This window comes from Coregonus clupeaformis, chromosome 1 (assembly GCF_020615455.1).
Source record: "Coregonus clupeaformis isolate EN_2021a chromosome 1, ASM2061545v1, whole genome shotgun sequence".
Lineage (NCBI taxonomy): Eukaryota > Metazoa > Chordata > Actinopteri > Salmoniformes > Salmonidae > Coregonus > Coregonus clupeaformis.
The window spans coordinates 42,560,663-42,704,841 of record NC_059192.1 but is presented as its reverse complement, the minus strand read 5'-3'; the positions used below and the strand labels follow the sequence as shown (position 1 = coordinate 42,704,841).

General features: G+C 42.2%; 7 protein-coding genes and 3 long non-coding RNA genes across 12 annotated transcripts in view; 6 read left to right on the top strand and 4 right to left on the bottom strand.

Moving 5' to 3' along the window:
• Positions 1-5,904, bottom strand: part of LOC121569024 (poly(rC)-binding protein 3-like) — a 15,935-nt gene extending 10,031 nt beyond the window's left edge. The window contains exons 1-8 of the mRNA XM_041879610.2: positions 5,686-5,904; positions 3,320-3,385; positions 2,377-2,499; positions 2,174-2,230; positions 1,910-2,026; positions 1,570-1,701; positions 788-916; positions 436-531 (exon numbers count right to left, since the gene is read on the bottom strand). Of these exons, the coding sequence (XP_041735544.1) occupies positions 436-531; positions 788-916; positions 1,570-1,701; positions 1,910-2,026; positions 2,174-2,230; positions 2,377-2,454 (609 nt within the window). The 5' untranslated portion in view covers positions 2,455-2,499; positions 3,320-3,385; positions 5,686-5,904. The remainder of the gene's footprint in view (positions 1-435; positions 532-787; positions 917-1,569; positions 1,702-1,909; positions 2,027-2,173; positions 2,231-2,376; positions 2,500-3,319; positions 3,386-5,685) is intronic.
• Positions 5,905-23,468: 17,564 nt separating this feature from the next.
• Positions 23,469-42,958, top strand: LOC121568181 (molybdenum cofactor sulfurase-like). Its single transcript, XM_045224451.1, has 13 exons — positions 23,469-23,472; positions 23,559-24,200; positions 24,443-24,853; positions 25,111-25,260; positions 27,943-28,009; positions 28,509-29,153; positions 29,315-29,391; positions 29,672-29,871; positions 30,066-30,182; positions 30,292-30,687; positions 30,933-31,095; positions 41,994-42,081; positions 42,758-42,958. The coding sequence occupies exons 1-13, from the start codon at positions 23,469-23,471 to the stop codon at positions 42,954-42,956; spliced, it is 3,159 nt and encodes a 1,052-aa protein (XP_045080386.1). The 3' UTR covers positions 42,957-42,958.
• Positions 42,959-43,010: 52 nt separating this feature from the next.
• LOC121569016 lies at positions 43,011-60,333 on the top strand. 2 transcript variants are annotated; one of them, XR_006001323.2, is made up of 6 exons: positions 43,011-43,343; positions 58,039-58,201; positions 58,305-58,406; positions 58,535-58,600; positions 60,069-60,145; positions 60,244-60,333. It is a non-coding gene; the product is annotated as an uncharacterized LOC121569016 (long non-coding RNA). The 2 variants fall into 2 exon arrangements; XR_006001322.2 differs by lacking the exon at positions 43,011-43,343 and adding an exon at positions 48,540-48,711.
• On the bottom strand, positions 49,425-52,760 carry LOC121569001 (serum amyloid P-component-like). Of its 2 annotated transcripts, none has more exons than XM_041879579.1 (4): positions 52,706-52,760; positions 50,763-50,820; positions 50,241-50,343; positions 49,425-49,992 (listed from the first exon to the last, which is right to left on the bottom strand). In XM_041879579.1, the coding sequence occupies exons 1-4, from the start codon at positions 52,715-52,717 to the stop codon at positions 49,473-49,475; spliced, it is 693 nt and encodes a 230-aa protein (XP_041735513.1). In that variant the 5' UTR covers positions 52,718-52,760; the 3' UTR covers positions 49,425-49,472. The 2 variants fall into 2 exon arrangements, with proteins under 2 accessions (XP_041735513.1, XP_041735522.1); XM_041879588.1 differs by lacking the exon at positions 52,706-52,760 and adding an exon at positions 51,947-52,093.
• A 10,190-nt stretch (positions 60,334-70,523) lies between the features above and the next one.
• Positions 70,524-72,429, bottom strand: LOC121568995 (serum amyloid P-component). Its single transcript, XM_041879568.2, has 4 exons — positions 72,305-72,429; positions 72,014-72,071; positions 71,492-71,594; positions 70,524-71,243 (listed from the first exon to the last, which is right to left on the bottom strand). Exons 2-4 carry the CDS (start codon positions 72,069-72,071, stop codon positions 70,724-70,726), a joined length of 681 nt encoding a protein of 226 aa, XP_041735502.1. The 5' UTR covers positions 72,305-72,429; the 3' UTR covers positions 70,524-70,723.
• Positions 72,430-78,042: 5,613 nt separating this feature from the next.
• On the top strand, positions 78,043-79,949 carry LOC121582656. Its single transcript, XR_006003388.2, has 3 exons — positions 78,043-78,120; positions 78,219-78,310; positions 79,798-79,949. It is a non-coding gene; the product is annotated as an uncharacterized LOC121582656 (long non-coding RNA).
• A 3,343-nt stretch (positions 79,950-83,292) lies between these two features.
• Positions 83,293-85,872, top strand: LOC121582651. The gene is made up of 3 exons (XR_006003387.2): positions 83,293-83,348; positions 84,038-84,120; positions 85,794-85,872. It is a non-coding gene; the product is annotated as an uncharacterized LOC121582651 (long non-coding RNA).
• A 5,155-nt stretch (positions 85,873-91,027) lies between these two features.
• On the top strand, positions 91,028-116,400 carry LOC121568984 (transmembrane 9 superfamily member 3). The gene is made up of 15 exons (XM_041879540.2): positions 91,028-91,387; positions 94,719-94,914; positions 95,124-95,246; positions 102,289-102,449; positions 102,660-102,737; positions 103,273-103,404; positions 103,579-103,745; positions 103,878-103,972; positions 104,792-104,922; positions 105,674-105,813; positions 106,176-106,244; positions 110,659-110,805; positions 113,024-113,107; positions 114,926-115,002; positions 115,154-116,400. Exons 1-15 carry the CDS (start codon positions 91,292-91,294, stop codon positions 115,219-115,221), a joined length of 1,764 nt encoding a protein of 587 aa, XP_041735474.2. The 5' UTR covers positions 91,028-91,291; the 3' UTR covers positions 115,222-116,400.
• A 772-nt stretch (positions 116,401-117,172) lies between these two features.
• LOC121568991 (thioredoxin-dependent peroxide reductase, mitochondrial) lies at positions 117,173-119,535 on the bottom strand. Its single transcript, XM_041879553.1, has 7 exons — positions 119,425-119,535; positions 118,968-119,082; positions 118,602-118,743; positions 118,284-118,419; positions 117,790-117,893; positions 117,533-117,698; positions 117,173-117,374 (listed from the first exon to the last, which is right to left on the bottom strand). The coding sequence occupies exons 1-7, from the start codon at positions 119,518-119,520 to the stop codon at positions 117,321-117,323; spliced, it is 813 nt and encodes a 270-aa protein (XP_041735487.1). The 5' UTR covers positions 119,521-119,535; the 3' UTR covers positions 117,173-117,320.
• Positions 119,536-130,319: 10,784 nt separating this feature from the next.
• Positions 130,320-140,734, top strand: sfxn4 (sideroflexin 4). The gene is made up of 14 exons (XM_041898612.1): positions 130,320-130,507; positions 130,640-130,705; positions 133,398-133,460; positions 133,561-133,590; positions 133,762-133,816; positions 134,221-134,246; positions 134,448-134,501; positions 138,961-139,023; positions 139,140-139,208; positions 139,344-139,434; positions 139,715-139,830; positions 139,924-140,009; positions 140,264-140,381; positions 140,479-140,734. The coding sequence occupies exons 1-14, from the start codon at positions 130,469-130,471 to the stop codon at positions 140,554-140,556; spliced, it is 954 nt and encodes a 317-aa protein (XP_041754546.1). The 5' UTR covers positions 130,320-130,468; the 3' UTR covers positions 140,557-140,734.
• The last annotated feature ends 3,445 nt before the right edge of the window (positions 140,735-144,179 follow it).

Here is a 144,179-nt window from a genome sequence, read left to right as displayed (position 1 = left end):
TACATGATTTCATATGTGTATTCATAGTTTTGATGTCTTCACTATTATTCTACAATGTAGAAAATAGTAAATATTAAGAAAATCCTTGAATGAGTAGGTGTGTCCAAACTTTTGACTGGTACTGTATATATATTTGTTGTTATTATTTTAATTTTATTTTGTATTTAGTTATTTGGGGTGAGGGGTTGAGGAGGGGTGCAATGTGGGGTGCTGTGGGATTATTTAAGATACTCTTTGAAGAGGTAGGGTTTCAGATGTTTTGGGAAGATGGGCAGGTCCTAGCATCAGGGGGAAGCTGGTTCCACCAGGACAGAGAAGGACACTTGCCATCACATGCCAATCATCAGTGCCAAACGGCTGATGTGTGTTTAAAAAAAAGTATCTTACTGTGTTGTATTAAAGTGTCACTTCTGTATATGCAAAACTGGTACTCACTTGTGAGACATGTTGTTGTTGTTGTTGAAATACTGGATGGCTGGCTCCAGTCATGGTCTTGGGGCGATATGGTATAGTTGCTCCTTTGGGCGGTGACTGAAGACACAACCAAACAACAAACAGCAATGACTGATTGGACAAACACATCACTATCAACAACAGGTAGTGAGATTGTATTGTTTCTTAGATTACTTTGATAACAATTGGCCTGATATGTCTGTAGCCTCCATTATTATGATGTAAGCCTGAGTTAAATACCATAATTATGGAGCCTATAGCCATTTCAGGTCTGACCAAACAGCTAATTGGATTCTATAATAATACTGTATGTTAATTGTATTGGCATTATTACTTCCAGCATGACAGAGCAGATGTGTCTGACACACTGTGTGATGGCCTGAGGAGTGCCTGAGATAGTGACAGCTCTCTCAGTGGATTCCGGCAGCATGTCCCCTGCCACCTGCACCTGAGCACCTGTGGTCTGAACACAACATACAATGGGAGTCAATTACAAAGATAGGGAATTACTTGTCCAAAGATTCCATAGGCCATTACTTGTCAAAAGATCCATTTGATCATGTATTATTCATATATTTTTAATATACTGTATAATTGTACAATGTCTGATATTTATTTTTGACATGCACAACGTTCATGTTGTACAAATTAGTCTCTTGTGACAGACTGCTGGACAGTGCACACAAGTTTTATTTCTGTGTTCCGAGATTATGTCAACATAAATATTTGACATCCAATTATTTGGAGAGTGCAATCCTCCTCATTGCTCATTTACTATGTTTGCAATGAAGATTCAGCACCCCATTCCTTTGATGAATAAATTTTTCTGAGTGAGCACAATGTTTGGGTCTCCACACTTATCAGTCTCCTTGAATAGCGTTGTGTGGTGCTGTTGCATCATTGTAATTAATTTCCCTGAGGCTGTTTCATTGGGTGATTGAAAGGTTAGGATGGGATCACCAGATATGTGCTGTATAAACAACTCCTAAGGACATGAGTTGGCTATACAGCACTAACAGATCTGGGAGCAGTCTAAATCAAATGAGCTCCCACTGGACAAATGTTGTCAAAAGACACAAAGTAAATGAGAGATGCTTGAGGCTTAGCTTCTTCTACCTCTCTGATCTCCTTGATCTTGGAGCCTCCTTTGCCTATCAAGGAGCCACATTGACTGCCTGGGAACACAAGGCGGAGTGTCACTGGAGGATGGCTTGTTACCGTGCTGTTCGTCATTGCAGCTGTAATGTCCTGAAATAGAGGTTTAGACAACAGTTTTAAGGTTATCAAAAACTAGGGGGTCTAATCTCAGAAATTATATCATGAGCTTTTGTATTGTCTCATTCATTGAAGTCAATGGAAGTTTTGAGTGAAATGTTGCCCAAAGTGAGGAAATTAGTTACTTTTGTACTTAACATAAGGACACACCAGAGTACATGGTACCAGAGTATTTTGTTACCTCCTCAAACCTTTCAGCGATCATAGAGAAAGCTCTGAAGATGCCCTCTGTTGGTCCTGTGATGGTAACAATCCTCTCTGGAGAAGATCCCTCTGAAATGTTGATGCGAGCGCCACTCTGGAAACACTCACAGAGTTTTAGGTGAGTCATGTAAAAATACACTTTATTCCAGAAAGCATATACTGTATTCCAATTCTATTGAAATTATTATTTATTTATTATTTACTTTCTATTATAAAAAATATGTTTTTTTATAACAGTTACCTCCTCTCTCATCTTTTTGACGGTTTCCCCTTTCTTTCCAATTATGCTGCCCACTTCCTGTTAACAATGAGACACCCAAAAAATTAAGCATAAACTTTTCTAAGCCTTAAATCAATAACAATATATCTTTTTTTTATGTGATCTGACAATCAGAATAATGTAAAAGAAGAGGGATATGTTGTAATGATGAGACGTGCGTTTACCTTCCCATGCATCAGAAGCCGAAACGTGAGGGTAACATTCAGCCCCGCCTCTGAGGCCCCATCTTCCTTGTCAGACATATTCACACTTATCAACGGTCTAGACACTCAGCTTCATACAACACTCTGTAGACACAAACAGAGACCCAATTCACATGAAACTGGCATAGTCAATAGATTTTGTTCAGTCGGTCATAAAATGAGATAAGAATGCAAAAGCCCTGCACAACCCTTGAAATGTATCCAATATAACAGGCAGTCAATAAAACTCTACTGGAAGGCTTTCCCAGAATTAAATCAGACAATTAATTAGTCATTTTACAGTGATAGAGTTTTTCCTATAATGCTGTTTTCTTTGATTTTGACCTCAAGTTTTTACCACATATCAACTCAAAAGTGAAATCTAAGCCTCCAGAGTGAAATGTGCCCACATACCGGTAAGCATGCATGGTAACATATTTCTTTATTAGCCCGATAGTTAGCTTTGCCCCTGGTGTGATGCTCACATGGGACTCCCTCATTAGTTCCAGCTAAACAGAACTTGTGTGACTCTTCTTTGATTAGATAAAATACAAAAGGAACTGCTTGTGTCCTACAGGGCTGGAGATCAAGTGATGTCTGTGTGACCGTCTCTAATAACACCCTGCCAATATCACACTGTGGGAGCACAATGTCCCACTGTTCCCATGTAACATTCATCCTATACCCAAAACCACAGAGGAATGTCTCTGAATATAACACAGACAGGAGTAGGACACTCAACATGGACATACATACTACTTGGTAAGGGTGAATGGACAGAATCATTTTCTCCACAATCGAAAATTATATCAAATATTTCCCAAGGCTACAACAATACTCTAAACATAACTTTATTTGTCACTTATGTATCTTACAAAGTGTGGCATGACTCATGCATGACCTTTGACCCCACTCAGATACTTACATAGTTTAATCGGATCTCTATGCATACACCAATGGATGAAGACAATGCTTTGCCGCCATGGCACACCTAAAAAAGACATGGAAGCAACAAGGATTACACACAAGGGTTGGAAAGCTAGGTCAAGCCTGGGTCAATTCCCAGCAAGCAATGCAAAAATCTACACACATTCCCTTGTTGACAATACCAGACAAAGGGCCATAACACAAATTATATACTATTGCTGCAGACAATAATATTAGGAGTCCAAAGAGTTGTTGAGCAGCCAGCAGGGTACAGTGCCTATGGAATGTATTCAGACCACTTTACTTTTTCCACATTTTGTTAGGTTACAGCCTTATTCTAAAATTGATTAAATCATTTTTTTTCCCTCATCAAGCTACACACAATACCCCATAATTACAAAGCAAACACCGTTTTTTTTAGAAATATTGGCTAATTTATTACAAATAAAAAACGGAAATATTACATTTACATAAGTATTCAGACCCTTCACTCAGTACTTTGTTGAAGCACCTGTGGCAGCGATTAAAGCCTTGAGTCTTCTTGGGTATGACGCTACAAGCTTGGCACACTTGTATTTGGGGAGTTTCTCCCATTCTTCTCTGCAGATCCTCTCAAGCTCTGTCAGGTTGAATGGGGAGCGTTGCTGCACAGCTATTTTCTGGTCTCTCCAGAGATGTTAGATCGGGTTCAAGTCTGGGCTCTGGCTGGGCCACTCAAGGACATTCAGAGACTTATCCCGAAGCCACTCCTGCGTTGTCTTGGCTGTGTGCTTAGGGTTGTTGTCCTATTGGAAGGTGAACCTTCGCACCAGTCTCCCTGACAAAGTCCCTTCTCCCCCAATTGCTCAGTTTGGCCAGGCAGCCAGCTCCATGAAGAGTCTTGGTGGTTCCAAACTTCTTCCATTTAAGAATGATGGAGGCCACTGTGTTCTTAGGGACCTTCAATGCTGCATAGCAAAGGGTCTGAATACTTATGTAAATAAGGTATTTCTGTTTTTAATTTTTAATAAATTTGCCAAAATTTCTAAAAACCTGTTTTTGCTTTGTCATTATTGTGTGTATATTGCTGAGGAAATTGTTTTATTTAATCCATTTTAGAATAAGGCTGTAACGTAACAAGATGTGGAAAAAGTCAAGGGGTCTGAATACTTTCCGAAGGCACTGTATATATAGCCTAACAAGAGTGATTTCCTTCTCTGTGTCATTATAAGGTACTGTAAATGCATCCAACAAACAGCTACATCCCAGCCTAATCCTATAGACCAGGATTTGTTTGGTTAATGCTTAAGACCCTTTTGACCCATTTCTATCACCTCTAGCATGACAGCACCCACTCAAGACTTTAGAACAAAACACTAATACACAGCATACCATAAACATGATTTACAGATGATCTCATATTTCAATCATTCATGCTTTTCCCACACAACAACAAACAAACATGTGCAGTGACAAAGGGTGTTAATAACAATCTAATCTTTGTGAGCTAAATGGAATTACACTTCAGGGTTCACATGTACTCTTGACTAACTCTTATCTTGAGAACAAAATGGATATTGAATTTGATCTTGTTGAAGAAATTGATATTCATGAAATATTAATTTCTGGAAGATATTTAACATGAGAAAAGTGACTTTGTTCAGAGACTGTTGTGTGCCCGTGCCCTATATGTGCGTTATAGGGCCTAAATACTGTTGTGTTACAGCGGAGTATATTAAAACCTTCCTCTCACATCATACAACGAGATTAGGCCTATCTAAGCTTGGGGATAAAATGAAGGTTTTCCTGGTATACAAGGGCATAGAACATTGGCAAACATATGTATACTTAAAATATTTGACCTAAAGCCTTACATTTATATTAGTTTCATCAATAAAATGCAGTTCTGTACATAAAATTGAATATTGCATTTAACAATAAGGGTATAGAAACTCAATGACATGGGTAGCTAAGTATGTGTCAACTCAGGGCAGCCAGCTGTTGTAAGTCCCCTGTAGCTCAGTTGGTAGAGCATGGCGCTTGCAACGCCAGGGTTTTGGGTTTGTTTCCCACGGGGGGCCAGTATGAAAATGTATGCACTCACTAACTGTAAGTCGCTCTGGATAAGAGCGTCTGCTAAATGACTAAACATTTTAGAAAGTAAAAAGTCTACTTTACAGAACTCAAGATAAGAGGGCAATTTCTTTGTAAATTGTTAAAAGAACAGGGGATTAAAGTCTACGGTTGAATAAGACTACTGTAGTTTTCTTCTTTGCAATATTATTACCAAGGGAAACATAATGTAGCTGAAAGCCTAATCCTCTGTTAGCACCATTGGTTGAGGGGCCTGTAATGTGACAAGAACTATTAGTATGAAACACTAACCTGCTGTTTTAGTATAAAAATTAGTTCCTCTTCCTCCTCTCTCCGGAATGAGTAGTCCTCTAGTTTTACAGTCGTCGTTAAATGTTTGACCCCCTTTGTTGTCAGTTATTGCACTGAGAATGGACAGATGGCTATCTGTGCCGCTAGACTGGCTGGAGTGAGGTTGGCTTTGCTATTTGTCCGTCCCCTAGCTTAGCCCTAGATAAGCCCCTACGCAGGGCAAAATAACCTGCATCTCTCCCTGTCAGTGGCACATGAGAGGTGTTGCTCTGTGGAGCGATCCACCAGCTGCTGAGGCCTGAGGGCAGGGCAAAGTGGCTCCTCCGCAGGACACTGTCCAGAGAGAGCTATGGTTACAGTGTCTGCATGGGAGACATTGTGGAAGTCTAAACTTTACAGTCAACAAAAACATAAATGAGAAGCTACAGTAGATAAATCTTTGTAAACTACATTGTTAAATTGTTGATCGTTTAGATCCTCTGCCAGATTAAACACATTACACTGGCTAAATGGGGACAGAACTGACAAGGGAGAATATAGTTATGTTTAGAGAGACATCCATAATGTCTTCATGGCGTGCATTACCCTTACTCTGCCCCTCCCCCACACCAAGCCCTTATAACCCATAATGAGGCCATTATGGATACAATACAGCCCTTCTGCCCATAGAGCTGCATTCAGCTGAGCCACCAAATTATGAAGGGAAATGAATCAGCAAAGCATAAGTGGCATATTTAATTACTGCTCACTGCATGGAAGGGAGACAATAATGGCCTCTGGGAATCTCTCATGTCACTTGCTTCCAGACCATGTGCTTTGGCCTCCATACATCAAAAAATATTATTATTGTATTTCTGCATGTGTGTGTACATGACTACATTAATATGTGTGTTCATGCACATTCTTGAATTACATTTAAATTCACTCCTTGGATTGACTGAATAGGAATTGTAATTGTTATGGTTATCACTAAATAAATCCTTAATAATAGCAACAGCATTTCATTTTCATTAGCCAGTATTATGTTTTGCTCACTTATTGTCCCGATTGACAGACTCAGCCCACTTTCAAACGTAAATGATGTTGTATTCCATTTCCTGCATTCTCAGTCACAGACCTATAATCTTCTCAGTCGTGTTGTATGGGGAATGCGAGGTAAATCGTTTAGATACAAATGACTACTACTAAAACAGACTGTCACTGTCTGTCAGAGATGCAGTGTGGACTTAGAACTTTGTCAACTAGTAAGTGTTGTTACATTGTAGGTAGACGCGAATATGCCACTACAAGAGGTCATGGAGAAGGAATCGTTAAATGTTTATGAACTGTGCACGTTTGAGAGTGTAGTGTCGAGTCAATGCTGGCAATTATTGCTGTGAAACAAAGGAGTCCGCTCATACTGAACCTTTGATCATAAGTTTTATTTATATCACAAGATTCCAGCATAAGTTTTACAGGTGTCCAGACCACCCGGAGAGCGGCGTCCCAGATTGCAATGGCCGCTCTAACCTCTTCTTCGTTTTTACCCAGTATATATAATCTTCCCAAGATATGGGTGGCTCCCTCTACTGTCCAATCCCCTGTCTACAACACACACTTCCTGTCTGTTGTATGTGGCGTCACACTAAAACAATTCCCTCTGACACTAAAATAAACATCCTCTCAGGTTCCACTTGAAAACATTAACAAAGTCATAATCTTAATACACTACATATTCCCCCCTTCGAGACTAACTAAAAGTCTCGAAAACAAAAAGAACAGGATTATGACAAGTAACAATTTATCTTATTGAGTATCTTTAACAATAAACCAAAACCATTTCCCTCTGGAGTGTAAATACCTTTCTATGAAATATGAACAAATCTTTATGGAGTGTGAGAGCGAAAACCCTGTCTGGCAGCCTTCTTCGTTTAAATATCCATTGTGATGTCACGAGAGGCTGTGTCCTGGAGGGACGTTACATCCCCCTGAGGTGGCTGCAAACCCAGACAGCTATGGCTCCATCTGCTGGTATGGTCGGGAACTCCACCCCTCTATGGCCAATCTTCCCACGCAGCTGAAACAAATGAGGAGCTGATGAGCTGAAGGTTTGGGAAGTGAAGAGACACACTGAGGGAGTGTGTGGGGGTGAAGAGACACAGTCTCCAACCTGGGCTCTCTGGAGGACAAGAGTGCTGCACGTCCACTTCCATGAGGAATATACGGATTTGGAGATACTTACCTTTGGGAAATACTCACCTTTGGATATATGCACCTGTGGAAATACGTGAGAGACATTTGGAAGGACTTTTTGCTGGGTTGGCCACTAGCTGCAACGTGGACTACAGTAAGGCTGGGGAAAAGTTATCTGAGCGAGTGAGAATTATGACTTTGGATGTGGAAGAGACATCCCTGAACTGTTAACCCTTAAAGAGCCACAAGAGAACAGAATGTTGTTATATTTTCGTTAATTTCCCAAGACCTATAATAAAATCCTTGTTTTGTTTGAACCTTGTCTCCTTGCACTACTTGAGCAACCCCGCTGAAAGCTGTGTAGCCTCTCGTGACGTCACACCATCCATCAATCAAGACAGTAAAATTCTCTCACGGTCCCTCTGCCCCAGGCAACCACCTAGGTACTCCAGATCAATTCATAAATCTTTATCAATGCATTTGAAACTATGATGCAATTAAATACACATGTAAGCCCCTGCAAACAAAATACTATCCAATAAATTTTCACACTAAGACTGGTCGACCCATCGGACCCTACAGTGGATCTCTATCCCTGCCTAGACTCCATGTCCCTAAACATTCACGAAATAAACAAAAACATCTAAGATCCCCACATGTATTCAATAACATCAAATATCATTCTACAAAAATTAATACAGAAAGAATATGACACAAATTATGTATTACACATGCAAATATGTCTATATTTCATTGCAGACACTGGAATGTAGTCCACTACACTTCATCTCCCCCGTAGTCTCGACTTCCAATGCATCGTTGATGATGGAATCGGAACATTTCCACACCTTCCTTGTTCCATCTGCTCCAGTCATTCTCCTTTCATATTGTCCCTGTTTGAGTAATTCAATCTCTACATATTCCCCCAAATGCTTCTGAAAGAAAATAAAAGACCAAACAGTATCTTTTGCAAAACAACACTTTCAAATTAAAACATCAATATCAACTAAGAATATAAAAAAATGATATAAAATGATATATGAATCACATTATCCTATTTCCCCCCTTTGATTCATAACATCATACTAAAATCACACTACTATTGAATTTTTTTTTTTTGAAAAATGATCAAATAATCAAAAAGGATATTTATCCATCAATACTCCATCTAGTCCCACTTGTCCCTCTTCATCCAGATCAGGAACAGTCAACAACGGCATCTGAGTGTTGTCTCCAGGCATCACAACTCCAACCCATCTCAATATCATATCCTTCTCAAAGGTCAGTAACAATGTACAAAATAAAAATATCACACACAGTGCTATCAAAACTGCTATTAAAATCTGAACTATCACTGCTCCCATTGGCCCTAACTGATCTTGCAACCAAAACTTCGCTGACCATCCAGCTCCTTCAGATCTACCAAATGCATCCCTTATATTCTTCAATGCATCTATAACACTAAGTGATATTATCTGAACTATCTGGAATCAAAGTATAGCTAATATTATCAATATGATCTTCCCAAATTTTACACCATACCATGGAAAAATCCCCACTTCTCTCTTAGACTTATCCTCCAATGATAGGCTTCCCAGACTATGAAATGTCGCCATGTCTCTTTTCACCCTATTTCCAAACCTAGATTCAGATTTATCTGTGTCCGGTGCTACCCCTCTTTTAATGGTAAAAACCTCATATGGAAGCTTCAACGTTGACATGTAACAACATCCTGTCCATCCATAGGGTAAGAATATATATGCTTCATCACCACAAACCCACCAAATATCTCTAAAATTTCTAATAGTCACATTGTCAGGCAAAAGCTAATCTTTCACCATCAAAGTCCTGCTCTTCTTACTAACTGGAACATAAAAAGTAACATTATATTTCTCATTACTACCCTTAAGGTCATGCTTACCCAAAGTCATCATATAATCATCACAATCTGATATTCCCACAAACATACCCCTTCCATCATAAGTTTTATTAGAACAAAAACAACTTTTAGCCCTCACTGGTTTCACCTCCAATGCTTCAGGGTTCGCTGTTACCTGATTTTCCTTCCCATCTAACAAATTCACATAGGGTAATTCATTTAACCAAGAACACCTAAACCTAGGCTTAAACAAATGTTTTGACAACGACATTATTTTATCTGTTAATGATTGTTGCTGATACAACAGCCATGACAAAGCATAAGATTGACACGTACTTGATAGAGGTTGAGCGACCGTCTCTAAAATGGAACCCCACGTGTCTGGTGCTGGAATTCTCAACAGACATGGACCCTCAAGATTCCTCACTGATCTTACAGAATGAGTTAACTGTTGGAACCAAAGATTCCTACCTGCCCATTCATCTTTAATCTTCAAAACAGAAGAATCAAATCCATATGCCTTCCATTTAGTTTCTCTTTTCCCTAACGAGCGGTATTGATCAGATGTATCTTCCGATGTTACGTTGAAATCAAAGAACTCATCCTGTACCTCCATGATAGTATCTTGCACTATTTCAGATGAATCTATATTCTTCTCTACCACCATCTGCTCTCCTATTTTAACCCTATCCTTACTACCATTGACAGCACTCTCCATCCGTACCATAAACTCCTGAGTCACTCTTGCTACATCCTTTAATTTCAGAAAAGTTGTTGTTGGTGTCGGTGTCATACTTCCTACATTTGTTATTGCCGTCGTACCATTAATCCCTTTCAAAGTTACCATTAAAGTAGTTGATTTAGTTGATGTATTAACACCCTTAACTACTTCTAGTGGGAAAGCTACCGATATCCTCTGTGTTTTATTTACTGTTGGAGTGGCTACTGTAATATACTTCTCCTGAACTCCTTCGGTGACTGTGGAAGCTTCAACAGACTTCAACTCTTCCATTATAAGCGTCACTTTACGAATTACATAGCCTTTTAACCAATAATTCTTAACCGGAACAAATTTTAATGCTTGCACTAGATAAGTACACATATATTCTCCCTGATCTTTCTCTGTAACATTACGCAAAATAAGTGAACAATCACTCATAACCCTCTTCCACTTCATATCGTTGTACAAACTATACTTCCTTTGACTAGGTGCAACAGCTTCTACTTCTGGTCCTGATAACAATACTTCTTCTCCATAATTATCTCTCCATGTGGGAGGAACGTCACCATCCCCACTCCATCTCTCACAGCTACAAGGAAGATGAGCTGTATCACCCATCCTAACCCTAATAACAGTCTTTTCCCCCCTAAAATTGGTGCTGGAGCTATTGGTTCCCTTGTAATCAAATGCGATATATTTATGGCTTTAATAACTATCAATGTTGAAAGAGTTGAATTGCTTCTCACTGTTGTTATAATAGGCTGAAGTGTTGATGTCCTTATTGTTACTTCATCCATTCTCCCTAAGACTTTTAACTCCTTACTTGTATTTCCATCTATCACCACTAGTGTCACTACATTCACTCTCTCTTCCTACTAACATTGAAACTTAGCTTACTCTCCTAGAGTTCCTTCAACCCTAGTTTTTCTAACTTTTTTAATCTAATCTTTTCTCCTAACTTTTAAAACCTATTTCCACTGATCTATTCACAAAATCCTTTTACCACCAATTTTTAGAATATGTGATCGGGTAATCCCCACCTGCTTCTGACTTCTTTACACACAGACTTGGCAAACGATCGAACATCTTTTAGCCTAGTTTGAAATCTTTTTCCCCTCTTGGTGTAGGAATGTAACCAAGAATAACAGACACCCTTTTTAACTTTATTTTTCAGACAGATTGTCTAATAGGCAGTCTAATAGATTCCCAAAAACCCTACTCTTTTAAAATCTTCTACCAGACAGCCGTCTAGTGTACATCTTATTGTACAGTTCAATTTAAACAATGCATCTCTTCCCAACAATGCAATAGGTATATGTTCTGATATTAGTATGTGTATTTTAATTTCTCTTTGATTTTTTTATAGCAGAGCTCAATTGGTTCCTTAAGAGTAATCAACTGTTTTACTCCCTCAAATCCTATCCTAATTAGTTAATTTTACATAGTGAGATGTTTAACCTCTTTAGGCTCAACACAGATAAAAGCTTTTCCTCTATTCACCATCACTTCTCATAGTCCTTTTTATTTTCACTTCAATTGTTGGATATTTTCTTCCTCTCCCTAAATCGGTGCTATCAGCTGACACCCCCCTTCGGATCTTCTAGGCACTCTAGAATCCTTGCTCCTTTAAGGGTTCACCTGGAGAACAGATTATCTTCACTTGCTCCTTTATCTTCCTCAGAAATTTCCTCTGTTGTTTCCTCCTGGCGCATTGCAATCACAGGTAAAATGACCAACCTGTCCACAATTATAACACGCTTCTGAAAGTTGCTGGAAGTGTGGCTGAAACCTTCCTCCTCCTTCTAAGCCTTCTCGTCCTCTTCCTCTCCAATTCTGTGTCTGTCCAGAAACTGGCTGTGGATATGAAACAACTGGTACCGCCATGGGTGGCTGGTACAATTGCATTTGACCTTGTTCAGTTGAAGCTGTAGCAGTGATTGTTGATTTGGTTCACTCTGATTCTTCATAACCAAAGCTTGTTTCTTCTCCTTCTTATTCTCCACCAGTTGTATTTGATTGAGTTTTCTGAGAGTTTCTTGGTCCTGTTCTTTCTTGGTGTTGACATATCAGTATTCTTCAACAGCTTATATTCTAAGTTTTACCCTCGAAATATCATCTTCCATCATCTTCTTACTTTTCTCTCTTTCCTTGGCCTCAATGTATTCTTCTCCTCCAATTCTTGGGATTCTTTTCTCAGCAGTTTTTCTTCTCTTCTGTATCTTCAGCTTCTCGAGTTGTACTTTGCAGTTCTCTTACTTCTTCTAAATTATTCCCCTTATCCAGTCATGATACGCATCGGTCTATATCTCTTTCTATTTCTTCTGTGCTAATCATTGTTGAATAAAATCCTCTTGAACATAAAGCACCTTTAATCTCCAAGTCTTCATCTTTATCTTCATCTTTCCGAACCTCATTCTTCTCTTAGTTTCCAGACATCTCGGTTTTTTCTTACTTCTGGAGTTTTGGATTCATTTTTATTGTCGTTTCTGCTTGTCCTCTCTCTATTATTCGTTCATCTTCATCTCTGATGCAATAATCACCCTCCTGGCTGATCACTGGAAGCTTTATCGTTGGTATCTTTCATCAGTTTTTGTTTGAGAATGAAGGACAACTTAAGAACACCCAGCTCTCTTTGTGTCTTTTCTTTACATTGTTCCCTTTTTTCCCTTCTTTTGATCTGCTTTATGAATTGACAGAAGCACTTTCATTATGTTGATGACATCAGGGTTAAGATTCCCTCTACTAGCTATGGTTGTTCAATGTCAGGCCAACGTTTGTTCCATTTTCCAGACAACCTTTAGTTAATGGTATTGCAATGTTTACTATTTTCAACTATATCAACAGGTGTAATTACTTTCATAGCCTTGATGTCATTTTTCCCCATTGTAACAACTCTTTTATATTCCTTTATTGTGAATTATTTTATTTTAGACTATATAGCCTATGGCTTCCTCCCTTTAATTATTAATATAAACAAACAAAAAAAAATCAATAAAAATATGAATATTCAAAAATAATTAATTCAAAAAATTTATTCAAAAAATTATTTAACATTAAAATTAAAATTCAATTAAAAAAAGTATTAAAAAATTATGAATAATCAAAAATATTTTTTTATTTCTAATTCCTATTTTACTAATTTATCAATTAGTGCTATCTTACCACATCCCATCAGGAAAGTAAATGCAAGTAGTCAACTTCAGAGCAATCCAAAAAAATAAAGACTTCTAATCCTACAACACTACAATACCCATAAACCCCATTGCTTAATAAGCATCCAATTATCTTAATTTTACAGAATAATGTCAGCACTCGATTTCCAACAGAACTGTAATCAAACCAACTCATGCACAGAAACTCCAAAAATGCAAATTTTATTCAATCAGTCTTTTGCCAAGTCTCTGTGAAATTGTCATAACATCAAATATCCTGTAGGGGAAAGTTTTTTGTAAACAGAACAGCACCAAAACCTTTTGACTAGATCCTCTGTCGCGTCACCCCTTGTCACGTGATGTACACGTCAGCACCTCCTCTCTTTCTCTCTCTCTCCTCTCGTCCTATCGCCTCTCATATGACAAAAGAACAGAGAAACATACAAGAATTTAGCAGTTTATGCAGTCACTGAGTCCCTTCAACCATTCAATATTCCTTCCGTTCACATTCGCTCTAAGAATTACCTCAGGAAAAGCATAAATAGCTCAATAACATTTTTATTTTATTTACTTATTTAATTACTTTTATTTTTAATCCGTCAACATATCTCTCTCATTTATCAATTCAATAGGTCACAAAAACAGTTTCATCTTTAACCAACAGCCGATGTAACAACTAGAAGATTCCATTCGTGTTCAAATCTCTCCTCTTTGTTCCTTCGTCTGTGTCCCCCCTTGCACAGTGTAGCAGAAGCATATGCTCCCTACGTCACTCTAGTGTCGTAAAATCACACGCATGCGCAGTACATTCATCAATACGATTTCACCGTGGAAGGGAGCCCTCTGAGCTCTCTCCCCAACCCAAACAGACAGTTAACAGTCCCGCTGTAACTCCGTTTTCTCCTCATAGTCAAACAATATTTAACAGAGCTCACAAAGCATAGAACCTAAATTCTACACACAAACATAATTTAAGAGGCTTTATTCCATCGCAATGGCCCTTTAAGGTCACATGTTAGCATGCAGCATGTAACACAATTAGCATTTAACATTTAGCCTTAGCCTGTATGTAACATGTGGCACGTAGCATTTAGCATTAGCATTAGCATGTATGTAACATGTGGCATGCAACAATGTAACCTGCATTGCGCCTAAATACCTTTTTCCTTTGTCACTAACTTTATGCTGCCGTGAGTTCAATGGATATCCTATGAGAGGTTCCCCCAAACAGATACCCCGTCGGATACAAGATGAGCAGTAACGTACAATAAAATATATATTCCACCGTCTCGAGTTCCCAGAACTCACCTAATACACATCTAACGCGTAAAAGGATTTTCGGCCCATCCTATGATCGCCCCCCTGGGGTCTTTCCAGATTCGCAATGCCCTAAGTTGTATACGTATCTCTGCCTTATATTTCTGCCTTGTATATCTGCCTTGTATATCTGCCTTGTATATCTGCCTTATTCACTACCATCGATTGCTCTAGAATTCCTATTCAAGCCTATTTCTATAGACACTCCCCCCTTTTGCGCTGTTTACCAGTGCAAACAATTTTAGAATGGTTAGGCAGACCCCCAGTTCTCAGCAATAAAGCAACACGAGGCACACATCGGTCCTAACGGTACATCTCTCCAGCGCACACTCAAATAGCCTCCAAACTAACAAATGCCCAAAGTGGTGAGAAAAAAACTCACCCTTATCTGGCCATGACTTCAGAACGAGTCAGCTTGGCGCCTGAATGGAACAAAGGAGAGAGGCAGACCCTCCCTTTTCGTGACGCCATTTGTAGTGTCGAGTCAATGTCGCTAGTTATTGCTGTAAAACAAAGGAGTCCGCTCATACTGAACCCTTGATCATAAGTTTTATTCATATCACAAGATTCCAGCATAAGTTTTACAGGTGTCCAGACCACCCGGAGAGCAGCGTCCCAGATTGCAATGGCCGCTCTAACCTCTTCTTCGTTTTTACCCAGTATGTATAATCTTCCCAAGATATGGGTGGCTCCCTCTACTGTCCAATCCCCTGTCTACAACACACACTTCCTGTCTGTTGTATGTGGCGTCACACTAAAACAATTCCCTCTGACACTAAAATAAACATCCTCTCAGGTTCCACTTGAAAACATTAACAAAGTCATAATCTTAATAAACTACAAGAGCTTCGAGGAAGTTTGGAATCCTTACGGTTATAAGAGTGACTTCCAAGACGTGATAGAACGCGAGTTCTCAAGGATTAAAGGTACAGTGGGCTACTTTGTGCGTGGGGCTTCATAATGTGTCACACCGCCATCGCCAAACTTGTTTAATAAAGTTAATATGTTAACTTAAGCTGGTCAATGCAAACCGGTGATGTAACATTGTAACATAGGCTTGCCTATATGTTATGCAGGACCAAACCTGCCATAATTAGAATTAAATAAATAAATAGATAGATAGATAAATGCACATATTAATACATAGATAAATGCACACAAATATATAAATACATGGATTAATGATTGCACACATAAAGAGATAAATAATTAATCCCACTTTCTTTCATTTTATTCATTTATGTTATTTATTTGTTTCTGTATTTCTTCCTCCAATATCATAATGAGGGGGTGTCAAGCAAACGTATTTGTGGGTGGTATCTAACACACCATTGGTTGATCAATGCCACAGCGCGTTGAGCGATTACATTTGCCTGGGATGCAATTAGTATGACAGAACGTATTCAAAGTTAAAAGGCCATGTTTACATTAGCACCCCCCTCCCCCCCAAAAAAGTATGTGTTGCGCATATAGCTATGTATCAATATGATATGTCACTTTTTGGGGGGACATTGGAGAGAAAGTCTATGATACGCTACCGGTCAAAAGTTTTAGAACACCTACTCATTCAAGGTTTTTTCTTTATTTTTACTATTTTCTACATTGTAGAATAATAGTGAAGACATCAAAACTATGAAATAACACATATGGAATCATGTAGTAACGAAAAACGTGTTAAACAAATCAAAATATATTTTATATTGAGATTCTTCAAATAGCCACCCTTTGCCTTGATGACAGCTTTGCACACTCTTGGCATTCTCTCAACCAGGCTCATGAGGTAGTCACCTGGAATGCATTTCAATTAACAGGAGTGCCTTCTTAAAAGTTAATTTGTGGAATTTCTTTCCTTCTTAATGCGTTTGAGCCAATCAGTTGCATTGTGACAAGAAAGGGGGGGTATACAGAAGATAGCCGTCGCAAAAACCATCAAGCGCTATGATGAAACTGGCTCTCATGAGGACCGCCACATGAAAGGAAGACCAAGAGTTACCTCTGCTGCAGAGGATAAGTTCATTAGAGTTACCAGCCTCAGAAATTTCAGCCCAAAGAAATGCTTCACAGAGTTCAAGTAACAGACACATCTCAACATCAACTGTTCAGAGGAGACTGTGTGAATCAGGCCTTCATGGTCGAATTGCTGCAGAGAAACCACTACTAAAGGACACCAATAAGAAGAAGGGACTTGCTTGGGCCAAGAAACACGAGCAATGGACATTAGACCGGTGGAAATTTGTCCTTTGGTCTGGAGTCCAAATTAGAGATTTTTTGTTCCACCCTCCGTGGCTTTGTGAGACACGGTGTGGGTGAACGGATGATCTCCACATGTGTATTTCCTACCATAAAGCATGGAGGAGGAGGTGTTATGGTGTGGGGGTGCTTTGCTGGTGACACTGTCTGTGATTTATTTAGAATTCAAGGCACACTTAACCAGCATGGCTACCACAGCATTCTGCAACAATACGCCATCCCATCTGGTTTGGGCTTAGTGGGACTATCATTTGTTTTTCAACAGGACAATGACCCAACACACCTCCAGGCTGTGTAAGGGCTATTTGACCAAGAAGGAGAGTGATGGAGTGCTGCATCAAATGACCTGGCCTCCACAATTCCCGACCTTAACCAAATTGAGATGGTTTGGGATGAGTCGGACGGCAGAGTGAAGGAAAAGCAGCCAACAAGTGCTCAGCATATGTGGGAACTCCTTCAAGACTGTTAGAAAAGCATTCCAGGTGAAGCTGGTTGAGAGAATTCCAAGCGTGTGCAAAGCTGTCATCAAGGCGAAGGGTGGCTATTTGAAGAATCTCAAATATAAAATATATTTTGATTTGTTTAACACTTTTTTTGGTTACTACCTGATTCCATATGTGTTATTTCATAGTTTTGATGTCTTTACTATTATTCTACAATGTAGAAAACCTTAAAAATAAAGAAAAACCCTTGAATGAGTAGGTGTTCTAAAACGTTTGACCGGTAGTGTATGCTGCTGTGTAAACTCTTCACAGTTGTGTTCTGTGGGTGTCACTGAGTAGGCTGATACCTAATTTCATGGAGCCAAGATCCATAGGTAAAGCTGTACATTGCAATATGAATGTTCAATACACAGAAGGTTGACTGGTGAGCTAATGTCTCATTTCACAGTGGTTTTAAAGTCCTGCAATAAGAGATATTACGCTAATATCTGTGTAAACTCTTCACAGTTGTGCTCTGGACTGATACCCGATTTCATGGATCCAAGATCCCATATTTAAAACTGTACATTGCAATATGAATGTTCAATACGCACAATAGGCTGAATAGTGAGGTGATTTCCCAGAGTTAAAGTCCTGCAATAAGAGCTACAACACTAATATTTGTGTAAACTCTTCACAGTTGTGAACATTTCATGGACCCAAGATCCATAGGCAAGGCTGTACAATGCATACAGTGTGCCCCCAATACAATTCTGAAGTCTAATACATCCACAGTGCAATTTCAACAGATTTTCCTAACTCATTATTGTCTTTTGTTGAATTTGTATAACAACATTCCAAACTTTTAAAAAAGTATTATCCAGTTCAAATACCTACTGCTGCCCTCATCCTCCACATACAACACCTGTTCTCTCTCCTCCCTTTCTGCATCTTTTGACTCTCTATGTCCCCTATCCTCCCGGCCGGCTCGGTCCTCCCCTCCTGCTCCGTGGCTTGACGACTCATTGCGAGCTTACAGAAGAGGGCCCCCGGGCAGCCGAGCGGAAATGGAGGAAAACTAGACTCCCAGCGGACCTGTCATCTTTTCACTCCCTCCTCTCTACATTCTCTTCCTCTGTTTCCACTGCTAAAGCCACTTTCTACCACTCTAAATTTCAAGCCTCTGCCTCTAACCCTAGGAAGCTCTTTGCCACCTTCTCCTCCCTGCTGAATCCTCCTCCTCCTCCCCCTCCCTCCTCCCTCTCTGTGGATGACTTCGTCAACCATTTTGAAAAGAAGGTTGACGACATCCGATCCTCATTTATTAAGTCAAATGACACCTCTGGTCCTGCTCACACTGCCCTACCCTATGCTTTGACTTCTTTCTCCCCTCTCTCTCCAGATGAAATCTTGCGACTTGTGACGGCCGGCCGCCCAACAACCTGCCCGCTTGACCCTATCCCCTCCTCTCTTATCCAGACCATTTCTGGAGACCTTCTCCCTTACCTCACCTCGCTTATCAACTCATCCTTGACCGCTGGCCATGTCCCTTCCGTCTTCAAGAGAGTGAGAGTTGCACCCCTCCTCAAAAAACCTACACTCGATCCCTCCGATGTCAACAACTACAGACCAGTATCCCTTCTTTCTTTTCTCTCCAAAACTCTTGAGCGTGCCGTCTCTAGCCAACTCTCCTGTTATCTCTCTCAGAATGACCTTCTTGATCCAAACCAGTCAGGTTTCAAGACTGGTCATTCAACTGAGACTGCTCTTCTCTGTGTCACGGAGGCTCTCCGCACTGCTAAAGCTAACTCTCTCTCCTCTGCTCTTATCCTTCTAGACCTATCCGCTGCCTTTGATACTGTGAACCATCAGATCCTCCTCTCCACCCTCTCCGAGTTGGGCATCTCCGGCGCTGCTCACTCTTGGATTGCGTCCTACCTGACAGGTCGCTCCTACCAGGTGGCGTGGCGTGAATCTGTCTCCGCACCACGTGCTCTCACCACTGGTGTCCCCCAGGGCTCAGTTCTAGGCCCTCTCCTATTCTCTCTATACACCAAGTCACTTGGCTTTGTCATATCCTCACATGGTCTCTCCTATCATTGCTACGCAGACGACACACAATTCATTTTCTCCTTTCCCCCTCCTGATAACCAGGTGGCGAATTGCATCTCTGCATGTCTGGCAGACATATCAGTGTGGATGTCGGATCACCACCTCAAGCTGAACCTCGGCAAGACGGAGCTGCTCTTCCTCCCTGGGAAGGACTGCCCGCTCCATGATCTCGCCATCACGGTTGACAACTCCATTGTGTCCTCCTCCCAGAGTGCAAAGAGCCTTGGCGTGACCCTGGACAACACCCTGTCGTTCTCTGCTAACATCAAAGCGGTGACCCGATCCTGCAGGTTCATGCTCTACAACATTCGCAGAGTACGACCCTACCTTACACAGGAAGTGGCACAGGTCCTAATCCATCCCGTCTGGATTACTGCAACTCACTGTTGGCTGGGCTCCCTGCCTGTGCCATTAAACCCCTACAACTTATCCAGAACGCCGCAGCCCGTCTGGTGTTCGACCTTCCCAAGTTCTCTCATGTCACCCCGCTGCTCCGCACACTCCACTGGCTTCCAGTTGAGGCTTGCATCTACTACAAAACCATGGTTCTTGCCTACGGAGCTGTGAGGGGTATAGTATCTGAAGATTATGCCTTTGTTAAATGGTTTTCATGAAGAAATGGAATGTGTTTATGTTAGTATCCAGAGGGAAGGTTTTAGGTGTAACGCCACATCCAGCAGACCGGAAGTGTCTTGGAGACTGGGGATTGGCCAGAAGAGGTCAGCTTCGTTGTTTATAAATAGGGGGGTTAGGCGAGGAAGACGTCAGAACGGCCATGGCAATCGGGGAGCCGTTCTCCGGGTGTCATGTCACCTGTCATTTATGCTGTAACCTCGTGATTTTATTAAAAGCCTCTAACACGATGCAGCATAAAACGGACTCTTTGTTGACAGCAATAATGACCACCATTCATCAGATACGACAGGGGAATGGCACCTCCTTACCTTCAGGCTCTGATCAGACCCTACACCCAAATGAGGGCACTACGTTCATCCACCTCTGGCCTGCTAGCTCCCCTACCTCTACAGAAGCACAGTTCCCGCTCAGCCCAGTCAAAGCTATTTGCTGCTCTGGCACCCCAATGGTGGAACAAGCTCCCTCACGACGCCAGGACAGCGGAGTCACTGACCACCTTCCGGAGACAATTGAAACCCTACCTCTTTAAGGAATACCTGGAATAGTATAAAGCAATCATTCTACCCACCCCCCCATAAAAAAAAAAGAAGAAAAAAAGTGGTTGTCCCACTTGCTATCATAAGTTGAATGCACCAATTTGTAAGTCGCTCTGGATAAGAGCGTCTGCTAAATGATGTAAATGTAAATGTAAATGTTCTGCCAGTCACATTCTGTTAAAGGTCCCCAAAGCACATACATCCCTGGGTCACTCCTCTTTCCAGTTCGCTGCAGCTAGTGACTGGAACGAGCTGCAAAAAACACTCAAACTGGACAGTTTTATCTCCATCTCTTCATTCGAAGACTCAATCATGGACACTCTTACTGACAGTTGTGGCTGCTTTGCGTGATGTATTGTTATCTCTACCTTCTTGCCCTTTGTGCTGTTGTCTGTGCCCAATAATGTTTGTACCATGTCTTGTGCTGCTACCATGTTGTGCTGCTACCATGTTGTTTTCATGTTGGGCTGCTACCTTGCTGTGTTGTCGTGTGTTGCTGCCATGCTATGTTGTTGTCTTAGGTATCTCTTTATGTAGTGTTGTGTTGTCTCTCTTGTTGTGATGTGTGTTTGGTCCTATATTTATATATAGGAGGCCTTTTGCCTTTTGGTAGGCCATCATTGTAAATAAGAATTGGTTCTTAACTGACTTGCCTAGTTAAATAAAGGTAAATATATATATATATACAATAATATGGCATGATTCCACTATTTGTATCTGTTTGTGTCTGTTTCAATGCAGGACTTTTCTTTTGAAGGCGATCCTAAAATTCTACTATTGTGGCTAATCGTTACTGTGGCTAGCTTCACATAGGTGGTGCAAAAGCAGTCTAGCAAGGTGCTGTGACATTGATCAACCAATGGTGTGTTATATACCACCCACAGACGTTTGATTGACACCTCCTCATTATGATATTGGAGGAAGAAATACAAAAATATATAAATGAATAAAATGAATTAAAGTTTGAATAATTAGTTAATACATAGATAAATAATTAAATACATACAGATATGTAGAGAAAATTCATTTTAGTCAGTGTTTTTGTATTTCCTTGATAATTTATTTAATTATGTGTGGATTTATTTATTTATTCATTTATCTATTTTCTGCACATTTATTTATTTATTTAATTCTAATTACGGCAGGATTGGTCCTCCATAATATGTTGTTGTGTTCTTATGACAATACCTGTACTTACCACTAGTGGTGCAAGTGTTGTTATTAGATGCACATAAGTGATTACCCTGCTGAAAAAAATTTAGAAGGGTGTGATTGGGGCCTGCAATTCAGGGTGTTCCCTCCACGAATGTATATGGTGAGTATTTCCTCACATACCAAATATAATTAGCTACAACTGATATAATTTGTTGAGTTGTTACAAGTGTAAAAAATCTTTTGATTAAAGGGGCAATCTGGGATTGCTAAATACATTTTTAGACTGTTTATGTTAATTATGCCCTTGTTTTCATTAACAAGTAATGTATTGGCCATTGCATGTCAATTGTAAAATAGTATTGCCATTCAAGCGTATTATTATCAGTTTATTGAGAAGTTACCTGTTTAAAGATGTGAATGGTGTATGCCAGGTTAGGGCAGGTCCTTTTAGGATCCCCGTTCTCCTTATTCATGGAGCTACTTGGGGTAACATGCTGTTACCAGGGGTTGGTTCTGAACAGAACCGACCAGTTCTACTTCATACCTTTCAGACCGTCAGTATGGTTGACAGTATGGATTATATCCCTCGCGTTCCACGCAGGTCGAGTTATAATAACAACAAAGTCACACCGGTGACGTGACAGCATGGGAGGACGTGCCCCCACTGTTCATATGAAACCGTGCACTGTCTCTTATTTCTTCTCGCAAAGTTAGCGTAGCTGTATCACACAAGTTGACTGCTCCGCTGCTCCCGTTTTTTGGATTGCATCTTCCCAGGTCCCGGTAGGGTAAGCTAAACTCTGTGTGAGTTGTGTGTATTGTCAGTCTGTCACCAACGGCCTGTGACCTGTGGGTCAGAGCGCCAAATTCGCCCTCCATGCTGTGTGACAGCTCTCCCCTACCTATCCCTTTTATTGGAGGATATCAGGCTTCCTTGTGTTGTGCTGACTTAGCCCACCAGCTAGTTTGTGTGTGTGTGTTGTCCACCATACTCCGGTGCTAACCTTGTCAAGATATCCTCCACTGCTGTGCTCGTTATCGAGGTTACCGGGCACTAGTCACTAGCATCTGGCATTGTTCGCCAGGACCCACTTAGGCCCAACAAAAGAGGGAAAGCCGACGAAACCGATGACACCCCCCTGGTGAAAAAGTAAAAAAAATAAGAGCCTCACTCGGAAGGTTGATTCCTTATCCTCTGAGATAGAGCAGAAAAAATTGCTTTTGCGTTCCTTCAAGCACCCTGAGTCGGGGCCCTCTAGCACTCCCTCCAGCATGGGGGACGCAACATAGGACTCAAATAGCCATGATGATGACCTGCACTCCACTCAGGCATCCAACCGGCACTTTAGTGACCAGGTTGATGACTCACCCAACAAGGCGAAGGAAAGGGGCCAACCAGTGTTGTGGATCCATTAATTCTCAACGCTAAAGATGGGTTAGAGGAGTCATTCCGATGCTCTCATCAAACTGAGTCAGAAGAAAGCTCTGCCTCACTATGTGCTGTCCTGCGTGCGGCCTTAGCTTGGCTAGAGCTTGATGACCTTCAAGCTACAGCCGCTGCAGCAAACCCGTTCTTTAAGAAGGCCCCGGCAGCTACACCGTTCAGTGTGCCACCTTCACCGGCTTTTCTTACAGAGCTTCAGAGATGCTGGGCCGACCCGTGGGCTCTCACCCACCATGGCAAGGATAGTAGGATGCTACCTGCCATGCGCGACGCAAAACAACATGGGCTGGACCATATGCCTAAGGTGGATGAATTCATAGCAGAGCTGATGCTCTCCCCAGATGAAGCCCTAAAGGATGACGCCCGCTGCCCCAGACCTCAGTGCAGGGCCACAGATGAGCTACTGTCACGGGCCTATGACAAAGCGGCCTACATGACCCGCATTTGGAAATTTCTCGCAGTGCTCATGCTAGCACAGAACAGGATGCTCCAGCCAGAGCACGCAGACCTGGATCTCTGCAGCCTGAATGACGTATCTCTTCAAGCGTTTGCATTCATGACCAGAGAGCTAGGCAGACTGATGTCCACTGTAGTTGTGACTTGTCGCCAGGTCTGGTTCGCCCAAGCCCCAATGTCCGATGACTCCAGGCAGATGCTGAGAAAGCTCCCAGTGGTCCTCGGTCTGCTCTTCGGCCCCGTGGCTGAGTGCACCATCAAATGTACAAAACAGCTGAGTCAGACTACACCGTTGTGGAACGCACAGCCCAGAAACCAGGCACACAGAGTCGTGGCAGACGGAGGCCTGACGCATGTCAATCTCCTCCTCCGCATTCTGGAAAGGAGGGGGGCAGTAGGCCGCCAGCTCGATGGCTTGATTAATGTGAAGGGGTGATAAAACCTTTGGCAAAAAGGCTGGATTGGGCCATACGGTCACACCTAGATCATCTGCCTTCCATCGTAGGCAGACAGAACTCGACCAGGATGATCTATGCTGGTCGCTGGAAGCTGTTTACCGAATGGTGCTCTACCAGGGTGGAGGAACCCGTGTCCTGCTCTGTATCTGTTATACTCAGCTTCCTTCAGAAACGATTGGACTCAGGTCGCTCTGCCTCTACCTTGAAGGTGTATGCCTCAGCAATATCAGCTAACCATTTACACATCGATGGAAAATCGGCAGGAGCCCACTACCTCGTCTGCCAATTCTTACAAGGTGTCCGCAGGCTGCATCCCCTCAGGGCCGTCCACGCAGCAAACCTGGGATCTGCCACTAGTATTGGAGGCTTTGACGAAACCTCCCTTCGAGCATACGAAGGTGCCAGACATAAAATCTCTGAAAACGGCTTTCCTCTTAGCTATTTCATCAGCGAAACGAGTGAGCTCCATGCACTCTCTTTGTCCTGTCTGCCTACGATGGAAGGCAGATGATCTAGGTGTGACCGTATGGCCCAATCCAGCCTTTTTGCCTAAGGTTTTATAAAATAAATAATAAAATAATTGGCCATTTATCACCCCTTCACATCAATCAAGCCATCGAGCTGGCGGCCTACTGCCCCCCTCCTTTCCAGAATGCGGAGGATGAGCGAGCAAATCTCCTGTGTCCAGTCTGTTCCCTAAAATGCAATATGCAAGCCTCGGTGCACTACAGGAAGTCAGACCAGCTGTTTCTGTGCTTCAGTGGGAAGTCAAAAGGCCTTGCATTGTCCAAGCAGGGGCTTTCACACTGGGTGGTGGATGTCACCGCTCAGGCCTACAAGGGTGTAGGGCTCCCTGTCCCAGAAGGTGGGATATGTCACTCGACCAGAAGTGTCGCCATATCCTGGGCTGCACTGAGAGGCGTCCCCCTGAATGAGATATGCACAGCTGCTACCTGGTCATTGCCCTGCACATTCTCAGAATGTTACAGGGTCAATGTCGCATCCTGACACACCATGGGGTCTGCCATTCTTCCAGTGGCACCAGCACATTAAGGTTAGTAGTGATATTCCTCGCGACCTTGTTAGTATGAGTCATCCATACTTTCAACCATACTGATGGTCTGCAAAGTATGAAGTAGAATGGAAGTTATGAACGTAACTATGGTTCTACGAATTCCTGGAAGTCTGTCAGTACTTTCCTGTCACACTGAATCTTTGGGCGAGAAGATTATCTGAGACAGTGCATGGTCTGACGTAGAGTTTTATATCAACCGTGGGGGCACGTCCTCCCACGCTGTCACTTCACAGGCATGACTTTGTTGTTATTATTACTCGACCTGCGCCGAGCGCGAGAAATATAATCCATACTTTCAACCGTACTGACGGTCTTCCAGGTATTTGTAGAACCATAGTTACATTTGTAACTTCTGTTCTAAACCGGTTCGAATCCCCCAAAAAGTACCGGTTTATATCATTATTTTCTGTTCCTTTTTAAAACTCTGAAAACATTAAATGACTTCACCAATCAGTGTGGATAGAGCAGCTTGCCATGGAGCGGGTAAGCGATTTAATCTGTATAGGAAAGTCGTTAACAGCTAATTGTATTTTGCCGTAACAGCATGGTTTAATCATAATGAATGACAAACACACACACTGTGCTGCCAGAAATGTTGTGTGTGAGAGAGGATGGAGGAAGCTTGCCTTGAAGTGCTGGGCATCTTGTTATGACATACATTATCTGAATTAGGCCCACAGAATTATGCCTACGGAAGGGCGACTTCTATGGTAGAACTTTGAAAGTTTTTGAACTTCCGAGTTGGTTTAACGTTGGACCAGAGCAAACGTTAACTAGCTAAATAACAAGCTTGTTGTGTGTGCAGAGCAGCACTAGAATTAAAAACACGTCTTAGCTTTTTGTAGTTAATCAATCCTATGTGAAATGTGATAACTATAGTATCCTTAACTAGCATTGAAAACGTTAATCCATTCTTTTAAACATCTCTCCCTAATTTCTGAATCATGCTTGTAACCTTGTCAGTAGGCTACAGTAACCTATGCTTCAGAGGGGAGGGGCAGGTACCCTACACACACCCATGCACACCCACTGGCAAAGATTTCCAGCTGGCAGGCAGACGCTGGAATACGTTTGTGAGTGACAGAGTAAGGGCTTTGCATAGGCGCTTCGTTGCGATTTTTGTGGGACTGGAAAAAAATGCCTGGAATGTAAAAGAACGTTATTAACCATTTTCCATGCTTTTAAAATAACTGTTCTGTTCCGGAACAGTATAGGTCACTTTTGTTTCCGTTTCGGGTTCTGTTCCTCAAATAATTTCCTTTTCTGGTTTTGTTCCCTGTTACTAAGCTATAGCTCTGCCAAACTCAGATGTATTTATAGCCGTTTGTCCTCTAGTCTAAGTAATTTTGCAATTGGCTAAGTTTATTGTAATTTTTTTCAAACAAGTATTTTTGTCAACTATTTTTCCTAATACAGACTGTTCACCTTGTAAATACTCAACTTTGTATCCAGTCTTCTTCATCACTGCCTGCCCTGCACTGTAAATAAATCCATCCTATTTTTGGACACCCCTCAGAGCCTGGTTCCTCTCCAGGTTTCTTCCTAGGTTCCTGCCTTTCTAGGGAGTTTTTCCTAGCCACCGTGCTTCTACATCTGCATTGCTTGCTGTTTTGGGTTTTAGGCTGGATTTCTGTATAGCACTTTGTGACATCTGATGATGTAAAAAGGGCTTAATAATTACATTTGATTGATTGATTTGCACCTGAACCTCCGACTCAGAGACTGTTGCTGCTCCACACCAACTAAATAGGCTGCCGGGTCCTCTATCTTTAAGGCCCAGTTTAGTTTTACATTGACATTTTAGTCATTTAGCAGACGCTCTTATCCAGAGCGACTTACAGTTAGTGAGTGCATACATTATTATTATTATTTTTTATTTTTTTCATACTGGCCCCCCGTGGGAATCGAACCCACAACCCTGGCGTTGCAAACGCCATGCTCTACCAACTGAGCTACATCCCTGCCGGCCATTCCCTCCCCTACCCTACCCTGGACGACGCTGGGCCAATTGTGCGCCGCCCCATGGGTCTCCTGGTCACGGACGGCTACGACAGAGCCTGGATTCGAAACAGGATCTCTAGTGGCACAGCTAGCACTGCGATGCAGTGCCTTAGACCACTGCGCCACTAGTTAAAATTAAGTTTTCCTGTGTTTTGTATCATATTGTACAACAGCTATAAAAGTGTGAAAACATTTGATCAGTGTTATTTCCTGATAGTTGCTGGTTGAAAATACAATTTACACAGGACCTTTTAATCAGACTGTTTGCATGGGCAGGTGTTTGGTTTGCCTGGTGACATCACAAGGCTTTAAATTGGTTAATAGACCAATTTCAAAGAGAGTTCCAAACCTCTCTGCCAATAACAGCTAGTTTTAAGTTTTCCCCTCACTCAGACCACTCCCAGACAGTCCTAGCAAAATTATTGCTTGAGAAATGGTTTCAATATATTCTTCAAATATTTTTGTTTTTAGGCAACCCTCACAGCCATAACCTCAGCAGCAGACTGACACATGACACAGTGGAGCATGTCAGATACAGGTAAGCCTCTCCTTTCACATAAATAATTAATCATCATTATACCATCCGGATGAATGTGACTGTGTGACCACTAATTTATTACATTTACATTTACGTCATTTAGCAGACGCTCTTATCCAGAGCGACTTACAAATTGGTGCATTCACCTTATAGCCAGTGGGATAACCACTTTACAATATGTTTTTTTTTTGGGGGTGGGGGTAAGGGGGGTAGAAGGATTACTTTATCCTATCCCAGGTATTCCTTAAAGAGGTGGGGTTTCAAGTGTCTCCGGAAGGTGGTGAGTGACTCCGCTGTCCTGGCGTCGTGAGGGAGCTTGTTCCACCATTGGGGTGCCAGAGCAGCGAACAGTTTTGACTGGGCTGAGCGAGAACTGTGCTTCCGCAGAGGTAGGGGGGCCAGCAGGCCAGAGGTGGATGAACGCAATGCCCTCGTTTGGGTGTAGGGATATGCCCTCCTATTGAGGATATGTACTGAACAGAAATGTATTTTCTTGCAGGATATTGCAGCATTTTAACACCACTCATGACAAATACTCAGTGATTTTCACCTCTGGCAGTACGGCAGCTCTCAAATTAGTCACTGAGAGCTTTCCCTGGAGGCCTCTCACTGCTGCGGAGCCAGCCAGTCAGTTCTGCTATCTGACTGATAACCATACCTCAGTGGTCGGTATCAGAGGAGTTACTTCAGCACTGGGAGTAGTTTCTCTACCTGTCTCCCCCGAGGAGATAGAGGCCAGAGCCAAAGATGTGGCCCAGAGTGAAGGCAGCAGTTGCCAGACACCACACCTCTTCTGTTACCCAGCACAGAGCAATTTCTCTGGCAGAAAGTACTCCCTGGGGTATGTGAGGGGTATCCAGGCGCGGCAGCTCTACCCAGCGTGTGATAGCAAGGGCCTGTGGTTCGTCCTGCTGGATGCTGCCTCTTTTGCCAGCTGCTCTCCGCTGGATCTGCAGGAGCACCCAGCGGACTTTGTTCCCTTCTCCTTCTACAAGATGTTTGGCTTCCCCACAAGTTTAGGGGCTCTTCTGGTCCAGAATGATACAGCTGCCCTCCTAAGAAATACGTATTTTGGTGGGGGGACAACAGCAGCCTACCTAGCAGGGGAGAACTATTATGTGTCAGCGCCAAATATGGCTAGCCGGTAAACTATTGCATGAGCCTTGAAATGTAATGATGTACGTGTGAATGAAAAAATATGATTTATGAAGTTATTTATGAAGTTGAATGAGCCAGGCTTAGAGAGATAATATTTTGTTTTATTATTTTTTTGTGATAAATCTTGTGGTTTTGTTCTTGATTAAGGTTTGAAGATGGCACCATCTCTTTCCTAGACATCATTGCTCTAAATCATTGTTTTGATTCTCTCCACACGTTCACAAGTATGTACATGTGAATAATTTAAAAGACATGGATGAAACAAAAAGTGATGTTGCTGTTATAATGTGTCAATATCATCTGTCATTACATTAAGTATCAAAGTAAGAACTCTGAATTTTAAAATAATTTTCAAATGGTTGAGTGGTTGTTCATTTAATCAATTTGACAGAAATCTTTAACATCAGTAAAGAGTGGACCAGTATTCTACAGAGATTGAAATGAGTCAATGAAACCCTTCTACTATTGTATTGCAGCTCTGTATCATTTTTGTTTCTCCTTCAGGAGCCATGGACAAGATCCAGCTGCATACATTTGGTTTAACACGCTATACTTACTTGTTGCTGTCTAGTCTTTGCCATGGCAACGGACAACCAGTTGCTCAGATATACTCCAACAGTGAGTTTGAGAACCCAAGTACACAGGGAGCCATCCTCAACTTCAACTTGATGGACTGTCATGGACAAATGATTGGATACTCTCAGGTCCACTCAAATGAGCTTATTTTATTTACTGCACCCTAGAGTTTTTGCATGTATTTATTTCACACATCCAAACAGAAGTCAATTCATAATTGACAAAGCCCAAGTATGTTATGAATGCAATTTATTTTTTTGTCTTGCATTTCTGCTGAATTGATTTAAATGTCTAACCATTTTCAATTTTCTCTTCTCCTCAGGTGGACAAGCTAGCTAGTCTTTTTAATATCCATGTGCGGACAGGTTGCTTCTGCAACACAGGTGCCTGTCAGCTCTTTCTTGGCATCACCAATCAAGAGGTGAAGAGCAACCTACAGGTGAGTAATGAATTTGAAGTGTCATTGCACATTTGTTTGTGCAAAAGACGATAAAGATTCTTCTTCATCCTAATATACTGTTGTCATGTCAACTTCTGTGTTCTTCAAGGCGGGTCATGTCTGTGGAGACAACATAGACCTGGTAGACAACCGTCCAACGGGATCTGTGCGTGTATCTTTCGGCTACATGTCAACCTTCCAGGACTGCCAAAACGTCCTGAACTTCGTTGCGGACTGCTTTGTGGAGAAACCAGTAAAAGTGGACCAAGCGAAACTAGACAGACTGAAATCGAACACCTCCTCTAAAGGTTCCAGTCAATGTCTGCTCACCATGCTTACCAATGGTAAACCTGACCACATAGATGAGAGAGAGCATGCCTCTACAGATCCAGTTGTGAACCAATGTGGAGAGAAGGCCATCACCAAAGATGCAAAGACCCATGAGAAGGCCCAGACTATGACTAACATTTACATGTATCCCATCAAATCCTGTGCAGCGTTTGAGGTTTGAGCACATTTCTCTTTTAATATTGTTTGGCTGTCATTAAATCTACAACGCAAATTATTATAGTTCACCAAATACCCATATTATGATTTGATGAAAGTATCAAAAACCTATTGTTGGAAATTAGTGGTAAGAAGTACTATTTCATCAACTAAACACAATTACAATATATGTGTTTGCCTAGCAGTACTATCAATTGATTTCTCACTTCTTCTGTGTTTTGATTGTCATGTGTGTTTATGCAGGTGACTGACTGGCCAGTGGGTGCTCTGGGTCTGCTCCATGACCGGGGCTGGATGGTAGTGAATGGTAATGGAGTGTGTCTGAACCAAAAGAGAGAACCACGCTTATGCCTCATTCATCCACAGATCTACCTGCCCTCGAACACACTGCTCCTGCAGGCCTCAGGTCAGACATATATATAGTCAGTTCCAAAGGCTGTGGCACCCTTGATAAAGATGTGCAAAAAAGACTATAAAATAAATCATTCAAATATATGAATAATGTATGCACTCACTACTGTAAGTCGCTCTGGGTAAGAGCGTCTGCTAAAATAAAAAAATTTAAACATTGTATGCAAATGTTTTTTAATTATTATATTATTTTATACTAATACAATTGCCCAGAGAAATCTTTTTTTTAACAAGTAATAATGTTTGTTATTTTAAGATAGGGGTCAAAATTATTGGCACCCCTGTTTTCAATACCTTCCCATATTTCACCTTGCGAGGATAACAGCACTAAGCCTTTTTCTAAAATGTTTTATTTGATTGGAGAACACATTGGGAGGGATCTTAGACCATTCATCCATACATAATCTTTCCAGATCCTTGATATCCTTCGTCTGTGCTTTTGGACTGCCTTCTCCAATTCAAACCACAGGTTTTCAATTGGGTTGAAGTCCGTAGACTGAGATGGCCATTGCAAAATGTTGATTTTGTGTTCAATTAACCATTTTATATTAATTATATTATTTTATTTGATGTGTGCTTGGGGTTATTGTCTTGCTGGAAGATCCACTTGTGACCAAGTTTCAACCTCCTGGCAAGGGCAACCAGATTTTTGGCTAAAGTGTCCTGGCACTGTGTAAAGTTAATGATGCCGTTGACCTTAACAACGGCCCCTTGACCGGTGGAACCAAAATATCCCCATAACATCAAAGATCCACCAACATATTTTACAGTAGGCATGGGGATCGTTTCTGCATATGCAGGTGGTGGATCTATGATTTTTGCTTCCATTGGTCCTGGAGCCCTTGTTAAGGTCAACGGCATCTTGAACTTTACCCAGTTCCAGGACATTTTAGACAGCAACCTGCTTGCCTCTGCCAGGAGGTTGAAACTTGGCCGCAAGTGGATCTTCCAGCAACTTTCTGCACAAATTTGTTTACATCCCTGTTATTGAGCATTTTTATCCTTTGCCAAGGTAATCCATCCACCTGACAGGTGTGGCTTATCAAGAAGCTGATTAAACAGTATGATCATTACACAGGTGCACCTTGTGCTAGGGACAATAAAATGCCACTCTAAAATGTGCAGTTTTGTCACACAACACAATGCCACAGATATCTCAGGTTTTGAGGGAGCGTGCAATTGGCATATTGACTGCAGGAATGTCCACCAGAGCTGTTGTCAGATAATTTAATGTTAATTTCTCTACCAACGTTGTTTTAGAGAATTGGGCAGTACGTCCAACCGGCCTCACAACCGCATACCACGTGTATGGCGTTGTGTGCATTTAATCGATGGCAATTTGAATACACAGAGATACCGTGACAAGATCCTGAGGCCCATTGTCGTGCCATTCATCCGCCACTATCACCACGATTCAGCATTATAATGCACAGCCCCATGTCGTAAGGATCTGTACACAATTCCTGGAAGCTGAAAATGTCCCAGTTCTTCCATGGCCTGCATACTCACCAGACATGTCACCCATTGAGCATGTTTGGGATGCTCTGGATCAACTTGTGGGACAACATGTTCCAGTTCCCACCGATATCCAGCAACTTCGCACAGCAATTGAAGAGGAGTGGGACAACACTCCACAGGTCACAATCAACAGCCTGATCAACTCTATGCAATGAAGATGTGTCTCTCTGCATGAGGCAAATGGTAGTCACACCAGATACTGACTGGTTTTCTGATCCACTGCACTATTTTTTTTTTTTTGGTGTAATACCTTGCTAAAACCAAGTATAGAGTTTATTTGAGAGAGGTTAGCCTAGCATCGTGCAAGACTTGGAGAGAATTGCTTGTGACGATCAACGAGTTCGGGTTTCCAACGGATGTCTGTTGCTGCTACGGAGTACTGGCTGCATTGATAGCTGTGTTCGCTGTGGATCTTGTCAGGACACCTGCACGGAACTACTATATTTTGCTGAGGCATTATCTACAAGTAGTGAGTAACTACAAATGTGGGGTGGACTTCGGGACTTTATGTATGTCGTAATTTTTTTATGAGCTCCAACGCGCGCCCAGGGTTTAAGCAAGCTTGCAAATAATTTGGACATGGGTTGTGGAAAAATCATTGGGGTTTATTATTTTTATTTCTTTTGATGTGATACATTGAACATTTGATTAATATAGATCTTGAACCTTAAGTCTGTTGTATTGGTGGAGTCATTTACTGTTTCAGTTTCATTTAATGCATGGGAAAGCATATCCTTATAATAATAACCAAGTCTATAATCATTCTATCTGAAGTTAATACCCTATTTGTCATTCACCCTAGCAAGTTTACAATAGGGATTCTTATTGGAGATGTCCTTCTCACCTAATATCCCATGCTGTTCAGATATTCTAAATAAGGTAATATTGTGAGGGTCAAATTCGAGCCTGGTGAGAGGGTTACATTTTTGGGGGCTGGTCCGGGATCTTGGTTATTGTTGATGGGATATTTTTGACTCCCCATTTGACAATTTTGAATTGAAATTTTGGATTTTCTTCTGACATTGCTGTATAGACATAAACCTACAACATGCATGTTGAAGAGATTGTTACCTGGTGTAGAGAGAAACAGCTAGCTACTAATCGTGCAGTTGTCCTTAGCAGTGTTACAGATGATGTGTCTGATGAGGTTCTGCTGGAAACGCTGACTTATGTTAAGGCTTTTGGTAAAATTAGACTCTGTGGTCGTTGTTCTTATTCAGCTGGTAAAAAGCAATATGTTTTGGTAGAGATATCAAACAACCTTAACGAAATAGCTGTGCCAAGTGTTGTTGGGATACCTGGAGAGTTGGGTCCCTGGCCTGTACATGTAGTTTCACAAGTCACATCTCCAGTTGAGAGAGAGGGTGAAGATTTCCAGGCAAAGCTATTATCCTTTCTGAGATATGAAGGGAAGACTGTGGCTGATGTTAAAGGCCTGGTAAGTCCCTCTGGTGCTGACCTCAACGCTGAACTGGTTACTGCCATAAATTCACTGGTAGAAAAATGCAACAATGTGCCATCTGAGACTCAGAGTTACCGTAAGCTACGTATGTTCTCAGGTGTGAAGCCCACTCCTAGTGGAGAGGAAGAGTATGACGCATGGGCTGAGCAAACCACCCATTTTCTAGAGGAATGGCAGTGCACCGACAATGTGAAAAAACAGAGAATAATAGAAAGTCTTAAAGGGCCTGCTGCTGACATTTTGAGGTTCTTTAGGACCGGAAACCCCCATGCTACAGCGATCGAATACATGAAGGCTCTAGAAACCGCATTCGGTACCACCGAAAGTGCACCTGATCTCATGGTAAGGTTCAGAAACACATTCCAGAGTGAAGGAGAGAAGCTTTCAGCTTACCTGTTGAGACTTGACAAATTGCTGCACACTGTATATCGAAAAGGAGGCATTGAGCTGTCAGAGATGAATCGCACACGCATTGGCCAAGTAGTGAGAGGTGCATCCTCACATGACATGGTTGCGCTTCGTATTCGCATGACCTATAAGCTGCGTGATCCACCAACCTTTACTGAGCTGCTGCAGGAAGTAAGGGAGGAGGAGGACATGATTCAAGACAGGAACACAACGAAGAGTGTTGTGAAGTCATCAGCTGTTGCTCCTGTTGCTACAGTTTGTGAAGAAGCTAATACTGAGATAGAAGTGCTGAGAAAAGAGCTAAAAGGTTTGAAAATTGAAATGACACATCTCATGTCTGCTAACGTCACAGCAGCTTACTCTGACACACAAAGGTCAGATGTTGCATTTAAAAGCAAAAAGAAAAGGGTAAATCCATCACAAGAACAGACACAGGCCGACAGAAACCCTGGAGTGTTCTGTTATAGATGTGGAAAAGATGGCCATTTCAAGAGAAACTGTGAAGGTGAAGAGAACTTGAGGAAAGTCAACACACGCCTGATCAAATAAAAACGGTCTATGGGAAACTACAGAGGGACCCAGTAAAGGAGCGGCCTGACGTCCCGGTGAAGATACGTTCCACAAAGTGCCACAAGTATGAAGACATGAAAGACATGCTACCTACAGGTTTAGTTGGCCCAAGTTCTGTCGTTTCTGTACAGATTGAAGGTGTCTATGCTAAAGCTTTACTAGATAGTGGTTCTCAGATTACTCTACTTTACAGATCCTTTTATGACAAGTACCTGACGCATTTGCCATTGATTCCTATAGGGAACTTCGAGATATGGGGCCTTAGCTCTGAGCAGTATCCATATGATGGCTATTTGTCGCTCAAGCTTGAGCTCTCGGGATCGGTTGTGGGCGTAGCAGAGACCATTGAAGCACTTGTGTTGGTATGTCCAGATCCGGCCATGAAAGGTGACGTGTCTATTCTGGTCGGCACAAATACGTCTGTAGTGAAGAGACTTATGACTGCTTGCAGAGAAAAGGAAGGTGAAGGTTTCCTTAGCACACTACAAGTTAATCCTGCTATCAAGGAGGCATATGAGAGGATGAGAGAAAGCTCAACTGATGATGATGAGAAGAGAGGAACGGTCTGTTTCGCACAGACAAAACCTGTCACCCTGCCACCTGGTGGGCAGGCGAGAGTTACTGGAATTCCAAAGTTTCCTGGGATACCTTCTACTCAAACCCTTCTGGTAGAGAGGCCTGAAGAACCTCGGTTCCCTGAAGAACTACTAGTGAGGCCTGAAATCCAGACGGTTGCAGTTGTGTCGTCTAGAAGAATCACCCTTACTGTCAGGAATGTCTCGACAAAGGAGATCACTCTGAAACGAGGTATGCCTATTGCTCATCTGTTTCCTGTAGATATTGCTCCTGGGTTTCCATTGAAAAGAGAGCAGGATTCATCTGAGAAGTTGACGTCTTCATTCAACTTTGGAGATTCTCCAGTGCCTGAGGGATGGAAGAGGAGGTTATGTGAAAAGATGATGGAATGGAAAGAAGTGTTCTCAACACATGAGTTTGATGTGGGTTGTTCAAAGAGTACTCATCACACCATCAGAGTTACTGAAGACAAACCGTTTAGGGAGAGATCTCGCCGCTTGGCTCCAGCTGATGTTGAAGATGTAAGGAAGCATCTAAATAACTTGAAAAGTTCTGGGATCATATCTGAGTCGAGAAGCCCCTATGCATCTCCTATTGTGGTGGTGAGGAAAAAGAATGGCACCATACGCATGTGTGTTGATTACAGGACCCTCAACAAGCGCACTGTTCCCGACCAGTACACAGTCCCACGTGTGGAGGATGCTCTGACATGTTTGAGTGGGAGCAAATGGTTCAGTGTGTTAGATCTCCGAAGCGGATACTATCAAATCCCAATGGGTGACACAGATAAAGAGAAGACTGCATTTATCTGTCCAGTTGGATTTTACCAATTTGAGAGGATGCCACAGGGTGTGTCCGAGCACCTGCAACATTTCAACGTGTCATGGAACAGACAGTTGGAGACATGAATCTACTCGAAGTTCTTGTTTACCTTGACGACTTAATCGTGTTTGGAAGGACGCTGGAAGAACACGAGCAGAGGTTGCTCAAGGTGTTGGACCGCTTGAAAAGTGAAGGCCTAAAACTGTCACTTGACAAGTGTCAGTTTTGCCGCACATCTGTCAACTATGTTGGACATATCATATCCCAGAATGGAGTGGCCACAGACCCATCAAAAATTGAAGCTGTCACCACGTGGCCAAGGCCTGAAACTGTGACTGCTCTGCGTTCTTTCCTAGGATTCTGTGGATATTACAGGAGATTTGTGAAAGACTACTCTAAAGTGAGTTACCCCCTGAATCAGCTCTTATGTGGATATCTTCCCGCAGGCAAGAAAGGGAGAAAGTCCAAGGAAGAGGTGAAAGCCTACCTCAACAACTCAGAACCATTTGGATCAAGGTGGAATGAGAAGTGTGAATTGGCATTCGAGACATTGAAGGAAAGCCTCACAAAAGCTCCTGTGTTGGCTTTTGCTGATCCTCAGTTGCCATACGTTCTACATGTAGATGCTAGCCGCGAAGGGTTAGGTGGAGTACTGTACCAAGATCAAGGTGAGGGTCTGCGTCCTGTGGCATTTGTGAGTCGAAGCCTGACCGCTTCTGAACGCAACTACCCAGCTCACAAGTTAGAGTTTATTGCGTTGAAGTGGGCCGTGGTTGATAAACTACAAGATTACCTGTATGGGGTCAAGTTCGAGGTTAGAACAGACAACAACCCATTGACATATGTCCTCACGTCCGCAAAACTGGATGCCACTGGTCATCGTTGGCTGGCTGCATTGTCTACCTATGACTTTAGTCTCAAGTACAGGCCAGGCAGGCAGAACATAGATACCGATGCTTTATCTCGCCGCCCTCATCAGCAATATGCAGTGGAACAAGATTGGAGAGACATTCCCGGTGTTAGAGCCATGTGCCAGATGTCTAATGTTGTTAGAATAACTCCTGGATCATCTCATAGTAGAGTGATTGATCAGTTGGGAGCCTCTATGCATGCTGTGCCTCAAGCATACTGCTACCTCAGCATGCTGAAGTCTAACATGCCCAGATTGAGCACTATGGAACTTTCTGCATCACAACAAGAAGATCCTTGCTTAGGAGAGATGTGGGTTGCTCTTAATAAACATGATATCACCAGGGTGACCAAGACAAAACATCCACTCATCTCTTTGCTCCTGAGAGAGTGGGAGAAGCTAAAGATGGAAGATGGAGTTAGGTACAGGATCACACATCCGCCAAACAAGACTCGTCGTGCTCAGTTACTTCTTCCAGAGAAGTTCAGAACTATGGTTCTCACGTCACTGCACGATGACTCAGGTCATTTAGGATTTGACAAGACATATGGACTTGTCAGAGACCGGTTCTACTGGCCACGCATGAAGATGGAAGTAGAGGAGTACTGTAAGTCCTGTGCTCGCTGTGTACAGAGGAAAACACTTCCAAAGATAGTTGCTCCGCTTGGTCATATGCAAAGTGATGGACCTATGGACCTTGTGTGTATGGATTTCCTGTCCATTGAGCCTGACTCCAGTAACACAGTGAATGTTCTTGTCATTACGGATCATTACACAAGATACGCTCAAGCTTTTCCTACGAAGGATCAGAAAGCATCCATGGTCGCCAGGGTATTGTGGGAGTGGTACTTCATCCATTATGGTCTGCCCAAGAGGATGCATAGTGATCAAGGTAGAGATTTTGAAAGTCGACTCATCCATGAGCTACTGAATATGCTTGGAGTGGAGAAGTCAAGGACAACACCATATCATCCTCGGGGAGATCCGCAACCCGAGAGATTCAACCGAACCTTGTTGAACATGCTTGGAACTCTTGATCCTACACGAAATAACAAATGGAGTCAGTATGTTGGGCATCTAGTGCACTCGTATAACTGTAGTCGGAATGAAGCGACTGGCTATTCGCCATATTTTTTGATGTTTGGACGTGAAGCTAGATTGCCTGTTGATAATTGTTTTGGAGTCTCGAGTGATAGCTCTTCAGAGAGAACTTACCTCAAGTATGTATCTGATATGAAGAAACAGTTACAAGCTACTTACAAACTTGCTGAGAGCACTGCTGGAAAGCAAAACCAAGAAAACAAATAGCGATATGATAAGAAGATCCGCTACACGCAACTTATGCCTGGAGACAGAGTCCTCATACGGAATCTAGGACTGAATGGAAAACATAAGCTGGCAGATCGCTGGGCCTCTACGCCATATGTGGTGGAAAGTCAGATGTCAAACTTACCTGTGTTTCGTTTGAAGCCTGAAATTGGAGATGGACCCATTAAGATTCTTCATCGAAATCACCTGCTACCACTGGGGCAGAAAGTGTGCATAGAACCTGTGGTTAACATAGAACCAACATCTGGTAGAAGGACCCCGCAAAGAAGGAGGAAGAGAAAGGGAAATGAAAAGTTTCCTGGAAACTGTACTCCTCGGAATGATGAGAAAGTTGAAGAGGTTGAGAATCCAGAAGATGAGAAGGATTTTGACTCAGAAGATGAGGACATCGGAGTATGGTATGAAGTGCCAAATACAAACTGTATAAGCCGAGAAGTGGAAGAGATGTCGGAACCATTTAGCTTGGACTTAGACATAGTTTGGAATCAAATGACAGGGGAACCTGAAAGAGCAGACCAAGTTCTGGAAGTAAAAGAGTCCAGTCAAGAAGCTGAGGTCGCAACTGGAGTTGAAGCAGATGATAATGAGGCATCTAACTCAGTTGAAGAGATTACAGAAGAGGAACGAGAAGTTCAGGGAGAAGTGGAAACTTCGGAGGAAATGGAAGGACCAGGGATAAGAAGATCTCAGAGAGTAAAGAAAGCACCTGTATTACTTACCTATGATAAACCTGGAGTTCCAAGTATAGCCCCAGTTGTCAGATATTGTTCCACATTGTACAAGTGGATTGGATAAGGGAAACACAAATGTATCTCATTTTCAATTATCTAACAAGTTTTGTCTCAGCTGTAGGTTGTAGTTAAGAGTTGACACATTTACTTGTCATTACATTTCACTTATGTTTACAAGTCATGAGGACATGCCTATTTTGGTGGGGGGAGAGTGTAATACCTTGCTAAAACCAAGTATAGAGTTTATTTGTTATAATTCATTGGTATTAGATTTAAAAGGTGATCGAATAGCTCCTGATTTGTAATGTCATTAATGCATTTCTTTTGAAGCAATGTTTAAAAATTGTTTACAAGTGAATAGGTTGGTTTACTTTTAAGTTTAAGTTTCCCACGTATCTCGTTAAAGTTTTGACCAATGAGGTAACTTGTTAAATTGTGGCCAATGGGAGAGTGGACTGGTTGCTGGGAAAGAAAAGAGAGGGAAAGGTTGAAAGAAGGGAGAGGAGAGACATTAGTGGGGTTGGTGAAGGAAAAACGACCAAAGGAAACGATAAAGAGAAAACAAAACCATACCTACAGAGTTTTTTTTTGAAGGGAAATCCTGATTTTATTTCTATAAGAGAGTGTTTATTATTTCGTTAAGAAAGACCTAGTGGAGACTGAAGCTGCCGTCGCATTGTGGAGACATTCGACATCCTAGAGGTTAGCCTAGCATCGTGCAAGACTTGGAGAGAATTGCTTGTGACGATCAACGAGTTCGGGTTTCCAACGGATGTCTGTTGCTGCTACGGAGTACTGGCTGCATTGATAGCTGTGTTCGCTGTGGATCTTGTGAGGACACCTGCACGGAACTACTATATTTTGCTGAGGCATTATCTACAAGTAGTGAGTAACTACAAATGTGGGGTGGACTTCGGGACTTTATGTATGTCGTAATTTTTTTATGAGCTCCAACGCGCGCCCAGGGTTTAAGCAAGCTTGCAAATAATTTGGACATGGGTTGTGGAAAAATCATTGGGGTTTATTATTTTTATTTCTTTTGATGTGATACATTGAACATTTGATTAATATAGATCTTGAACCTTAAGTCTGTTGTATTGGTGGAGTCATTTACTGTTTCAGTTTCATTTAATGCATGGGAAAGCATATCCTTATAATAATAACCAAGTCTATAATCATTCTATCTGAAGTTAATACCCTATTTGTCATTCACCCTAGCAAGTTTACAATAGGGATTCTTATTGGAGATGTCCTTCTCACCTAATATCCCATGCTGTTCAGATATTCTAAATAAGGTAACATTGTGAGAGTCAAATTCGAGCCTGGTGAGAGGGTTACAAAGGTATAGATGCATATCTGTATTCCCAGTCATGTGAAATCCATAGATTAGGGGCAAATGTATTTATTTAAATTGACTGATTTCCTTATATGAACTGTAACTCAGTAAAATCTTTGAACTTGTTGCGTTTATTTTTGATCAGTATAGTATAAAATAATGTAATTTCCAATATTTTTGAGCATACAAGATTGCTCAATATTTGTATTATTTATTTCATATATTATTTTTTGGGTGCTAATAATTTTGGACACTCAGTGTACCGGGTCGGACCCCACTTTGCCTCCTGAACAGCCAGAATTTTTCGTGGCATGGAAACATTGCTCAATTGGTATTGAGGCACCAACCGTGTGCCAGGAAAACATTCCCCACACCATTACACCACTGCCACCAGCCTTTACAAATGACACCAGCAGGATGGGGCCATGGACTCATGCTGCTTACGCCAAATCCTGACTCTGCCATCAGCATGACTCAACAGGAACCTGGCTTCGTCAGCCAAGGCAATGTTTTTTCACTCCTTAATTGTCCAGTGTTGGTGATCGCGTGCCCACTGGAGCCACTTTTTCTTGTTTTTAGCTGATAGGAGTGGAACCCGGTGTGGTCGTCTGCTGCAATAGCCCATCCATGACAAGGACCAACGAGTTGCGCGTTACAAGATGCCGTTCTGCACACCACTGTTGTACTGCACCATTATTTGCCTGTTTGTGGCCCACCTGTTAGCTTGCACAATTTTTGTCATTCTCGTTCGATCTTTCATCAACGAGCTGTTTTCGCCCACAGGACTGCAGCTGACTGGATGGTTTTTGTTTGTCGCACCATTCTCGGTAAACCCTAGATAGATACTGTAGTTCCTGAGAAGCCTAGGATGCCGGCCATTTCTGAAATACTGGAACCGCCGCGCCTGGCACCGACAATCATACCACGCTCAATATCACTTAGGTCACTCATTTAGCCTATTCTAATGTTCAATCGAACAGTAACTGAATGCCTCGATGCCTGTCTGCCTGCTTGATATAGCAAGCCACGGCCACATGACTCACTGTCTCTAGGAGCGAACCATTTTCTTGAAAGGGGTGGTGTACCTAATAAACTGGCCACTGAGTGTATATATACATTTATAAATGTTTTATTGTGACACGTCAGGAATTTTTATTCAGCAGCACCCCTCACATACATTTCAGTAACACATTTTCAGAACTGTTCTAAAAGAGTTCCTCTTCTCTCTCAGGAATGGACACTATTTGTGTCCCTTTGGAAAACCACAATGAGCCACACCAGAGTCATAGGGTGTGTCAAAGCAAGGTGGGTGGTGACAGGTGAGTTGTTGTTTTTATTAAACTACTAGCTATGTCTTTGTAGAGTAGGCTTGAAAGACATGTATGATCAGAATGACATGTTTAATTTTGATGCATTTTCCCACAATCATTTGTCTGACACATATTTTCAATACCTTTTAGTCACCTTCAGATGTTATAACAGATCATTTAAAATAAGGATATTTGACCATCCCCTTGATTCAGAAATGTTGTAATGGTTGTGTCACAATCCGGGTTAGAACTCCGGTCTCAGAAGTGTAGAGCTGGGGGTACTACCCCTTAGCCACAGAGGAGATGTTGTAGGACCCAAATGAAACACCCAAGGCAATACTCCAGGCAAGTAGATTTAATGTTCACAAAACAGGAGGCAAAACAAAACAACTCCACGAGGGGAGAAAAACAAACTAAAGATAACTTCAAAAACTTACTAGGACGGACACGGTGAGACAAAGCAGGAGACACACAGTCAGGACGCAATAACCAAGTGACAAACCAGGGGAAAACACACAGCTAAAATACACAAGGGGAAACAAGGCACAGGTGACCTGGATAAGCTAATTAGGACACATGAGGAAGAACTAAGGCAAAGGGGAACACAGCTGACCTCTAGAGGCCAGGAGACAAACAGGGGAAGCAGGAAGCTGACAGGTTGTTATTGTATTCTCTCCATCCCAAGGGTGGAGACAGTGGACTGTGGCGATGAAGCTGCATCATGGCTCTCAGAGTTCCTTGAACAGCCTTGTCGTTTGATAAGGCAAAGTCCTGATTTCATCTGCAACATTAAAAAGGGCCATGAAAAAGGTGAAAGTGAAATGTCCCTGGTAAACTTAAGTTCAGATACCATACTAGGCTATCATTTTATATTTACATTTTAGTAATTTAGCAGACGGAGGTAGGGTTTCAGGTGCTTTCGGAAGATGGACAGGGACTCTGCTGTCCTAGCTTCAGGGGGAAGCTGGTTCCACCATTGGAGTGCCAGGACAGAAAACCAATCGGGGCGCAATAACATTTTAATTGATCGAATTGAGTACGTAAAGACTGAAACTTGACATGACACAGAAGTCAAGGCCAAGAAACACCTGGCAGATCAACTCAAACTGGACCCTAAACTCATTGAGATGGAGAGGGCACATAGGAATGGCACTTTCTTCTCCGATGGACGGCCCAGATCTATAGTGGTGAAATTACTCAGGGAGATTCTCAGGAGAGCCAAGAGCCTGAAGGGAACCAGCATCTTCATCAATGAAGACTTCTCCGAAAAGGTAAGCCTCAAAAGAAAGGAACTGCTGCCACGACTAATTGAAGAACGAAAGAAAGGCAACATGGCATACCTGAAGTATGATCAGCTGGTTGTTCACCCCCCGTCTCGTAGGCCTATGGCAAGTGACTCAGTTATAGTCCACTGATTTGACACACACACACACACACACACACACACACACACACATATTTACTCTACTTTGTCCATGTGTTTCACCTCATGACCAAAAACACACATTGCTCTAAATGTCATAACCCTCTGAAGTCTTCAGTGGTGTTATGTGGACGGTGTCAATGTGCATTCCATAAGAAGTGCACGCCTATTGATAAAACTAACAGAAAGGTATGGTTGTATTGGACATGTGAGGAATGCACTTGTATGTTTCCGTTCCACTCTCTGGATGATTGCGACTGTGTATCTCTCTTAGTTGGGCAGGATATCAACCCTGATAACATGGTCTTTAACCCATTAGATATTAATGAAGCGAACGATAAATATCATTGTTTTGATCCAGATTCAGATTTCCTGAAATTTACCTGAGATGAGTCTATCACCTGTTATTACTATAATGTTAAGCTATTTAACAACCTGTATAGCAGTGTTTCTAATTCCAAGACAAGCTTATTTTCTACCTTTCATTAGAAAGTTCACTGTGTTCCTAAAAATCATGACCACCTTGTTCATTATCTGTCTTCTCTCAGTCATGAATGTTCCATCGTTACTCTTTCAGAAACATGGTTGACCGAAGAGACAATCACGCTTTATGACATGTCTCCTTATAATGCTGTTCACCACTGTAGAACATCAAGAGTGGGAGGGGGAGTGTCCATTTTTGTTCATAAACGTTTTCAATTCTTTGTAAGAGAGGACCTCGCACTTACATCTGATAGTGGTGTGAGGAGCGATGGGGTGAGGTTGTGTTCCTCTAAGCGGGGAGGTAAGCTTGGCTTCTTCTTTATATGTGTTGAGTAAAGCTTAAACCATGCATTTAGATTGTAGGTAGTTATTGTAGGTAGTTATTGTAGGTAAGTATTGTAGTGTATTCGACGGAGCCCGGTGAAGCACGAGGCTAGCTAGCTAACCCACTACCTGGACCATTAAAGCTAGCTAGCTAGCGGGTAGCAACACCGCAGCCACTGCTATCTGGCCAACTATACCAGCTAGCAGTACTGTAGCAACTAAATACATTTCAACGGAACGATTTGATTAGTGTAAAGTTAGCTAGCTACATATTTGTCTTGGTATCAAAGACAAAGGTGTAGTATAGAGAAAATATCGAGGTTAGCTAGCCAGCTACATTTTCAAACAGTCAACACCACAGCCACTGCTAGCTAGCAACATTACCAGCTAGCAGTACTGTATCATTTTAGTCAATGAGAATTTTGCAACGTAAGCTTCACTTTCTGAACATTCGAGATGTGTAGTCCACTTGTGTAGCTAGCATGACTGACTTTGTGCTAGCTAGCCAACGTTTAATTACTTCTGCATTATGAAAGGAACTAGACACGGACATGAATGATCCATTGGTAGTTTGTTGTAAGTATTGGTGCTAAACTGTGTGTTATTGGATGCTAGCATGCTAGTTAGCTATGGCGTCATAGGATACGGTGCCCTGGGAGGTTTTCACAGAAGAATACTGTACCAAGTTAGCTAGCTGAATAAACTAAGTTAGTCTATTTCTGGAAACATTGAACTACTGTAGATTACAGCAATTATAATTTCTAAAGTGGAAGTTGGAAGAGTTGTATTTGAGTGTTTCAGTGAAAGGTTAGTGAGGGAGGCCTCGCTTCCCCAGATGTTTAGTTAATTTCATTCCGATCTCCTTTGCATTAGTGTAGCCTTTTCTGTAGCCTATCAACTATGTGTCTGTCTATCCCTGTTCTCTCCTCTCCGCACAAGCCATACAAACGCCTCACACCGTGTGGCTGCTGCCTCTCTAACCTGGTGGTCCCTGCACGCACGACCCACGTGGAGTTTCAGGTCTCCGGCAGCCTCTGGAACTGCCGTTCTGCGGCCAACAAGGCAGAGTTCATCTCAGCCTATGCTACCCTCCAGTCCCTCGACTTCTTGGTGCTGACGGAAACATGGATTACCACAGAAAACACTGCTACTCCTACTGCTCTCTCCTCGTCTGACCATGTGTTCTCGCATACCCCGAGAGCATCTGGTCAGCGGGGTGGTGGCACAGGAATCCTCATCTCTCCCAAGTGGACATTCTCTCTTTCTCCCCTGACCCATCTGTCTATCTCCTCATTTGAATTCCATGCTGTCACAGTCACTAGCCCATTCAAGCTTAACATCCTTATCATTTATCGCCCTCCAGGTTCCCTTGGAGAGTTCATCAATGAGCTTGACGCCTTGATAAGTTCCTTTCCTGAGGATGGCTCACCCCTCACAGTTCTGGGTGACTTTAACCTCCCCTACGTCTACCTTTGACTCATTTCTCTCTGCCTCCTTCTTTCCACTCCTCTCCTCTTTTGACCTCACCCCTCTCACCGTCTCCCCCCTACTCACAAGGCAGGCAATACGCTTGACCTCATCTTTACTAGATGCTGTTCTTCTACTAATCTCACTGCAACTCCCCTCCAAGTCTCCGACCACTACTTTGTATCCTTTTCTCTCTCGCTCTCCTCCAACACTACTCACTCTGCCCCTACTCAGATGGTAATGTGCCGTCGCGACCTTCGCTCTCTCTCTCCCGCTACTCTCTCCTCTTCCATCCTATCATCTCTTCCCTCTGCTCAATCCTTCTCCCTCCAATCTCCTGATTCTGCCTCCTCAACCCTCCTCTCCTCCCTTTCTGCATCCTTTGACTCTCTATGTCCCCTATCCTCCCGGCCGGCTCGGTCGTCCACTCCTGCTCCGTGGCTTGACGACTCATTGCGAGCTCACAGAACAGGGCTCCGGGCAGCCGAGCGGAAATGGAGGAAAACTAGACTCCCTGCCGACCTGTCATCTTTTCACTCCCTCCTCTCTACACTTTCTTCCTCTGTTTCTGCTGCTAAAGCCACTTTCTATCACTCTAAATTTCAAGCCTCTGCCTCTAACCCTAGGAAGCTCTTTGCCACCTTCTCCTCCCTGCTGAATCCTCCTCCCCCTCCCTCCTCCCTCTCTGTGGATGACTTCGTCAACCATATTGAAAAGAAGGTTGACGACATCCAATCCTCATTTATTAAGTCAAATGACACCGCTGGTCCTGCTCACACTGCCCTACCCTATGCTTTGACTTCTTTCTCCCCTCTCTCTCCAGATGAAATCTTGCGACTTGTGACGGCCGGCCGCCCAACAACCTGCCCGCTTGACCCTATCCCCTCCTCTCTTCTCCAGACCATTTCCGGAGACCTTCTCCCTTACCTCACCTCATCCTTGACCACTGGCTATGTCCCTTCCGTCTTCAAGAGAGCGAGAGTTGCACCCCTTCTCAAAAAACCTACACTCGATCCCTCCGATGTCAACAACTACGGACCAGTATCCCTTCTTTCTTTTCTCTCCAAAACTCTTGAGTGTGCCGTCTTTAGCCAACTCTCTTGCTATCTCTCTCAGAATGACCTTCTTGTTCCAAACCAGTCAGGTTTCAAGACTGGTCATTCAACTGACACTGCTCTTCTCTGTGTCACGGAGGCTCTCCGCACTGCTAAAGCTAACTCTCTCTCCTCTGCTCTCATCCTTCTAGACCTACAGTGGGAAAAAAAGAATTTAGTCAGCCACCAATTGTGCAAGTTCTCCCACTTAAAAAGATGAGAGAGGCCTGTAATTTTCATCATAGGTACACGTCAACTATGACAGACAAAATGAAAATCACATTGTAGGATTTTTAATGAATTTATTTGCAAATTATGGTGGAAAATAAGTATTTGGTCAATAACAAAAGTTTCTCAATACTTTGTTATATACCCTTTGTTGGCAATGACACAGGTCAAACGTTTTCTGTAAGTCTTCACAAGGTTTTCACACACTGTTGCTGGTATTTTGGCCCATTCCTCCATGCAGATCTCCTCTAGAGCAGTGATGTTTTGGGGCTGTCGCTGGGCAACACGGACTTTCAACTCCCTCCAAAGATTTTCTATGGGGGTTGAGATCTGGAGACTGGCTAGGCCACTCCAGGACCTTGAAATGCTTCTTACGAAGCCACTCCTTTGTTGCCCGGGCGGTGTGTTTGGGATCATTGTCATGCTGAAAGACCCAGCCACGTTTCATCTTCAATGCCCTTGCTGATGGAAGGAGGTTTTCACTCAAAATCTCACGATACATGGCCCCATTCATTCTTTCCTTTACACGGATTAGTCGTCCTGGTCCCTTTGCAGAAAAACAGCCCCAAAGCATGATGTTTCCACCCCCATGCTTCACAGTAGGTATGGTGTTCTTTGGATGCAACTCAGCATTCTTTGTCCTCCAAACACGACGAGTTGAGTTTTTACCAAAAAGTTCTATTTTGGTTTCATCTGACCATATGACATTCTCCCAATCCTCTTCTGGGTCATCCAAATGCACTCTAGCAAACTTCAGACGGGCCTGGACATGTACTGGCTTAAGCAGGGGGACACGTCTTGCACTGCAGGATTTGAGTCCCTGGCGGCGTAGTGTGTTACTGATGGTAGACTTTGGTCCCAGCTCTCTGCAGGTTATTCACTAGGTCCCCCCGTGTGGTTCTGGGATTTTTGCTCACCGCTCTTGTGATCATTTTGACCCCACGGGGTAAGATCTTGCGTGGCGCCCCAGATCGAGGGAGATTATCAGTGGTCTTGTATGTCTTCCATTTCCTAATAATTGCTCCCACAGTTGATTTCTTCAAACCAAGCTGCTTACCTATTGCAGATTCAGTCTTCCCAGCCTGGTGCAGGTCTACAATTTTGTTTCTGGTGTCCTTTGGACAGCTCTTTGGTCTTGGCCATAGTGGAGTTTGGAGTGTGACTGTTTGAGGTTGTGGACAGGTGTCTTTTATACTGATAACAAGTTCAAACAGGTGCCATTAATACAGGTAACGAGTGGAGGACAGAGGAGCCTCTTAAAGAAGAAGTTACAGGTCTGTGAGAGCCAGAAATCTTGCTTGTTTGTAGGTGACCAAATACTTATTTTCCACCATAATTTGCAAATAAATTCATTAAAAATCCTACAATGTGATTTTCTGGATTTTTTTCTTCTCAGTTTGTCTGTCATAGTTGACGTGTATCTATGATGAAAATTACAGGCCTCTCTCATCTTTTTAAGTGGGAGAACTTGCACAATTGGTGAGAACGTGATGGTGGCAGGTCGGTGACGTGAAGGTGGCAGGTTGGCGTGGCAGATGCCAGATGATCGGGGTTGATCAGAGCACAGGAGCCAAGACCAAGGAGCCTCTTCTGTCTCTCTCTGCCTATCGCAAGGGGAAGGTCAGTGTAAAACAACCGCTGCAGTGTGTATGTGTGGACAGAGAGAGAGATTGAGAGAGAGGGGGAAGTTTTTGTTTAATTTCAGTGTGTGACAATATGTTCCAGGGTGTGTAGCGTTTTTAGATAGTCCCTATCCCATGACACACCATCTGACTTACTACTGGGTGGACTGCATTTGCAACGGTCCGTGTCATTGACCTTAAATCAGAGGTAGCCAGAGTACATGGAAAACAAGAACATTTGTTTTTAGGTGACCTGTGGTGTGTACCTGGTCCACCAATCACTGGAATACTCTAATTCTACCCTATATGTTGGCCCTTTGCTAAGAAGCTATTTTTGTTTATTTTTGACCATTTTAATTGAAAACAATCACAGTAAGGTACTTAATTGTTACCCAGAAATGATTTGATATTGAGATAAAAACGTCTGAATTCGACCTTTAACCCGGGTGCCAACTTAAAAATCAATCACACTGTTCCCAACCATGTTGCCATCTCCTCTGTCCCCAGACTGGGGACTTGCCTTTCAATGAGCCTGTACTGAAATATACAATCAACACAATTTACTATAAAGAGTGTAATTTTATTATATTCATTGGAGGATATTGCTTTAGAAAATAATATAATGTTTTTCTTGATTTGATTAGAAAAACATGTTTTATTATGATTTGCAGAATAGTTGTGAATAGACACACTTGCATATTCAGATGTTTGATTATAATCAACATTTCTCAACAACGCTGAATGATTGGTTGGCACTGCTCATTGTTGGCAGGGTGTTTGCTTGTTTTCTAGAACCACAAGCCCATCAATCGTGTACTCGAGGGACCTCCAGTTAAGGACATTTCCAGGGATGAAATTTAAGTCGCTTGTGAAGTGCTGGATTTCACAAGGTGACAGAACATAATTCCACATGTGCACATCACTGAGGTGACCAATAAATGCTTGTCCTTTATCAAAATTTCCACCATAAGCATCCTGCTCCTGACCTAGGATTATGATGGGTTTTCCATTCAGCACATTCCCAGCAGAGTATCCCATCTTCCTTGCACTTGGCTTCCCATTTAACCAAACCTGACTAAGTCCGGTGACTGAGTCCCAGCTCCCACACAAAGACATCCACATGTTCTGCTCCCCTGGTAGCCCTGTGAATATACTTGCCACATTTCTAACATTTAGCTCCATGTCACCATTGGACTCTTTGAACAACAGAAAGTCATTGGGGCTTGTCGGAGTTGCCATGGAAAAGATGGAAAACGCCCTCTTGACATCTGTGAAATACCTTTAGGAAATTCATAATACACACATTAGCTAGGCCTTGGAATTACATTTTAGGGCTGAAAGTAACCAAATGCAAAAAAAACAAACTATTATTACTCCCTTATTTACTAAGAATTACCACTGGAAAATAATTATTTTAAAGGTGTTTGACTGCTGCTCACACCATATTATTGTTGGCAATATGCATTGCACAGCTTTCTAATGCTAGATACAGACACATATGGAAGTATTGAATACTACATTGATTACCTGAGACATACTGTCACAGAAGAATAGTTTTCTCCCGTTGGCATTAGCCTCACATGATCAGAGTCGGACTCCTTTGGAAATGTGAACATTTTACCTGCGAGGTCTAATGAGACAGAGAGAGGACATGGTAAATACCAGTAGCCTCTGTATGATGAACAAATTATTTACAGTACAATACATGCTCTGATGTAAATTTATCTTGTAGGCCATTTAGATCTGAATAATTATCATATTCACCATGTGGAGACACTATTGTCAAGCACCAATACTTTTTGAGAGAATACTGTATACATTTTAATTAATGAATTTAATCATGAATTATTGCATGAATTACTGTTTATTATTTTCTAACCTAAAAATAGACTGATTGCTGTTTTCTCAAGATATTTAGGCTACCTTGGCACCTACTTTCTGTCTTGGAAAAAGGATACATTAATAAATAAAATACATTGTTAATATATCTATTGTAGCATGACAAACTTTAGGCTCTGGATTTAGGAATAAAATGGTCAGATATCTCACCTTGAGGCACAGCCCAGCACATTGTAAACAGGACATGCACAAGAAAGAGTCTCTCCATCTATGGAAAGAAAATGTCATCCAATTGAAATACAGTTTTCTTTTTTTAAATAGAAAATTGCATTACATTTACACAAATACATTGAGTATACCAAACATTAGGAACACCCCCCTCCCTCCCTTGTTCTCAGACGTGCCTCAATTCGTTGGGACATGGACTCTACAAGGTGTCAAAAGCATTCCACAGGGATGCTGGCCCATGTTGACTCCAATGCTTTCCACAGTTGTGTGAAGTTGGCTGGATGTCTTTTGGGTGGTGGACCATTCTTGATACACACAGGAAACTGTTGAGCGTGAAAAACCCAGCAGCATTGCAGTTTTGGACATAAACTGGTGCACCTGGCACCTACTACCATACCCCGTTCAATGGCACACATACACAATCCATGTCTCAATTGTCTCAAGGCTGAAAAATAATTATTTACCTGTCCCCCCCACCTTCATCTACACGGATTGAAATGGATTTAACAAGTGACATCAATAAGGGATCATAGATTTCACCTGGATTCACATGGTCAGTCTTTGTCATGGAAAGAGCAGGTGTTCTTTTATTTTATTTTATTTATTTCACCTTTATTTAACCAGGTAAACCAGTTGAGAACAGGTTCTCATTTACAACTGCGACCTGGCCAAGATAAAGCAAAGCAGTGCAATAAAAACAACACAGAGTTACATATGGTCAAAAATAAAACAGAAAATATATATACAGTGTGTGCAAATGTAGCAAGTTATGGAGGTAAGGCAATAAATAGGCTATAGTGCAGAATAATTACAATAGTATTAACACTGGAATGCTAGATGTGCAAGAGATTATGTGCAAATAGAGATACTGGGGTGCAAAAGAGCAAAATAAATAACAATATAGGGATGAGGTAGTTGGGTGGGCTGATTTCAGATGGGCTGTGTACAGGTGCAGTGATCGGTAAGGTGCTCTGACAACTGATGCTTAAAGTTATTGAGGGAGATAAGAGTCTCCAGCTTCAGAGATTTTTGCAATTCTTAATGTTATGTTTTGTATAGTCAGTGTATGCACACATATACATTGCACATTATAGTGGTTATATTAATAATAATATGTTAATGTTATAATAATGTTATCATCTAAATGTTATGATAATGTTGCCTACCTTGCCGGTTTTGTAAAATAACTGATTTAGCTTAGGGGATCCCTTCTCTTTTTGTTTAAATACTCATCATCAGTCATTGTGAAACAGGTTAGTTATGCAAGCGAGTCGCCTATAATGTAAAACGCCCCTAGCTGCCAGGAATTACATTTTGCAAGTTATGCACTCCCACACAGAAAAAGGGTGATTTGAGTCAAAATGATGGTCAATATATTGTTTTCTGACCTGATGACCATTAGTCATGCGACAGTAGGGGTTGTGAAAGTGTTAACACAGCATTCTAATGTATCTGCAATTGTATGGTGGTATTTTTATGACTTTCTGTTCCTCTTTTCAATCAAATTCAACGAGTCAATTTCCCTTGACTTTAGGGTCAAAAACCTGATGAATCAAGTTTTTGACCAAAGAATAAAGTAGAGAAGAGTAAAGTATTTATATTGTAGTGGATTCTATTATATTCTATATAAACACATACAAAACAACACATTAGCTAGGTTTCCATCCAATTGATGACAGATTTTCATGCGAATATTCTAAAATCTATAAAAACAATATGCGCATTTTCAAATTGACTTGTTGCCGATAAAATGCTGTGCGCCCTTACAAAAATGAACCATGGTAGTACAATGGAAAAAAAAGAACATGGTTTTGTACTAGCAGTATGTAGTGAAACATGAAAGCATGGTAGTTGTTTACAATGTATTATGATGGTCTGTGTCCCACCGTCTTTCGGGTAAAAACGTAGTAATTTATGGTACTTACATAATGCAACATTGACTACTCGCTCTGCAATGGCAAAGCGTAGGCTTAGTACCCTCTTAAAACCCCTTTAGCTCAGTGAAAAAACACAACACACATGGCCTTGTGGTTTAGTGTACCCTCTTAAACCTTGGGACCTGGATAGGGTATGGTGAGAAGAATGAAGTGGGTCTGAAACATTAAAGATTTAAAATAGTTAGTTTATCTGGTGCTTCTCTCTTCAATACGTGTTCAGTTGGCCCTCTCTCATTCAACTGACTTGGCTACTCTTATACAATTCTAAATAGCCAACATACTAAAATAACTATTTGTAAAAAGGTATTAATTGTCATCTTATTGCATAGATACATTTTCATCATGTACATCTCAACATATCCCTAAAAACAGCAAGTTACAATGTTTCTCTTTGGGTGTGTTCCTAAATTCAATCTGGAGTGCCAGAGTGCACTCAGAGTGCGCTTTGGGCGTTAGTAAATTCAGAGCTTTGTCAGATTGTCCATTCGTAAAGAGCGTTCAGAGCGCACACTGGATGCTCTGGCCGAGGAGTAGGGTTGATCCGAGCGTTCTGACCTCACAACAGCAATGAAGCACCCAAGCTAAATGGGTAACGTTGGCTAGCTTCCTAGCTACATCCAGACACAAATGAGAGAAAATCTCACTCTGACCATTTTACTCACCCTAGCAGAGCTGGTTAGGGTGTTTTCATGTTATCCAGAGCGTTGGTGACTGTAACTGTGCTGCTGGCAACAATTGAATTACGCTTTTTTGCCTACGTTTACTGACACCGGCCATATTCAACGGGTGTTGAGCGTTAGTAAATTCAGGTCTCTCCAGAGATGTTTGATTGGATTCAATTCCGGGCTCTGGCTGGGCCACTCAAGGACATTCAGAGACTTGTCCCGAAGCCACTCCTGCATTGTCTTGGCTGTGTCCTTAGGGTCATTGTCCTGTTGGAAGGTAGAACCTTCGCCCCAGTCTGAGATCCTGAGCACTCTGGAGCAGGTTTTCATCAAGGATCTCTTTTTACTTTGCTCCGTTCATCTTTCACTCGATCCTGACTAGTCTCCCAGTCCCTGCCGCTGAAAAACATCCCCACAGCATGATGTTGCCACCAACATACTTCACCGTAGGGATGGTGCCAGGCTTCCTTCAGACGTGACGCTTGGCATTCAGGCCAAAGAGTTCAATCTTGGTTTCATCAGACCAGAGAATCTTGTTTCTCATGGTCTGAGAGTCCTTTAGGTGCCTTTTGGCAAACTCCAAGCGGGCTGTCATGTGCCTTTTACTGAGGAGTGGCTTCCATCTGGCAACTCTACCATAAAGGCCTGATTGGTGGAGTGCTGTAGAGATGGTTGTCCTTCTGGAAGGTTCTCCCATCTCCACAGAGGAACTCTGGAGCTCTGTCAGAGTGACCATCAGGTTATTGGTCACCTCCCTGACCAAGGCCCTTCTCCCCCGATTGCTCAGTTTGGCTGGGTGGCCAGCTCTGTGAAGCATCTTGGTGGTTCCAATCTTCTTCCATTTAAGAATGATGGAGGCCACTGTGTTCTTGGGGACCTTCAATGCTGCCTACATTTTTTGGTACCCTTCCCCAGATCTGTGCCTCGACACAATCCTGTCTCGGAGCTCTACGGGCAATTCCTTCGACCTCATGGCTTGGGTTTTGCTCTGACATGCACTGTCAACTGTGGGACCTTATATAGACAGGTGTGTGCCTTTCCAAATCATGTCCAATCAATTGAATTTACCACAGGTGGACTCCAATCAAGTTGTAGATACATCTCAAGAATGTTTTCACTTTGTCATTATGGGGTATTGTGTGTAGATTGATTAGGAAAATGTTTTATTTAATCAATTTTAGAATAAGGCTGTAAGGTAACAAAATGTGGAAAAAGGGAAGGGGTCTGAATACTTTCTGAATGCACTGTAAGTGAAGTACCATAGTAGTACCATGGTATTAATGAAAGTACCATAGTAGTACCGTGGTACATTTTTGTATGGACGTGATGACGTAGTGCACATAAAAATACATTTTGCGGTTAGATTCCCATGTACCTGAATAAAAAAGACAAGTTCAATTGATTTGCATCACATTTTAAACTCTAGCCAACAGCGAGCATATAGGCTACATCTGCGCGCTGTTGACTAGAGCACACATATAGCCTACAAAATGAGATTATTATGGACAAAAGAGAAATATTATTTTTATTTGTCAAACAGCAGCCAAGCATCAATGATCATGTCACCAGAAAAATGCAGCGTTCAAAACAACTGGGAAATCTCAGACTTCCGACTTCAGTGTGTTCAAGACAACTGGGAAGTTGCAAAAAAACGAGTTCTGACTGGGAAAAATATTTTTTACGGTCACCCAACTCGGAATTCCAAGTCGGAAACTCTGGCATCTTTCTAGGGCTCTGACTTTCCGACCTGAAGATCACTGACATCGTGATTTGACCTTGTTTTTTTTCCAGAGTTCCCAGTTGTTTTGAACACAGCATTAGATCCTTGATATTTATTGGAAAGGAGCATCACCTTGCACTTCCTAACTTATTTCATCTGTAGCCTAATAAACTGCATGCTTTCCCGACGAATCATCGCATGACTTCAAGTTTACTTAGATATCATGGTTATTATATCAATATTTGCGGATAAAAGCATTTTTTATCCGACGTATTTTACTAGCATAAAAAGGTTGGATGGAAACCTGGTTATGGTAGTAGTAAATCATAGACATAGACCTAAACCCAACATTATACACTGAGTGTAGAAAACATTAGCAACACCTTCCCAGTTAAGCAAAACAATATATATATATATTATTTAGCTTTTTTTGCCTGTTTTGCATGTTATTTTGGCATTAATACGTGTCACACATCAGTTTGAAAACATTGTAAAAAATATATAAAAATCATTGAGTTAATAAAGCCGCATACAAACATGGTCTCTTTTTTGCTTTCTTGAGTAAGGCAGCTCCAAAATGCAGGTGTTTCAGCCTAGCTCAGTGCTTTCTGTGGTGGTGGGGCAGCCAGCGGAAAATACGGAGCGTAGGGGTTGGTAATGTTCTCTAGTTGCGCCGTGATTGGCTCAGTGTTCTGTCACTCATGGGGATACTACGTCATCGCAAAATCTACGGGTAGAGCTCGAAAATTCAAGCCCCTTGGGTGCTGCTATAGAGTTACATTAGAAGTGCCCATCCAAGAAGGCTCAAGGTCATTGGCCACAGATACAATTATGTCAAATCACATGATATCTACACTAGCTTTGATTGGACAGAACATGTCAACATCATACTTTCAAAATCTTAGCTAGCAAGCTAGCAGTCATCATCATGAATTCAATCCTTTACATATGAAGATAAATTATAGATAAAACGTATCAGTGCTCATCTGCCATTGGACATAAACATTACACAACAAGTTGGAAATCGCAAATTCAACGATGAGTAGTTTTGAAGGAATGAGTGGCTAACTGCAAGTTTTGCAAAGCAATCACTAGCCTGCTATTCAGTGGAGAGGGTGTGTGGTCCAAGTCTGGGTTTAAGGGTCTCTTTTCCAAGCTTAAAAGGATAAACATTCACTCGCAAAACACACCATGGGCCAGAAAAGGTTGAATACATTGGCCATGCTGTCAATCCAGCATGACTTCTGCCGCATTCAAAACAACTGGAAACTCGGAACTGGGAAATCTCAGACTTCAGTGAGTTCAAAACAACTGGGAAATAAGTTTTGAATGGTCATCCAACTCGGAATTCCAGGTCGGGAACTCTGGCTTCTTTCTAGAGCTCTGACCAGAAGATCACTGACGTCATGATTCGACCTTGTTTTTCAGAGTTCACAGTTGTCTTGAAAACACTATAAATCCAGAGAATTCCAGACATTGATGACAGTTTGATAACAAAATTTGCCCACAAGAAGGATTGCCGTGCCACCTTCCTGTTCAAGTGAACACAGCACATCAAGGTTTGTCCAAAAATGTATTGTATGCTGCTGCATAAATGATGTAATATGCCAGGGAGATATGTATGCTGTAGCTAAGAATGTAATACTAAGTGTATGTTGTGTAGTAAGCTGTTAGTTGCCCATGTGCCTCTCACCGTAATAATTTGGTCCCTTTCCCCCTCATAACTTAGCCTACTGTTCTGACTTGGTGGTGCACATGTAGCCTATAGGCTGTTTTAGAGAAATTGAATCATTGAATATTGTAGGAGTTTTTATTGTCTGCTTATATGCCCCCTTTATTTATCCTACTGTTCTGACTTGGTGTATAGGAAGAATACTTTAAGAACGGCCCATGTTCTGAATTCTGTCGCTGTGCATTTCAAAAGTTCTGAACAAATAGTTATATTGAATACGTCCATCCTAGCTCGCTCATTAATGTCTTAATCAAAATAACGGATTGCCTCTGATCCGCTTGTCGTTCCCTTATGCCATAGTTTGTACATCTCAATTGTCAGTAGAAACCACATTTGTTTAAGCAAGTCAGCCATATCAGCTATGTTTTTTAAAAAGGCAGTAAATGAGGCTGAATGAACTGTTTCGCTGCCAGACAAGGCTCCGCTGATAGCCGGGTGTAGCGGTGGTAAGGATTCACTCCATGGTGCTGAAAAGAAAGCTATGCTGTTGCGACAGCTTTATGTAATAGCTAGCTAGTGATGTTATTGTCATATTAGTGGCATAACTGTTAACTGTCATGGTAGGATAATATGAACAGAACAGTTTTACAATATTTTGCCATGCCAAGGTACATTTTTGCTTTTAGTTTTTTTGGTACACAAGGTATGTCATGTAACAGTTGGGTTTCTGTACAGCTTATGTTAAATGTTCATTCCAAAACGCTAAATATCTTTCCCTTTCAGGACGATCCGATACGTATGTAGATACAAGATTGATACATGTTTATATCGGGGGAAAAACTATTGAATTTGGTTATAATTACATTTACATTTTAGTCATTTAGCAGACGCTCTTATCCAGAGCGACTTACAGTTAGTGAGGGCATACATTTTCATACTGCCCCCCCGTGGGAATCGAACCCAGAACCCTGGCATTGCAAGCGCCATGCTCTACCAACTGAGCTAAAGGAGGCTCTAAACTTTGCCATTATACATGTTTGAATATTGGCAGTTTAATTGGCTTTTATAAACATCCTTAGACTGCGCTGGACCTGTCAGTGAGGCTCAGAGGTTTGTATGTCCATGCAGAAGATAGTAATTATTTAATGCAGTATAGTACATTCTGATTAAGGGCCTATTTATGGCTGTTTTAAATTTAACTGTCTACCTCGAACATATAAGTTATTTTGTGTCACTCACTGTCAATACACTGTGTTGTTACCAGATGGAAAAGACTGCTCCCTGACGTTTGTGGCCCATGCACTGGGGAAGGCTTGTGTTCAGGGACACAGTGGTAAGCAAGGCTGGGTGTGCTTGAAGCTGCTGGAGAACGCCCCTGAGTGCTGACTGGAGAATGTGCTCACTGGGCTGGTGCAGGCTGTCAACAGGTAAGGGAAGAGGAGATAGCTAGAGGTTATAAAAACGTGTCAAACTGTCTGCGTCTTTGTCCCATCTCTTTCTCTCATAATGTAAGTGTTATTTTTCCTCTAGGCCTGACAGAGGTCCAGGATCATGGGGAACCTGCTGTTAAAGAACAAAAAGGCCCTGTTTGTCGTCACCCATAAACTGCTGCTAATCCAATACAAGTATGAGGTGAGACGGTGAACTGATGTTGAACTGGGCAGTCAGTCATTCACTCTGTACTATGCGTCTATTCAATCTATCATTGTTCGAATTGAAAAAGCCTCTGTTATAGCTAAAGTCTTCAACTTCATTCCCAGACTCGTGTTTTGAGGATTCTTCTGGGCTACCTGGCTCAGGACAGGGAGAGGCCACTACTTATACAGGTGAGTATATAACGAAGTCTTTAGTGTTGTGATGATATACAGTGGCTTGCGAAAGTATTCACCCCCCTTGGCATTTTTCCTATTTTGTTGCCTTACAACCTTGAATTAAAATGGATTTTTTGGGGGTTTAATCATTTGATTTACACAACATGTCTACCACTTTGAAGATGCAAAATATTTTTTCTAGTGAAACAAACAAGAAATTGAAGAAAAACTGAAAACGTGAGCGTGAATGACTATTCACCCCCCCCAAAGTCAATACTTTGTAGAACCACCTTTTGCAGCAATTACAGCTGCAAGTCTCTTGGGGTAGGTCTCTATAAGCTTGGCACATCTAGCCACAGGGATTTTTGCCCATTCTTCAAGGCAAAACTGCTCCAACTCCTTCAAGTTGCATGGGTTCCGCTGGTGTACAGCAATCTTTAAGTCATACCACAGATTCTCAATTGGATTGAGGTCTGGGCTTTGACTAGGCCATTCCAAGACATTTAAATGTTTCCCCTTAAATCACTCGAGTGTTGCTTTAGCAGTGTGCTTAGGGTCATTGTCCTGCTGGAAGGTGAACCTCCGTACCAGTCTCAAATCTCTAGAAGACTGAAACAGGTATCCCTCAAGAATTTCCCTGTATTTAGCGCCATCCATCATTCCTTCAATTCTGACCAGTTTCCCAGTCCCTGCCAATGAAAAACATCCCCACAGCATGATGCTGTCACCACCACGTTCTCGGGGTGATGAGAGGTGTTTGTTTTGCACCAGATATAGCGTTTTCCTTGTTGGCCAAAAAGCTCAATTTGCAATGGCTTTTTTCTGGCCATTCTTCCGTAAAGCCCAGCTCTGTGGTGTGTATGGCTTAAAGTGGTCCTATGGGCAGATACTCCAATCTCCGCTGTAGAGCTTTGCAGCTCCTTCAGGGTTATCTTTGGTCTCTTTGTTGCCTCTGATTAATGCCCTCCTTGCCTGGTCTGTGAGTTTTGGTGGGCGGCCCTCTTTTGGCAGGTTTGTTTTAGTGCCATATTCTTTCAATTTTTTTTATAATGGATTTAATGGTGCTCCAAGGGATATTTTTTTATGACCCAACCCTGATCTGTACTTCTCCACAACTTTGTCCCTGACCTGTTTGGAGAGCTTCTTGGTCTTCATGGTGCCGCTTGCTTGGTGGTGCCCCTTGCTTAGTGGTGTTGCAGACTCTGGGGCCTTTCAGAACAGGTGTATATATACTGAGATCATTTGACAGATCATGTGACACTTAGATTGCGCACCATTTAAATTACAGGTTGTAATGCAACAAAATAGGAAAAACGCCAAGGGGAATTAATACTTTTGCAAGGCACTGTATGTGTATTTATGACATTGTTGTTGATTGTGTGTGATTGACTGTGCCTACAAAAAGACGCCATTTCTATTTCTCTCTATAGTAGTGATGTATTAACTAGGCTCTATGTCCCTGTCCCGTGTGTTTATGAGCCAGTGATGATTCGCTCACCCCCTACTGACCAGGAGATGAGCCAAGCCGCCCCGCCTCGCTACCTCCGAGACCTCTTGAGGGTAAGATACAGTATATAGGTCTCTTCATGGGTGGGAGATCTCTTTATTTTACTGACTTGTTGAATGATTGATTGATTCATCCTTCCATCTCTCCCCAGCCTTCCTCTCCTCTGAAGACCCAGTGAGGGTGGCGCTCAATCAGAGAGCTGTTGAGGGACTGGTTAGGAAGAACACTACTACAGCCAGTGTTGTAGAAATATTTGACTAATAGATAATCAACTCAAAAATATCTCTCAAGACACCGGAGCTTGTGAATTCAAGAATTAGACTTTATTGCATAACAAAGCCTGAGCTTGCTCCATGGAACAACTGTCTCTCTCTGGCTTAGAGATCTCTTATATACACACACAAATGAAAAAACATGCATACATTCCTAACTTATTTTAGTTCTGCCCCACCCTTCTTTCTCAACGTCCAGCTGTTACACAATGTCCACTCCAAAATGTCATGAATGCTTTTTTTTCTATATGAAGCCTCTCATTCTATCATTCTATTGGCTGCGTGGCTTAGGCCCATTCTTAAAAACTAATGTATAGCCTATAGGGTGAATGCACCAATTTGTGAGTCGCTCTGTTTAAGAGCGTCTGCTAAATGACGTAAATGTGCCCTTGAGCAAGGCACTTAACCCTAATTGCTCCTGTAAATCGCTCTGGATAAGAGCGTCTGCTAAATGACTAAAATGTAAATGTAATGTAATGCACACTGTTTGAGAGCCTCTGTGAAAGAACACGTGCATTCATTTAAAAAACAGCATATACTACATGTCTATACTCCTTATTTAAGCATGTATCTGAATTATAAAATATCAAACATGTTTATTATATTTTACCTTTGGCATCTCCCTACATGTGCCATAATGATACATAAAATAATCCTATACCAGTGAGGTGAGAGGTCACATGGTTTAGATGTTAGATATTTGTCACCATTGCGGTTCATCTCATAAGCAAAAGGGAATATGTTCCATCATCTATGTTAATTTACATTAGTTCAAATTGTCCACCGATATTCATGTAATTTCTTGCCCCTTTTGGCTGTATGAAAGTGTATTTCCCCTCAGGCACACACATTTGTTCTTTGTTTTTATGAAAGTAATTTGTGTAGAATGTACATTTCCCCACATCTCTTTACATTGCCTATGCATATATTTGGTGGCCTGATTGCATCCAGACTATATCAAATTTCCGAACACAATGCCAGTCCTGGCAGATCTGAACCTATTGCGAGCACAATGTGACTTTTGTGCAGCTTGGAGTGATCGGATGACAGAAGTCGCATTTAAGTGCCGGGTGTAACCGAGGCCATAGATACTACATATCCATTACTTTGAGTGTTTTATATACACTGAACAAAAATATAAACGCAACATGTAAGGTTCCATGTTTCATGAGCTGAAATAAAAGATCCCAGAAATTTTACATACGCACGAAAATCGTGTTTCTCTAAAATGTTCTGCACAAATTTGTTTACATCCCTGTTAGTGAGCATTTCTCCTTTGCCAAGATAATCCATCCCCCTGACAGGTACGGCATCAAAAAGCTGATTAAACAGCATGATCATTACACAGGTGCACCTTGTGCTGGGGCCAATAAAAGGCCACTCTAAAATGTGCAGTTTTGTCACACAACGCCACAGATATCTCAAGTTTTGAGGGAGTGTGCAATTGAAATGCTGACTGCAGAAATGTCCACCAGAGCTGTTGCCAGAGAATTGAATGTTCATTTCTCTACCAACGTTGTTTTAGAGAATTTGGCAGTGCGTCTAACCGGCCTTAAAACCGCATACCACGTGTATGGCGTTGTGTGCGCGAGCGGTTTGCTGATGTCAACGTTGTGAACAGAGTGCCCCATGGTGGCGGTGGTGTTATGGTATAGGCAGGTATAAGCTACGGACAATTAACACATTTACATTTTATCGATGGCAATTTGAATGCACAGAGATACCGTGACGAGATCCTGAGGCCCATTGTCGTACCATTCATCCGCCGCCATCACCTCATGTTTCAGCATGATAATGTACTGCCCCATGTCGCAAGGATCTGTACACAATTCCTTAATATCTCTCAGTTCTTCCATGGCCTGCATACTCACCAGACATGTCACCAATTGAGCATGTTTGGGATGCTCTGAATCAATGTGTACGACAGCTACTTACTGGTTTTCTGATCCACGCCCCTACCTTTTTTTAATGGTATTTGTGACCAACAGATGCATATCTGTATTCCCAGTCATGTAAAACCCATGGATTAGGGCATAATTAACTGATTTCAATTGACTGATTTCCTTATATGATCTGTAACTCAGTAAAATCTTTGAAATGTTGCATTTATATTTTTGTTCAGTATAATATAACTAAATGTTTGTTTCTGTGTTGCAGGCGCAGTCAAGAAATGGAACGGCAAGGCCACAGAATATGACATACGCAGAGCTGTGGGAGACCACCTCAAGCATGTCCCTAGTAGAGACGGGGGTAGTGTTTACCCAGTGGTGTAAAGTACTTAAGTAGTACTTTAAAGCATTTTTACTTAAGTAGTTTTTTGCGGTATCTGTACTTTACTATTAATATTTTTGACAATTTTTACTTTTACTTCACTACATCCCTAAATGTAATTTTTACTCCATTCATTTTCCCTGACATCCAAAAGTACTAGTTACATTTTTGAATGCTTAGCAGGACAGGAAAATGGTCCAATTCATGCACTTATCAAGAGAACATCCCTGGCCATCTCTACTGTCTTGAAACTTAAGTACATTTTAGCAATTACATTAACTTTTGTTACTTAAGTATATTTAAAACCAAATACTTTTAGACTTTTACTCAAGTAGTATTTTACCGGATGACTTTCACTTTGACTTGGGTCATTTTCTATTAAGGTATCTTTACTTTTACTCAAGTATGACAATTGGGTACTTTTTCCACCACTGTGTTTACCACGCCTCCAGCAGGTTTGAAAAGTCGGATTGATCTGTTCAAAGGTGATACTAAACTTACACTGACTGTACAAAACAATAAGCACACCTTCCTAATATTGAGTTGCCCCCCCTTTTGCCTTCAGCACAGCCTCAATTCGTCGGGGCATGGACTCTACAAGGTGTCGAAAGTGTTTCACAGGGATGCTTCCCACAGTTGTGTCAAGTTGGCTGGATGTCCTTTGGGTGGTGGACCATTGTTGATGCACTCAGGAAACTGTTGTGTGAAAAACCCAGCAGCATTGCTGTTCTTGACACACTCAAACCGGTGCGCCTGGCACCTACTACCATACCACGTTCAAAGGCACTTAAATCTTTTGTCTTGCGCATTCACCCTCTGAATGGCACATACACAATCCATGTCTCAAGGATTGAAAATCCTTCTTTAACCTGTCTCCTCCCCTTCATCTACACTGATTGAAGTGGATTTAACAAGTGACATCAATAAGGGATCATAGCTTTCACCTGGATTCACCTAGTCAGTCTGGCATGGAACGAGCAGGTGTTCCTAATATTTTGTACACTCAGTGCATGCCATTGTACAGTGGGGAAAAAAAGTATTTAGTCAGCCACCAATTGTGCAAGTTCTCCCACTTAAAAAGATGAGAGAGGCCTGTAATTTTCATCATAGGTACACGTCAACTATGACAGACAAATTAAGAAAAAAAAATCCAGAAATTCACACTGTATGATTTTTAATGAATTTATTTGCAAATTATGGTGGAAAATAAGTATTTGGTCACCTACAAACAAGCACGATTTCTGGCTCTCACAGACCTTTAACTTCTTCTTTAAGAGGCTCCTCTGTCCTCCACTCATTACCTGTATTAATAGCACCTGTTTGAACTTGTTATCAGTATAAAAGACACCTGTCCACAACCTCAAACAGTCACACTCCAAACTCCACTATGGCTAAGACCAAAGAGCTGTCAAAGGACACCAGAAACAAAATTGTAGACCTGCACCAGGCTGGGAAGACTGAATCTGCAATAGGTGAGCAGCTTGGTTTGAAGAAATCAACTGTGGGAGCAATTATTAGGAAATGGAAGACATACAAGTCCACTGATAATCTCCCTCGATCTGGGGCTCCACGCAAGATCTCACCCGTGGGGTCAAAATTATCACAAGAACGGTGAGCAAAAATCCCAGAACCACACAGGGGGACCTAGTGAATGACCTGCAGAGAGCTGGGACCAAAGTAACAAAGCCTACCATCAGTAACACACTACGCCGCCAGGGACTCAAATCCTGCAGTTCCAGACGTGTCCCCTGCTTAAGCCAGTACATGTCCAGGCCCGTCTGAAGTTTGCTAGAGTGCATTTGGATGATCCAGAAGAGGATTGGGAGAATGTCATATGGTCAGATGAAACCAAAATAGAACTTTTTGGTAAAAACTCAACTTCGTCGTGTTTGGAGGACAAAGAATGCTGAGTTGCATCCAAAGAACACCATACCTACTGTGAAGCATGGGGGTGTAAACATCATGCTTTGGGGCTGTTTTTCTGCAAAGGGACCAGGACGACTGATCCGTGTAAAGGAAAGAATGAATGGGGCCATGTATCGTGAGATTTTGAGTGAAAACCTCCTTCCATCAGCAAGGGCATTGAAGATGAAACGTGGCTGGGTCTTTCAGCATGACAATGATCCCAAACACACTGCCCGGGCAACGAAGGAGTGGCTTCGTAAGAAGCATTTCAAGGTCCTGGAGTGGCCTAGCCAGGTCTCCAGATCTCAACCCCATAGAAAATCTTTGAGGGAGTTGAAAGTTCGTGTTGCCCAGCGACAGCCCCAAAACATCACTGCTCTAGAGGAGATCTGCATGGAGGAATGGCCCAAAATAGTGTGTGAAAACCTTGTGAAGACTTACAGAAAACGTTTGACCTGTGTCATTGCCAACAAAGGGTATATAACAAAGTATTGAGAAACTTTTGTTATTGACCAAATACTTATTTTCCACCATAATTTGCAAATAAATTCATAAAAAATCCTACAATGTGATTTTCTGGATTTTTTTCTTCTTATTTTGTCTGTCATAGTTGACGTGTACCTATGATGAAAATTAAAGGCCTCTCTCGTCTTTTTAAGTGGGAGAACTTGCACAATTGGTGGCTGACTAAATACTTTTTTTCCCCACTGTACATTGAAGCACAGTGGATCCCAACGCTGCATTGCTGTGGTCATAAAACATGAAAACACATACCAAATCAAATTCCTTATTCATAAAGGCCTACACTGTAGGTAGACTACTGAATTGTATATGTGCCATGTGAAAAGAACCCTCTAACACAAGTATTATATGTCCCCATCTAGTGTATAAACTGAAGTATGCCTTTGTGCGATGGGATTGGGTTCTATGAAAGACTGTTATCCTTATGATTGCCACACATATCTCTAATTTGTAAATTCACAAGGTAGACCGGAAGCATTATTGCATGGCTTGTACATACACAGGTTACCTTAAACCCGCTTAACTCCTCCCGCATTTCCTTATCAACAATGTGGGACTACTGTTATTTCACCCATAGAGCCTCGGAGGTAGACTAAAAAACATACGTACGGTAGGCCATAAAGTCGTTAGTCACATAGCCTAGATGTCAATTTAGATCAGACCAGAACGGCTGCATTACAGATGCAGAGAACTGGTGGCTCGGTTAGTAAACGTCTCAGGATGAGGAAGAGGACCGGTGACAGTGATTCCGAGGAGCAGAAGACTGCCAGAAATAAAACTAGGGTGTCATCGAGTGCGCAGCGGAGGTTAGTTGGTAGGCTGCGCATCGCACTAGCACTGCGTAAAATGATCCTCTCGTCTAGCCGAGACTATAGTCTAGTCTAGTAAATAGGCCTATTATTGGCGAAACATGCGCTTCAATGCCAATGTAACGTCAGCTGACACAGCATGGACCAGTTGTCATTATAATGTTTATGCTTATTTATTTTATTTTTTCTTGCATTTGGGGAAGTGAAGATGCATTTTCTCTCACTATCTCTGTCTCAGACCTAGCTCCCGTTTGTTGTGGTGGGATCAAAAGTGGTCTCCTGGCTGTGTGTCATTAATGTTTCTGTGCCTTTCATGATGGGACTGTTCCCTCACATCATTAAACACCTGGTTTATTCTCACAGAGATGAGCGAGTGTAATCATGAGAATTATCCAAAATACTGGACAAATTAGGAATAACAAATCAGAGTAATTAGTATATATTCTCTCGTTGTTTTTAGTCAGGGTCCCATTCTTGGTCGACCATAGCCAGCCAGCCGACCTGTCTCTTAACCACACAGTGAACATGTACCTTACATCCGAGCAAGGGATCTCATTGGGCGTATGGTGAGTAGGCTAACATAAACCCTTTCTCCAGGTTACATTGTGAGTTACGGTTAATGTAGCCTACCTACCTTACATCTGAAGTACATTCACTGCCACTGGACAGTGTAGCTTTATAAAGACAGCATTGAACTTTATACATCAAAGTCAGTACATAGTCCCTTACAAGTGTTGTCACTGTACAATATCTTCAAGGCACACAGTCCCTGAAAGTCAGTGGAAGGAGGCCTTAGGGAAAGGACTTGGAATGGTACCAAGATTCTTTGGGAGCTGGAAATCTGATCATCATTTATCTCCATGGCAATGGAGGCACAAGGTAGCAAGAACAATGGATTGCTACACAATAATATTGCAAATGTTCTCACTTTGAATGTAAAAGTACACATTATTTCAAACAGGGCAGCAAGTCACCGTGTGTGAGTAAAAGTGACTGATGACTACAACAAAAATTACTTCAACATGGCATGATTGATAAACTGGTGATTGGCTTTTGTCCTTTGAGTGCAATGAATTACCATTTACATTTACGTCATTTAGCAGACGCTCTTATCCAGAGCGACTTACAAATTGGTGCATTCACCTTATAGCCAGTGGGATAACCACTTTACAATATGTATTTATTTATTTTTTGGGGGGGGGGTAAAGGGGGGTAGAATGATTACTTTATCCTATCCCAGGTATTCCTTACCATGTTTTGGCTTTGGACTACAGAGGTTGGTTAAACTTTAGTTCTACTAGACTGTTGAAACATGTTTGCTTTATTTACTTAATCTAAATAAATTCTAACAATCAATACACATATCCTTGACAACCTAACGTTAGCCTCATTTTGTGGTGTGTTATTTCACCTTGCTGTAAAGAGACTGATAACCAACTCCCAATTCCAAATACTGTAGTAAAGTTCACCTTACCCTCTGGGGTTGTTTTGCCTCTGACTGGCCTCTTGTGGTCATTTACAAATCGGTGTACAACTGCATCAAGTTTACCTCAGGCAGACAGACATGACATGACATGATAGGCCTATACATAGTCTGGTATGTTTGCATACTGTACAGCCATTGATATAAGAAACTCTGACAGGTTTTGGGGACTCCACCAGCGAGCCCACTGAAGTTGGTCTAACCACTGTACCAGTGGGTAAAAGCCCGCAGTGGGAGCAGTCTGGTGGTATTATGGGGACAATCCCTTGGCACTGGGTGAGTGACCAAACGTGTGACTTCAGTCTGTTGAGAAAAGCAATTGGAAATGATTATTTATGCCAATGCACAGTTGCACACAATTATGCTTTAACTCAAACTTTACACAGCTGTCTCTTAAATGAACAATGCTCAGCTTTCAATTAAAACAAATAACAGTTAAATCATATGACCACGATTCAAATCATGAAGAGTCTAACAGTCAAATAAAATACATGTCTCAGATGTAATGTAATTGAAGTGTAAGGCAAATTTCATAAAGGCAAAGGTAATCAAAACTAATATTGAGTCTGCATAAGCAGACACAATATTACCTTTGATTACCTTTATTACATTTACCTTGATTAACTTAAACTTTCCCTGTAATGCCTTTGTCTTACACTCCAGAGAGATGTGTATTTCATTCCACTGTAAGGTTTTTCATTATTTAAATCATGATTATGTTTAACTGCTATTTGTTTGATTTTAAAAGTAAGCATTGTTCATTCAAGAGACTGGACTATGTTTCAAGTTTGTTTTAACACTTACATGTTTCATTTGTTGCTTGTTCCCCTCATACACAATACAGTATTTGTGAGATTTAAGTTGTGAGTTTAAGTTATTAGAGGATCTGTCACTACCACTACTACTACTACTACTACTACTACTACTACTAAATGTACTAAACTGCATTGTGTCCTCAGTTTTATTGGAAGTTCCCAGGTTTTGAGTACTTTTTCCTGGACACAATGGCAGAAAACAATACAATCTTCCATAATAATGAAAAGTAAGTATTTTTGTTCAAATTAAAACAAAACATGTTGTTGTAAATTTGTTTTGGTTCCTGCAACTTTTCAGCGTACTTGTCATCCTTTATTTTGATATCATTATACAGGTTTGCTAAATGCATGCTCTTCAATCGAACGCTGCTGGCACCCGCCCACCCGACTAGAATCACCACTCTCGACGGGTCTGACCTAGAGTATGTGGACAACTACAAATACCTAGGTGTCTGGTTAGACTGTAAACTCTCCTTCCAGACTCACATTAAGAATCTCCAATCCAAAGTTAAATCTAGAATAGGCTTCCTATTTCGCAACAAAGCCTCCTTCACTCATGCTGCCAAACATGCCCTCGTAAAACTGACACCTCCTTTGGCCGCCATTCCTTCCAGTTCTCTGCTGCCAATGACTGGAACAAATTGCAAAAATCTCTGAAGCTGGAGACTCTTATCTCCCTCACTAACTTTAAGCATCAGTTGTCAGAGCACCTTACCGATCACTGCACATGTACACAGCCCATCTGAAATTAGCCCACCCAACTACCTCATCCCTATATTGTTACTTATTTTGCTATTTTGCACCCCAGTATCTCTATTTGCACATAATCTCTTGCACATCTAGCATTCCAGTGTTAATACTAATTGTAATTATTTTGCATTATAGCCTATTTATTGCCTTACCTCCATAACTTGCTACATTTGCACACACTGTATATATATTTTCTGTTGTATTTTATGACCTTATGTTTTTTTTACCCCATATGTAACTCTGTGTTGTTGTTTTTATCGCACTGCTTTGCTTTATTTTGGCCAGGTCGCAGTTGTAAATGAGAACTTGTTCTCAACTGGCTTACCTGGTTAAATAAAGGTGAAATAAAATAAATAAAAACAGTATGTATGGTGTTCTTTGGATGCAACTCAGCATTCTTTGTCCTTCAAACACGACGAGTTGAGTTTTTACCAAAAAGTTATATTTTGGTTTCATCTGACCATATGACATTCTCCCAATCCTCTTCTGGATCATCCAAATGCACTCTAGCAAACTTCAGACGGGCCTGGACATGTACTGGCTTAAGCAGGGGGACACGTCTGGCACTGCAGGATTTGAGTCCCTGGCGGCGTAGTGTGTTACTGATGGTAGGCTTTGTTACTTTGGTCCCAGCTCTCTGCAGGTCATTCACTAGGTCCCGCCGTATGGTTCTGGGATTTTTGCTCACCGCTCTTGTGATCATTTTGACCCCACGGGGTGAGATCTTGCGTGGAGCCCCAGATCGAGGGAGATTATCAGTGGTCTTGTATGTCTTCCATTTCCTAATAATTGCTCCCACAGTTGATTTCTTCAAACCAAGCTGCTTACCTATTGCAGATTCAGTCTTCCCAGCCTGGTGCAGGTCTACAATTTTGTTTCTGGTGTCCTTTGACAGCTCTTTGGTCTTGACCATAGTGGAGTTTGGAGTGTGACTGTTTGAGGTTGTGGACAGGTGTCTTTTATACTGATAACAAGTTCAAACAGGTGCCATTAATACAGGCAACGACTGGAGGACAGAGGAGCCTCTTAAAGAAGAAGTTACAGGTCTGTGAGAGCCAGAAATCTTGCTTGTTTGTAGGTGACCAAATACTTATTTTCCACCATAATTTGCAAATAAATTCATTAAAAATCCTACAATGTGATTTTCTGGATTTTTTTCTTCTCAGTTTGTCTGTCATAGTTGACGTGTATCTATGATGAAAATTACAGGCCTCTCTCATCTTTTTAAGTGGGAGAACTTGCACAATTGGTGAGAACGTGATGGTGGCAGGTCGGTGACGTGAAGGTGGCAGGTTGGTGTGGCAGATGCCAGATGATCGGGGTTGATCAGAGCACAGGAGCCAAGACCAAGGAGCCTCTTCTGTCTCTCTCTGCCTATCGCAAGGGGAAGGTCAGTGTAAAACAACCGCTGCAGTGTGTATGTGTGTGACAGAGAGAGAGATTGAGAGAGAGGGGGGAAGTTTTTGTTTAATTTCAGTGTGTGACAATATGTTCCAGGGTGTGTAGCGTTTTCAGATAGTCCCTATCCCATGACACACCATCTGACTTACTACTGGGTGGACTGCATTTCAATGAGCCTGCACTGAAATATACAATCAACACAATTTACTATAAAGAGTGTAATTTTATTAGATTCATTGGAGGATATTGCTTTAGAAAATAATATAATGTTTTTCTTGATTTGATTAGAAAAACACGTTTTATTATGATTTGCAGAATAGTTGTGAATAGACACACTTGCATATTCAGATGTTTGATTATAATCAACATTTCTCAACAACGCTGAATGATTGGTTGGCACTGCTCATTGTTGGCAGGGTGTTTGCTTGTTTTCTAGAACCACAAGCCCATCAATCGTGTACTCGAGGGACCTCCAGTTAAGGACATTCCCAGGGGTAAAATTTAAGTCGCTTGTGAAGCGCTGGATCTCACAAGGTGACAGAACATAATTCCACATGTGCACATCACTGAGGTGACCAATAAATGCTTGTCCTTTATCAAAATTTCCACCATAAGCATCCTGCTCCTGACCTAGGATTATGATGGGTTTTCCATTCAGCACATTCCCAGCAGAGTATCCCATCTTCCTTGCACTTGGCTTCCCATTTAACCAAACCTGACTAAGTCCGGTGACTGAGTCCCAGCTCCCACACAGAGACATCCACATGTTCTGCTCGCCTGGTAGCCCTGTGAATGTACTTGCCACATTTCTAACATTTAGATCCATGTCACCATTGGACTTTTTGAACAACAGAAAGTCATTGGGGCTTGTCGGAGTTGCCATGGAAAAGATGGAAAACGCCCTCTTGACATCTGTGAAATACCTTTAGGAAATTCATAATACACACATTAGCTAGGCCTTGGAATTACATTTTAGGGCTGAAAGTAACCAAATGCAAAAAAAAAAAACTATTATTACTCCCTTATTTACTAAGAATTACCACTCAAAAATAATTATTTTAAAGGTGTTTGACTGCTGCTCACACCATATTACTGTTGGCAATATGCATTGCACAGCTTTCTAATGCTAGATACAGACACATATGGAAGTATTGAATACTACATTGATTACCTGAGACATACTGTCACAGAAGAATAGTTTTCTACCGTTGGCATTAGCCTCACATGATCAGAGTTGGACTCCTTTGGAAATGTGAACATTTTACCTGAGAGGTCTAATGAGACAGAGAGAGGACATGGTAAATACCGGTAGCCTCTGTATGATGAACAAATTATTTAAAGTACAATACATGCTCTGATGTAAATTTATCTTGTAGGCCATTTAGATCTGAATAATTATCATATTCACCATGTGGAGACACTATTGTCAAGCACCAATACTTTTTGAGAGAATACTGTATACATTTTAATTAATGAATTTAATCATGAATTATTGCATGAATTACTGTTTATTATTTTCTAACCTAAAAATAGACTGATTGCTGTTTTCTCAAGATATTTAGGCTACCTTGGCACCTACTTTCTGTCTTGGAAAAAGGATACATTAATAAATAAAATACATTGTTAATATATCTATTGTAGCATGACAAACTTTAGGCTCTGGATTTAGGAATAAAATGGTCAGATATCTCACCTTGAGGCACAGCCCAGCACATTGTAAACAGGACATGCACAAGAAAGAGTCTCTCCATCTATGGAAAGAAAATGTCATCCAATTGAAATACAGTTTTCTTTTTTAAATAGAAAATTGCATTACATTTACACAAATACATTGAGTATACCAAACATTAGGAGTATACCAAACATGTTTTGTATAGTCAGTGTATGCACACATATACATTGCACATTATAGTGGTTATATTAATAATAATATGTTAATGTTATAATAATGTTATCATCTTAATGTTATGACAATGTTGCCTACCTTGCCGGTTTTGTAAAATAACTGATTCTCTTTTTGTTTAAATACTCATCATCAGTCATTGTGAAACAGGTTAGTTATGCAAGCGAGTCGCCTATAATGTAAAACGCCCCTGGCTGCCAGGAATTACATTTTGCAAGTTATGCACTCTCACACAGACAAAGGGTGATTTGAGTCAAAATGATGGTCAATATATTGTTTTCTGACCTGATGACCATTAGTCATGCGACAGTAGGGGTTGTGAAAGTGTTAACACAGCATTCTAATGTATCTGCAATTGTATGGTGGTATTTTTATGACTTTCTGTTCCTCTTTTCAATCAAATTCAACAAGTCAATTTCCCTTGACTTTAGGGTCAAAAACCTGATGAATCAAGTTTTTGACCAAATAATAAAGTAGAGAAGAGTAAAGTATTTATATTGTAGTGGATTCTATTATATTCTATATAAACACATACAAAACAACACATTAGCTAGGTTTCCATCCAGTTGATGACAGATTTTCATGCGAATATTCTAAAATCTATAAAAACAATATGCGCATTTTCAAATTGACTTGTTGCCGATAAAATGCTGTGCGCCCTTACAAAAATGAACCATGGTAGTACAATGGGAATAAAAGAACATGGTTTTGTACTAGCAGTATGTAGTGAAACATGAAAGCATGGTAGTTGTTTACAATGTATTATGATGGTCTGTGTCCCACCGTCTTTCGGGTAAAAACGTAGTAATTTATGGTACTTACATAATGCAACATTGACTACTCGCTCTGCAATGGCAAAGCGTAGGCTTAGTACCCTCTTAAACCCCTTTAGCTCAGTGAAAAAACACAACACACATGGCCTTGTGGTTTAGTGTACCCTCTTAAACCTTGGGACCTGGATAGGGTATGGTGAGAAGAATGAAGTGGGTCTGAAACATTAAAGATTTAAAATAGTTAGTTTATCTGGTGCTTCTCTCTTCAATACGTGTTCAGTTGGCCCTCTCTCATTCAACTGACTTGGCTACTCTTATACAATTCTAAATAGCCAACATACTAAAATAACTATTTGTAAAAAGGTATTAATTGTCATCTTATTGCATAGATACATTTTCATCATGTACATCTCAACATATCCCTAAAAACAGCAAGTTACAATGTTTCTCTTTGGGTGTGTTCCTAAATTCTATCTGGAGTGCCAGAGTGCACTCAGAGTGCGCTTTGGGCGTTAGTAAATTCAGAGCTTTGTCAGATTGTCCATTCGTAAAGAACGTTCAGAGCGCACACTGGATGCTCTGGCCGAGGAGTAGGGTTGATCCGAGCGTTCTGACCTCACAACAGCAATCAAGCACCCAAGCTAAATGGGTAACGTTGGCTAGCTTCCTAGCTACATCCAGACACAAATGAGAGAAAATCTCACTCTGACCATTTTACTCACCCTAGCAGAGCTGGTTAGGGTGTTTTCATGTTATCCAGAGCGTTGGTGACTGTAACTGTGCTGCTGGCAACAATTGAATTACGCTTTTTTGCCTACGTTTACTGACACCGGCCATATTCAACGGGTGTTGAGCGTTAGTAAATTCAGGTCTCTCCAGAGATGTTTGATTGGATTCAATTCCGGGCACTGGCTGGGCCACTCAAGGACATTCAGAGACTTGTCCTGAAGCCACTCCTGCATTGTCTTGGCTGTGTCCTTAGGGTCGTTGTCCTGTTGGAAGGTAGAACCTTCGCCCCAGTCTGAGGTCCTGAGCACTCTGGAGCAGGTTTTCATCAAGGATCTCTTTTTACTTTGCTCCGTTCATCTTTCACTCGATCCTGACTAGTCTCCCAGTCCCTGCCGCTGAAAAACATCCCCACAGCATGATGTTGCCACCAACATACTTCACCGTAGGGATGGTGCCAGTCTTCCTTCAGACGTGACGCTTGGCATTCAGGCCAAAGAGTTCAATCTTGGTTTCATCAGACCAGAGAATCTTGTTTATCATGGTCTGAGAGTCCTTTAGGTGCCTTTTGGCAAACTCCAAGCGGGCTGTCATGTGCCTTTTACTGAGGAGTGGCTTCCATCTGGCAACTCTACCATAAAGGCCTGATTGGTGGAGTGCTGCAGAGATGGTTGTCCTTCTGGAAGGTTCTCCCATCTCCACAGAGGAACTCTGGAGCTCTGTCAGAGTGACCATCAGGTTATTGGTCACCTCCCTGACCAAGGCCCTTCTTCCCCGATTGCTCAGTTTGGCTGGGTGGCCAGCTCTGTGAAGCATCTTGGTGGTTCCAAACTTCTTCCATTTAAGAATGATGGAGGCCACTGTGTTCTTGGGGACCTTCAATGCTGCCTACATTTTTTGGTACCCTTCCCCAGATCTGTGCCTCGACACAATCCTGTCTCGGAGCTCTACGGGCAATTCCTTCGACCTCATGGCTTGGGTTTTGCTCTGACATGCACTGTCAACTGTGGGACCTTATATAGACAGGTGTGTGCCTTTCCAAATCATGTCCAATCAATTGAATTTACCACAGGTGGACTCCAATCAAGTTGTAGATACATCTCAAGAATGTTTTCACTTTGTCATTATGGGGTATTGTGTGTAGATTGATTAGGAAAATGTTTTATTTAATCAATTTTAGAATAAGGCTGTAAGGTAACAAAATGTGGAAAAAGGGAAGGGGTCTGAATACTTTCTGAATGCACTGTAAGTGAAATACCATAGTAGTACCATGGTATTAATGAAAGTACCATAGTAGTACCGTGGTACATTTTTGTAAGGACGTGATGACGTAGTGCACATAAAAATACATTTTGCGGTTAAATTCCCATGTACCTGAATAAAAAAGACAAGTTCAATTGGTTTGCATCACATTTTAAACTCTAGCCAACAGCGAGCATATGTGCTACATCTGCGCGCTGTTGACTAGAGCACACATATAGCCTACAAAATGAGATTATTATGGACAAAAGAGAAAGATTATTTTTATTTGTCAAACAGCAGCCAAGCATCAATGATCATGTCACCAGAAAAATGCAGCGTTCAAAACAACTGGGAAATCTCAGACTTCCGACTTCAGTGTGTTCAAGACAACTGGGAAGTTGCAAAAAAACGAGTTCTGACTGGGAAAAATATTTTTTTACGGTCACCCAACTCGGAATTCCAAGTCGGAAACTCTGGCATCTTTCTAGGGCTCTGACTTTCCGACCTGAAGATCACTGACATCGTGATTTGACCTTGTTTTTTTTCCAGAGTTCCCAGTTGTTTTGAACACAGCATTAGATCCTTGATATTTATTGGAAAGGAGCATCACCTTGCACTTCCTAACTTATTTCATCTGTAGCCTAATAAACTGCATGCTTTCCCGACGAATCATCGCATGACTTCAAGTTTACTTAGATATCATAGTTATTATATCAATATTTGCGGATAAAAGCATTTTTTATCCGACGTATTTTACTAGCATAAAAAGGTTGGATGGAAACCTGGTTATGGTAGTAGTAAATCATAGACATAGACCTAAACCCAACATTATACACTGAGTGTAGAAAACATTAGCAACACCTTCCCAGTTAAGCAAAACAAAATATATATATATATATTATTTAGCTTTTTTTGCCTGTTTTGCATGTTATTTTGGCATTAATACGTGTCACACATCAGTTTGAAAACATTGTAAAAAATATATAAAAATCATTGAGTTAATAAAGCCGCATACAAACATGGTCTCTTTTTTGCTTTCTTGAGTAAGGCAGCTCCAAAATGCAGGTGTTTCAGCCTAGCTCAGTGCTTTCTGTGGTGGTGGGGCAGCCAGCGGAAAATACAGAGCGTAGGGGTTGGTAATGTTCTCTAGTTGCGCCGTGATTGGCTCAGTGTTCTGTCACTCATGGGGATACTACGTCATCGCAAAATCTACGGGTAGAGCTCGAAAATTCAAGCCCCTTGGGTGCTGCTATAGAGTTACATTAGAAGTGCCCATCCAAGAAGGCTCAAGGTCATTGGCCACAGATACAATTATGTCAAATCACATGATATCTACACTAGCTTTGATTGGACTGAACATGTCAACATCATACTTTCAAAATCTTAGCTAGCAAGCTAGCAGTCATCATCATGAATTCAATCCTTTACATATGAAGATAAATTATAGATAAAACGTATCAGTGCTCATCGGCCATTGGACATAAACATTACACAACAAGTTGGAAATCGCAAATTCAACAATGAGTGGTTTGGAAGGAATGAGTGGCTAACTGCAAGTTTTGCAAAGCAATCACTAGCCTGCTATTCAGTGGAGAGGGTGTGTGGTCCAAGTCTGGGTTTAAGGGTCTCTTTTCCAAGCTTAAAAGGATAAACATTCACTCGCAAAACACACCATGGGCCAGAAAAGGTTGAATACATTGGCCATGCTGTCAATCCAGCATGACTTCTGCCGCATTCAAAACAACTGGAAACTCGGAACTGGGAAATCTCAGACTTCAGTGAGTTCAAAACAACTGGGAAATACGTTTTGAATGGTCATTACTTTGTAGAACCACCTTTTGCAGCAATTACAGCTGCAAGTCTCTTGGGGTAGGTCTCTATAAGCTTGGCACGTCTAGCCACAGGGATTTTTGCCCATTCTTCAAGGCAAAACTGCTCCAACTCCTTCAAGTTGCATGGGTTCCGCTGGTGGGCTTTGACTAGGCCATTCCAAGACATTTAAATGTTTCCCCTTAAATCACTCGAGTGTTGCTTTAGCAGTATGCTTAGGGTCATTGTCCTGCTGGAAGGTGAACCTCCGTACCAGTCTCAAATCTCTAGAAGTTTGAAACAGGTATCCCTCAAGAATTTCCCTGTATTTAGCGCCATCCATCATTCCTTCAATTCTGACCAGTTTCCCAGTCCCTGCCAATGAAAAACATCCCCACAGCATGATGCTGTCACCACCACGTTCTCGGGGTGATGAGAGGTGTTGGGTTTGCACCAGACATAGCGTTTTCCTTGTTGGCCAAAAAGCTCAATTTTAATCTCATCTGACCAGAGTACCTTCTTCCATATGTTTGGGGAGTCTCCCACATTGCTTTTGGTGAACACCAAACGTGTTTGCTTCTTTTTTTCTTTAAGCAATGGCTTTTTTCTGGCCATTCTTCCGTAAAGCCCAGCTCTGTGGTGTGTATGGCTTAAAGTGGTCCTATGGGCAGATACTCCAATCTCCGCTGTAGAGCTTTGCAGCTCCTTCAGGGTTATCTTTGGTCTCTTTGTTGCCTCTCTGATTAATGCCCTCCTTGCCTGGTCCGTGAGTTTTGGTGGGCGGCCCTCTTTTGGCAGGTTTGTTTTAGTGCCATATTCTTTCAAAAAAATTTATAATGGATTTAATGGTGCTCCAAGGGATATTTTTTTATGACCCAACCCTGATCTGTACTTCTCCACAACTTTGTCCCTGACCTGTTTGGAGAGCTTCTTGGTCTTCATGGTGCCGCTTGCTTGGTGGTGCCCCTTGCTTAGTGGTGTTGCAGACTCTGGGGCCTTTCAGAACAGGTGTATATATACTGAGATCATTTGACAGATCATGTGACACTTAGATTGCGCACCATTTAAATTACAGGTTGTAATGCAACAAAATAGGAAAAACGCCAAGGGGAATGAATACTTTTGCAAGGCACTGTATGTGTATTTATGACATTGTTGTTGATTGTGTGTGATTGACTGTGCCTACAAAAAGACGCCATTTCTATTTCTCTCTATAGTAGTGATGTATTAACTAGGCTCTATGTCCCTGTCCTGTGTGTTTATGAGCCAGTGATGATTCGCTCACCCCCTACTGACCAGGAGATGAGCCAAGCCGCCCCGCCTCGCTACCTCCGAGACCTCTTGAGGGTAAGATACAGTATATAGGTCTCTTCATGGGTGGGATATCTCTTTATTTTACTGACTTGTTGAATGATTGATTGATTCATCCTTCCATCTCTCCCCAGCCTACCTCTCCTCTGAAGACCCAGTGAGGGTGGCGCTCAATCAGAGAGCTGTTGAGGGACTGGTTAGGAAGAACACTACTACAGCCAGTGAGGTGAGAGGTCACATGGTTTAGATGTTAGATATTTGTCACCATAGCGGTTCATCTCATAAGCAAAAGGGAATATGTTCCATCATCTATGTTAATTTACATTAGTTCAAATTGTCCACCGATATTCATGTAATTTCTCGCCCCTTTTGGCTGTAAGAAAGTGTATTTCCCCTCAGGCACACACATTTGTTCTTTGTTTTTATGAAAGTAATTTGTGTAGAATGTACATTTCCCCACATCTCTTTACATTGCCTATGCATATATTTGGTGGCCTGATTGCATCCAGACTATATCAAATTTCCGAACACAATGCCAGTCCTGGCAGATCTGAACCTATTGCGAGCACAATGTGACTTTTGTGCAGCTTGGAGTGATCGGATGACAGAAGTCGCATTTAAGTGCCGGGTGTAACCGAGGCCATAGATACTACATATCCATTACTTTGAGTGTTTTATATACACTGAACAAAAATATAAACGCAACATGTAAGGTTCCATGTTTCATGAGCTGAAATAAAAGATCCCAGAAATTTTACATACGCACGAAAATCGTATTTCTCTAAAATGTTCTGCACAAATTTGTTTACATCCCTGTTAGTGAGCATTTCTCCTTTGCCAAGATAATCCATCCCCCTGACAGGTACGGCATCAAAAAGCTGATTAAACAGCATGGTCATTACACAGGTGCACCTTGTGCTGGGGCCAATAAAAGGCCACTCTAAAATGTGCAGTTTTGTCACACAACGCCACAGATATCTCAAGTTTTGAGGGAGCGTGCAATTGAAATGCTGACTGCAGAAATGTCCACCAGAGCTGTTGCCAGAGAATTGAATGTTCATTTCTCTACCAACGTTGTTTTAGAGAATTTGGCAGTGCGTCTAACCGGCCTTAAAACCGCATACCACGTGTATGGCGTTGTGTGCGCGAGCGGTTTGCTGATGTCAACGTTGTGAACAGAGTGCCCCACGGTGGCGGTGGTGTTATGGTATAGGCAGGTATAAGCTACGGACAATTAACACATTTACATTTTATCGATGGCAATTTGAATGCACAGAGATACCGTGACGAGATCCTGAGGCCCATTGTCGTACCATTCATCCGCCGCCATCACCTCATGTTTCAGCATGATAATGTACTGCCCCATGTCGCAAGGATCTGTACACAATTCCTTAATATCTCAGTTCTTCCATGGCCTGCATACTCACCAGACATGTCACCCATTGAGCCTGTTTGGGATGCTCTGAATCAATGTGTACGACAGCTACTTACTGGTTTTCTGATCCACGCCCCTACCTTTTTTTAATGGTATTTGTGACCAACAGATGCATATCTGTATTCCCAGTCATGTAAAACCCATGGATTAGGGCATAATTGACTGATTTCAATTGACTGATTTCCTTATATGGTCTGTAACTCAGTAAAATCTTTGAAATGTTGCGTTTATATTTTTGTTCAGTATAATATAACTAAATGTTTCTTTCTGTGTTGCAGGCGCAGTCAAGAAATGGAACGGCAAGGCCACAGAATATGACATACGCAGAGCTGTGGGAGACCACCTCAAGCATGTCCCTAGTAGAGAAGGGGGTAGTGTTTACCCAGTGGTGTAAAGTACTTAAGTAGTACTTTAAAGCATTTTTACTTAAGTAGTTTTTTGCGGTATCTGTACTTTACTATTAATATTTTTGACAACTTTTACTTTTACTTCACTACATCCCTAAATGTAATTTTTACTCCATTCATTTTCCCTGACATCCAAAAGTACTAGTTACATTTTGAATGCTTAGCAGGACAGGAAAATGGTCCAATTCATGCACTTATCAAGAGAACATCCCTGGCCATCTCTACTGTCTTGAAACTTAAGTACATTTTAGCAATTACATTAACTTTTGTTACTTAAGTATATTTAAAACCAAAAACTTTTAGACTTTTACTCAAGTAGTATTTTACCAGATGACTTTCACTTTAACTTGGGTCATTTTCTATTAAGGTATCTTTACTTTTACTCAAGTATGACAATTGGGTACTTTTTCCACCACTGTGTTTACCACGCCTTCAGCAGGTTTGAAAAGTCGGATTGATCTGTTGAAAGGTGATACTAAACTTACACTGACTGTACAAAACAATAAGCACACCTTCCTAATATTGAGTTGCCCCCCCCTTTTGCCTTCAGAACAGCCTCAATTCGTCGGGGCATGGACTCTACAAGGTGTCGAAAGTGTTTCACAGGGATGCTTCCCACAGTTGTGTCAAGTTGGCTGGATGTCCTTTGGGTGGTGGACCATTGTTGATGCACTCAGGAAACTGTTGTGTGAAAAACCCAGCAGCATTGCTGTTCTTGACACACTCAAACCGGTGCGCCTGGCACCTACTACCATACCACGTTCAAAAGGCACTTAAATATTTTGTCTTGCGCATTCAACCTCTGAATGGCACATACCCAATCCATGTCTCAAGGATTGAAAATCCTTCTTTAACCTGTCTCCTCCCCTTCATCTACACTGATTGAAGTGGATTTAACAAGTGACATCAATAAGGGATCATAGCTTTCACCTGGATTCACCTAGTCAGTCTGTCATGGAACGAGCAGGTGTTCCTAATGTTTTGTACACTCAGTGCATGCCATTGTACATTGAAGCACAGTGGATCTCAACGCTGCATTGCTGTGGTCATAAAACATGAAAACTTCCAACACTTCCAACATGTTACAACATCAAATTCCTTATTCATAAAGGCCTACACTGTAGGTAGACTACTGAATTGTATATGTGCCATGTGAAAAGAACCCTCTAACACAAGTATCATATGTCCCCATCTAGTGTATAAACTGAAGTATGCCTTTGTGCGATGGGATTGGGTTCTATGAAAGACTGTTATCCTTATGATTGCCACACATATTTCTAATTTGTAAATTCACAAGGTAGACCGGAAGCATTATTGCATGGCTTGTACATACACAGGTTACCTTAAACCCGCTTAACTCCTCCCGCATTTCCTTATCAACAATGTGGGACTACTGTTATTTCACCCATAGAGCCTCGGAGGTAGACTAAAAAACATACGTACGGTAGGCCATAAAGTCGTTAGTCACATAGCCTAGATGTCAATTTAAATCAGACCAGAACGGCTGCATTACAGATGCAGAGAACTGGTGGCTCGGTTAGTAAACGTCCCAGGATGAGGAAGAGGACCGGTGACAGTGATTCCGAGGAGCAGAAGACTGCCGGAAATAAAACTAGGGTGTCAGAGTGCGCAGCGGAGGTTAGTTGGTAGGCTGCGCATCGCACTAGCACTGCGTAAAATGAGCCTCTCGTCTAGCCTAGACTATAGTCTAGTCTAGTAAATAGGCCTATTATTGGCGAAACATGCGCTTCAATGCCAATGTAACGTCAGCTGACACAGCATGGACCAGTTGTCATTGTAATGTTTATGCTTTTTTTTTTTTTTTTCTTGCATTTGGGGAAGTGATGATGCATTTTCTCTCACTATCTCTGTCTCAGACCTAGCTCCCGTTTGTTGTGGTGGGATCAAAAGTGGTCTCCTGGCTGTGTGTCATTAATGTTTCTGTGCCTTTCATGATGGGACTGTTCCCTGACATCATTAAACACCTGGTTTATTCTCACAGAGGTGAGCGAGTGTAATCATGAGAATTATCCAAAATACTGGACAAATTTAGGAATAACAAATCAGAGTAATTAGTATATATTCTCTCCTTGTTTTTAGTCAGGGTCCCATTCTTGGTCGACCATAGCCAGCCAGCCGACCTGTCTCTTAACCACACAGTGAACATGTACCTTACATCCGAGCAAGGGATCTCATTGGGCGTATGGTGAGTAGGCTAACATAAACCCTTTCTCCAGGTTACATTGTGAGTTACGGTTAATGTAGCCTACCTACCTTACATCTGAAGTACATTCACTGCCACTGGACAGTGTAGCTTTATAAAGACAGCATTGAACTTTATACATCAAAGTCAGTACATAGTCCCTTACAAGTGTTGTCACTGTACAATATCTTCAAGGCACACAGTCCCTGAAAGTCAGTGGAAGGAGGCCTTAGGGAAAGGACTTGGAATGGTACCAAGATTCTTTGGGAGCTGGAAATCTGATCATCATTTATCTCCATGGCAATGGAGGCACAAGGTAGCAAGAACAATGGATTGCTACACAATAATATTGCAAATGTTCTCACTTTGAATGTAAAAGTACACATTATTTCAAACAGGGCAGCAAGTCACCGTGTGTGAGTAATAAATGTAAGTGACTGATGACTACAACAAAAATTACTTCAACATGGCATGATTGATAAACTGGTGATTGGCCTTTGTCCTTTGAGTGCAATGAATTACCATTTACATTTACGTCATTTAGCAGACGCTCTTATCCAGAGCGACTTACAAATTGGTGCATTCACCTTATAGCCAGTGGGATAACCACTTTACAATATGTATGTATTTATATATATATATTTTTTTGGGGGTGGGTTAGGGGGGTAGAATGATTACTTTATCCTATCCCAGGTATTCCCTTACCATGTTTTGGCTTTGGACTACAGAGGTTGGTTAAACTTTCAGTTCTACTAGACTGTTGAAACATGTTTGCTTTATTTACTTAATCTAAATAAATTCTAACAATCAATACACATATCCTTGACAACCTAACGTTAGCCTCATTTTGTGGTGTGTTACTTCACCTTGCTGTAAAGAGACTGATAACCAACTCCCAATTCCAAATACTGTAGTAAAGTTCACCTTACCCTCTGGGGTTGTTTTGCCTCTGACTGGCCTCTTGTGGTCATTTACAAATCGGTGTACAACTGCATCAAGTTTACCTCAGGCAGACAGACATGACATGACATGATAGGCCTATACATAGTCTGGTATGTTTGCATACTGTACAGCCATTGATATAAGAAACTCTGACAGGTTTTGGGGACTCACCAGCGAGCCCACTGAAGTTGGTCTAACCACTGCCCCTCTACCAGTGGGTAAAAGCCCGCAGTGGGAGCAGTCTGGTGGTATTATGGGGACAATCCCTTGGCACTGGGTGAGTGACCAAACGTGTGACTTCAGTCTGTTGAGAAAAGCAATTGGAAATGATTATTTATGCCAATGCACAGTTGCACACAATTATGCTTTAACTCAAACTTTACACAGCTGTCTCTTAAATGAACAATGCTCAGCTTTCAATTAAAACAAATAACAGTTAAATCATATGACCACGATTCAAATCATGAAGAGTCTAACAGTCAAATAAAATACATGTCTCAGATGTAATGTAATTGAAGTGTAAGGCAAATTTCATAAAGGCAAAGGTAATCAAAACTAATATTGCGTCTGCATAAGCAGACACAATATTACCTTTGATTACCTTTATTACATTTACCTTGATTAACTTAAACTTTCCCTGTAATGCCTTTGTCTTACACTCCAGAGAGATGTGTATTTCATTCCACTGTAAGGTTTTTCATTATTTAAATCATGATTATGTTTAACTGCTATTTGTTTGATTTTAAAAGTAAGCATTGTTCATTCAAGAGACTGGACTATGTTTCAAGTTTGATTTAACACTTACATGTTTCATTTGTTGCTTGTTCCCCTCATACACAGTACAGTATTTGTGAGATTTAAGTTGTGAGTTTAAGTTATTAGAGGATCTGTCACTACCACTACTACTACTACTACTACTACTACTACTACTACTACTAAATGTACTAAACTGCATTGTGTCCTCAGTTTTATTGGAAGTTCCCAGGTTTTGAGTACTTTTTCCTGGACACAATGGCAGAAAACAATACAATCTTCCCTAATAATGAAAAGTAAGTATTTTTGTTCAAATTAAAACAAAATATGTTGTTGTAAATTTGTTTTGGTTCCTGCAACTTTTCAGCGTACTTGTCATCCTTTATTTTGATATCATAATACAGGTTTGCAATATGCGGTAACAAATCGACTGTCAACCACCGCATTCTTATTGGCAGACTAAATAGCCTTGGTTTCTCAAATGACTGCCTCGCCTGGTTCACCAACTACTTCTCAGATAGAGTTCAGTGTGTCAAATCGGAGGGCCTGTTGTCTGGACCTATGGCAGTCTCTATGGGGGTGCCACAGGGTTCAATTCTTGGGCCGACTCTTTTCTCCGTGTATATCAATGATGTCGCTCTTGCTGCTGGTGACTCTCAGATCCACCATTTTGTATACATCTGGCCCTTCATTGGACACTGTGTTAACAAACCTCCAAACGAGCTTCAATGCCATACAACACTCCTTCAGTAGCCTCCAACTGCTCTTAAACACTAGTAAAACTAAATGCATGCTCTTCAATCGAACGCTGCTGGCACCCGCCCACCCGACTAGAATCACCACTCTCGACGGGTCTGACCTAGAGTATGTGGACAACTACAAATACCTAGGTGTCTGGTTAGACTGTAAACTCTCCTTCCAGACTCACATTAAGAATCTCCAATCCAAAGTAAAATCTAGAATCGGCTTCCTATTTCGCAACAAAGCCTCCTTCACTCATGCTGCCAAACATGCCCTCGTAACACTGACTATCCTACCGATCCTTGACTTCGGCGATGTCATTTACAAAATAGCCTCCAACACTCTACTCAGCAAATTGGATGTAGTCTATCACAGTGCCATCCGTTTTGTCTCCAAAGCCCCATACACTACCCACCACTGTGACATGTACGCTCTTGTTGGCTGGTCCTCACTACATGTTCGTCGTCAAACCCACTGGCTCCAGGCCATCTATAAATCACTGCTAGGCAAATCCCCGCCTTATCTTAGCTCATTGGTCACCATAGCAGCACCCACCCGTAGTCTGCGCTTCAGCAGGTATATCTCACTGGTCATTCCCAAAGCCAACACCTCCTTTGGCCGCCATTCCTTCCAGTTCTCTGCTGCCAATGACTGGAACGAATTGCAAAAATCTCTGAAGCTGGAGACTCTTATCTCCCTCACTAACTTTAAGCATCAGTTGTCAGAGCACCTTACCGATCACTGCACCTGTACACAGCCCATCTGAAATTAGCCCACCCAACTACCTCATCCCTATATTGTTATTTATTTTGCTCTTTTGCACCCCAGTATCTCTATTTGCACATAATCTCTTGCACATCTATCATTCCAGTGTTAATACTAATTGTAATTATTTTGCACTATAGCCTCTTTATTGCCTTACCTCCATAACTTGCTACATTTGCACACGCTGTATATATATTTTCTGTTGTATTTTTTGACTTTATGTTTTTTACCCCATATGTAACTCTGTGTTGTTGTTTTTATCGCACTGCTATGCTTTATCTTGGCCAGGTCGCAGTTGTAAATGAGAACTTGTTCTCAAATGGCTTACCTGGTTAAATAAAGGTGAAATAAAAAAATAAAAAAAATAACTGCTACACCCACTGCAACTAAATGTGTTTCAGAATTGTTCTGAGAGTTTGAGGTTGACTGTTCATGAAAGTGATGTTTAACCATGTCTCTACAGCTTGAAGAGGATGAGGAGTCCTCTTCTGATACTTCATGCAGAGGATGACCACATAGTGCACATCCACATAGCTCAGCAGGTGTGGCTGATACTTTTACTGTAACTAACAATTATTTCTCTATTGTCATCTGTCCATTGTATCACAGGCAACATTTGTGATATTATCTGTATGGTTTGAATGACTATAGCAAGAACGGTTCCTGGAAACATGATATTTACAGATAAGGAAGTTTCCACCTCTAATCCTTTGTTGTGTTCCTATCAAGCTGTATGAAATTGCACAGAGCGCTCAAAACTCAGAGAATCGAGTAAAGATGATACCGCTCGCCAGATCCCATGGGTACCTTCACAATGGATTGTACAAAAACCTTCACCTGCCAAACATCATCGGGTGAGGAAATCCTGTCAACTCTTCAATTGCAATTTCTATTTGGGAAAAAAGGCAATTCCGATTCTATATCAATGTTTTATTCTAACTATAAACGTACACCTTTTTTCATCCATATCGTTACAGGGAATTTGTACATTCATTGCCCCCCTAATTCGGTGACCTATGCGGAAGAGCCTTTGGACATCAATAGGCCCTTTTCACGATGACGTCATCTAACTTCCGCCTTTCCGCGTAGCAGGTTAACTTCACTTCCGTTCGCCCGTAACCTGAGACTTCTCTTCTGAGGTACGTTTAAGTTAAATTAGTAAAGTTAAGAGTAATAATGTTTACGTATATGCAATGGTTTGTAACTTGCTAACGTTATTGTTAATTCATAATTGTTCACTGCCTTAGTTACTTAAAAAGTGGGCTAACGTTAGCTAACAACAACTTAGTACCAGATACCGATAACGTTAAAAGGTAGCGTTACATTGCTGCCTGGCTGTAATGTAACAAGTTTACTTAGCTAGCTATCTAACCCTTTGTTAGGCAGTTAGTTTATTCATGAATGTATAGTAACTCACCTATTCAAATACTGTTGTGCATGATAGCTAGATAAATATTGATTCCTGGTCAAAGCTGAATGTTAATTTAGCTGTTTCTTTTCTCCGGTGTCTGTATCGCAACAGTATCCCATCCAACACCGAAGCATGGCACAATCTTCGAGAAGATGCTATTGCAGTGTACCATTTTGTTCAAACAACAAACAGAAATTCCCGTATCTTCCCGTAAAAATCTCCTCAGCTCAGCAGGGAGGACACTCTTAAGACCCAGGCCATCGCCCGGCTGAGGATTTTAGTCGAGAGGGCCATACGGAGGGTGAAGGAGTACCATATCTGGGATGGGCTTGTTCCTCTTTCCACAGTGGGTTCAGTGAATCAGCTGTGGGCCATCTGCTGCCTCATGTCGAACTATCAGGGACCTCTTGACATTAAAGGAGACAAACCAGTCTGATGTTTTTGTCAACTGGAAGTTGTATATTTCCTGAGTAAGCTAGATGGGCTGTAAATAGAAGTACTTTTATATTACTGTATTGTATGTACAAAAAAATGTAAATATGAATTAACTTTGTTGGTAATTTAATTGATCTAATGTTATACTGTATGTTTTTGTTAAGGGTAATAACTTTTTCATAGCTATTAATGAACCTAATGTGATATATTGTAAAAATATCCAACTATTAACCATGTTATGTGCTTATGTGTCATGGCACTGATGGAACTATTATAATATATGTTTGCAAGCAACTGCTTCCAATCCTTTTTGATTTTGGTAAGAGCATTTACAACATCGCAATCCTTTTCAAAATTTGTATTTCAATACATAGATATACAGTATATAACACAATTAAGTTCATTTGCAGTTAAAGAAAAACATGTCGACATTTACATCACAATCCTTTTCAAAATGTGTGTTTCAGTACATAGGAGATATACAGTATATGACAAGTTAATTTGCAGTTAAAGAAAAAAATGTCAAAGGTTCACCTTCCACATTTACCTTAACACTATTTACACATAAAATTCTGCCTTATGTTTTATAACTTAAGAAGACATCCATGTAGATGTTATAATAGAAATGATCAAGCTTCTGTCGCATTGAGTGGATAATCTCCTCATCCCTAAAGATTCTCTCAACTGTGAAGTCAGTGCGGGTATCTGTAATGAAGTCACACCACTGAAGTCCGCTTAAGGCGAGTTGGCCTTGAACCTGATAGTAGTATTTGTGGCTCTTCTTAAGGCAGGCCTTTAACTGTGATCAGGTGTTTTAACTTGGGTAACATTTTCAACATCGCAACTCTTAACCTCAGCAAGACCAAATGGTGGTGCTTCTGTTGGGCAGAAGACTTTAGCATCCGGCTGGCTGCAAGGTGAGGTGAATCAGGGTGGATGATGACCCCCGCATTGTTTCAGAGAGACATCACAAAAATCAGAATATTGCCTCAGTATCTCAGGTTCCAGATCCAACCCTCTTCTCATAGCAGCTGTCTGAGGAGTTCCTCTCAGAATGCGGGTTGCCAAAGCCTTGGCAGACAACTCCCCCACGAACATGGCATATTTCACGGAATCTGCTGGCTGTCAGTCGGGGTTTGCGTACCTGGCTCCACAGCTGGCATTCTGACTGCATTCTTGTTTCTGCTTCAATAGCAGCAGACATCTCCTCTGACACAATCAGGCTGTCCAAATGACATTGTTGTATGTAGTTGGGCTCAAAATCAATGGGAAATTTAAAGTTGTAACCTTCAATAGGCAACTGAGGAAACTCACTGGCACCAGGGTGTTTAATAATATCTCTACTTAATTCTAGAGGGCACTGGTAAGAAAGCACAGACCCAAATGGCACAGGGCCAAATTTAGAGTCCACCAAATTAAGGCCCCTCAAGCCCGTGCAGCAATTTGCAAATCCCTGGTTGTGGATCGGATGTCTTTCAGTTTCTCAGCACTGGCCATGACGTGAGGATCCGGAATAGGCCCTGGCATGAAAGTGAGATATGTCAAGTTTAGATTTCATTAAATGCCACCTTATCTTTTCACTAAAAAGACAACCACACTCATCCAGTCTCATACATGCTTCTAATACAAATAAAAAATATCCACTGAAAGTCTATATAAAAAGTAACAAATAATAATCACTTTTATGTTTGTATTATTTTAGAAATGCACTAAAGTCTTTGTGCTCTAGTACAGGCGGGGGCTCATTCAGACTCACCATCATAGGCTCGGTACAGTGTGCACTTCACACCAGCTCTGACACTTGTTTTTTCTTAGCCGCTGGTTTACACACCGCCATATCATTGGTGGCCTCTGGTACAATTCCCTGTGATATAATAATGATGAACAATACATTGTCAAAAGTCAATACAAACTGCAAAGTTCTGCATCAGTGTAACAAATAATGTCTGACCTGTGTCCTAGGCCGGTGCCAGGTCTGCAGTGCGCTGGTGCATGACAGAGGCAATGGCACTGTCTTAAAGCCCATGGTAACATAGTGAGCACTTTGAAAGAAGTGCTACTATGTGATTACATAGTGCTTTCCCAGCAGAGCAGGAACATGACATGTGATTGAGTACCACAGGAACCTCTGCAGAGTCTAGTGTAACCTGTTCATGAGACATAACAATTAGTGCTGTACTTACAAAACATTTTTTCGCGTTTCATTATAAACTACTGTACACAATTTTCAAAACCCAATTTCTTTTTTTAATTAAGAAAAATTGGCTGTTCTGAAACCTTTGACAAGTAGTGCCAACACTTATCGAAAATTTGAACATTTTGAGTTATCACAGAATCTTTCCCAGTCTTTATTGCCGTCAACAACCCACATCGGTTTGTAAGAATTTCGTTGTGTATTAAGTTTAATGATACAAAATCAGAGCTCAGACTGAGAAACAAACTGATCCACAGTGGAACTTTGTGGAATCATTCTTATTAAATCTGCAACCGCAGCGAAACACAACAAAAAGAAAACTTATCTATCTTAACCTATCTTATCATAATGTTAGAGAACTGTTTATCTGAGAAACCTGAAGCCGATGAGCCTCCTCATTTTTCTTCATGGACCTGTAACATCGCCCTCTCACTGTCACCTCACCGTTAACTACACTTGAGACTGTTTCAATACAGTGATTGGGAGAAAGGGCGCAAGCATTAGCTCATTAATACATTACTGACTCTTATTTTACGGTCGATACAAACAGCAGTAATATTAAAAAGAGGCTGCAAAACAGAAACTCGTCAGCTCATAACCTTCGCTAGCATAGGGCTAATTTAAGCTAAATAAAGATAAACACGCACCTTCATAATCAAACAGGTAACCTTCAACGAAGAACTTGTAGCCTTTATCAAGCTTCGATCTTGAAGTAAGGGACCACTTGTCAGCAAGTCACTCTCGTCGTTAAGTCGTATTGGTGGCAGATGTGAAAGGGACTGGGTGAACTCCATAATGATGTGCTACTAGCTAAGCGTTCCTAAGCGACACCGGATGTAAACATAACCTGCATCGCGGCAGAACGGAAGTTGTCTGACGTCACGTGAAAAGGGCCTATTGTTTAAACATATCTAGAGAACTGCAAAACCTAGATACACAGTTTGCACGTCTATTTACCTTATGGCAAATCAGTAGGGTGGACTTCAATCACATGGTCCAATCATTGATCTAATATCAGATAGAAGTTAAATTGCTAGTCATGTAAAGCACTTACTTAGCTGAAAGGACTGGGAAAAAAGAGAATATATGAGTTCCAGCTCTGGGCTTAGCATTTACTGAGACATCCAATGCAATATTATCTAGCTATAGCCTATGTGCAAATTACATAACTTTTGAGATGGAGGCAATACATTTGTTGACTGACGGTATGTTTCCTTTCTATGAATTATAAATGTGAAAAATTATGATTAATCAATGTTTAAAGTGTCAAGCTTAGGTGAATTCTTAGTGGTGATTACAGAAAAGTTACTGCTGTAAAAGCTTTTCTTTTTGGCAAGTATTAAATTATAAATAAAACCTGATCAATGTTCTTGTTGGATGTTTACATGGCTGGTTACTAGCAGGTCTGAGATAAAGACTAAAAGAGACAAATCACTACAGTGGAATAAAGTTATACATACTGTATTTTATGATGATGTAATGAGGTGTACCTACAAATCCTAGCAGATATAATGATGATGGTTATGATACATCTGTTCAATGAGATGTCTCTGTAAAATGAGATATCAACAGTATAGTCATACATGAGAAGTGGGCCAGGTTTTATGCCCCCAAAGGTGAGGCAGTTCTAGTACTTGCAGTCGGATGACGTGGCTGAGAGTGGCGGACAGTATAGAAACCGGAGCACAGCCGGAGTTTCATTATTCAACGGATTATTCATCGTCTTCGATTTTGATTTGAGTTTACAAGCCATGTGACATTTCTGCATCAATCACAAGCGAATGCGATGCGTGCTCGTGAGGCAATTTACGCCATATGCGTGTGAAAGCATCCTGAAAACCTGCCACTGTCATACAACCAGGAAGAAGGTGGGATAGCCCTAACAAAGCTAACATCCCAAATCTGCAAACTTTCCCAGAAAATGATGGGGTCTTCCAGGTGGAAGATTGCAGTGGTGGTCTTTCTCTCGGTTGCCGAGATATTAATGCCGATCGAGGCAGATGAACACGAACACACGGTAAGATCATTTGAGGCCGATTGAAAATGGGAAGCCTTGTGTGTGGTGGTGAAAATAATGGACGTTAGCTTGTTAGCTAACTACATGATACAACCGATTAGCCTATATTTTTCACCTCAGCGAAATAAGAGGACTAATACATGTAGCTAGCTAGTTCATTATGTTATATGAGATTAACGTTCAATGTTGATAAATCATAAATACAATAACTAACGTTGGCGAACAAGTTAACGTAGGGGACCAAAGTTAGCTAGCGAAGAAGTTAGCTAGCTAACGTTAGCCAGTGACATCTCAGTGCATACATATGATAGTAGGAATATTTTTCATAACCAGTCATCCATATAATTCGGTTATTTAGTTGCTTGTTAACTACATATAGCAAAATGTCTCTTCTAGGAATATGCCTAGCTAGTTAACTATTTTGGTAGTGAACTAACGTTATGTCAGTGCGAAGACTGCATATCCGGTTATTCAGGCGGCAGGCCTGTCTAGGTAAGTTACTGTTAAGTAGGATATCCAATGGTCAAGACAAAAGCAAATCGCCTTCTGCGTTTTACGGTACAAATGGAATTAAATACTTTTGCCCATCTTGATTTCTGACCTGTAACCTATATGGTGGTTTGATCATGCTTCAACCTAGCCAATAATTCAAGTTGGCTAGCTTCAACCTATTCATAGACTGACTACCTTTAGCTAACAAACTTGACTATTCATGAACGTATCTTCTGGCCGGGGTTGTTTTGTAAGAGCTCCGACGCTAGGTCTGAACGTTAACACGCATTGCTTGCGGGACGGTTTTGGAAACATGAGAGACTTATCTTTCATATAAAAAAAAAACTAAAGGTTAAATTATTACACACCTTTTTATAGGGTTAGTGATCCCACGCGGCCGTATCTCCTTGTTAGCGCTTGTTTACAGAAGTCAGACAGAAGATTGTTGACCACCTGTATTAATTAGCTATCTAGCGCGCTCCAAACACTTGTGTGTAACTGGGAATTGTAGTTTGTTGGTTGGAGGCACACACAGCAGTCTGGATCTGTGCAAACCTGCTACATACACTACAAAAGTATGTGGAGACACTTTCAAATTAGTACATTCGGCTATTTCAGTCACACCTGTTGCTGACAGGTGTATAAAATTGATCACACAGCCATGCAATCTCCATGGACAAACATTAGCAGTAGAATGGCCTTACTGAAGAGCTCAGTGACTTTCAATGTGGCACCGTCATAGGATGCCACCTTTCCAACAAGTCAGTTTGTCAAATTTCTGCCCTGCTAGAGCTGCCCCGGTCAACTGTAAGTGCTGTTATTGTGAAGTGGAAATGTCTAGGAGCAACAACGGCTCAGCCGTAAAGTGGTAGGCCACACAAGCTCACAGAACGGGACCGCCGGGTGCTGAAGCGCGTAGCGTGTAAAAATGGTCTGTCCTTGGCTGCAACACTCACAACCAAGTTCCAAACTGCTTCTGGAAGCAACGTCAGCACAATAACTGTTTGTCGGGAGCTTCATGAAATGGGTTTTCATGGCTGAGCAGCCAAACACAAGCCTAAGATCACCATGCATAATGCCAAGCGTCGGCAGGAGTGGTGTAAAGCTTGCCGCCATTGGACTCTGGAGCAGTGAAAACACATTCTCAGGAGTGATGGATCACACTTCCCCATCTGGCAGTCCGATGGACAAATCTGGGTTTGGCGTATGCCAGGAGAACGCTACCTGCCCGACTGCGTAGTGCCAACTAAAGTTTGGTGGAGGAGGAATAATGGTCTGGGGCTGTTTTCATGGTTCGGTCTATGCCCCTTAGTTCCAGTGAAGGGAAATCCTAACGCTACAGCATACAATTACATTCTAGACGATTCTGTGCTTCCAACTTTGTGGCAACAGTTTGGGGAAGACCCTTTCCTGTTTCAGCATGACAATGCCTCTGTGCACAAAGTGAGGTCCATACAGAAATGGTTTGTAGAGATCTGTGTGGAAGAACTTGACTGGCCTGCACAGATCCCTGAACTCAACCCCCATCGAACACCTTTGCGATTAATTGGAACGCCGACTGCGAGCCAGGCCTAATCGCCCAACATCAGTGCCCGACCTCACTAATGCTGTTGTGGCTGAATGGAAGCAAGTCCCAGCAGAAATGTTCCAACATCTAGTGGAAAGCCTTCCCAGAAGAGTGGAGGCTGTTATAGCAGCAAAGGTGGGACCAACTCCATATTAATGCCCATGATTTTGGAATGAGATGTTCGACGAGCACGTGTCCGCATTCTTCTGGCCATGTAGTGTATATTTCAAAAACCGTAGGCCTATTGCAAGTGATTATTTACATTTCTAAACATTAAAACAGAGCGTTGGGATTGTAGTTCACATGGTCTCACCGGTAAAAGGCTCTGCATGGTCAATTTGACGTCTGCAGTGGCCGTACAGTATTTACAGTAATTCATGGCATTCATACTTATTGCGCTTCGTTGTTGTGAAGGAAGTTGTCAAGGAAGTGAGTTTGTTTATACAGGACCTCCCGCAACCACCTACCGTCAACCAATCATGTCAATGCGGAGCTATACAGAGCCCTCCGCATTGTTAAAAAATGTGTGAGGCGCATGGCGATCCAGTACGGTGCTCAATTTGGCCTCTGCATGCCTACAGAGGCTCCACAATTGCTTCCTCCATATGGATCCTCTGACCACATTTTTCGGATCAAGCAGAAATTGGATTTAAGCGGTGCTTATAGCTGAGAACCCTTTGGATAAGGCAGAGAGCCTTGTTAATGCTTTGGGATCTCAAGCGCAAGCTTCAACTTGGTCCTCACTGGTACCGTAGCCAGCTAGCACTAGCTAGTAAGCTCTGCATCCGCGCTTAGTGCAGAATGAATAGCTGGCTACAGAACCAGCGCAAGCAGACATCCAAGTTTTTACATGGATAAAGCCCCTTGTCGCTACATTGTGTTCCACCCATTATTGTCAAGCTGACAACTAACGAGGGTGCTTGCTCATGCTTGAGCTTTCACTCCAGTTAAAGACCTGTATACAGTTCAATATGCATTTCGTTGTTGTTGATTCATGCCTGTATGTCGTGTGCATTGGTTTTGACATGGGGTCATTAAAACAGTAACTTTTTATGACTCATTATCAATGTATTTTTGTCACCGACAGCTGCTATCCAATGTCTTTTTATAGATGGAGGCTGCTTGGAATAGACTGACATGTTGGCTGTTTTTGTTATTATTTGCCCTGAATGCACAATGTATATCCTTGAATAGCATACAAAATGCTGCCATCTGAGAACTAGCAAAACAAGTAAGTTATAGCATGTTTAATGTGTTTCTTCCCTTTTCCAGTACACAGATAAAGAGGAGGTGGTTTTATGGATGAATACAGTGGGGCCTTACCACAACAGACAAGAAACGTACAAGTACTTCTCCCTGCCCTTCTGCGTGGGCACCAAAAAGACCATTAGCCACTACCATGAGACATTAGGAGAGGCTCTGCAAGGAGTCGAGCTGGAGTTCAGCGGCCTAGACATTAAGTTCAAAGGTATCCAAGAAGCTACACCCACAGGCAACTGTACTTGGACTCTGTGGAGTGACAAATTCACTATTTGATCAGCGTTGTTTGATTTGGAGTAGTCAATTATATTCTTTCCTAGCATGAAGTTTGATCCAAAAGCAGCCTACACTTCCATTTTGTCTTCTAGTGTTATGTCATACTAATACTAAACACTTTTTGTCATTTTGTTCTCACAGATGAAGTCATGCAAACAACGTACTGTGAAATCGAGCTGGACAAAGCCAAACGGGATGCCTTTCTTTATGCCATTAAGAACCACTATTGGTACCAAATGTACATTGATGACCTACCCATCTGGGGTGAGTGACACTGCTGCACTGCCTGTTGCGACTTGTCCAGTAACTTAGTTATGGAAAATCAAAGTCATGCCCCCGAAGCAGTTGAAAAAGATGGCATCCAAATGTTCATTCTGAACGTTTTACTTTTCTGGCCTTATCTGTTGCCTCACTGGTTGGTATAGAAAGTTGTTTGACCATGACAAAGGTTATCTATGGAATAGCCTAGTTCATTACTATTGAAAAGGGCCCAGTTCTGTAATGAGGAATGTCTTAAACATAGAGGTATTTTACATGGAGTGACGCCTACTAGGGTTGGGCGATATTAGGATAGTATCGGATATCGAAGATGATTGACAGCTATCGTTGATGGTGACGACATCTTGATGTGACCGATGTATAGCCTATTTCAACTTGACTGGCACCGCAGTAGCGCTGACTGGGCAGCCCACAGCTGGGCCATGCCAGGTGGTCTATTCCTTTGCTGTAGCCTGCATAAGCAATTTCAATAAATATGTTTGAAACAATTTACAGAATGCAAGAGAATGATGTACAGAGCTAAGATTTTCACCAAAGCAGTGCAAAATGTCCAGTCAGAAAATGTTATTTTTTCTCTCTCTGAATGTTTTTAGTGGACACTCCGGTGTCTAATTATTTTAAAGCCTAATTTTGTTTTTTCTCTCCATTTGATATGAATATGACTTCAGTTTTTATGCATGCTGGCTTTCTCCCGCCATTCTACTTCATGATCAAACAATTCATTTAGCTAATGGAGTTCTAGGCTATATCAGGAAATTTTAAGTTGTTTTTGAATAACCTAAAAACATGATAGTCCTAAGGTAATAATGAGAGGGGTAGAACAAACCATAGCAAGATTGTTTTTGTTTTTTAAAAACACAGTTCAGCAAAGTGTAGTCTATTAGCTATAAAATAAATGATGCATGCATCCCTCTTCCTTGCTGTTATAAATAAAACGACCAAAATGCAAATCCTACTAATTAAAATAGCCGATCAAAAGCATTAAGACGAGTTAAAGTTATGAAGAGTATTTCCCAAATAGACTGGTGTTCAGTGTCCTAAAGTTGCAGCTTTTAAATGGGAAAGTCGGTCTATAGGCCATTTTTCAAATAGCTTTATTTTGAATGACAATTATTAGACAACGAGTTAAATTAAGCAAACAATATCAAGATGGAAAAATCGAATTGGAAGTCAAAACAACTTACAGCAGTGCAAAGCTTATGAAAGTGGCCCTATTTCCATAGCCTATTATTAGCAATGTAGGCTACAACCTACCTACAATATAAAGAAGAAGCCTAGGCCTAATAAGAGAGTTCTGGGGACAGCAGAGTTGCGTGCTTTGCAGCCAGGCCCTTGGTGATTTACAACCCATCACACGATGCACAGCTGTCACTTGCACACACATACGCACACCTCTTTCGTGCCACCGCCAAATCAAAGTTTATTGGTCGCGTACACAGATTAGCCTATTCCTCTCCAATAAAGATTTGGCTCCAAAATATACACTACCGGTCAAAAGTTTGATTCATACAGTGGCTTGTCTGGCTGTCATGTTTTTATTTTAACCTGTCCTTCCCTTGTCTACACTGAAATAATATAATTTCAGCAGTCCTCTATTATGATAAAAAACATTATATCTCGCATAGCTCATTAGTACAAATCAAATCCAATCAAATTTTATTTGCCAAATGCAACAGGTGTAGACCTTACAGTGAAATGCTTACTTACAAGCCCTTAACCAACAATAAAGTTTTTTAAGAAAATAAGAAAGTGTTAAGTAAAAAAATAGCAAATAATTAAAGAGCAGCAGTAAAATAAAATAACAGTAGGGAGGCTATATACAGGGGGTACCGGTACAGAGTCAATGTGCGGGGGCACCGGTTAGTTGAGGTAATATGTACATGTGGGTAGAGTTAAAGTGACTATGCATAAATAATAAACAGAGTAGCAGCAGCGTAAAAGAGGGGTGGGGGGGGGGGGCAATGCAAATAGTCCGGGTAGCCATGATTAGCTGTTCAGGAGTCTTATTGCTTGGGGGTAGAAGCTGTTAAGAAGCGTTTTGGACCTAGACTTGGCGCTCAGGTACCGCTTGCCATGCAGTAGCAGAGAGAACAGTCTATGACTAGGGTGGCTGGAGTCTTTGATGATTTTTAGGGCCTTCCTCTGACACTACCTGGTATAGAGGTCCTGGATGGTAGGAAGTTTGGCCCCAGTGATGTACTGGGCCGTACGCACTACCCTCTGTAGTTCCTTGCGGTCGGAGGCCGAGCAGTTGCCATACCAGGCGGTGATGCAACCAGTCAGGATTCTCTCGATGGTGCAGCTGTATAACTTTTTGAGGATCTAAGGACCCATGCCAAATCTTTTCAGTCTCCTGAGGGGGAATAGGCTTTGTCGTGCCCTCTTCACGACTGTCTTGGTGTGTTTGGACCATGATAGTTTGTTGGTGACGTGGACACCAAGGAACTTGAAGCGCTCAACCTGTTCCGCTACAGCCCCATCGATGAGAATGGGGGCGTGCTCAGTCCTCTTTTTTTCTTGTAGTCCACAATCTTCTCCATTGTCTTGATCACGTTGAGGGAGAGGTTGTTATCCTGGCACTACACGGCCAGGTCTCTGACCTCCTCCCTATAGGCTGTCTCATCGTTGTCGGTGATCAGGCCTACCACTGTTGTGTCGTCAGCAAACTTAATGATGGTGTTGGAATCGTGCCTGGCCATGCAGTCATGGGTGAACAGGGAGTACAGGAGGGGACTGAGCACGCAACCGTGAGGAGCCCCCGTGTTGAGGATCAGCGTGGCAGATGTGTTGTTACCTACCCTTACCACCTGGGGCAGCCCGTCAGGAAGTCCAGGATCCAGTTGCAGAGGGAGGTGTTTAGTCCCAGGGTCCTTAGCTTAGTGATGAGCTTTGTGGGCACTTTTTACTATGTTCTACATTGTAGAATAATAGTGAAGACATCAAAACTATGAAATAACACACATGGAATCATGTAGTAACCAAAGTAGTGTTAAACAAATCAAAATATATTTTATATTTGAGATTCTTCAAATAGCCACCCTTTGCCTTGATGACAGCTTTGCACACTCTTGGCATTGTCTCAACCAGCTTCACCTGGAATGCTTTTCCAACAGTCTTGAAGGAGTTCCCACATACGCTGAGCACTTGTTGGCTGCTTTTCCTTCACTCTGTGGTCCGACTCATCCCAAACCATCTCAATTTGGTTGAGGTCGGGGGATTGCGGAAGATAGGTCATCTGATGCAGCACTCCATCACTCTCCTTCTTGGTAAAATAGCCCTTACAGAGGCTGGAGGTGTGTTGGGTCATTGTCCTGTTGAAAAACAAATTATAGTCCCACTAAGCCCAAACCAGGTGGGATGGCGTATCGCTGCAGAATGCTGTGGTAGCCATGCTGGTTAAGTGTGCCTTGAATTTGGACACATTTCCACCGGTCTACTGTCCATTGCTCGTGTTTCTTGGCCCAATCAAGTACCTTCTTATTGGTGTCCTTTTAGTAGTGGTTTCTTTGCAGCAATTCGACAATGAAGGTGCAGATTCACACAGTCTCCTCTGAACAGTTGATGTTGAGATGTCTGTTACTTGAACTCTGTGAAGCATTTATTTGGGCTGCAATTTCTGAGGCTGGTAACTCTAATTAACTTATCCTCTGCAGCAGACAACTCTGGGTCTTCCATTCCTGTGGCGGTGCTCATGAGAGCCAGTTTCATCATAGCGCTTGATGGTTTTTGTGACTGCACTTGAAGAAACTTTAAAAGTTTGTTTGTCCCACTCCCCATACACGCGGAGACCGGCTCAATCGGTGCCTCCAGTTATGTTATCTCTTTCATCGTTACGCAACGCTTAGGTTACCTCCACTGTACTCATATCCTTCCATATCCTTGTCTGTACATAATGCCCTGAATCTATTCTCCAACGCCCGGAAATCTGCCCCTTTTTATTATCTGTACCCAACGCACTAAAATACCAGTTCTTAAAGCCTTTAGCCATATCCTTATTCTACTCCTCGTCTGTTCCTCTGGTGCTGTAGAGGTTAACCCAGGCCCTGTAGCCCCCAGAATCACTCCTACTCCCCAGGCGCTATCATTTGTTGACTTCTGTAACTGTAAAGAAGCCTTGGTTTTTTGCATGTTAACATCAGAAGCCTCCTCCTTAAGTTTGAGTTACTCACTGCATTAGCACACTCTGCCAACCCTGATGTTCTAGCAGTGTCTGAATCCTGGCTTAGGAAGACCACCAAAAACTCTGAAATGTCCATCCCCAACTACAACATTTTCCGTCTAGATAGAACTGCCAAAGGGGGTGGAGTTTCAATCTACTGTAGAGAGAGCCTGCAGAGCTCTATCATAACATCCAGGTCTGTGCCCAAACAGTTTGAGCTTCTACTTCTTCTAAAAATCCACCTCTCCAGAAATAAGTCTATCACTGTTGCCGCTTTCTACAGACCCCCCTCAGCGCCCAGCTGTGCTCTGGACCCATATGTGAATTGATTGCCCCCCATCTATCCTCAGAGTTCGTACTGCTTGGTGACCTAAACTGGGATATGCTTAACACCCCGGCCGTCCTACAATCTAAATTAGATGCACTCAATCTCACACAAATTATCAAGGAACCTACCAGGTAAAACCCTAAATCCGTAAACATGGGCACCCTCATAGATATCCTGACTAATTTACCCTCTAAATACACCTCCGCTGTCTTCAACCAGGATCTCAGCGATCACTGCCTTATTTGCCTGCGTCCGTAATGGGTCCGCGGTCAAACGACCACTCCTCATCACTGTCAAACGCTCCCTAAAACACTTCAGCGAGCAGGCCTTTCTAATTGACCTGGCCCGGGTATCCTGAATGGATATTGACCTCATTCCGTCAGTAGAGGATGCCTGGTTGTTCTTTAAAAGTGCTTTCCTCTCCATCTTAAATAAGCATGCCCCGTTCAAAAAATTCCGAACTAAGAACAGATATAGCCCCTGGTTCACCCCAGACTTGACTGCCCTTGACCAGCACAAAAACATCCTGTGGCGTACTGCATTAGCATCGAACAGCCCCCGCGATATGCAACTTTTCAGGGAAGTCAGGAACCAATATACACAATCAGTTAGGAAAGCAAAGGCTAGCTTTTTCAAACAGAAATTTGCATCGTGTAGCACTAACTCCAAAATGTTTTGGGACACTGTAAAGTCCATGGAGAATAAGAGCACCTCCTCCCAGCTACCCACTGCACTGAGGCTAGGAAACACTGTCACCACCGATAAATCTACGATAATCGAGAATTTCAATAAGCATTTTGCTACGGCTGACCATGCTTTCCACCTGGCTACCCCTACCCCGGCCACCAGCTCTGCACCCTCCGCTGCAACTTACCCATGTCCCCCCCCAAATTCTTGCGCCGACTCTTTTCTCTGTGTATATCAATGATATCGCTCTTGCTGCTGGTGACTCTCAGATCCACCTCTGCAGACGACACCATTTTGTATACATCTGGCCCTTCATTGGACACTGTTAACAAACCTCCAAATGAGCTTCAATGCCATGCAACACTCCTTCCGTAGCCTCCAACTGCTCTTAAACACTAGTAAAACTAATTGCATGCTCTTCAATCGAACGCTGCTTGCCACCCGCCTGCCCGACTAGAATCACTACTCTCGGCGGGTCTGACTTAGAATGTGTGGACAACTACAAATACCTAGGTGTTTGGTTAGACCGTAAACTCTCCTTCCAGACTCACATTAAGCATCTCCAATCCGAAGTTAAATCTAGAATCGGCTTCCTATTTCGCAACAAAGCCTCCTTCACTCATGCTGCCAAACATGCCCTCGTAAAACTGACTATCCTACCGATCCTTGACTTCGGCGATGTCATTTACAAAATAGCCTCCAACACTCTACTCAGCAAATTGGATGTAGTCTATCACCGTGCCATCCGTTTTGTCACCAAAGCCCCATATACTACCCACCATTGTGACCTGTACGCTCTTGTTGGCTGGCCCTCACTACATATTCGTTGCCAAACCCACTGGCTCCAGGTCATCTATAAATCATTGCTAGGCAAATACCCGCCTTATCTTAGCTCATTGGTCACCATAGCAACACCCACCCATAGTATGCACTCCAGCAGGTATATTTCACTGGTCATCCCCAAAGCCAACACCACCTTTGGCCGCCATTCCTTCCAGTTCTCTGCTGCTAATGACTGGAACGAATTGCAAAAATCTCTGAAACTGGAGACTCTTATCTCCCTCACTAACTTTAAGCATCAGTTGTCAGAGCAGCTTACCGATCACTGCACCTGTACACAGCCCATCTGTAATTAGCCCACCCAACTACCTCATCCCCATATTGTTATTTATTTTTGCTCATTTGCACCCCAGTATCTCTATTTGCACATCATCTTCTGCACATCTATCATTCCAGTGTTAATACTAAATTGTAATTATTTTGCACTATGGCCTATTTATTGCCTTACCTCCATAACTTACTACATTTGCACACACTGTATATAGATGTTCTATTCTGTTATTGACTGTATGTTTTGTTTTATCCCATGTGTAACTCTGTGTTGTTGTTTTTATCGCACTGCTTTGCTTTATCTTGGCCAGGTCGCAGTTGTAAATGAGAACTTGTTCTCAACTGGCTTACCTGGTTAAATAAAGGTGAAATAAAAATAAAAACTGATTGGCTCAAACGCATTAAGAAGGAAAGAAATTCCACAAATTAACCTTTAAGAAGGCACACCTGTTAATTGAAATGCGTTCCAGGTGACTACCTCATGAAGCTGGTTGAGAGAATGCCAAGAGCATTCAGGTGTTCCTAATGTTTGGTGTACTCAGTGTGTATGTGTGCACAGGAGGTGGGGCAGATGGCCTTGCCCAAGCCTTTATAACCACAGAATAGTTCCATATTCTGTTGAGTATGAATAAAGATAGACCTTGGCCCTGGATTTGGTTACTGCATTCCACATCAGACTTGCCAAGTTGCCAGTAAATTTCTGGTAGCAGTGCACTCATTACACTAATCTCTCAATATTCTAGGAATTGTCGGCGAGGCAGATGAAAATGGAGAGGATCATTATCTGTGGACTTACAAGAAATTGGAGATCGGCTTCAATGGCAACCGAATTGTTGATGTCAACCTGACGAGTGAAGGCAAAGTCAAGCTTGTGCCCAACACAAGAATTGCAATGTCGTACTCTGTAAGTATTTGCAATTGCTTTTTAGAGGCGGGAAATGGGACTGGATTCTTCTAATATACACAGGGTTGAATATGTATTTTGGAGATGTGATGTTTAAATGTACTACACAGAGATTTATATTGTTTTTATATAAAGTAAAGTAACCTACGTCATCATCCATACGTGGCTCACTTGCCAAAGGAACAATGTGAAACGTCTTTTTTACCACAGGTAAAGTGGAAGAAGTCAGATGTGAAGTTTGAAGACCGATTTGACAAGTATCTCGATCCATCTTTTTTCCAACACAGAGTAAGTTTAATCTTTTAAGATAAGCAATGCAATTTTTCACTAAACTGCACAGTACTCACAGTGATCAGCCTGTTTTAAAGATGCAGTATGTAGAAATTGCTCCGCCATTTCCTGGTTGCTAAAATTCTAATAGTTTGCCTAATTTCAGTTTGTGACCCAAACAAGCAAGTATAGCGTAGAGAATCATTGTACCATCTAAACCGCTATGAAGTATATTTTTCATATCCAAAAATATTGTGTTTTCAGCTGGTGTACAAAACCAACAGTAAAAGATGCAATAACGAAACGTACAAACGGGAAGCATAGAATTAGCACACACACAGAACAGATCTACCGCTTCTTAGACTTGCTTTCAATGAGACTGACAGATCTATAACTCACATTTCTATGTGCATTTTGTCAGGTCACTCAAAAAGTTTCATATTGCAGCTTTAACAATTCTGGGATTCAAGGATGTCATGTTCTGGAATCTAGGGATGGGTTCTATGTGTGCATTTCCGATATTCTCCGTGGTAATGAAAAAGTTTTTCTCTAGATTCACTGGTTTTCCATCTTCAATTCCTTCATGATGGTTATCTTCTTGGTGGGCCTGGTGTCCATGATCCTGATGAGAACGCTAAGGAAGGACTATGCTAGATACAGCAAAGAGGAGGAAATGGATGACATGGTAACGTTTCATAGCCTTGGTAGCATTAGTGATAGAAACTCACATTGAACATCATGCACTTACTTAATATTTAGCTTTATTAGTTTAGGCGCCAGTGCTTCGTATGATTTTGGCTAGCTGTATGTCCTTTGTCTTAATGTACCCCTGGTCCTTTGCTGCCTCTTCCTGCTGCAGGACAGGGACCTGGGGGATGAGTATGGGTGGAAGCAGGTCCATGGAGACGTGTTCCGGCCGTCCAGCCACCCCATGATCTTCTCCTCCCTAATTGGCTCTGGATGCCAGATCTTCTCTGTCTCCTTCATCGTCATTGTCGTGGCCATGATTGAGGATCTGTACACCGAGTGAGTGATGAGCACCTCCCCGCAGATGATAACCTAATGGAGTGTGTTTCTTCGCTGCTGTCTAACGTGGTTTGTGTGTGTGTGTGTTTGTGTGTGTGCACGCACACTGCGGCTTCCCATTTGTTTCTGCAGGAGAGGATCCATGCTGAGCACAGCCATCTTTGTGTATGCTGCCACCTCTCCTGTCAATGGCTATTTCGGCGGAAGTTTGTATGCAAAACAAGGAGGTATGTAAGGGTTTGTCTTAAAAATAAAGTACATTCCTTCACATCACACCTAAATTATTACTGCACTCTGCAAGGGCAGTTTTGCAGACAGAATATTGTCACCATGACATTTTCTGAACATGGAGCCTGGGTTGTCAAAACATTGTTTGTGGTACTTGGTGTAGAATGTTGTGGTTGAAGCCTATTGACATGGATATTGACAGAAATGTGGCTACATTGTTGGTGTCATTGTGTAAATAGCACATGGTGTTACAGAATCCCCCTGCCGAGGGCGCTGTGGGACAAATGTATAGCGTGAGCATTTGCTTTCTGGAGCTGTGCGGTCTGACTCTCACCCATCCTTACCCTTTCTCCCCCTCCCATGAGAGATCGATATCTCATCCAGCTCATGGCTTCAGCCAATCGGACAATAGCCATGTGTCTCACCACTGTGCAAGCTCTAGCCATGCAGTCTCTACAGGCCCTGATTGGCTAGCCAGCCTGACCCACACTCTCCAAGGGAGTAAATATTGCCAGTACCTGAACGGTATTATTCCAGTCTGTGAGTGTGGGTGGACATATGTGCATGGGATGCGTGACTACAAAAACCATACCCATGTACATACCCATGTTTAACTTATCCTGTGTGTGATTTAAAGTTCCTGTGTGTGTGTTAACTCTTGGGCTGCTTTATTCCCCTCTAACCAGGGGCGGTGTCAGTGAGTCACAAACCAGTAAAATACATAGAGCCGGGTCGCTCTCGTTCACATGGTATGGTAGATTGTCATTCACTCATAATGTGCACCCTTATGGTAACCGATTTTATATTTTATCCTATAGGCAGACGATGGATTAAACAGATGTTTATCGGGGCCTTCCTGATCCCTGCCATGGTGTGTGGGACAGCCTTCTTCATCAACTTCATCGCCATGTACTACCATGCCTCCCGGGCCATCCCTTTTGGCACCATGGTGAGTTTAGAGCAGTGGTATTCAAAGCAGTGGTATTCAAAATATTAAACAGAACAGATTATTGTATTGTATGGGACAATATGCAAATGTTTTTGAGAAAGATAATTAGAAAAATACAATTTTATTGAGTAAATGTATTTATTGGTTTCTTTTCATTTTGAAACGAGAGATGAACATGTAATGAATTGGTTATTTGTTGATAAAAAAAACTATTTTTATAAAGGTTGTATCATTAGATGTGGGGTGGGGTGGGCAGAAATTCTAGCTAGAAAATTCTGGTAATTGGTAACCAATTTATAATAGCAATAAGGCACCTCGGGGGTTTGTGGTATATGGCCAATATACCACGGCTAAGGGCTGTATCCAGGCACTCCGTTGTGCTTAAGAACCGATCTTGGCCGTGGTATATTTAAGCAATAAGGCCTGAAGGGGTGTGGTATATGGGCAATACACCATGGCTAAGGGCTGTTCTTATGCACGATGCAACGCGGAGTGCCTGGACACACCCCTTAGCCGTGGTATATTGGCCATATATCACAAACCCCCGAGGTGACTTATTTCTATTATAAACTGGTTACCAACGTAAAAATAAATGTTTTTTCATACCTGTAGTATATGGTCTGATATACCATGTATGTCAGCCAATCAGCATTCAGGGCTCAAACCACCCCCCCCCGGGCCTTATTGCTTAAATATAGTCTGCTCTCACTATGAAATCTTTCTCATGGATTCTACTATTGCATGTTTTCAGGTGGCTGTTTGCTGTATTTGTTTGTTTGTTATCCTGCCACTCAACCTTGTGGGGACCATTCTGGGAAGAAACCTCTCTGGCCAGCCCAACTTTCCCTGTCGAGTCAATGCAGTGCCGCGGCCAATCCCTGAGAAGAAATGGTATCTATGAATATGATCTTATTTGTACAGCATTACTTACTCAAATCTACATGTGTGACATTTGTTTTTACATTTATTGGATTTTGTTTATTAAAATCCAAGTGCTGAAATGGACTATGTTTGCTCCTTGAGAGGCGCTGTTAAGTTTATTTTGTCCTTGAGAGTTGATAGTTCAATAAAGGTCTGATTGGCCAAAGCGTCCACACACCTACTTTCCCAGGTTGAAACCAGTCCTGGATGAACAGAGGAATGATAACAGTGCTGTGGCACGGAGGCCTGGAGTTGCATAGCTCCGATTGATTGATAAACTATTGGTGACGCTGTCAGTATTGTGAGTTGATTGTAAATTTCCAATTTTACAGGTTCATGGAGCCAGCTGTCATTGTCTGTCTGGGAGGCATCCTTCCATTCGGTTCCATTTTCATTGAAATGTAAGTCCTACCTCACTACACTATAATCTAGATCAGTTGTCACCAACCGGTCGATCTCCAAGGCAATCCTAGTCAATCACCAAACATTTCTATGAAAAACCCAACGATAAAGCCATGAGTTCCAATTTTTAAAATATGTTTTTCATGCTGTTGGCGGTAGGTACACTTGATTCAGCAGCCCTAGCGCCGGGAAGGAAGTGTTGCCATTTTTGAACCTTTTCATGTGTCCTGAAAGTGGAACTAGGGCTGTTACGGTGACTGTATTACCCCCACACCGGCGGTCTCCAATTCCATGTGACCATTTAGTCACGGTAATTAGGCTTCTCCAAGCTCTGATGCTGCTGATGGTCATTAGTAGCCTACCAAACTTGCTAACTGCCTGGTACTCAACACTCTATTGTCCCACTAATCACTCTGACATCAATGCAAATGTTATCGAACATTTTACCAAACACTTCATGAGAGACCATACGCTCATGTTGCGCAACATTTCTATAGGCTATGCAATTGCGTGAGAAAACCGAGTGATGGCCTCTATTCAAAAGAGGATCCCATCAGCTTTCTATAGGCTAGGCATACTATATTTATTTCTCAACTTTCCTAATATTAAGCACATTGCTTCTCTTTACAACAGGAGTATATCCTCTCCATTTTTTTTATTCAGCTTTGTTCAATTGTATTCTTCATACAACAAAATAATGCCACGGAATTCTAAACAAATCTTGTCTGATAAATGAACTAGTGTAGCCCACAGCCATATGGCATAGCCAGATCAGGGCCTAACATCAGGACAACTCAGAGTATGCTATTCTGTTCTTCTGAAATAGACTACATTTTCTTCATATCATGTTTCTTTAGACCTGTCTAAAATAAATAATGGATTTATTGTGATGGTGTAGGCTATATTATATGGATTTATTAGACTTGTTTAAATGTAGATGTTCCAAAGGTCTGCATCAGTCGCTTGTAGGCTATGTGTGGAAGCCAGGAGATGCTAAATGTGTTTATGTTAATTAAAGGTCAATTACCTTGACACCTGCAGCTATTTGCCTGACAATAACCAGCTGACGAAATTTCCTGACCGCCACTGTCCTAGGTGGAACTCCGCCTACCCGGCAGGCCCAGAGAGCAAATCAAGTGCACTTACAGGCCTAACACTGGCCAATCAGATACCTCAGATCACTGTGTCTGCACAGTTTCCTTGCGCCATAGACCAAACTCACAGCAAAGTTGATGTCAAATGTAAAGACTTTTGAAACCATGACTAGAGAAAAACTCAACGAATACAGCAAAGGGCTGCTGTTTTTGAGTAAGTTCATGTTTAAGTTGTTATTCATCACTGTCAACACCTTGTTCAACACTTATTTTTTATTTTTTTATAAGCCATAAAATGAGCGTTCTCCCTACTTCCAATCACTAGTGATGGGTTGTTCACGAACGAACGGCTCTTTTTGAACTGATCTTTTTGGTGAAAGTTGGGAACTGAATCGCATCGGTGAAAGTTGTTAATTTGGCTCCCTGATTTGCATAGTGCTACTACTGCTTTTTGAGCTGAAAACAATGTTTTTCTGCAGATAATTTACAAAAGAATTATCTAAATAATTGAATCCTCACTGCAGAAAAAAATTATAGTGAGGAGAGCATTTATATAAATAATAATTTGGCCAGGTAAAAATGTATTTGAATGCGCATGTCACGATCTGGCATAATGGTAGCCTACCTTTTTGGCCTTTACATTGGAGATTAGCTTTTTTTTTATGTTCATGGTTCCAGGACGATATAATTTTTTTGTAACACCGATAGACAGTGTCCTTCGCTCGCGCCTTCACTCCCGCCTGCCCTCATCGTTGTTAACAGAACTGCGGGAAAATCGTGCCGGACAGGCGGGGGACACTATCTGCCGGTCACTCCCGCTAGCACAGCAGGCGGGAGGCTGGCAAGGGCGAAGGACACTGTCTACCGGTCGTCCCCGCCTCCCGCTAACACAGCAGCTTGCTAGTTAGCGACACCGTGTGCTAGCACACGTTGTCACTCCCGCCTGCTCTGTACCAGAGTCCTCCTTAGTTCTAGCTGGCTAAGCTGGCACACAGTTTATTTTGCTCCCGCCTGCCGAACACATGCCCTAACCATCGTTAACAGAAATGCGGGAAAACTGTGCCCGACAGGCGGGGACGAAGGACACTGTCTACCGGTGTGTGCCTAGCAAGCTACCGTTGTCGCCCCTTCTGTGGGGCTTATCGGCGGCTGGCTTCCAACATTATTGTGCATTAATGCCATCTACTTTACTGGAGCTCTCCCGCCTGTCCTAACTAAAAAATGGACCAATAGAATAATAGAGGGGTTCCTGCAGATGCAGGAATGCCCCGAATAGCTGTCCGCAATTGCACCCTTCTTGAGGGCGGGAGAGAGGAGGGACGGTGAGAGGCAGCCTCACAGCTGCTCCCTCCCTCCCCACAGACTGACCATCAGATATACATTTACATTTAAGTCATTTAGCAGATGCTCTTATCCAGAGCGACTTACAAATTGGTGCATTCAACTTAGGATAGCAAGTGGAACAACCACATTTTTCTTTTTTTTATGGGGGGGTGGGGAAGGGGGGGGTAGAAGGATTACTTTATACTATTCCAGGTATTCCTTAGAGGTAGGGTTTCAAGTGTCTCCGGAAGGTGGTCAGTGACTCCGCTGTCCTGGTGTCGTGGGGGAGCTTGTTCCACCATTGGGGTGCCAGAGCAGCGAATAGCTTTGACTGGGCTGAGCGGGAACTGTGCTTCCGTAGAGGTAGGGGGGCTAGCAGGCCAGAGGTGGATGAACGTAGTGCCCTCGTTTGAGTGTAGGGTCTGATCAGAGCTGAAGATGCAGGCCATCAGTCCAGTAAAACAAAAAAAGCAAATTTATTATGCTCATTCACCTGTGCCCCACAAAGCAATACATCCAGTGTGATCATATACCTATAGTTTTGAAATATAATTTCAAAATGGTCTGAGAAGAACAACATTGGCGGGGCAATTCAAGCATAGCCAATATGCAGTGATAATGTATTGGGCCTATGGACTACTGCTCAAACCTCATTGCTACAGAACTGTTTTTAATTGGTTACTGTTGCATAGGCTTATGTTTTTTTAAGTCATGTTTGAAGAAAATAAAATCTGAGGGGTAGATCTCTGCCTGCATTTTGACTCAAAGTAATCTTGACTCAAAAGGTTGGTGACCACTGATCTAGATAAAGTGCATTCAGAAAGTATTCAGACCCATTGACTTTTTCCCCATTTTGGTACATTCCAGCCTTATTCTAAAATTGAATAAATAAAATTCATCATCAATCTACACACACTACCCTATAATGACAAAGCAAAAACAGGTTTTTAGACATTTTTGAATATGTATTAAAAATAAAAAACAAATGCCTTATTTACATAAGTATTCAGACCCTTTGCTTTGAGACTCGAAATTGAGCTCAGGTGCATCCTGTTTCCATTGATCATCCTTGAGCTTTTTCTACAACTTGATTTGGAGTATTGTGGTAAAATCAATTGATTGGACATGATTTGGAAAGGCACACACCTGTCTATATAAGGTCCCACAGTTGACAGTGCATGTCAGAGCAAAAACCAAGCCATGAGGTCGAAGGAATTGTCCGTAGAGCTCCGAGACAGGATTGTGTCGAGGCACAGACCTGGGGAAGGGAATCAAAACATTTCCGCAGCATTGAAGGTCCACAAGAACACAGTGGCCTCCATCATTCTTAAATGGAAGATGTTTGGAACCACCAAGACTCTTCCTAGAGCTGTGCCCGGCCAAACTGAGCAATCGGGGGAGAAGGGCCTTGGTGAAGCGGGCGGGCGAAGGTTCCCCTTTCAACAGGACAACCCAGGAATGGCTTCGGGACAAGTCTCTGAATGTCCTTGAGTGGCTGGCCTTGAACTTCTCTGGAGAGACCTGAAAATAGCTGTGCAGCGACGCTCCCAATCCAACCTGACAGAGCTTGAGAGGATCTGTAGAGAAGAATGGGAGAAACTCCCCAAATACAGGTGTTCCAAGCTTGTGGCGTCATACCCAAGAAGATTTGAGGCTGTAATCGCTGCCAAAGGTGCTTCAACAAAGTACGGAGTAAAGGGTCTGAATACTTACGTAAATGAGAGATTTATTATTATTTTATTTTTTTACATTTGCCTAAATTTCTTAACCTGTTTTTGCTTTGTCATTATGGGGTATTGCAGATTGATGAGGGGGAAAAAAACGATTTAATCAATTTTAGAATAAGGCTGTAACGTAACAAAATGTGGAAAAAGTCGAGGGGTCTGAATACTTTCCGAATGCTCTGTATATCTGCGTTTAGCAGGTTGATAATTCACCAAGTAATACCTGTGCATGGCTGGAAGTGGAAATGCATTGTTTGCTTCTTATTTTACAGGTACTTCATTTTCACTTCGTTTTGGGCCTACAAGATCTACTACGTGTACGGGTTCATGATGCTGGTCCTGGTTATCCTCTGCATTGTCACTGTGTGTGTCACCATTGTCTGCACTTACTTCCTCCTCAATGCTGAGGACTACAGATGGTGAGTAAAAGACAGCCAGCAATGTATTTACTTGTCACTACGATTTACATGATTCATTAAATTGATTAATTAATTAAATGGGAGGGACCTTGTGGAGGCCTTATACACCCACCACTTTGTGTGATTAGGCCTAAGTAAGTACACTGCTCAAAAAAATAAAGGGAACACTTAAACATTACATTTTTAGTCATTTAGCAGACGCTCTTATCCAGAGCATTTTTTTTTTATACTGGCCCCCCGTGGGAATCGAACCCACAACCCTGGCGTTGCAAACGCCATGCTCTATCAACTGAGCTACATCCCTGCCGGCCATTCCCTCCCCTACCCTGGACAACGCTGGGCCAATTGTGCGCCGCCCATGAGTCTCCCGGTCGCGGCCGGCTGCGACAGAGCCTGGATTCGAACCAGGATCTCTAGTGGCACAGTTAGCACTGCGATGCAGTGCCTTAGACCACTGCGCCACTCAGGAGCCCGACACAATGTAACTCCAAGTCAATCACACTTCTGTGAAATCAAACTGTCCACTTAGGAAGCAACACTGATTGACAATAAATGTCACATGCTGTTGTGCAAATGGAATAGACAACAGGTGGAAATTATAGGCAATTAGCAAGACACCCCCAATAAAGGACTGGTTTTGCAGATGGTGACCACAGACCACTTCTCAGTTCCTATGCTTCCTGGCTGATGTTTTGGTCACTTTTGAATGCTGGCGGTGCTTTCACTCTAGTGGTAGCATGAGACGGAGTCTACAACCCACACAAGTGGCTCAGGTAGTGCAGCTCATCCAGGATGGCACATCAATGCGAGCTGTGGCAAGAAGGTTTGCTATGTCTGTCAGCGTAGTGTCCAGAGCATGGAGGCGCTACCAGGAGACAGGCCAGTACCTCAGGAGACGTGGAGGAGGCCGTAGGAGGGCAACAACCCAGCAGCAGGACTGCTACCTCCGCCTTTGTGCAAGGAGGAGCAGGAGGAGCATTGCCAGAGCCCTGCAAAATGACCTCCAGCAGGCCACAAATGTGCATGTGTCTGCTCAAACGGTCAGAAACAGACTCCATGAGGGTGGTATGAGGGCCTGACGTCCACAGGTGGGGGTTGTGCTTACAGCCCAACACCGTGCAGGACGTTTGGCATTTGCCAGAGAACACCAAGATTGGCAAATTCGCCACTGGCGCCCTGTGCTCTTCACAGATGAAAGCAGGTTCACACTGAGCACGTGACAGAGTCTGGAGACGCTGTGGAGAACGTTCTGCTGCCTGCAACATCCTCCAGCATGACCGGTTTGGCGGTGGGTCAGTCATGGTGTGGGGTGGCTTTTCTTTGGGGGGCCGCACAGCCCTCCATGTGCTCGCCATAGGTAGCCTGACTGCCATTAGGTACCGAGATGAGATCCTCAGACCCCTTGTGAGACCATATGCTGGTGCGGTTGGCCCTGGGTTCCTCCTAATGCAAGACAATGCTAGACCTCATGTGGCTGGAGTGTGTCAGCAGTTCCTGCAAGAGGAAGGCATTGATGCTATGGACTGGCCCGCCCGTTCCCCAGACCTGAATCCAATTGAGCACATCTGGGACATCATGTCTCGCTCCATCCACCAATGCCACGTTGCACCACAGACTGTCCAGGAGTTGGCGGATGCTCTAGTCCAGGTCTGGGAGGAGATCCCTCAGGAGACCATCCGCCACCTCATCAGGAGCATGCCCAGGCGTTGTAGGGAGGTCATACAGGCACGTGGAGGCCACACACACTACTGAGCCTAATTTTGACTTGTTTTAAGGCCATTACATCAAAGTTGGATCAGCCTGTAGTGTGGTTTTCCACTTTAATTTTGAGGGTGACTCCAAATCCAGACCTCCATGGGTTGATAAATTCGATTTCCATTTATAATTATTGTGTGATTTTGTTGTCAGCACATTCAACTATGTAAAGAAGAAAAAAGTATTTAATAAGATTATTTCATTCATTCAGATCTAGGATGTTATTTTAGTGTTCCCTTTATTTTTTTGAGCAGTGTATATAATTACATGGCTAGCTTTTAGAACCATAATAAAGCATGAGCTGATGCACACCCAAACATTTGAATGGAGGTGCTGACTAACGGGATTGTAAACTGTATAAAAAGAAAGTCGCACACTAAATATGTTCCCAACAATTTAATGGCTATTAAACATGGCTTTAGGACTATAACACAGCTAACTCCGTGTTTTTATTTCCTCTCAGGCAATGGACAAGCTTTCTCTCTGCTGCATCCACTGCGGTTTATGTTTACATGTACTCCTTTTACTACTATTTCTTCAAAACAAAGTGAGTTCCAATATCAATTTTCTTATATAAAACACACATTGTACACAACTGAAGAAAATAATCTGTTGACCGTAAAATGACTATAACCCCAATGCATTCTGTCATAAATAAGGGAAGGTTTGTATTCGTTTACTAAAAACGAATACAAGTATTAAAAATGCCCCTTTTTGGGGCCCTCACCAGTTTGCATGGACTGGGGGGACCCCCATTGATTTTGTTAGTAACTTTCACTTATATCATATTAAAAATTGCAAACATTTCTCTTCACGGTATACCGACACTTCAGTACAGAAGTTTACACAATTGAATAATGCAACATGGCATGTAGAAATGTTGAAACTGTTCGTTACTGTTCGCAAAACAATGTCCACACAGGCTAGAGCACTTTTACAATGCAAGACAAAACCGATAGTGTCCAGCTTTAATTGTAGGCTAACTTTCCTTGCTAGCGTACAGCTGAATTCACTACCCTTGTTTGTGCAAACCAGAATGCTTAATATGCTGATTTCAAAGCTGACTGTAACCATACTATTAATTCACTTAATCTCCCTCGCCACCAAAAACGAATTAACTTGTTCGTCTTCCTTTGTCTCCCGTCTAGTTTCCACTAAATTCCATAGCCACAGTCAGGTTCTACAGCCACAATCTGCCTCACGAATAACGCCATTCATTTTAGACGGCATACACATTTTGAAAAGAGATTGCTTGTTCTATGCAAATGTTGTTGATCAGTACAATAAAAGGATATGTTCTCCTAGCAGTTGCTAATAAAAATGAGTCGCTAAAATGGAAGATGTTCTTTGTCATCTATAGCCCCATGAAATCAACTAAAACAAGCTTAACTCAATGCATATACTCCTATTGAATAATATGCTTTCGCATATATTGTGAATAGACCTAGGCTACATCTTGATTTACCCAGTTTATCAAGAGATTACCATTCTAATAAATTATGACCATTATATTTTGTAGTTAGATTGGTAAAAACAAAGTCATTGATTCAATTGGTGAATACGTGGCTGTCAAAAATGGACATTTTTCATATGTAATGATATTGAACTCAAAGATGCCCAACGATAGATAACAGCGCAGTAGCTCCGTTTCAGTCTGGAACAAGTGGCATTCTGTGACTTTGACTAATACATATTTTTTTGTGGTATTGTTTTGGTATTGAGTATTGTGATACTAAACCTGGTATCAAAGACAAAATTATGGTATCGTGACACACTAGTGTCTTCCTGTGTATTACTTCCGCTGACCAGTGGTGTAAAAATACTTTAAAGTACTACTTAAGTAGTTTTTTGGGGTATCTGTACTTTACTATTTATATTTTTGCCAACTTTTACTTCAGTACATTCCTAAAGAAAATAATATACTTTTTACTCCATACATTTTCCCTGACACCCAAAAGTACTCGTTACATTTTGACAGGAAAATGGCCCAATACTCACACTTATCAAGAGAACATCCCTACTGCCTCTGATCTGGCGGACTCACTAAACACATGTTTCGTTTGTAAATTATGTCTGAGTGTTGGAGTGTGCCTCTGGCTATCCGCCAATAAATAATATAAAATTGTGCCGTCTGGTTTGCAAGGGGTTTATACTTTTGATACTTAAGAACATTTTAGCAATTCCATTTACTTTTGATACTTAAGTATATTTAAAACCAAATACTTTTAGACTTTTACTTAAGTAGTATTTTACTGGGTGACTTTTACATTTTCTATTAAGGTATCTTTACTTTTACTCAAGTATGATAATTGAGTACTTTTTCCACCACTGCCGCTGACAGTTGTTTTGTCCCACTTCGTTTCAGGATGTATGGTCTGTTCCAGACGTCCTTTTACTTTGGCTACATGGCAGTGTTCAGTACTTCTCTGGGAATCATGTGTGGTAGGTTCAACTTCTCTATTCACATCATCTGATTTGATCCAAGTATTGTGACACTTATGAGGTTATTCTGTAAACGCAATGTAGCTCAGAGTGCAAAGCATGCATGGTTATTGATGCAATGACAATCTTGCAATGTATCTTTCTTTTGTAGGGGCCGTTGGGTATGTGGGAACAAGTGCCTTCGTGAGGAAGATCTACACAAATGTGAAAATTGACTAGGACAGATGCAAGCAGCAACAAGGGATCCAAGGATCAGCTGAAGCTCTCCCCAACAGAAGCGGGCACAAGTTGTTTTTTTGCAAAAAGAGATTGTGGTATCTCAATTTGTACAAATGTAGTTTTCCATTTTCTGAATAATTTTTCAATTTTGCAAAACAAAGTGTACTAGAGCAAAAACTGCGGAAAAAGAAAACGTTAACATCGGTTCTGTTTTTATCAATTGCTTTCAACCAATGTTCTGAAGCATATGTTATTCAAAATGTAACATGGCTTCCCCTTTCCAATCCAGTCCCACCCGCCACCAGAGAAGATGATGATCTTTATTGATGGAATAGTCTAGCTCTCTTCAGTGAAGAGGCCATATCGAAAGCCTTTGTTCTATTGTATTAGAATATTGAAGAGTTGGGTTTTGCGTCCATGCTCTGGTCTGATTCTATTTTGTATTACTGAGTCACTCCCAATGACGTTATATTTTATTCTGGCTTCCACATTAATTTTTACCAGCTACACTAGACAAGTAGTACATTTTACATTCAATACAATAACTGGATGTTATACTAACTTATCAGAGTTGGAACCATTCCCATATTTGGACAATTCTCAAATTTCCAAATGCAGTAGTTTAAAACCAGCCACCCAAGATAAATATTTGTTTGCTGTACATATGGGAGAAAAAAAACATTCAGGAAAGGAAGGTGTTATCAACAGTTGGTTTTGAGTTACATTATAAATGGATGTTTGATGTGATCCAATTTCCCGTTTTAGTCTTATGTTTTCTTAATGGTTGGGTTTGAATGAAGACTACTTGTAAAGATAATATATGGATAGGGGGAAAAGTGTATATAACCTTAATAATGTAACTTTAGATGTAGATCCCAAATGTATTTTGGTTGTACAGATTTACTACATTTTTTTTTTTTTTTTTTACGAATCATTCAGTTATAAACAAAAATATATATTTTTAGTTTTTGTCTCTTTTGGTGCTTGGGGTGGCGCTGTTACATCTTGCCTGAAATTGCATGAAGTTTCCATCAAACCATGTGCTCATCAAATTCCGCTTTGTTTGGCAGTTTCTTTCACTTTCCCTGGTTGTGGACATGTCATGTAGCAATAAAAAAAAAGTGTGTCATTGACTTTGTGCTGGCTGCTTGCAGAAAGGGATGACATTGACAAAACTGACACTTTGTTTTTATGTATTTTTTAAAGCTTTAAAGTGCGCCGTTCTTTGGTCAGCCATGTCCCTCACGCTATCTTTGGTTTTCATAACCTGAAACATTGTGAATGTCATGAAATGAGGCGATTGTGCCGAGTTTCCACAAACGTACTGTACAAAGTGAAATACACTTAGCTACATACACTACTGCAGAGTATTTAAAATGCTTTTCCCCCATGTAAATACATTATGTACCTTAAATGTGTGAGTGGCATTGCCTTTTTCTAATTTCAAATTCTACATCCATTGAAGTTGATTTCTGGCAAGTTGATTTCTGTGTACCATATGTCTTAAGACATTTTAACCCTGCATATTAACTTGCTGTAAAAAAAGAAATCTTTATGTACAGGGCTTATATAGGCATGGTTTGTAAATGAAGGTTAAGTTGTCTGGCTTTTAAAGCTGGTAACTGATTCCTTTATTTTTTCAACTAGCCAAGACATGGTAGCAACATTCTGTTAACACTGGGGAAAATACAATATTTTTGTATGATCAGTTTTATTCTATTGATTGAAAAGTGTATGATGGGAGTTTGTCCAACATTTGCTTATTTTGATACTGTCAACAGACCCCTGAAACTCTTGACAATATGTACATGCTCTTTGCCATGTTAGAACCATTTCATTATTTTAAACGAACATGTAGGCTCTCTCAATACTTACAATATGATGATAGTGAATTGCTTGTAGGAAATAGAAGCTAGCAAACAGGATGAAATGTTTCAACTCAGACAACCGACCACTTCAAATCTTTATTTCTGTCTACTTTAAAACAAATTCACCTTTTAAAACTAAACTATAATGGAAAGTATTTGGTATATCTATACAGTTTTCTTTTTCAGTTCAGGATATTTTAATTGATTTATTAAAGCTATGAAGTGTGTCCTCTAGTCGTTGACTTTCTCAAAGTACTCCTTTGAACCTTCTGGAGTTGGCTTGATCTGAAAAACAAAAACATGTAGTAAGCAAACTGATCATCCAAAAACAATGAACTGATGGGAGACCACCAAGACAAAGTCCTTGCTACTCATATTTTGGTGCTTGTATTCATTTCAGTTGTCCGAGGCCCTGGCAGGGTAGTGAAGGGGAGTGGCCTCACCGTAGGAGAGTCAGGGGTCCAGCTAGCAGGGCACACTTCACCGTGAGTCTCCACAAACTGGAAGGCCCTCACCAGACGCAGGGTCTCGTCCACACAGCGGCCTACTGGCAGGTCGTTGACGCTCATGTGCTTCACCACACCATTCGGATCAATGATAAACAGTCCCCTAATGGACAAACAGACAATGGACAACTACTCAATATCATGGTAGAAATACACTATATTGGGAATAGGGTGCCATTTGGAATGCACAGTACCTCAGTGCAATGCCAGGACCCTCCAGAAGTACGCCATAGTCTCTGGACACCTGTTTGTTGAGGTCTGCCAGCAGGGGGATGTGGATGTCACCCAAACCTCCAGCCTGAGAACAAGATGCCATGACAATTTATTAGCACTGTGTGTCTATGTAATAAAGGGAAAGGGGGATACCTAGTCAGTTGTACAACTGAATGCATTCAACTTAAATGCATTTGACCCAACCCCTCTGAATCAGAGTGGTGCGGAGGGCTGCCTTAATCAACATCCAAGTCTTTGGCGCTCGGGGAACAGTCGGTTAACTGCCTTGCTCGGGCAGAATGACAGATTTTTACCTTGTCAGATCGGGGATTCGATTCAGCAACCTTTCGGTTACTGGCCCAACGCTCCTACCCGCCAGGCTTAATAATGTCTATGTCCATGGAATACTGTCTGTATGTATATGGAATGATTTCTTTATGTCTATGGAATACTACTCTATGTACACCCACTGTACCTTGCGAGGGGTGTTTATCCATGCCAGGTGGGTGAAGTGAGAATCCACCGACACGCCCACCACTTCACAGTTGATGTCATGGAACTCGCTGGCCTTGTCACTGAATGAGATGATCTCTGTCGGACAAACAAACGTGCTGTAAGGAGAAAGAAAAAAAGGTTTCGGAATAAAATGTCACATCCACAATCTGTAGTGCAAAGACCATAGGCCGCTAAATAATTCTAAAGATGAATAAAGTCAAGGATGGTGTACTGTACACCACATGCAGCTAAACACAGCAATCCATGCTTGTCTTTCCAAGGGAATAGTGGTACTCACAAATCAAGAGGGTAGAAGAAAAGGACCAGGTATTTGCCCTTAAAGTCATCTAGGCTCATCTCCTTGAACTCGCCATTGTGGACAGCTGTAGCTTTAAAATGTGGTGCATGTTGAGTGACAGCTGGAGCCCATCCAGCTGTACCTATTGGGAGAAAGATATTAAATGAATTAAGTGGAGTCTGTATTTAGGTGAAGGACAAAAACGTTATAACATTTACTTTATTGCATGACTTTAATATAATTGTATAAAACTTCAGCAGTTACTGAATGTGTTTTGGGAATGCAATTGGATATGCATAATTTCTGCATCCACCCCTCACTTTGATCAACTTCATATCACATTCCCTGTCCATGGTCTATACATACTGGTGGAGAAACAGGTTTTCTGCAGCACAGGAGAGATCAGAATTCTTGAGGCCTTGCTCACTGAATTTCCATGTGGCGATGCTGCTACTTTCAGTACTCCAGATGCAACCTTTGCCTTGATGGGGAGGGGGTAACGTTAGAGATAAGAGAAATTGCACTTCGTGACAACAACCGTTATTATTGGCGCTGATGACCATTAGACAGTTAGTATAATCAGTGATTGTATATTTAGAGTTTTTACTTAATTTGCCATTAGCGGTAAGGCTTTATTTGGGCAGAGGGATTTGTCCTGAATAAAGTCACAGTGACGTTACCGTCAAGCTCAGTTGAGACTTTCTGCAACTCTTCGTACAATTCGCATTGCCAATTATAATTTGCCATTATACCATTTGTATTTCAATGCAGCCCACTACTACTGGTAACTTTGTAAAATACAAATCTTTCTAAATGAACTTACAGAGGTCTTTAGTAGTCTCCCAACGGTGGCTGCCATTTTGTATATTGACAAGGGCAGAGGCTGAATCGCATTAGTGGAAACCAAGGTAATTTGCATACTCCTAGAGTCCTCTCTCCTCTCCTTCTCAAAACCCATTGGATGAGAAAGCCACAGGTCCCTCCCCTCTGACCTTCTCCAATGTGTTTTGAGAATGAGGCGAGTAGAGGACGCTCACTGCAGCAAATCACAAGGCCTTGACAAAGACAGTACAGTAGGAAGATAGGCTAAAACTGCTTCTCCAATACACTTGTAGGCGATGACATGACGACATTGGCTAGCAAGGCTAATGCTTAGAAACACATCATCGGGTCTAACGGTCGTCTCGCGCCGAACTGCGCATGTGCAAGCCGTCAAATCAAAGGCACTCTTTCGATATAAAGTTGTTTTGGACGAAAATTAAAACGTGTCAGTTTGTCACTTTCACGAGGTTGGAGTACTAACATGTTCAATAACTTAAGACATTGGCTTGAATCTATGTTGTACCTTTAGATTTCGAGAAAATTACCAACTAAGCAAGAATTTCTCACTTCTCTTATTGACTTCTCAAACCCCGGCCTGGTCTGTTTCGCAAGCGTTCCCGGAAGTCTCGCGATGTTGCACCTCTGGGTTTAGAAACTCTGTGGACTTGCGTCCTCTTCTTCTTGTTCTTGTTCTTGGGTATTTAAAAAATAAAATAAACAACAGTAACATGCAAAACACAAAAAAACAGAACAGCCAGAGGGATAACACAAGGAACTAACGAAGAAAAAATCCACATTATATCAAATAAAATACAGAGTAGCAAAATGTAGCAAATACATTTTTGAGACATTTTGTTTTGCATACCTTTTAATGATTCTAAATAGTTTTCCAAATCAGTAAAAAAAAAAAAACATGATTTGTGTATGAACATTTAAAAAATAGATTTATGACATACTGACGTTCAATTGTGGAATCAGTGTAGTAAAATAATATGTCAAACTTAGATATTTAAATGGTTGTATGCATTTTCTTGCAAAGATATAGTTTCACATCAGTCCAGAACACCTCACTATGTAAACAATTACAAAATAAGTGTTCAATAGATTCAGTTTCTAGTTCACAAAAAGTACATTCGCTGCTAACATCAGGTATATATTTAGAAATCAAGCTATTACAGGGGTAGAATCTATGGATAATCTTAAAGGAGATCTCCTTTACTTTATTGGTCACCATAAATTTGTGTGGAGTGAGCCAAGCACGGCGCCAGTTCACATCAAACGATGAAGCCCAACAAAATATAGCAGAAGGGATAGAATTCCTGTTTAATTTCTTATCTAGTAAACCCATAACATTCACCTGTGACACTCTGGCTCCATGGACTTTGATTATTGAGCCAGGGTTGTTCATTTTCATTTTTGGGTGTATTTCTATGTTGGATCTAGTTGTTCATTTCTATGTTTGGTTTTGTTGTATTAGTCATATGACTCCCAATCGGAGGTAACGAGTGTCAGCTGTCGGCTCGTTATCTCTGATTGGGAGCCATATTTATACTGTGTGGTTTCACCGTTGTTTGTGGGTTTTTGTTCCTGTTTAGTCATTGTCACTATTGGACTTCACATTCGTCGCTTTGGTTTGTTGTTTTTGGTTGCTTTAAGTATAAAGTCAACATGTTCTTTTCACTCGCTGCGCCTTGGTCTCCTTCACTCCTCGACGAACGTGACAGAAAAACCCACCATCAAAGGACCAAGCAGCGTGTCAAGCGGCAACAGGACCCAGCTCCAAAGGCTTCCTGGACATGGGAGGAGATTTTGGACGGAAAGGGGTCCTGGACTTGGGAGGAGATCCTGGATGGGATGGATCGCCGTCCATGGAGCGAAACGGTGGAGAGGCGACGGCGAGAGGAGCAACGGCGTCAGCAGGGCCATCGTCGGAAGGTCGAGAGGCAACCCCAAAAAGTTTTTTGGGGGGGGCACATGGCTTGGGCGGCTGGGCAGCAGGAGGCTGCCACAAGGCTGACGGAGGCAGAGAAGGGGCGAATTCAAAGGGCAACCAGGTTACGGGGGTCACTGGGCAAAGTAGGGAAAGGAGATGTAGAGGCACGGCGAGTGGTACTGGGGTGTATTACCAGTCCGGTCCGGCCCGTTCCAGTTCCCGGGGTAGAGCCAGTGGTGTGTGCCTCCAGTACGGTCCGGCCTGTTACGACCCCTCGCACCAAGTGTACGGTGCGCGTCTCCAGCCCGGCTCGGCCTGTTCCTGTTCCTCGCACCAAGGATACGGTGCGCTTCGCCAGCCCAGCGCGGCCTGTTCCGGCCACTCGCACCAGGGATACGGTGCGCGTCGCCAGCCCGGCCCGGCCTGTTCCGGCCACTCGCACCAGGGATACGGTGCGCGTCGCCAGCCCTTTCCCACCAGTGCCTAGACCACGTACCAAGCCTCCTGTGTGTCCCCAGAGTCCTGTGCGTCCTGTTGCTGCTCCCCGCACTAGCCCTGAGATGCGTGTCCTCAGCCCGGTACCTCCAGTTCCGGCACCACGCATCAGGCCTACGGTGCGTCCCCCAGGGCCCAGAATGCCCTGTTGCTTCTCCCCGCACTAGCCCTGAGATGCGTGTCCTCAGCCCGGTACCTCCAGTTCCGGCACCACGCACCAGGCCTACGGTGCGCCTCAGACGGCCAGAGTCTGCCGTCTGCCCAACGGGGCCTGAACTGTCCGTCTGCCCAACGCCGTCTGAACTGCCCGTCTGCCCAACGGGGCGCCTGAACTGCCCGTCTGCCCAACGCCGTCTGAACTGTCCGTCTGCCAAGCGCCGCAGGAACTGCCCGTCTGTACTGAGCCTGCAAAGCCGCCCGTCTGCCATGAGCCTTCAGAGCCGTCCGCCAGACCGGGAGCCGCTAGGAGCTCTCCGCCAGACAGGAGCAGCCAGAGCCTTCCGCCAGACAGGATCAGCCAGAGCCTTCCGCCAGACAGGAGCAGCCAGAGCCTTCCGCCAGACAGGATCAGCCAGAGCCTTCCGCCAGACAGGATCAGCCAGAGCCTTCCGCCAGACAGGATCAGCCAGAGCCTTCCGCCAGACAGGATCAGCCAGAGCCTTCCGCCAGACAGGATCAGCCAGAGCCTTCTGCCAGACAGGATCAGCCAGAGCCTTCTGCCAGACAGGATCAGCCAGAGCCTTCCGCCAGCCAGGATCCGCCAGAGCCGTCCAGCCAGGATCCGCCAGAGCCGTCCAGCCAGGATCCGCCAGAGCCGTCCAGCCAGGATCCGCCAGAGCCAGCTAGTCAGGTACTGCCCCTTAGTCCGGTGCTGCCCCTTAGTCCGGTGCTGCCCCTTAGTCCGGTGCCGCCCCTTAATCCAGTGGGGTTTAGTTGGGGGGTGGTCATGTGGAGGGGGCTACGGAAGCGGATAGTGACTAAGGTGGGGTGGGGACCACGACCTGGGCCAGAGCCGCCACCATGGACAGACGCCCACCCAGACCCTCCCCTAGACTGTATGCTGGTGCGCCCGGAGTTCGCACCTTTAGGGGGGGGTACTGTGACACTCTGGCTCCATGGACTTTGATTATTGAGCCAGGGTTGTTCATTTTCATTTTGGGTGTATTTCTATGTTGGATCTAGTTGTTCATTTCTATGTTTGGTTTTGTTGTATTAGTCATATGACTCCCAATCGGAGGTAACGAGTGTCAGCTGTCGGCTCTATCTCTGATTGGGAGCCATATTTATACTGTGTGGTTTCACCGTTGTTTGTGGGTTTTTGTTCCTGTTTAGTCATTGTCACTATTGGACTTCACATTCGTCGCTTTGGTTTGTTGTTTTTGGTTGCTTTAAGTATAAAGTCAACATGTTCTTTTCACTCGCTGCGCCTTGGTCTCCTTCACTCCTCGACGAACGTGACATCACCTGGATATCGCTTACAATAGGAGATGTTCCAGAATATGCATTATTCCGTAGTAAAGATTTTATCTCACTAGGTATAGCTTTTATAACAGTGTCATAATCCTTGCTTGAAACCTCTATTGGAAATGTTTAGTTAACTACTTAGACAACATAACAAACCAATTATATGAATTATGCATGTTGTAGAATGAAATCCCTATATGCCCTATATGCCCATGGATTAAGAACCAATTTAACAATAGTAGAGACATTTCTTTAGTGCAAATGCTGTGCTTCTGAGAAAGGATGGTTCCCTCTAGCTCCCTGCAGCTGGTCTGGGTGTGTAGTCAAGGACATAGGGTGGAGATAAACTTCAGGAACAGATAGACCTGTATAGACCTGTATTGTTTCTCGTTGCTTCAGAGTAACCTGGTCACACGGTTAAAACAAAGAGCCGCAGAATGACCACAGGTTTTTCAGTTCATCCTAGACAAAGAGCCTCAGAGTGACCACAGTTTTTCCAGTTCATCCTGTCTTTTACTATCTTCCAAGGGTGCAGCTGTGTGGAGATAGGAGTAGCAACGGAACTAACGTTATCACTTGTTTGTGCTCTATGACCTGATACACATAGCCACATATACATAGTCACAAGAAGAAACCATAGTGGCTCAAGGTCCAGGGAGGGTGGCTGTTTGGATAAAGAGGGGGTTCCGGTATGATATGAAAAGGAGACCAAGCAGACATGGGGATAGACAGGAAAGAAGCCAATTTTTCAGTAGACTCTAAGTTAAAACTATATGTTGAACATAGTTAAATCTTTTAAAACGTTAGTTAATCACAAAGACAAGCAATAAGACTAAGTGAAACAGAGTGTGGTACAGAGTGGTACACAAGGAGGGAGCCTGAGCCAGAGTCAGGGCATGGCTCCTGGGAATGGGCCTGCTCATTCTTACTATGTGTGGGAAATATACACTATGCATGAGGACTGTACATGTCTGAGAATTGATTATTCTGCTATACATGAGGCCATGCATGAAGAATGTCTTGAATGTATATGGTTGAGAATGGATTATGGACCTGCCATGTTTGAACCATATTTAAGTATTGATTGATATGTTTTATAATGTGTTATGGGTTAGATGGGATGTGCAAATGTATTTGTAGCTGGAGACTTTGTGTGCAGAGGGGGCCTACCTCTGAAACTGGGGAACTGCGACAGGCTGCAGGACTGTGCATTTCCTAACCCCAAGGCTTCTCCTGACTGATAAGAGATGGCTCTGTTATGTTTGCATGAGAAAGCTTGGTCCTGCCACTATTGTTTCCAAATCTGAATACATAGGAGGAGGAGAAGTCAGATTTAACCACTATCATAAATTAAGAGAGTGGGCGGAGCGGTCAAAATATGAAGATTTGGAGACAATTGTGGAAGAACTAAACAGGGAGGTATTAAGCTAAAAAGTATGTAAAATGTGCAGGAACTGTATATAAACTGAGGGCAGAGTGTTGGGAATTGAAATGCTCTGCAGACCACCTCGGCATTATCTAATTTTAATCAAGTCTATCTTAATTCTACAAAAACTCTGGAAATATTTTGTTTTTTATTAAGAATAAGGACAATTTTCCACGACACCTCAAAGTTGTATCTTTCCATAAATTCTCTCTGCGTAAATAGATTCCCACTAATACTAACTAATTGGCTGACAAGGACAAAACCCAACACATTAAAGCCTGCTTGTGAAAAGCCGCCAATTTCACAGGAGGTTTACCCACAATATAAGGACATTGTAGTAATTGATTTTTTAAGTACCTTTTAACCCAGTTGACTTTTGATATCTGATTAAAGAAAGTGAAGTCTAAGACATTTAGACCACCATCACATACCCTGTTGGTGATAACATCTCTTTTTATCTTATGTTGCTTGTTTTTCCATATGAAGTTGTACAATAGCCTATCTAAGGTACAGCAAGTGGATTTGGGAATGTCAATAGATGAAAAAAGATAAGATGCACGTCTTCTTCTTCTTCTTCTTCTTCTTCTTCGTCTTCTGTGGGTTTTATGGCAGACTACAACCCAAAAAGGTATATTACCGCCACATTGGACGGGGTTGACGGTGTTGAAAAAAACAAGGTAAAAATAAAACCCATACATGATAGGAAAAACTAACTTAATCCACCCAAAATAAAACAATTAAAAAAACACATTGACAAAACCAAAACCCTCTTCCTTCCTTCAAATCTCCATATCTCCCTTAGGACCCTTGGACTAAACACCTCCCTCTGCAACTGGATCCTGGACTTCCTGACGGGCTGCCCCCAGGTGGTAAGGGTAGGCAACAACACATCTGCAACGCTGATCCTCAACACGGGTGCCCCTCAGGGGTGCATGCTTAGTCCCCTCGTGTACTCCCTGTTCACCACAACTATATGGCCAAGTACGACTCCAACACCATCATTAAGGTTGCTGACGACACAACCGTGGTAGGCCTGATCACTGACAACAATGAGACAGCGTATAAGGAGGAGGTCAGAGACCTGGCAGTGTGGTGCTAGGCCAACAACCTCTCCCTCAACGTGAGCAAGACAAAGGAGCTGATCGTGGACTACATGAAAAGGAGGGCCGAACACGCCCCCATTCACATCGATGGGGCTGTAGTGGAGCGGGTCGAGAGTTTCAAGTTCCTTGGTGTCCACATCACCAACAAACTATCATGGTCCAAAGACACCAAGAAAGTTGTGAAGAGGACACGACAACACCTTTTCCCCCTCAGGAGACTGAAAAGATTTGGCATAGGTCTCCAGATCCTCAAAAAGTTATACAGCTGCACCATCAAGAGCATCCTGACCGGTTGCATCACCGCCTGGTATGGCAACTGCTCGGCATCCGACCGTAAGGCACTACAGAGGGTAGTGCGTACGGCCCAGTACATCACTGGGGCCAAGCTTCCTGCCATCCAGGACCTATATACTAGGCGGTGTCAGAGGAAGGCCCAGGTCATAGACTGTTCTCTCTGATACCGCACGGCAAGTGGTACTGGAGAACCAAGTCTAGGTCCAAAAGGCTCCTTAACAGCTTCTGCCCCCAAGCCATAAGACTACTGAACAATTAATCAACAGCTTCTACCCCCCATGCTGCTACTCACTGTTTATTATCAATGCACTACCTCTACCTACATTTTTACATTTACATAATTTAGCAGACGCTCCTATCCAGAGCAACTTACAAATTGGTGCATTCAACTTATGATAACCAGTGGGACAACCACCTTTTATTTTTTTTATGGGGGGTGGGGGAAGAAGGATTACTTAATACTATTCCAGGTATTCCTTAAAGAGGTAGGGTTTCAAGTGTCTCCGGAAGGTGGTCAGTGACTCCGCTGTCCTGGCGTCGTAGGGGAGCTTGTTCCACCATTGGGGTGCCAGAGCAGTGAATAGCTTTGACTGGGCTGAGCGGGAACTGTGGTTCCGTAGAGGTAGGGGAGCTAGCAGGCCAGAGGTGGATGAACGTAGTGCCCTCGTTTGGGTGTAGGGTCTGATCAGAGCCTGAAGGTAAGGAGGTGCCGTTCCCCTCACAGCTCCGTAGGCAAGCACCATTGTCTTGTAGTAGATGCGAGCCTCAACTGGAAGCCAGTGGAGTGTGCGGAGGAGCGGGTGACATGAGAGAACTTGGGAAGGTTGAACACCAGACGGGCTGCAGCGTTCTGGATAAGTTGTAGGGGTTTAATGGAACAGGCAGGGAGACCAGCCAACAGCGAGTTGCAGTAATCCAGACGGGAGATGACAAGTGCCTGGATTAGGACCTGTGCCGCTTTCTGTGTAAGTTAGGGTCGTACTCTGCGAATGTTGTAGAGCATGAACCTGCAGGATCGGGTCACCGCTTTTATGTTAGCGGAGAACGACAGGGTGTTGTCCAGGGTCACGCCAAGGTTCTTTGCACTCTGGGAGGAGGACACAATGGAGTTGTCAACCGTGATGGCGAGATCATGGAGTGGGCAGTCCTTCCCCGGGAGGAAGAGCAGCTCCGTCTTTTCGAGTTTCAGCTTGAGGTGGTGATCCGACATTCACACTGATATGTCTGCCAGACATGCAGAGATGCGATTCACCACCTGGTTATCAGAAGGGGGACGCAATCCAAGAGTGAGCAGCGCCGGAGATGCCCGACTCAGAGAGGGTGGAGAGGAAGATCTGATGGTTCACAGTATCAAAGGCAGCAGATAGGTCTAGAAGGATAAGAGCAGAGGAGAGCAGTCTCAGTTGAATGACCAGTCTTGAAACCTGACTGGTTTGGATCAAGAAGGTCATTCTGAGAGAGATAGCAGGAGAGTTGGCTAGAGACGGCACGCTCAAGAGTTTTGGAGAGAAAAGAAAGAAGGGATACTGGTCTGTAGTTGTTGACATTGGAGGGATCGAGTGTAGGTTTTTTGAGGAGGGGTGCAACTCTCGCTCTCTTGAAGAAGGAAGGGACATGGCCAGCGGTCAAGGATGAGTTGATGAGCGAGGTGAGGTAAGGGAGAAGGTCTCCGGGAATGGTCTGCAGAAGAGAGGAGGGGATAGGTTCAAGCGGGCAGGTTGTTGTCCAATTTGTAAGTCGCTCTGGATAAGAGCGTCTGCTAAATGACGTAAATGTAAATGTAAATGTTGTTGGGCGGCCGGCCGTCACAAGTTGCAAGATTTCATCTGGAGAGAGAGGGGAGAAAGAAGTCAAAGCATAGGGTAGGGCAGTGTGAGCTGGACCAGCGGTGTCATTTGACTTAATAAATGAGGATCGGATGTCATCAACCTTCTTTTCAAAATGGTTGACGAAGTCATCCACAGAGAGGGAGGAGGGAGGGGGAGGAGGAGGATTCAGCTGTCACGTCCTGACTCAGAGGACGTTTATATGTTGAGTCAGGGTGTGTATATTCCTTGTTGTGTTTGTCCATGTTGTACATTCTAGTATGTATAGATCTATGTTGGCCGGTGTGGTTCCCAATCTGAGGCAGCTGTCGCTCGTTGTCTCTGATTAGGGACCATACTTAGGCAGCCTATTGGCACTAGTTAGTTGTGGGATCTTGTTCCGTAAAGGTATGTTGTTTGTGTCTACCTTGGACTTCACGTTTCGTTTATTGTTTTGTCGTTGTGTTTAATAGTCAAATAAACATGTATGCATATCACGCTGCGCCTTGGTCTGACCCGTTCATGAACGAACGTGACAGAAGATCCCACCAAACAAGGACCAAGCAGCGTGCCCAGGAAGAGCGAATTGCCATGTCACAGGTGGGCAAATTGTGGTCATGGGAAGAGATATTCGCGGGGAAAGGGCCATGGGCGAAGGTAGATGCCCATGCAGGAGAGGAGCAACGGCAACACGGAAGCCGCCCGAGAAGCAGCCCCAAGAACATTTTTGGGGGTGGCTAAAGGGGTGGTCGGGGAGCGTGAGAGAGAGCCCCGACCACTGCACCTTGGACCACTACCTTGGACTTCACGTTTCGTTTATTGTTTTGTTGTTGTGTTTAATAGTCAAATAAACATGTATGCATATCACGCTGCGCCTTGGTCTGACCCGTTCATTAACTAACATGACATCAGCAGGGAGGAGAAGGTGGCAAAGAGCTTCCTAGGGTTAGAGGCAGAGGCTTGAAATTTAGTGGTAGAAAGTGGCTTTAGCAGCGGAAACAGAGGAAGAGAATGTAGAGAGGAGGGAGTGAAAAGATGACAGGTACGCAGGGAGTCTAGTTTTTCTCCATTTCCGCTCGGCTGCCCGGAGCCCTCTTCTGTGAGCTCGCAATGAGTCATCAAGTCACGGAGGAGGAGGGGAGGACCGAGCCGGCCGGGAGGATAGGGGACATAGAGAGTCAAAAGATGCAGAAACGGAGGAGAGGAGGGTTGAGGTGGCAGAATCAGGAGTTCGGAGGGAGAAGGATTTAGCAGAGGGAAGAGATGATAGGATGGAAGAGGAGAGAGTAGCGGGAGAGAGAGAGAGCGAAGGTTGCGACGGCACATTACCATCTGTACATGTACAAATTACCTCGACTAACCTGTACCCCTGCACATTGACTCGGTATTGTTATTTTATTGAGTTACTTTTTATTTAATTTTATTTAGTAAATATTTTCTTAACTCTATTTCTTGAATTGCATTGTTTGGTAAGGGCTTGTAAGTAAGCATTTCATGGTAAGGTCTACAGCTGTTATATTCGGCACATGTGACAAATAAAATGTGATTTGACTTGATTTGATCTTGGTTTAGTTTTTAAAATATTGGTGTCCATGGTCCTAAACCCAGCCTGTGGTGTCCATTATCCTAAATCTAGCTGTCTGAAACCAGAAAACAGCCTACCAGACTGCGCTGAGGCGTCCACATGGTTCTAAAGTACACCAGTACCTCGCTTTGTATCACAGTGACAGCTTTCACTGTCCCTCCCAGTGAAAGTTGCGCCCCTGAACATATTATACTTCCATCTCGAGTTGTTGTTCCTTGGACAGAGTATCGTCTTCAGAGTCTGAGCTTGCAGAGAGGGTTAGGCATAGCAGTAATATCCGAGCAGTTACCTGCTCGCTTTTGACACACCCACTCCTTTCCACACGCCCATACTCCGGTCGCCATATTGGGACGCAGCTACCCACTTCTCAAAATGGAAACATGAGAACGAAGTGATTTTGGATGCATGGCAACGCGAGACTAGGGACTAGGTGGGAGTGTATGCACCTCTTGGTTGGATGCGATCCACCAATACAATTTAAAGAAGAAGTGCGTACAGCAGTGCCGTGTTTTAGGGCATCATACACATATTTTGCGCAGGTAGGCTGCCTAATAATAACTTATCTAGCTAGGTAAATTACCTTTGGAATGCCTTGGAAAACGGGCTTTTTTAATATTTGCAATACATCTTGCAGAGAAATTTTGTTCACCAGTAACCTAACGTAGCAGGCGCAATAGAAACTGATTCGCTATCTGCACATTTCTTAATTTTGCTCATTGCGCTTGTCAATCTGCGCAGCGCTCAGCTCAGGCTGACCCTTGTGAACATGGCAAACGCCCCCTGCCATGTGATCAACTCAGGAAGTAAATTGTAGATAGAACTTGACCTAGACACATGCCATTCAAACTGAGTTCTTTCTATATTTATTCACATAATGCAACAAAATATGTAACCTATACACCAATAATTCAGTGTGACTTTGTGGGTATTGCTTGTTCAAATGGATATTAACTTGCTTTATTGGAAAAACGAGGGAAAGGTGAATATCCCATCCATCAACGTCTATGAGCAATGAATAACATACATCATGCCTGTAGTAAGCCACATTATGCATATTTGGAATGATTGTTGATCTGAAGTGTTGTTTCAATGCATGGAAATTATTTTTCAGACGTTCCTCAGTCGACTACGCCTCTGGTTTAATATTCTTGACCCAAGTTCCTTGCTCAGCTCTGATGTGAGTACCCAGAAAATGTGACTTCTTATGAATTATTTTATTTTTTTGTAAGCTCCACATGTGACTCGATTGTGGAGAGAACCGTTAGCTGGATTTGAACTAGCCCTTGAACTAGCTCATGACTCTCAGTTCCTTTACGTTCACACACGGCCATATTTCGATGTTACAGCGCTTGTTTACAGAATACAGCGAAGACCTGTGCTAATTAGCTATCTGTAGTGCTGAGCAATTAGTGCTTTTTGAGGTCGGTTCGATTATAAAAGAATAGTCATGGTTTTCGGTTTAGATTATTATTAATTTTTTTGCATTAAATGCATTGTGCATTATGTAGATTGAATGCTGTAACAACACAGAATACAACAATTAATAAAAGACCCATGATGGTAGTGACTGCCCATCAGTGGTGGAAAAAGTACCCAATTGTCATACTTGAGGATAAAGTAAAGATACCTTAATAGAAAATGACTCAAGTAAAAGTGAGTCACCCAGTAAAATAGAACTTTAGTAAAGTCTAAAAGTATTTGGTTTTAAATATACTTAAGTATCAAAAGTAAATGTAATTGCTAAAATATACTTAAGTATCAAAAGTAAAAGTATAAATAATTAAAAATTCCGTATATTAAGCAAACCACACGGCACCATTTTCAAGTTTTTATTTATTTACGAATAGCCAGGGGCACACGCCAACACTCAGACCATAATTTACAAATGAAGCATGTTTGTTTAGTGAGTCCGCCAGATCAGAGGCAGTAGGGATGACCGGAGATGTTTTTGGGTGTCAGGGAAAACGTATGGAGTTAAAAGTACATTATTTTCTTTAGGAATGTAGTGAAGTAAAAGTAGTCAAAAATATATAAATAGTAAAGGAAATTACAGATACAAAAAAAACCTACTTAAGTAGTACTTTAAAGTATTTCTACTTAGGTACTTTACACCATTGCTGCACATTACTGCTTATCACTTATTAACAATTATTTATTCACATTACTTTACTTTAATACAATTTCAGTTGTGTATATTACATTTGTTTTATTATTCAAAGTAAATATGGTATACTTTTATGACAGCTGAATACCAACTATCAATCACTTAGATAATGTATTTTCAGAAACCTCGCAAAGCAACGGCTGCTCTAGATATCACCTCACGATCGCACATTCTTCTCTTCAGTAGCAGGCGTAAAATAAACACATAAAAAGAAAAGGAGAGCCGCACACTATGAGCTCAGATGCAATATTTTTGTAACCAACGTTTCGACAGCCAAGCTGTCTTCATCAGTCAAACACAAAAAGAAACACAGACCATACAAGTAGATGCGCAATGGAATATGCGCTACACTATGTAGAATATTGGCCTGTTGGAAACTACAACTCCCTTCTACATTGCACAGTTCAGGCTGGATCTGATTTATCTCTAGAGAAACGGCGATGTGCGGATTGAGCTCACAGAAAAAAACTGAATGAAGTGGAATTCACATAATTGAACCGACGTCGGTTTAAAAAACGAAATTTCGGTTAATCCCTCAGCACTAGCTCTCTGCGTCTCCGAACACCTGTGTAAACCGGAAGACGGATGCCATAAACGTGTTGTTACTGAAAAATACTTTCGGCTGCAACTGTGTTAAAACCAATGATGTATATAAACCTTGGATTGCTGATTCTATGTTTTGGCCATAGAGGCCTTGAAGCCGCTCCTCAGAAGGGCAGTCATCCATAGGAATGATTGGAATTCTACAGTATTTCATTTAAATGTTTCAAGGACAAAATTACATGTATATAAAAAAAATTGCTCTGGGAAAATCGAGCTCTGAACCGCATAGCTGTGCGCCTCCCAAATTTTGTAACAATGCAGAGGGTTCCGTATAGCTCTGTATAGCTCCGCATTGACATGACTGGTTGACGGTAGGTGGGGGCGGGAGGTCCTCTATAAACACACTTACTTCCTTGACAACAGCTCTGCTCCGGGAAGCCAAGAAGTATGAATTCTCTGACTTCTGTGGAGGCCGCACCGCAATCCGACGTCTGCAGTTGCTGTACAGCATTTATTGCTATGCGGCCTCCTCAGAAGTCAGAGCATTCATACTTCTTGCGCTTTGCGGATTAGAGCTGTTGTCATGGTAATTGTCAAGGAAGTGAGTTTGTGTTTATACAGGACCTCGCGCCCCACCTACCGTCAACCAATCATGTCAATGCGGAGCTATACGGAGCCCTCCGCATTGTTACCAAATTTGGGAGGCGCACGGCGATGCGGTACGGAGCTGGATTTGGCCTCCAGAGGCTCCGCAATTGTATCAACCCTCCGTACGGAGCCTCCGGATTGTATTGCCTGAGCAAGCATAAATTGGCTTTAAGCCTGTAGAGTAGACCAGTGGTTTTCAACTGGTGTGCTGCGGCACACTGGTGTGCCTTGAGGAAGTCTCAGAAAATGTATGATTTGCAGTATGGATCAGAAAAGTTTTTATCCCATCAAATTGTGCCACGGTTAAAAAAAGGTTGAAAACCACTAGAGTAGACTGTAGTAAACAGTTCACTCACACAGGAGGCCCCACTGTTTATGAGTCACATTTGGGGCTATGTCACAGATCTCTTTGGCTATGTGTTCTTGCTGCACAGACAATTTCAAGCACCATGATTTGTAGCTCAAAAAGGTGAAAAATGTATATTAAAATGAGGTTTATTTCTTTATTTCTCAGGCTGAAATAGAAAATGCCCACTCACTCATTGGAAGTGTGGAGAGAAAGCTGCATGATGAAAAGGTAAGCTAAAATTGCTAACAAGGTAAGATTTACAGTTTTTCTGTCATCATGGCAAATGTTTTCATTTGACACATTTTAAATCAAGTTCTGTTTCCTCTAGGCTGGAGATGCAGCATGGATGCTTTCTCTTGTAAGTGAGATACTACAACCAGCTAAATCTACAACCTGTACTAAATCTGGCTTGTACAGAAACAAACTGTCTGATATCCAGTCAGAGTGAATTGAAAAATTATAACATAATACATTATGGCATTTATTTTGATATCTTGCAAAGTTTTGATATCTCTGATTGTTTCTGCAGTCTTCTGTTCATGCTGGTACTGGTGCTATACTTCCAGCTGTTTTCCGTCCTCAAGGTACTATAGCATTAATCAAGTGAAATGTCTGATCGTAGCCTAGTTCTTTTCTCTGTGCTTTGTGTTACATTGGCTTTTGACTAGTCTTAGAAATCCCAGACCTAGGGCAACAAACATGGGTAACATTGTGGGAGGCAGTCTGTCTAGAGCAGGGGTCTCCAACACTGTTCCTGGAGAGCTACCCTCCTGTAGGTTTTTGCTCCAACCCCAGTTGTAACTAACCTGGTTCATCTTATCAACCAGCTAATGATGTGCTAGATTAGGGTTGGAGTGAAAACCTACAGGACGGTTCTTCTCCAGGAACAGGGTTGGAGAGCCCTGGTCTAGAGAGACAAGCTTTTGACAGAAAATAACAAGCACCACAAAATCATGATAACTTTTAACGGCGTCTTTCATTTTTATAGCATTTTTACCAATATCAGCCCCTTTGGTAAGTGTTTACAATTTTATTTCATGGTGTATCACTTTTTACTGTAAATGTTTTATACATTTTTTTAAATAATCACTCTAAAACTCAGATAGCAATTGCAACTGGTGTATTTCAATTTCATGGTTATTTCAAATTAATTGATAGAATCTTGTATTCACCACACTGTAATGGTTGATTAACATACTTTTCATTTTCCTTCAGGTTGTTGCCAGCTTTTTGCCACACAGTGGAGTCAAACCGGCTCTATTCTGGCAGGTAAGGGACTTGCAGATGATCACATCAACTGATATAATCATAACCAAGTACCAGTGGAGGCTCCTCAGAGGAGGAAGGGGAGGACCATCCTCCTCACTGAATTTCATAAAAATATATTCACGTCACCAAATAATGTATTAAAACACACTGTTTTGCAATGAAGGTCTACAGTAGCCTCTACAGCACTCTGTAGGGTAGCACCATGGTGTATCCGGAGGACAGCTGGTTTCCGTCCTCCTCTGTGTACATTGACTTCAATACAAAACCTAGGAGGCTTATGGTTCTTACCCCCTACCATAGACTTACGCAGTAATTATGACAACTTCCGGAGGACGTCCTCCAACCTATCAGAGCTCTTGCAGCATGAACTGACATTTTGTCCACACAATCAAAGGATCAGAGAATGAATCTAGTACTGAAAGCATAAGCTACAGCTAGCTAGCACTGCAGTGCATAAAATGTGATGAGTAGTTGACTCAAAAAGAGAGAAAGACAATAGTTGAACAGTTTTGAACAAATGTGTTTCTTTAAAAATGGAGAACCAAGAGAGAGAGAGCTAGCTATGTGTATATGTATATAGATATATATATATATATATACAGTGGGGAGAACAAGTATTTGATACACTGCCGATTTTGCAGGTTTTCCTACTTACAAAGCATGTAGAGGTCTGTAATTTTTATCATAGGTACACTTCAACTGTGAGAGATGGAATCTAAAACAAAAATCCAGAAAATCACATTGTATGATTTTTAAGTAATTAATTTGCATTTTATTGCATGACATAAGTATTTGATACATCAGAAAAGCAGAACTTAATATTTGGTACAGAAACCTTTGTTTGCAATTACAGAGATCATACGTTTCCTGTAGGTCTTGACCAGGTTTGCATACACTGCAGCAGGGATTTTGGCCCACTCCTCCATACAGACCTTCTCCAGATCCTTCAGGTTTCGGGGGCTGTCGCTGGGCAATACGGACTTTCAGCTCCCTCCAAACATTTTCTATTGGATTCAGGTCTGGAGACTGGCTAGGCCCCTCCAGGACCTTGAGATGCTTCTTACGGAGCCACTCCTAAGTTGCCCTGGCTGTGTGTTTCGGGTCGTTGTCATGCTGGAAGACCCAGCCACGACCCATCTTCAATGCTCTTACTGAGGGAAGGAGGTTGTTGGCCAAGATCTCGTGATACATGGCCTCATCCATCCTCCCCTCAATACGGTGCAGTCGTCCTGTCCCCTTTGCAGAAAAGCATCCCCAAAGAATGATGTTTCCACCTCCATGCTTCACGGTTGGGATGGTGTTCTTGGGGTTGTACTCATCCTTCTTCTTCCTCCAAACACGGCGAGTGGAGGTTAGACCAAAAAGCTCTATTTTTGTCTCATCAGACCACATGACCTTCTCCCATTCCTCCTCTGGATCATCCAGATGGTCATTGGCAAACTTCAGACGGGCCTGGACATGCGCTGGCTTGAGCAGGGGGACCTTGCGTACGCTGCAGGATTTTAATCCATGATGGCGTAGTGTGTTACTAATGGTTTTCTTTGAGACTGTGGTCCCAACTCTCTTCAGATCATTGACCAGGTCCTGCCGTGTAGTTCTGGGCTGATCCCTCACCTTCCTCATGATCATTGATGCCCCACGAGGTGAGATCTTGCATGGAGCCCCAGACCGAGGGTGATTGACCGTCATCTTGAACTTCTTCCATTTTCTAATAATTGCGCCTACAGTTGTTGCCTTCTCACCAAGCTGCTTGCCTATTGTCCTGTAGCCCATCCCAGCCTTGTGCAGGTCTACAATTTTATCCCTGATGTCCTTACACAGCTCTCTGGTCTTGGCCATTGTGGAGAGGTTGGAGTCTGTTTGATTGAGTGTGTGGACAGGTGTCTTTTATACAGGTAACGAGTTCAAACAGGTGCAGTTAATACAGGTAATGAGTGGAGAACAGGAGGGCTTCTTTATGAAAAACTAACAGGTCTGTGAGAGCCGGAATTCTTACTGGTTGGTAGGTGATCAAATACTTATGTCATGCAATAAAATGCAAATTAATTACTTAAAAATCATACAATGTGATTTTCTGGGTTTTTGTTTTAGATTCCGTCTCTCACAGTTGAAGTGTACCTATGATAAAAATTACAGACCTCTACATGCTTTGTAAGTAGGAAAACCTGCAAAATTGGCAGTGTATCAAATACTTGTTCTCCCCACTGTACACATTTATTTTTTTACTTTCATTTAGCTAGCAAATACAGCTAGCTAGTTTAGCCTACTCAAACACCCAGCTCACAGAGAGTGACGCTATGTTAGCTAGCTGGCTATGGCTATCCAACACTGGAACTCTTCCAAGTCATGGTAAGCTTTTGGTTTTATGAATTATTGCCACCGGGGCCTGCCGGTATAACTGCTAAACTGCTTGGTGACTGTACACTGTACTGCATGATTGTAGCGGGTTTACTAACACGTTAGTTCTAGTAGCTATATTGACTAGCTATGACGTTAGCTAATATGGTGACAACGATGTAGGCTGTGTGTAGCGGTTATGATATGAAGGTTTGGCTTGGAAAGGTTTTTTCGTCTGGTCAGCTGATGTGTTGTGCACTGAAGTCCACAAGCAAAGGGAAAAGGTGAGAAGAGGAGAGCGCGTAGATGCGAGAAGGAATTCTACAACGAGCAAAATTATCTTGCTGTTTATATGTGGCTGCTATGAAAGTGAACTGTGTTTGCGTGTGATCAGGGGTGTATTCATTCTGCCGATTCTTTTGAAAAACGTTTCTTAAATGGAAGCAAATGGAACAAAACGGGGATAAACATACCTGAATCTGTCCAATAGAAACTCTTGTTTGGAACTGTTGGACTAATGATTACACCCTTGATCAGCTAGATGCAGGCTAGAGTATGCAAGGCAGTTTTGAATGTGTCACTGTCTGTCACCTTGATTACTAAAAAAATTCTCTCCACCTGTGCACCTACGTTGTGAACTTTCATTCATAGGCTAGGTTGTTGCAAACTCATGATACAGTGAGGGAAAAAAGTATTTGATCCCCTGCTGATTTTGTACGTTTGCCCCCTGACAAAGAAATGATCAGTCTATAATTTTAATGGTAGGTTTATTTGAACAGTGAGAGACAGAATAACAACAAAAAAATCCAGAAAAACGCATGTCAAAAATGTTATAAATTGATTTGCATTTTAATGAGGGAAATAAGTATTTGACCCCCTCTCAATCAGAAAGATTTCTGGCTCACAGGTGTCTTTTATACAGGTAACGAGCTGAGATTAGGAGCACACTCTTAAAGGGAGTGCTCCTAATCTCAGTTTGTTACCTGTATAAAATACACCTGTCCACAGAAGCAATCAATCAATCAGATTCCAAACTCTCCACCATGGCCAAGACCAAAGAGCTCTCCAAGGATGTCAGGGACAAGATTGTAGACCTACACAAGGCTGGAATGGGCTACAAGACCATCGCCAAGCAGCTTGGTGAGAAGGTGACAACAGTTGGTGCGATTATTTACAAATGGAAGAAACACAAAAGAACTGTCATTCTCCCTCGGCCTGGGGCTCCATGCAAGATCTCACCTCGTGGAGTTGCAATGATCATGAGAACGGTGAGGAATCAGCCCAGAACTACACGGGAGGATCTTGTCAATGATCTCAAGGCAGCTGGGACCATAGTCACCAAGAAAACAATTGGTAACACACTACGCCGTGAAGGACTGAAATCCTGCAGCGCCCGTAAGGTCCCCCTGCTCAAGAAAGCACATATACATGCCCGTCTGAAGTTTGCCAATGAACATCTGAATGATTCAGAGGAGAACTGGGTGAAAGTGTTGTGGTCAGATGAGACCAAAATGGAGCTCTTTGGCATCAACTCAACTCACCGTGTTTGGAGGAGGAGGAATGCTGGCTATGACCCCAAGAACACCATCCGTCAAACATGGAGGTGGAAACATTATGCTTTGGGGGTGTTTTTCTGCTAAGGGGACAGAACAACTTTACCGCATCAAAGGGACGATGGACAGGGCCATGTACCGTCAAATCTTGGGTGAGAACCTCCTTCCCTCAGCCAGGGCATTGAAAATGGGTTGTGGGTTGATGGGTATTCAATTTTTTTGTTGTTATTCTGTCTCTCACTGTTCAAATAAACCTACCATTAAAATTATAGACTGATCATTTCTTTATCAGTGGGCAAATGTACAAAATCAGCAGGGGATCAAATACTTTTTTCCCTCACTGTAGGTATAGGGGAAAATGTGAGTATCCTGTAGTAGCCTAAACCTATCAATGTTACATTGAGTTGCGTAAATTGAATATAAATGACAGTCATCCAATATGCTGTAATAGAAATAAGGCCATGCTCCTAAAAAAAACAAAAAAAAATGGCCTCACTCATCTTAAACGTCACCGACCGCCACTGCCTGGTACTCAATACTGTTCACTAATGAGATAAATATTTCTGTAGTTTTTGCTTCAGAGTTACAGCGCTGGATTCAATCATGCAAACAGAAACACATCTTCTGACAAGGTAAATGGATAAGAAATTAACTTATTTTCACCCAATTATATCTTCCCCCTTGCTGTGCCCTGTATTTTACTGGTGTTTTGTATGACGTCAGGGGATTAATGTATTTTCTCCATCAGGGGATTAAGACATCTTTGAAGCAGGGTCTGTTGATTGTCGGATCAGTTGCATATGCAACATGTGCAGGGGTGAGTAATCACTACTGGGGAAAAAATGTAATGTATTTGGTTAATGAATTACTTGTCAAACAGAAGAGTAGATGATGGCTGTCAGAGGCTGTTTGATCATCAAGATGACACTAGGTTTGACTTTACCTGTTTCAGGCAATTCCTCAAATAGTCATACAGCGACTTAGCATGAGCAGCCCAGCTGTCCAGATGTTTTTTAGGTCCATATTACCAATTCCCCTCTCAGGTAAGTGCTAAGGATTTGAAAAACTATTTGCACTGAAAGTAAGTCTGATCTGGGACATCAGGATACCGTTACAAAGAATGATCAAAATACAAATTTTAGATTAACATTGTTACCATTTCTGTCCAGAATCAGTGCCCCAGTCTCTGACTCTGATTGTGTCTTATGAACAAAGTACTTGTTGATAGATTTATTGATCAAAGTGTGTTTGTTTCTGAAGCCATTATCCACATTTTTGGATAGGGTGGTGTTCCTTCTCTCAGATCTGTGCTTTATCCCATAGCCTCCCTGGCCTATTTCAATGTGGTCATTGTCAGAAGTGAGGAGTCCGAGAATGGAATCCAGGTGTTTGATTCCAATGGGAATTCTGTTGGAATCTCTCGGGCAGCTGGAGCAAAGGTGAGAGGAAAAAGTTACTTAAGTCAAATAAAAAGGCATCAGCAGGCTCTTAATATACCTTTGTTAATGATTGCTGACATGTTTCCTGGTTAGGCTGTGAAGGAGACTGCTCTCTCCAGAGCTGCTCTGTTAGGCACTACAGCTGCTGTTCCTAATCTTCTTATTTTCCTCTTGCAAAAGTAAGTCACTCGTCTTGTGCTGGGGCTGTATTTCCCACTATGACCTATTCAAGTCTTTGAGTACATTGTTACGATATCATAAGGTTAGCTAATCTGTTTATAAATAGTTGGTCAAACAGCTTTGTTAATATTGCCTATGATATGACTAATACAATATGTGCTTTAATCAAGCAACATCTAGCTTGAAATCAGAAAAATAATGATTTCTTTACCTAAAGCTATGAACAAATTGACCCTATTTTCTGTCATTTCAGGGCAAGGTTTCTGCAAAGGAGCCCCCTGCTGGTGGCTCCTATACGTCACATCAGCACTGCGATCGTCCTGGGCCTGATGATCCCCGTGTCCTTCAGTCTCTATCCACAGCTTGGAACAGTAGGACTTAGATACATTAAATTAATACTGCTTTTACTGTGCACTTCTTAAAACCCAATCAGACTGCAACTCAACATTTTATTCTTCTGCTTTACAGATCAAAAAGGAAAAGCTGGAAAAAGAATTACAGACTGCAGCTGTAAGTGGTGAACTATTCTACCACAGGGGGCTCTGAGGCACCAGCAAACAAATTCTGCAGACTGCAATGTGGGAGCAGGAACACTTCATTGAGTGGGCATCACAAGAAGCAACCTTTTCAAGGCCACGGGATGCAGTTTATGGAATATGCACTGTTGCTTCATACACAAGGATGATGAATTGAGTCATTATTAATTACAAATTGATAAAGGACAGTCCATGTTTCGATTCAGTTGAATTTAATAGTTGCAACTTGTAAGTGGATGTAAATTAACAATGCACTGCAAATTAATTGTAACCGTGAGTTTGTATAGCAAACAATGCCCTTCCTCGTACAGCTTTTTACAGTTCACATTAGTGATTTGGTTTGCAAGCTTGATCTTACAAAAAAATATAAATAATAGAGAGTAACCATTATTTATTTGTTAAACATTTATAAGTAAAAATAAAATAACTTATGGATTTTCTTGATGGCACAGATACTTACATGCATTTTTAGAACAAATAGGATATTACAGAAATTTAAGAAAATAGATAGTTGAATCTCCTAAAACTAGATGAGGACATACACTACCGGTCAAAAGTTTTAGAACACCTACTCATTCAAGGGTTTTTCTTTATTTTTACTATTTTCTAAATTGTAGAATAATAGTGAAGACATCAAAACTATGAAATAACACATATGGAATCATATAGTAATCAAAAAAGTGTTACAAAATTCAAAATATATTTTATATTTGAGATTCTTCAAATAGCCACCCTTTGCCTTGATGACAGCTTTGCACACTCTTGGCATTCTCTCAACCAGCTTCACCTGGAATGCTTTTCCAACAGTCTTGAAGGAGTTCCCACACATGCTGAGCACTTGTTGGCTGCTTTTCCTTCTCTGCGGTGCGACTCATCCCAAACCATCTCAATTGGGTTGAGGTCGGGGGAATGTGGAGGCCAGGTCATCTGATGCAGCACTCCATCACTCTCCTTCTTGGTAAAATAGCCCTTACACAGCCTGGAGGTGTGTTGGGTCATTGTCCTGTTGAAAAACAAATGATAGTCCCACTAAGCCCAAACAAGACGGCATGGCGTATCACTGCAGAATGCTGTGGTAGCCATGCTGGTTAAGTGTGCCTTGAATTCTAAATAAATTTACATTTACATTTTAGTCATTTAGCAGACGCTCTTATCCAGAGCGACTTACAGGAGCAATTAGGGTTAAGTGCCTTGCTCAAGGGCACATTAACGTCATTTAGCAGACGCTCTTAGCCAGAGCGACTCACAAATTGGTGCGTTCACCCTATAGCCAGTGGGATAACCACTTTACAATTGGGGGGTAGAAGGATTCCTTTATCCTATCCCAGGTATTCCTTAAAGAGGTGGGGTTTCAAATGTCTCCGGAAGGTGGTGAGTGACTCCGCTGTCCTGGCGTCGTGAGGGAGCTTGTTCCACCATTGGGGTGCCAGGGCAGCGAACAGTTTTGACTGGGCTGAGCGGGAACTATGCTTCCGCAGAGGAAGGGAGCCAGCAGGCCAGAGGTGGATGAGCGCAATGCCCTCGTTTGGGTGTAGGGACTGATCAGAGCCTGAAGGTACAGAGGTGCCGTTCCCCTCACTGCTCCATAGGCAAGCACCATGGTCTTGTAGCGGATGCGAGCTTCAACTGGAAGCCAGTGGAGTGTGCGGAGGAGGGGGGTGACGTGAGAGAACTTGGGAAGTTCTCTCACGTCACATGAAAACAAAAAGTCTATCCAGTAACTAACAATAGCTGACAGCTTTCCAGGGAGGACAGATATCCGTTATGCCTCCACCCTTGGCAATCGGTCTACTGCTTATCAAACTGAGGACACAAGGCTAATTTTTTTATCAGTTCTCCCTCTCATCTGACCAACACCCAAACATATGAGAAATTCCTTATATTGCAATATCCAAAGATATTAGTTCAATTTTGGCACTTTATTAATAAGAATCGACAACACATTGTTAAGATAATTGATTAAAATGATATTTACAATAACATGAAACTACATATTTGTCATGCATCTCTTACTGTAATTCTGAAATCTAAATAAATCATGGTTCTTGAGACTTCAAATTAATCTGTTAACAGTCTTAAAATAAACAATTGGATTGCTGAACTATATAATGCTAGGGCTACGTGATTTATTAGACAGTTTACGACACTGCAGTGCTTATATTCACAGCCAATACATTCTGCACCTGGGGAACAAGACAACCATGCTCTCACTTGTTCATATAACAGTAAGACAAAGTAACTACAACCAAACACTGTTACATCATGAGTGTTCAATGGATTAGCCCTATTTCACATATTGCCCATAGCACCATTATCATTTTAGGTAACTGTTGTATTATTGTCAAAACAAGACTTTACAATAAAGAAAATGTATATCAATTTTTTTTCTGTCACATTATGACAAGTAGGCTTTTAGTATTGTTAAGAGTCAGGAACGCAATAGTGTGTGATACCCAACACCTGAGTTATTCCCATTCACCATAACCATTAAAATGTCACTGTGGCATTTTTGTGGTTTCAATTCCCACAATATGGATCAATATGGGGACAAAATGTATGAAATTTGGCTACTCATCAAACTAAGCTGGCATACAACAACACAACAACTGAATTTGATTAAACTGACATCAAACAGCTATAGCAGGTAGCTACAGTACATTATACTAGTTGTGTAGTATAAAAGTACATTTTTGCATTTTGGCGACTGTTGTCCCCACAATAAACCAAATCAAAACCTTATTGAATGCAAGGGCATGGTTCTTTCTTACTGCAACATACAGTGCATTCAGAAAGTATTCAGACCCCTTGACTTTTCCCATGTTTTGTTACGTTACAGCCTTATTTTAAAATTGGTTAAATTATTTATGTTTCTCATCAGTCTACACATAATACCCCATAATGACAAAGCCAAAACAGGTTTTTAGAAATGTTTGCAAATGTATTAAAAATAAAAAACAGAAATACCTTATTTACATAATTATTCAGACCCTTTGCTATGAGACTCAAAATTGAGCTCTGGTGCATCCTGTTTCCATTGATCATCCTTGAGATGTTTCTACAATCTGATGTCCACCTGTGGTAAATTCAATTTGAGGACATGATTTGGAAAGGCACGCACCTGTCTATATAAGGCCCCACAGTTGACAGTGCATGTCAGAGCAAAAACCAAGCCATGAGGTCGAAGGAATTGTCCGTAGAGCTCCGAGACAGGATTGTGTCGAGGCACAGATCTGGGGAAGGGTACCACAAAATGTCTGCAGCATTGAAGGTCCCCAAGAACACAGTGGCCTCCATCATTCTTAAATGGAAGAAGTTTGGAACCACCAAGACTCTTCCTAGAGCTGTCCGCCCGGCCAAACTGAGCAATCGGGAGAGAAGGGCCTTGGTCAGAGAGGTGACCAAGAACCCGATGGTCACTCTGAGAGAGCTCCATAGTTCCTCTGTGGAGATGGGAGAACCTTCCAGAAGGACAACCATCTCTGCAGCACTCCACCAATCAGGCCTTTATGGTAGAGTGCCCAGACGGAAGCCACTCCTCAGTAAAAGGCACATGACAGCCCGCTTGGAGTTTGCCAAAAGGCACCTAAAGACTCTCAGGCCATGAGAAACAAGATTCTCTGGTCTGATGAAACC

Bases quoted from the DNA above. Each gene is read 5' to 3' on its own strand.
- LOC121568181 (XM_045224451.1), top strand. The intron at 29,872-30,065 runs GTCCACTCAAAT...TCTTCTCCTCAG, and splicing joins AAATGATTGGATACTCTCAG to GTGGACAAGCTAGCTAGTCT. The intron at 30,688-30,932 runs GTTTGAGCACAT...GTGTTTATGCAG, and splicing joins AATCCTGTGCAGCGTTTGAG to GTGACTGACTGGCCAGTGGG.
- LOC121568995 (XM_041879568.2), bottom strand. From the start codon at position 72,071: ATGGAGAGACTCTTTCTTGTGCATGTCCTGTTTACAATGTGCTGGGCT. The intron at 71,595-72,013 runs GTGAGATATCTG...CTGTCTCATTAG, and splicing joins GTGCTGGGCTGTGCCTCAAG to ACCTCTCAGGTAAAATGTTC. The intron at 71,244-71,491 runs GTAATCAATGTA...AATTTCCTAAAG, and splicing joins TCTGTGACAGTATGTCTCAG to GTATTTCACAGATGTCAAGA.
- sfxn4 (XM_041898612.1), top strand. From the start codon at position 130,469: ATGGATATTAACTTGCTTTATTGGAAAAACGAGGGAAAG. The intron at 133,461-133,560 runs GTAAGCTAAAAT...TGTTTCCTCTAG, and splicing joins GAAAGCTGCATGATGAAAAG to GCTGGAGATGCAGCATGGAT. The intron at 134,247-134,447 runs GTAAGTGTTTAC...ATTTTCCTTCAG, and splicing joins TACCAATATCAGCCCCTTTG to GTTGTTGCCAGCTTTTTGCC.
- LOC121568991 (XM_041879553.1), bottom strand. From the start codon at position 119,520: ATGCAAATTACCTTGGTTTCCACTAATGCGATTCAGCCTCTGCCCTTG. The intron at 117,894-118,283 runs GTACAGTGGGTG...TCTTGTTCTCAG, and splicing joins GGATAAACACCCCTCGCAAG to GCTGGAGGTTTGGGTGACAT. The intron at 117,375-117,532 runs GTGAGGCCACTC...TTTGTTTTTCAG, and splicing joins GGACCCCTGACTCTCCTACG to ATCAAGCCAACTCCAGAAGG.
- LOC121569001 (XM_041879579.1), bottom strand. The intron at 50,344-50,762 runs GTGAGATATCTG...CTGTCTCATTAG, and splicing joins GTGCTGGGCTGTGCCTCAAG to ACCTCGCAGGTAAAATGTTC. The intron at 49,993-50,240 runs GTAATCAATGTA...AATTTCCTAAAG, and splicing joins TCTGTGACAGTATGTCTCAG to GTATTTCACAGATGTCAAGA.
- LOC121568984 (XM_041879540.2), top strand. From the start codon at position 91,292: ATGATGGGGTCTTCCAGGTGGAAGATTGCAGTGGTGGTCTTTCTCTCG. The intron at 104,923-105,673 runs GTGAGTTTAGAG...GCATGTTTTCAG, and splicing joins CCATCCCTTTTGGCACCATG to GTGGCTGTTTGCTGTATTTG. The intron at 115,003-115,153 runs GTAGGTTCAACT...TTTCTTTTGTAG, and splicing joins TTCTCTGGGAATCATGTGTG to GGGCCGTTGGGTATGTGGGA.